Here is a 144,179-nt window from a genome sequence, read left to right as displayed (position 1 = left end):
ATAATTTATACCATGTATCATGTCCTCCATTATAAGAAGCAAAAGTGTTTCTTCTTCAGACAGGCCATCTCTGTCTCATAATTTATATAAAGCTTTTAAGACTCACAAAGCTACAGCTGACATCATTTCAATCTTTATCTGAATCTCACAACCTAGAAATAAACTTCATACTGAATTCAGACCACAATAGATTGCCATTCATGTTAGTCCTGGAGATGGGAGATCATAATGTGATACAAATCTTTTAGAAGTCAAGATTTTACATGGGGAAAAAAGTTACTTTGTTAGACAACTATGGCTTGTTTTATTAGCATCATTTAATTCTAAGTAGACTGAGAAATGGAAAAAGAATTGTTTTTCACTTTTAACATTTCCTTCTCCAGTTAGTACCCATCGTCAATTGTTGTGATCAATAACATTTTGCCACATCATTTTTAATCTCGGGGGGAGGGATTACTTTTTGTCACACTACTTTCTAACCCAATACCAATTATGACAACCACACGTCCAGGTTTTTGGCAAAAGTTATGACCTGACCATTCTAAGCATTGTTTACTTAATACAAAGTTGACATATGGCTATTGTGCTTTTAATCGTAAAATTTTGTTTGTGCTGTGTTGTTGCTATCGCATCTTCTGTATTTTCTTCAGGCAATTACTGTCAAAGGCATTTAATTTCTTCTGTTATGTATTAGCCGGTTGCCAGCATTCCCTTTCTTACAGCATATAGAGACTTATTTATGAGACTGGAGTAATAGTATCACAATATGGTTTATATATATGCATCTATGTGCAAAGCTATCTAAAAATATTCTGGTCACTCACTAAAGAGAGGAAAAGAATCTGTGGAGGTAATAAAGCTGTTCTTCCCCCTCACATGTCATGTAGCCATGGAAAACATGCTGGGTTGCTTTTCAGCTCTAATATGTTGAATATTTGCCTGTGGTTAATTACACTGCATTGTGGTAAGTGCCACAATCAGACACAGGATTAATCCAGTTGAAAGTGATGTGAGGAAACAGGTGAAAATAACTCAGGTAACCACACAAAGTAAGTGCTAAGCCACTTACCAGATGTGGTGTAACATCACATATTTTACCACTTTGATGCTGTGCAGACAGCAAATATCCAGGCAAGGCAACCATATGAGCTAGTGAATATGCATTATTCATTCTTCTATTTATTCACTACAATCTAGTAAACAATAGATTTGCCTTTAGCAAGCAGGAATGTAGAAACTCAATAACTATATTATAATATGTATTTCAGTCCATTGTAATTTAGTCCAGCTATGACAGAACTGCAGGTATGTTATGGTGACATTACCTTTCTATACCTACATTGTGTCCTTATTTCTATTGCACTGTAAACCTCTATTTTACAGTTTCTCCACTTGTAAAATGGAAACATGCCTTCCTTACCTCACAATGCTATGAGAGTTCAGGTAAATTTTCAGGTAGTCAGTCTTCCTTTTAAGGCATAATTTGTGCTCACAAAATGTGCATATGCAAAATAGATTGCAGCCCCAAAGCAGCTGGCTAGATGTATACGTATCCAGATTTGTTCCCACTGTTCATTTTGCAAATGAACAAAAGTCCAGATTTTCAAATTGTACCCACCACAAACAGAGACAGGCTCCCAGCCCCACTGAAAATATATCTTTTGATTTGTTAGATCAGATATTTGAATGAAAAGCAGTAGAGAAATGTAATATGCTGCAATATTTCAAAGCCTGCTGAGTTTTGCGTTGAAATGCAGGAGGTCATTATTAAACCATAGCATGACTCCAGATATTTACAGAAAATAAAATGTTACAACTGATTTCATTCAGAAATGCCTATATTTGTCTTCAAAAATATCCAAAGGAATTTTAAGGTTTGAACATAGTGTGCCTGGGTGGCAGTCAGATGGACACAACAGATCTTGATAATAGCATAAAAGCAGCAGTTATGCTTGAGCTGGGCAGTTATATCAAATGGTATCTATGCCAGCTAATCAGACAGCTGGGTCACAATTTATAAATCAGTTTATTCATATATCAAAATGTATCATTAAAAACAAGCAGCTGTATAGCTAGGATGTGATCATATTGGTTGAAGCGTATCCTACAATAAACCTATTCTCAATGTGTATCAGAATTCAGCTATTCAATAATGGTTCAGTCAGCAACTGTCACTATTTTGCTCAGATATCTATTGGACAAAATGACAGCCTGAACTAACTGGGACCTGTGAAAATTCACAGCTTGTTAGAATCGTGATTATAGAGGTAAATCCATTTCCTCCCTCTCTTCTCTACTTCCCTGTTCTGCTCTCTGATAACTTTATATACATGTATAATAACTACTTTGTGGAGTGGTAGGATTGACAGAGGTAAACTGATGACAAACAACAGTCCAGGGTAGCAAGTGGTATACAAGTTTTATTAGCACCCATTTGTGATGGTCAGTGACCTTGAAGGGTGCAGTTCTGCCAACCATCACAAATGGTTTAAACATTCTGTTTATACCCTGAAATCAAGTTTAAATATAAATTAAAAGCACAACGTTTACCATAAACATTACTCTCTTCTCCTGTGGTCATATTTTTGTCTCCTAACTGACATACTTGCTCTCATTTTTCTTGCTGCAAATGAGCCATTTTAAGTGATACTTGATTATGTGGAAAGATACCACAAATTTGCTGAAAATAAAAGATTTTTTTTCATTGAGGCAAACATTCTCCTTTCAGAGAGCATCTAGAATGGTCATTTTTTTTAAATCACCTAACAGTATCTGGTTAGTTTGAAAATTAATTTTTCCTCAGCCTCCATATCCTAGGTCATGAAAACTCTGTTGCAGACTTTCCACTAAGGTTCCAACAGTGCCAGTCATAACATGGCACTACTAAAAAGCAAGTCTCTAGATTACTATTGTTTTAATATAATCTCAAGGGATAAATAAAAATTATGAAAAAGAGTCCATTCTCACCTCTTGAACAGAATAGACCAGAACTTTATTCATGGCTCTATTTTCAGCCACTAAATACAACTATACAAATTATCATGGATCTGATCCAAAGCCTGCTGACAACAACAAGAGTCTCCAATAGGCTTCAAAGCAGAACTCATTATTCATAGGTTTCAGAGTGGCACAAGCTCTGAAAGTCAACTGAAACTGTGGGCCAGACTGACCAATTCAGTCCTCCCCACTCCTGCCAAAAAAAACCCCCACCACCTTAAAGATCCAAGTTGCAAAGCTTTACTGTCGGGGAAAGGTAAAGAGAGTTTATGAAAATAAATATCCAGGCTTACACGCAACACAGGGCTGTACTGGACTTAACTATTTTGCATGGCCCAGCATAGAAGGGAGGACATTACCAGACTGTAACATAGCCTCCATGTTTAGATACGGGGCTCATAGGCCCTCATCACAAAGAGTGCTGCAAAGAGCTTCACCACTTCATTGCTACTGTTCCCTCCAGCATAGAATATTCTAGAGGCTCTACTTCTCTGGCCCCAATCTTTTTTTAAGGGAAGGAGGAAAAGTTTTCAGACTACAAAGCATCATTTTTAATCTCCCTAGATAGGTTTCGAGAAGAGAAGAGAAGAGACGAGACTTGGGACAAAACCACTCCCTCCTATTCAGGGAGGGAGAGAACCGCTAAGTGGATCCCTCAACACCATTCCAAAGAGTTAATTTATAGAAATCAGGCTGTCAGGCCCTGGAAATGCGGAGACTGCACAACGTCTGAAATATTATTCAGAGGAGTTACGTACCCTTCAGACCTTTTCAGTTGCAGAGTCCACTCACCCTCAGGAACTCATTAGGTGCAGAATCCAAAAAGTACACAGATGAATTTGGGCTGAATTTGGGCTGTCAGGAAGACCCCCGGACATGGATGGAGTCATTCATGAGCCTCTAAAGGAGATGGAAAAGGGTCAGGGCAATGAAAAGAACAGTCACTGGGTTTAGAAGGAACAGCTCAGTCATTATTCTGAAGAATGGAAACAGTCAAATGGCTGTTCTAGGACAAGGGGAAACGTAAGAAAAAGAAAGGTTAAAAAAGAAAGTGAGAAAGTCCATTTATGACTTTTATTATGTCTTGAAAAAATAGGAATGTAAAGACTCAGTTATATCAGTGAATTAGGACTCGTTTCCATCAGCATCTAGAATCCAATTTGAAATCATCATTCCATTTTCCAAGTAATAGATATAAAAGTTTACATAGGAGACAAAGCACCTGAACTTGAATCACATCATCAGTTTTGTGCTGATGAGACATTGGATGGATTTTCTATTACATATCCAAAGAGTGAACATCTGTCTTACCAGAGAGCTTATTCAGCCTCAGCCAAAAGCCTTCATACTCTGGGATACATGTCATAATTTGAGACTACTGAAGTGAAGATACTCTGGAGAGGAGACATGCCAGCAGAGAATATTTTAACACAACTGAGATTAGTTTTACATGAAAAGGACACTTGGAGTCTCGTTCTCTTTTTCATTTCAATTTTTGCCCCGAGTTACTTTTATCTCTTACCACTTTCTAGCTGGCTTCAAAACCTAGCTTGATAAATTTACGGAGGGGATGGTATGATGGGACAGACTAGTCTGGCAATTGACTGATCTTTGACTACTGGTGGTAGATATGCCAATGGCCTGTGAAGGGATGTTAAAATGGGTGGGTTCTGAGTTATTACAGAGAATTCTTTCTTGGGTGTCTGGCTGGTGAGTCTTGTCCACATGCTCAGGGTTTAACTGATCACCATATATGGGGTCGGGAAGGAATTTTCCCCAAGGGCAGATTGGCAAAGACTCTGGGTGTTTTTCGCCTTCCTCTGTAGCATGGGGCACAAGTCACTTGCTGGTGGATTCTCAGTAATTTAAAGTCTTTAAACCATGATTTGAGGACTTCAATAACTCAGTCATAGATTAGAGGTTTATTACAGGAGTGGATGGATGAGATTCTATGGCCTGCATTCTGCAAGAGGTCAGACTAGATGATCATATTGGTCCCTTCTGACCTTAGAGTCTATGAGCAGGTGCTTCGTGCCCATAACAACACTAATAGAGGCAACACCACCCTGCAGAAGATATTTAGAAAACATTAAAAATAAGATCCATAAACTGGCATGTTGCAATTTTGTGATTTGATGAGTAGCATCATGAAAACGACTATAAACCACCATAGAGTACTGCTGCTAAAGCTAGAGCTACTTGACATACAGAAGCAGCGAATGCCCTAAAAAGCCTACCTATTCATGGGCTGTGTTTCTGTGGTGTGGCTGAGATGCAGCATGTCCATAAGACAGTCTTCATAGAATGACATTATAAGCATTTCCAGCAGGGAAATTTCAAATGCAAAGATACATCTTCTGGGGCTAATATATCCAGGAATAAAATAAAGAAATGTGATGCCATCCAAAGTTTGAAAAGTAAGGTAGAATGTGAAAGACTCAATTCCTCTCAGTACAGTGTTAAGATTATCCCCTTCTCCTGGTGTTGCAAAGCCCAGTTCTCCAAAGCTATATGCCTCATTCCTGGCTATCGTACTGGCTTGAAGTGGTAATGAATTCAGCTAGACTTTTTAAAATTGTTTTCTAAACACAATGTTTAAAAAAAAAAAAAAAAAAGAATTATAACCAGCAAGTCAGTGGCACATGCACAATATTAAGTTCCAGGCCTGCAATCCCTTCCTCACATGAGTGATCTCATTGATTTTAATGAGGCTACTTGGATGAGTAAGCATTTTCAGATGTGTCTTTATTTTATACAGTGCCTTTCACAAAAATTGTATCCTAAAACGTTTTATGGAATTAAATAACACAGAGAGTGGACAGTATATGATATTAATTACAGTCATAAAGACTGTGCGATGAATAAATTAAGCCATTCAGTCATAAGGCCAACGACCAAGGGAGAGAGAAATTAAGAGACATAGGCAAAGGAGAAAAGATATGTTTTAAGATGAGATTTGAAAAGAGATAGAGAGTCAATGAGGCAGAGAGATACATTCATGCAATGACATTGCATACCAAGAAAAAACTTTCAGATCTTCAGATAAACCAAGCATGGACAGGTTTCACTAGATGCATGGTACATGGAGGCTATCCTCACACAAATAGCAATTCTCACACATCACAAATTAATTACAGGGAGAAGCCTAGTGCTTGATTGGTCTACTCTAGTTTTTCAGTTCAATGCTCTATAAAAGGCATTTATACTAGCCCTTCGCCAATAGAGACTAGAGGAACATCCACAACTCATAAACCAGAGCCCATCCTCACGTTTCTCCAGAGAAGGAAAAATTGTGTTAGATTCACTATATCCCTATTCAAGATATTTACTCAACTATAAATCACTACATTTTGAAAATCTGAGCTAAAAGGTGCTATAAGTGGACAGTATTATTATACCACACACACACACACACACACCTACCTGCCTATGCTTCTCAAGGGATTTGGGTTCAATTCCCAGCTCTGCAACAGACTTCATGTGTGACCTTGAGCAAGTCACTGAATGTCTCTGTGCCTCAGCTCCCCATCTGCGGATATTTGCTTTATATCCATGGATATCCGCATCCACGGACCATGTTCGCACATCGAATGCGAATGCAAATTTTGTATCCGCACAGGGCTTTACCCATCTGTAAAATGGGGACATTAGTACTTCCTTATCTTATGTGGTAATGTGATGTTGATAAATTCAGAATGATTGTGAGGCACTCAGATGCAATAGTGATAGGGGCTGAATAAAAACCTACCTGGGAATATCTATAGTAACATGCTCTTAATACATTCAAGATGGTAAAAAGTCGACGAAGAGACTAATATCCAAATGCCATCATTTGAGACAGTCACAAGACTAGAGTCAGACGTCTGCAATGATTATGAGCTGAATCATGCACTTTAAGGCTAGAGAAGACTGAAAATTCCTCCTAAATTTAAAGGAATCAGCTCTACAACTACAAAGCAGCTTTATGCTGGTATAACTGCATCCACACGAGAAGACCACATTGAGTTACCTATATCTGTTTCTAAACTGAGAATGTAAAATTGGTACAAAACATGTGTACAAATAAGTCCATAGAAGCGTACACATTTGATGCAGAACTATTTGGTCTACTCCATTTTTGCTGATGCCATAACCTTTTCAGACTGACTCATCTTCACATGGTACTTAAGTGAGGACTGATCAGTTACAGGAAGGAAAAAAGCTTTGAGTCTTGGCACCACTTCACCCCTTCCTAAATTTCTGCTCTCACTGTCTCCTGCACCCATTCCCACTGTCTTCTTTCTTCCCAAACTTCATGTTTTAACACCTTTTTCATTCCCTTCTTCCACCTATGTTTTCACACCTTTTTCCTTGCCACACCCTCTGATTTCAACTGGATGTGATGGCACCCAGATCATCAGAAAACCAGACCTTACGTGTCTCAAGTTGGTCACACAGAAATGGAGGCATACAAAAAAATCGGTGATTACTTTTGAAGATTTGGACCTCCACCTCTCTGTTACCTTAATTTTAAAGATAAGGAGACTGAGTAATTGCTGTCTACCTCAGAGGGGTGTTATGAGGCTGAACTCATTAATGTCTGTAATTATGTTAAGATCCTCAGATGCAGCTGCTACAGTGGTATCGTTATATATCAAATTCTTCCTAGATGAAGAAACATAGGCTAGACGCATGCTACTTCATGTTGAGCCTGACTGTTGAAATGAAATCCTGACGACTGCATGGCATATGGAAATGTTATGCCTTTGCAAAACTGACACATTCTTAAAATGCTCCTTAAGTGAGTCATATGGATGCTCACTAATTCTTCATTAGCATGCCGCTTTCTATGCATTAAAGCATGAAAAGGGCTAAAGAGTTTCCCATGTAGCCTGGGAACCATGAGGCCCTACTGAATGGAGTTATCGACAGAGCTAGCGCTCTAATTTATGTTATGTGTTTTACCTAATAAGGCGGCTCCTGCTTTAATTCGTGTTCGAGGATTAGGAGGTGATTCTTTTAAGTGAAGGAACTGAGCTCACCTGCTGAGAAACAATCCAGAGCATTCCAATAAAACATTCCTGGCTTCATGCCTTCTCTGTCCCATTTAAATCTATGTTAACTGTTTCCAAAAGCCAAGAAGCCAGGCCTCTGCTCTATAGTCCTGTGGTTAGATATCAGAGTATTCTGCTCAGCAGGATAAATTTTCAATCTTTAGTAGATTTAGAGGGGGTGGAAATGACAGATGGAATGTAAGTCTTTTGTTCAAAGGCTTTGTTCTTGAGACTCTTTGGGATAAAAAATTTCCCTGTGATATTTCTCGTTTTTTAAGAAACAGGAAGCACCAAGCATTGTGCTTTGTTCTCCTTAGGAAAGCCACTCATGTTTTCCCAGGCTAATATATTAACAAAAAAATTATGTCGACTTAAAATAAAACAAGGCTCCACTCACTAAACGTTATTCTTAACCTTCAAACTTGCCATTGTGTGAATAAAGCAACTAAAAATATGTGACAAATGACCAAAATATGGATGTGACCCACAGACCTGTCGGTGCCAATGGCAGAGGGGACAGGGAGGGGACAGGGAGTGCACAGGGTTTTAGATCCCCTGGATTGGATAAATACATAACAGTTCACCAGAGGGTGACATGTGAGGGCTCTTCTGAGAACTAAGAGCCCACTGGTCATCATAATCATTGTGAAATGTATGGATGGATAATATTGAAGGAGTTAAATATCTATACTGAAGCATACTGTTAAAGTCTTAGAGTTAAAGCAGGTCACCAGGAGGTGAAATGCCTCTGACAGGTCCCTTTCAGGCAGGAGGTAACAGACATGTATTTCCCTGTCTGGTCATATGTGTATTGCTTGCCTCACAATGGAGGTCTATTTGCAAGCTGAGCCAGGTGCCAGTCCAAAGGTTGCAAAAGGTACCAAAAGAAAATCTACACAAAGAAGCAAAACAGCAGGTGTCCTGTTTATGAATGAAGACAAAGAATGGGACTTGTCTATCTTGGGAAGCAAAGGAACACACTGGATCCTTCCTCAAGGAGGCAAATTAACAGCATGTTTGTCTTATGAAAGGAGGGTCAGGGCCAGACTGGTTGTAAAACGCTGGATTTCCGGTGAGCAGCATTCTACAAAACAGGAGAATATCTGAATTAAGTCTAGGCTCTGGAAAGCAAGTTATGATTTTGTCTTATATTTAAACTATTTGTTTCCAATACTTCTACTTGCTATTATTTGAATCTCTATGCTTTGTTAAGTAAACTTATACCTATTTCCCTAGAAAGATATCTAAGTATCGTGTGTTAAGCAAAGCAGCAATCTAAGGTGAAATTTATAAGCTGGGGTGTGCCGTTTCTTTTGGATACAGCAAATCTGCGAATACTGAGACTGTCCAGTGGACTGGGATTGGTCACTCTAGAGCAGTGGTTCTCAACCAGGGGTATGTGTACCCTTGGGAGTACACAGAGGTCTCCTACGGGGTACATCAACTCATCTAGATATTTACCTAGTTTTACAACAGGCAACATGAAAAGCACTAGCAAAGTCAGTACGAACTAAAATTTCATACAGTCAATGACTTGTTTATACTGCTCTATATACTATATCAGTGTTTCTCAACTGGGGGTCACAATTTATTTTATAACTATACGATAAAAATGAGAAAGTAAGCAATTTTCCAGTACTTTTATGTCTGATTGTAAGCAAGTGGTTTTTAAGTGAGGTGAAACTCAGGGTACATACAGCTTCCTGAAAAAGGTACAGAGGTCTGGAAAGGTTGAGAACCATTGCTCTAGAGAGATGCTTGAATGGCCCAGAGATTGGAGTGTGCCCTTTGCTAATCTGCAGAAAAACATCAGGGCCTCTGTAGGCCTAGAGGGCCGTGCTCGTGTTGCCCATGACAGGCAGAGTTGGGAAGCTGACTCCTGGCAGGCACAGACGAGGCTTCCTCATGCTAAAGGCAGGTGGCAGCAAGGTGCCTCACAACCCTGGGGACTCCTGGAGAACCTCACAATGGAACCCTTGTATTTTGTTGACCTTCACACTGTAACTGACTTATAACAGCTTTGAACTAGTAAACATGTTTTTAAAAGGATGTTTTCTCACTCTGTAGATTAAATAAACCAGTTGTTTAAAAGGAAAACTGGAAAAAGTGAAAATGCCATCATGCCACCACATGAAACCATAGTCAATAGTAAGGATTGTGAAATGCACAGAAATATGAGCAGCAGTCAAGGTGGAAGAGGTAAGTAGGCCATGGGCCCCTAACTGGTTCCCATTACACTGCACCTTCCCCTTCAGATTTCCTGGCCTGGCAGTATTGTGAAAAAGGAAGGTGCAGTTTAAAGAAAAATCTGAAACACCTGGGAAGTATGCTTACTAGTCTAAGTTCTGGCCTTAACTATTCCTATCACTATACCCATGCAATCCTCACTGGGGGTTTTATGGCTATATCTCAAGGTAGAATTTTATCGCAAATGCAAAAGGCTTCCTACTTACTTCAGTGGGAGTTACACTAGTACTTATATTAGGTAGGTGGAAGAGAGAGATAATTATGTAACTTCCTTACTTCTCATTGCTACCATTTGAAAACAGGTGGGGAAATATTGGCACATACTATTTTTGTAGGAAGTGGCACATTATCACTTACTTTTCCTTTTATTGGAGCAATAAATGTATGGTATATTTTCAGGCCAATCTCCAGCTATTTTATTTTTAAATACCACCATTTTTATAAGCTGAACTTTATTATTTTTATTGGGAGGAAATTTTTAATTTTGTTTTTATAAAACAGTATTAATACCTATGGATGTGGTCTGCTATAGACCACCAGACCAGGAGGATGAGGTAGACAAGGCTTTCTTCAGACAACTAATGGAAGTTTCTAGATCACGGGCTCTGGTTCTAATGGGAGATTTCAATCACCCTGACATCTTCTTGGAGAGCAATACAGCAATGAACAGACAATCCAGGAAGTTTTGGAGAGTGTTGGGGACAACTTCCTGGTGCAAGTGCTGGAGGAACCAACTAGGGGTCGTGCTCCTCTTGACCTACTGCTCACAAACAGGGAAGAATTGGTAGGGGAAGTAGAAGTGGATGGCAACCTGGGCAGCAGTGACCAGGAGATGGTCGAGTTCAGGATCCTGACACAAGGAAGACAGAAGAGCAGCACAATACAGATCTTGGATTTCAGAAAAGCAGACTGACTCCCTCAGGGATCTGATAGGCAGGATCCTCTGGGAGGCTAATATGAGGGAGAAAGGAGTCCGGGAGAGCTGGCTGTATTTTAAAGAAACCTTATTGAGGGCACAGAAACAAACCATCCAATGTGCAGAAAGAATAGCAAATATGACAGGTGAGCAGCTTTGCTTAACAGAGACATCTTTAATGAGATTAAACACAAAAAGGAAGCTTACAAGAAGTGGAAGCTTGGACAGATGACTAGGGAGAAGTATAAAAATACTGCTCGAGCATGCAGGGATGGAATTAGGAAAACCAAAGAACAATTGGAGTTGCAGTTAGCAAGGGACGTGAAGGGTAACAAGAAGGATTTCTATAAGTACGTTAGCAAAAATAAGGTTGTCAGGTAAAGTGTGGGCCCCTTACTGAATAGGGGAGGCAACCTAGTGACAGATGATATGGAAAATACTCCATGCTTTTTTTGCCTGTCTTTACTGACAAGGTCAGCTCCCAGACTACTGCACTGGACAGCACAGTATGGGAAGGAGGTGAGCAGCCCTCAGTGGTGAAAGAACAGATTCAGGAGTATTTAGAAAAGTGGGATATGTACAAGTCCATGGGGTCCAATGCATTGCATCCAAAGGTGCTGAGGGAGTTGGCTGATGTGATTGCAGAGCCATTGGTCATTAGTTCTGAAAACTCATGGCGACTGCCAGAGGTTCTGGACTATTGAAAAAAGGTAAACACAGTGTCCATCTTTAAAAAAGGGAATGAGGAGCTTCCAGGGAACTACAGACCGGTCACCCTGACGTCAAACCCAGGAAAAATCATGGAGCAGGTCCTCAAGGAATTCATTTTGAAGCACTTGAAGGAAAAAAAGGTGATCAGGAACAGTCAGCATGGATTCACCAAGGATTCAAGTCATGGTAAACCAACCTGATTGCCTTCTATTATGAGATGACTGGCGCTGTAGATGTGCAGAAAGCGGTGGACGTGATATATATTGACATTAGCAAAGCTTTCGATATGGTCTCCCATAGTATTCTTATCAGCAAGTTAAAGAAGTGTGGGTTGGATGAATTGACTATGAAATGGATAGAAAACTGGCTGATCATCGGGCTCAATGGGTAGTGATCAACAGGTCGATGTCTAGTTGGCAGCTGGTAACAAGCGGAGTCTTCCTGGGGGCGGTCTTGGGGCGGTTTTGTTCAAAATAGAATCATAGAATATTAGAGTTGGAAGGGACCTCAGGAGGTCATCTAGTCCAACCCCCTGCTCAAAGCAGGACTAACCTCAGCTATATCATCCCAACCAGGGCTTTGTCAAGCCTCAGCTTAAAAACCTCTAAGGATGGAGATTCCACCACCTCCCTAGGTAACCCATTCCAGTGCTTCACCACCCTCCTAGTAAAAAACTTTTTCCTAATGTCCAACCTAGACCTCCCGCCCTGCAACTTGAGACCGTTGCTCCTTGTTCTGTCATCTGCCACCACCGAGAACAGCCTAGCCCCATCCTCCCTGGAATCCCCTTTCAGGTAGTTAAAGGCCGCTATCAAATCCCCCCTCACTCTTCTCTTTTGCAGACTAAACAAGCCCAGTTCCCTCAGCCTCTCCTCATAAGTCCTGTGCTCCAGCCCCCTAATCATTTTGGTTGCCCTCCGCTGCACTCTCTCTAACTTGTCCACATCCTTTTTGTAGTGGGGGGCCCAAAACTGGACACAATATTCTAAATGCGGCCTCACCAGTGCCGAATAGAGGGGAATAATCACTTCCCATGACTTGCTGGCAATGCCCCTCCTAATGCAGCCCAATATGCCATTAGCCTTCTTGACAACCAGGGCACACTGCTGACTCATATCCAGCCTTTTATCCACTGTTACCCCCAGGTCCTTTTCTGCAGAGCTGCTGCCTAGCTTGTCGGTCCCCAGTCTATAGCTGTGCATGGGATTCTTCCTTCCTAAGCAGAGGACTCTGCACTTGTCCTTGTTGAACCTCATTAGATTTCTTTTGGCCCAATCCTCCAGTTTGTTTAGGTCACTCTGTATCCTATCCCTACCCTCCAGTGTTTCCACCACTCCCCCCAGCTTAGTGTTGTCCGCAAACTTGCTGAGGGTGCAATCTACCCCATCCTCCAGATCATTAATAAAGATGTTGAACAAAACCGGCCCCAGGACCGACCCCTGGGGAACTCTGCTTGTGACCGGTTGCCAGCTAGACATGGAGCCATTGATCACTACTCGTTGAGCCCTATGCTCTAGCCAGTTCTCTATCCATTTTATAGTCCATTCATCCAACCCATACTTCTTTAACTTGCTGATAAGAATACTGTGTGAGACAATATCAAAAGCTTTGCTAAAGTCAAGGTATATCACATCCACCGCCTTCATTAATGATCTGGAGGATGGGGTGGATTGCACCCTCAGCAAGTTTGCAGATGACACTAAGTGGTGGATACACTGGAGGGTAGAGATAGGATACAGAGTGATCTAGACAGATTGGAGGATTGGGCCAAAAAATCTCTGATGTGGTTCAACAAGAACAAGCACAGAGTCCTGCACTTATGATGAAAGAATGCCATGCGCTGCTACAGACTGGGAACCAACTGGCTAAGCAGCAGTTCTGCAGAAAAGGATCTGGGGGTTACAGTGGACAAGAAGCTGGATATGAGTCAACAATGTGCCCTTATTGCCAAGAAGGCTAACGGCATGTTGGACTGCATTAATAGGAGGATGACCAGCAGATCGAGGGAAGTGATTATTCCCCTCTATTTGGCATTGGTGAGGCCGCATTTAGAGTATTAGGTCCAATTGTGTCCACTACAGGAAGGATGTGAACAGATTGCAGAGAATCCAGAGGAGGACAACAAAAATTATTAGGAGCCTGGGACACAGGACTCATGAGAAGAGACTGAAGGAACTGGGTTTATTTAGTGTGTAGAAAAGAAGAGTGAGGGGAGGATTTGATAGCAACCTTCAACTACCTGAAAGGGGGTTTCAGGGAGGATGGAGCTAGGCAGTTCTCAGTGGTAGCAGATGACAGAACAAGGAGCAATGGTCTTAAGTTGCAGTGGGGGAGGTCAAGGTTGAATATTAGGGAAAAGTTTTTCACTAGGCGGGTGGTGAAGCACTGGAATGAGTTAACTAGGGAGGTGGTGGAATCTCTATCCTTCAAGGTTTTTAAGGCCCAGCTTGACAAAGCCCTGGCTGGGATGATTTAGCTGGGTTCGGTCCTGCTTTGAAGAGGGGGTTGACTAGATGACCTCCTGAGGTCCCTTCAAAACCCTAATCTTCTATGATTCTTCTGAGAGGGGACTGAAATTTTATAGGTGAGGAGTTTTGTAAACAGTTTGCATTTTGTAAGATACTCACAGAAGTGGTATGATGACCACATCTCAACTATCGGCAGACCAATGAATAAAAGTACTGAGCAGTTATTTCAGGGCAAGAGTGCCAAAACTATTTAGGTCACATAATACATATGGGCTTTCATCTGAAGGTGTCAAAGCCTTCACAAGCATTCATAAATTAACCCTCCTCCGTGCTGTGAGGTAGACACATGTTGTTATCCCCATTTTATTGATGAGGACTCTGAAGCACAGGGTAGTTAAGCAACTTACAGAAGGTAACACGGAACTTTCTAGCAAGATAGGTGTAGGACCCCGGACACTTCACTTCCAGTCCTCTACTACACACCCATCCATCCTTTATTGACATGACCCTGATTAGATTATACTTGGCAATTGAAGGGTTTAAAAAATAGATATACAGATATAAGTGCTGTTAAGAGTCAGACAGAGCTTTACAGGATGAACACATCATACAGTGGAAGCTTGTATTGCTGTTGAGTACCCTCTATTGGCCAGTTACACCATAGTATTAAATTCCAGAGTATAGTGAACCCTTTTAAGACGCTGCTGACACAAGTAAGGAAGTTTGAGGATCATAGTAGGCAAAACTGGTAACCTAGAGTGAATCATCAGGAAGACATCCTACCAACCTACACAGAATGTGGTATAATTGCTATAAATGCCACTTTGGAAATGTGAGAGCCTCCCTGGCTGGGTCAACGGACACATGAGATGGAGAGGCAGCACGTGAACACAATAAAAGAAGGGGCAATGGGTTCTTAATTCCACAAGCAAATGAGCAGTCTAGCCACAGCAGACAGTGATTGTTTTCCTCAAGAAGAGTGAGAAACAGGCTGCATACAGTAAATAAACAGGTTATTAGTATAGATCATGCACTTACTATGATTTATTGGTGTCCTATTTTCCCATGTGCATATTGTTACATTTTCAAATTACTTCTTAAAAAAGAAAGTGATTAACAGATTCTATATGCATACCTCATGGATATGTTTGTAAATTCTTAATCCGATCAATATCTTTTACATGCGCAGATATAAATTCAGATCCCTCACATTTGAGGGGCCAGGAATACCAACTAACCACCACTAATCCAAAACTGACAATAGAACTTTGCAGTTTGCCTGCTGTCATGAAATAAAAATATAAATTATGTTTTTTGCAAGCAGGGCCTCAAGAAAGTCTATGGTGTCAGCAGTTTCTTATTCAAGGTCTGACATATCTTATCAATATCACCTTCACAATGATTGAAATTAAAGAAATCTTTTATTAAATCACTGAAGAGTATGTGGCTCTAGTTTCAGTATGTCTGTCTGAAATAATGTCAGTGTGGTATCCTACCCATGTGACCTCCACTTTATTGTGAGGAGCAAAGTGTCCAATTCTCAAATTCTGTGCTCTTAACGTTATCACAGGATTGTAACTCAAACTGTTTTTATAAACTGGCCTATCGTAAGTGAGTCTTAAAGAGAAAAGAATTGTATTCCTGCCACCTCAGTACTCTGGGTTGCATGATCTCAAGCGAACCATTAAATAGCACTTTGAATATTTATAAGCATATATATATCAACACGTTATCAACAGTGGGCTCTACTTTATTGGGCCATCTATTCACACTGTTTTTAAAGCTTTTTCAGATGATTCCCAGTTTGCCGATAGCAGAGAAGTCAAAAAATTTACTAATACAGTACCAAAGAAAACATGAGGAATCGAGAAGACAATTTAATCAGAGAAGGGTAAGGGTGTATGATACAGTTTATGAGCTTTAATTTCAGTAAATGAAAATCTGTGTCTATGGAGAATCAATCAGAAGGCAGAATATGACAGAGGTAATTTACTAAAGGAAATTCAGAAGGAAAAGATCCTAGAGGAACAGAAAACAGGAGCCCAATTTTCAATGGCAAGAGGGGGGGGGGGAAAAAAGACAACAAATATAGTCCTAAGGAATTACTTACAAATCTAAGGAAATTACAACAAGTCCTGTTAACAAGGCCACACATGAAGTAATTTGTTCAGTGCACTTACCCTGAAGACAGACATTCAGGTTTAAAAGCAAGTATAGCAAAGGGCAATGAGGCTCGTTTAGGTGATCAAACAAGTATCTAAGAGAAGCCTATTTGATTCATCGGGAAGAGGTTGCCATGGGCAACATTTTCAAAATTGCTTTCTAATTTTGGGTGTCTAAGTGGGAAATGTGGACACGCTGCATCTTTGAAAATCATTCCCAAGCTGTCTAAAAATGGGCAGCCAAAATTAGAAAACACTTGAAAATTTTGGCATACATGTGGCCATAATTGGAAATTGATGAGAGACAGGTTTAGGGTAAACATCAGGAGGGTTTTATAGCTCAAGCTGACACAAAAACAATGCGCACTAAGTAAACGATAAAGACTCACTAATCACCCTATTATATAGCATATGGACGTATCTCCCAAAAGTCAAAAGAAAAAAAGACACAAAGGGAAAAGGCAAATCTAAGGAAGATGAATATTTTGCAAATGTATCTCTTTTACATGCAAGGCAAAGCGAAGAACAATATTGTTAAATATTTACTTATCACCCACTAGCTTATTAATCATTGTCACACCAAATACAGCTGACAATATAGAGTGTGGGCAGGGATATTCTTTACCAGTAAAATGCCAGAAGTGAGCTGCATAGGTGAAAAATGCTGTAAGAAAAAGTGACTCAGCTGTAGTGTGAGCAGCTGAATACCCAAACATGAGCTGGCATTCCAGAAAATACTTATAGTCTCCTGCCTTTTTGTTTATTTCCTTCATCCGATTCCCAATGTTGCCTTGTACTGAATGATGCTGAAGCATCCCAGAATTCATATTTATTGAGCATCAACACTGTGCTAGCTCTTGCAATGCACTAAATTCGTGTTCCAGCATGAACTAAGTGACAGCAGAATGTCAAGTGATCAGAGCTCAAGCAAGCACTTTGCAGACAGATAGTAGAAAAAAGTAGATTAACTTTTATTCAAACATGGAGTGTGGGTTCCTACAGATCTCCTAAGGGACAGTTTCCCCCATCAGCTGAGCAGTGCATTGCTGCAGCCACATCTTCCTCTTTTGAAGAGCAGGTGCCAATGTCAAGTCCAATGTGCACTGCTGCAGCTCACCGCAGGACCATCAAGCAGCATTGGGAAGTTACTGAATGTCAAAACTTAATTAAAAAAATGCAGAGTTCTGGAAAATATATGGCAAAACAAATGATATGTGTATAAGGAGGAAAATGAGTTTTGTATTTATAGCATAAGACAGCAAGTCAGAAGAACTCAATCTATTACTAATTGACTGCGACACAACCTTCCTGTGTGACACGGAGCAAGTCACTTGGTGGGAAAATTTAGACCTGATTTTGGCTGCCTCTGTTTTTGGGCACCTCAGTTCTTGAGGCATCTAGGGCATGATTGTCCGAAGTGGTGAGTACTCGCAGCTCCCAGTGAGGTCAACTGGCCTTGTGACAAATCTTACTTCACAGTTTTATAGCTGTTATAGTTTTTACAAGTTCAAAGCACTGTTCAAACAACAACTAACTGATGCTCACACACCATTTTGAGATGGGGCGAAAGTATTTTTATTCCCTTTTTATAGAAGGGAAATGAGACAAAAGGTGACAGGACATGCTCAAGGTCACAAATGAGTTGGGGAAGAGCTAGGACCTCCTAGGAGTCTGGGTAACAAACAGGAAGAAAATTTAATCTAGTTGGTATTAATGAAACCTGATGGAATGATTCACATGAATGGAATGTTAAAAATCAATGGTTAGAACCTATTTAGGAAGGATCAAATTGACAAAAGGGGAGGGGGAATGGCACTCTATGTCAAAAATGGAGTTACCTATTTCTTAGTGTGGCCATGGTCACTGGAGGGGCCACACTGAGAATGTTCAATCAGGGCAAACTGCAAAGAATAGGCAAACAAGCCCCATAACTGGTGGTTTATTCTATCATTAGATTCACCAAGCCAGTAACAAAACAGCTTCTGAAATACCTTACTGGTTACCAAGATGCTAAAATACAGTTCCTTTCAAGCAATCCAGCCTTTATCTCCACCTAGACAGCCAAATCTATATAGCAAGGATTACATAAAATCTTATTCACCATATATAAAAGTTCTACCAATCCCAAGAAATCAGATACATTATCCACCAGGTCAATGAATATTTCAGATCTTACCCAAATTCTTGTACCTACATTTAAAGCCAATTCTTATCAGCTCATCTAAGATTTATTAAAAAAAACAAAAAGGAAGAGTTACTGTGGTCAAAGATCATTATACATACAGATACAAGAAAAGTTTTTACATCAATTTCACAGTAGAGATGAACAGGCTGATTTGTAAAAGTCCTTCCAGAATTAGTTCCATAGTTTATAGTCCAATAGGTAGTCCACATGTAGAGTTTGTTCAAATTCTTCCATGAGAATTTGCAGGGATATTCCAGCGTCAAACCAGAGACCTCAGTCCCTAAGGTTTAGAACTTCCCCTGACAAAGTTTAAGCAGATCTGAGATAAAACAGGATAAGGTCCAAAACTTCTTTTATAGTTCTCTAGCAGACTATCATAGTTTCTTGACAGCAGACATCACAGCAGGCATTCCTTGGATGAAGACTAGGTAATAGGTTGCTTTGACGTAAATCCCTGTTTCCTTGGCACACCCGAGTAACTAGTCACATTCATTATCACAAAGTCATTAACCAATCAGGTAGTTCACAGGTAGTTTTACAATGTGGAGTCACAAATTTCAAAGAGAAATAAAGAATGATATTATTACACCACAAGTTTAATCTAAATGTTCATATCCCTTTTTGATGTCTGAATCAATAGACTATAGTCATTAAAATTATAAATAGGAACAGAAATTTAGCATCTACAAGATAATTAGGTCCCACTGTTAGAAGTTTAATAAAATATAGGTAAACACAGACAAATACAATTAGTATCTACTTTTGAGTCTCTATTAGTACAGGCCTACATTTCACGCAGCCCACTTGTTATTTAACACTCTCTGGCTCAGTGTCACACTAAGTTATTGAGAACTCAGAAGAAAGCGATCTTGAATACTTATAGATCAGAGCGTCCAACCTTTTAGCGTGAGGGCCACATTGCAATTTTCTTCTCAATCAGGGGGCCAGTGAATAAGTTTCAGATGGGTGGGGGGGTGCTGCGCTCGGCTGGCTGGCATGGGACTGCAGGGGAAGGGGTGTACAGGTGCCAACTTTTATTTTTGCCAGTGGGTGCCTAGGTGCCGGCAGGGGAGGGGGGTATTTTTGAAGAGGGGTGGGGGAAGTACACATAACTGGTCACGTGACTCACATGTCTCCCTCTTGCCCATGGCCACCATGCTCTCCCCACGCCCTGCCCCACTTATGGGGAGGAGAGGGATGGCTCTCCCACTGCACCCCCCAGCATATTTGGCTGGCCTCCCCAGCAGCTGGGCAAAGGGATGGAGAACCACTTCCAACCCTGGCCCCTCCTGCCTTTGGGGCTTGGCTCAGGGAAGTAGTTTCCCCTCTCTGCCCCAGGCTGGCTGCTGGACTGGTTCCCAAGTGAACCAGTCTGGAAACTCCCAGTGGGGGGGAGGGCAAGGGAGAAGGAGGGAACTGGGAGCTCTGGTTCACGTGGCCCCTGCCCCCAGCAGCCAGCCTGGATGGGGAGGGGAGGCTGCTTCCCACAGCCAGGCTCTTGCAGGCAGCTGCCATGCTGCAGAGAACAGCGTCCCAGCCAGCCAGGGCTCCAGGAATGCAGGCTCAGGGGTGCTGTGTTGGCCTGCATTCCTCAGGTGAAAGGGTGGGGAGGGGATTAGCCTCTCAAGGGAAGGGGAGTTGCACATGCTGCACAGCGTGCAGCAGCGTCCCCTCCCAGCCAAAAGTGGCTGTTCTCCCACACCCACCTCTGCTTCGGAGTCCTGGCTGGTGCAGTGCAAGGACGTAGATGGGAGTGAAGGGGAGGGGCTGCTCCTTGGCTAGGATGTGGGGGCAGGGCTGCTGCTGCTCCTGGTGGGCCAGATAGCAACCTTCGGCGGGCCAGATTCTGGCCTGCAGGCCATGGGTTGGACAACCCAGTTATAGATCAATGTCCTAACAGATAAAGCACAAGATGGAGTATTAGTTACTGTCTGCTACAACCCACCAAATTACTCTAGGGAACAGAATGACTGGCTCCTTACAAACCTATTTTATAATGTTTTGGGGAAAAAGCTCTGTGATCATGGGGGACTTCAATATGAGCAATGTATGCTAGAAGTCTCATGCTGCCAGCACTGAAAGATCTTATGTTATAGATGACAATTTCTTAACTCAAGAAGTGTTGCATCCAAGATGGGAGAATTGTATTTTAGACCTTGTCTTGACAGATGAAGAGGAACTGATCACAGAAGTAAAATTTTATGGTAGCTTAGGTACAAGTGATCATGACTTGATCACATTTATAATGAGCAATCAGAAGGAAGTCCAGACCAGTAATGTATCCACTTTAAAAAAAGGCCAGTTTTACAAAGCTGAAAACAACTATAAACCAAATCATCTAGGATGAATTTAATCAGAACAATATGAATGATAATTAGGAATTGTTTAAGAACACTTTATTAGAGGCCATAATCCCACCATGAAGGAAGAAGGCCATATTGGTTAAACACAACCAACCTGCTTTAGAGGAGAAGTGAAGGCAACTATAAACATATATAGCTAACAACAAATGGAAGAAAGGAGATGGAGGTGGATAGTAATGGATGCAAATCAGAAACTAGGAATTGTAGAACACTAATAAGGGAAGCAAAGGGACATGAGAAATCTTTAGCCAGTAAAGTTAAGGACAATAAGGAGGTTTTTAAGTATATTAACAACAAAAAGAATCCTAACAATGGTATTAGCCCATCACTAGATGGATATGGTAGAATTATCAACAATAATACAGAAAAGGCAGAAGTGTTCAATAAATATTTCTGTTCAGTATTTGGGGAAAAACACACATGATGCAGTCCTATCATATGATAACACTCTTCCCATTCCATTAACATCTCAGGAGGATTTTAAACATTTTTAGATATTTCTAAAATCAGCAGGTCCAGATAACTTACATCCAAGAGCTTTAAAAGAACTGGCTGAGGCGCTCGCTGGATTGTTAATGATGGCTTTTAATAAGTCTTGGTACAGTGGGAAGTTCTAGAAGACTGGAAGAAAGCTAATGTTGTGTCAATATTTAAAAAGGTTAAATGGAATGAGCTGAGTAATTATAGGCCTATCAGTCTGATTTCGATCCCAAGATAATGGAGTGGCTGATACAGGACTCGATTAACAGAGAATTAAAGGAGGATGATATAATTAATGCCAATCAACATGGGTTTATGCAAAATAGATCCTGCCCAACTAATTTGATATCTCATTTCTTAAATTTAGTTGATAAAAGTTAATGGAATTGATATAATGTACTTAGACTTCTGTAATGCTTTTGATTTGGTACTACACCTTTTGATTAAAAATAACTAGAAAGATATAAAATTAGTGTGGCACACATATGGAGTAAAAGCTGGCTAACTGATAGGTCTCAGAATTAGAGAGACTAGGCAGATGAGGCAATATATTTTGTTGGATCAACTTCTGTTGGTAAAAGAGACAGGCTTAAGCAAAAAAGCTTGTCTCTTTCACCAACAGAAGTTGGGCCAACAAAAGATATTACCTCACTCGACTAGTCTCTCTAATATCCTGGGACCAGCCTGGCTACAAACACTGAAAGTTCTCAAAATGTAATTGTAAATGGAGACTTATCAAATGGGTGCGTTTCTAGTAGGGTCCCACAGGGAGCTGTTCTTGGCCCTGAACTACTTAACATTTTTATTAATGACATGGAAGAAAACAAAATCATCACTGATAACATTTTCAGAAGACACAAAAAATCAGGGAAGTGGTAAATAATGAACAGGAAAAGTCACTGACAGAGACATCTGGATTGCTTGGTAAGCTGGGTACAAGCAAATAATGTATTTTAATATGGCTAAATGTAAATGTGTTCATCTATGAACAGAGAATGTAGGCCATACTTACAGGATAGGGGACTCTATCCTGGAAAGCAGTGACTCTCAAAAAGATTTGGGTGTCATGGTAGGTAATAAGATGAACATGAGCTCCCAGTGAGACACCGTGGCCAAAGGTGGCCAAAAGGGCTAATTCGATCCTTGGATGCATAAACAGAGGAATTATGACTAGGAGTAGTGAGTTATTTGACCTCTGTATTTGGCACTGGTGCAACAGCTGCTTGAATACTGTGCGCAGTTCTGGTGCTCACAATTAAAGAAGGATATTGATTAACTGGAGAGAGTTCAGAGAAGAGCCATGAGAATTATTAAAGGATTAGAAGACATGCCTATAGACTCAAAGAACTCAATCTATCTTAAAGAAAAAGTTAAGGGGTGACTCAATTATAGTCTATGAGTATCTATGTGGGGAACAAATATTTGATAATGGGCCTTTCAATCTATCAGAGAAAGTCATAACACAATCCAATTGCTGGAAGCTGCTGCTAGACAAATTTAGAAGGGAAATATGATGTAAATTTTTAAACAGTGAGTGTAATTAACCATGGGAACAATTTACCAAAGGTCGCGGTGGTTTCTCCATCATTGACAATGTTTTTAAATCAAGATTGGATATTTTTCTAAAAGACATGTTCTAAGAATTATTGTGGGGAAGTTCTCTGGCTTGCATTATATAGGGAGGTCAGACTAGAAGGTCCATTATTATCATCTATGAATGAATCTCCTGACTCCCTATACCATGCTCATTCCTCTGTAAACTGGGAAACTGAAGCATGAGTCCACCCAATTTAGGCTTAATCAAATTTTCAACTTTATTTATAAATTCTGTAGTTTCTGATCATATACATATGTCAGACAATAAGAAAGATAATATGGAACAAATAGGGCCAAAGTTATCAAGTTCTGGGGTACTAGAAAGCTCTCCACTTCATGATGTTCATCTCAATCTTGGGACCTATGTTCTCTGATTTCAGCCCTTGTTCACTTTGGGGTTTTTTGTACATTAATTTGTCCTACTACGCCATCTACCATTTCATATACCCAATTATACATTTACGCAAACTTTCATAATTTTTCATTCGCCATTCTATGTCATTATAAATCATTAATATTACATCATCTATCCTTTTACTATTCAACATACATTGTCAAAAAACCATTAACATTAAACTAACAATATATAACCTTATTTAAATACAAAAGTTATTAAAAACACTATAACCTAATGTCAGCATATTCTTATCTTTTCCAAGCATCGGTTTTCAGGAAACTTTTTGCTCAAAGCTTACCTATATTACCATATCATTCTTCAGTTACCCCAAGAAAGCCTGATCAGCAATTTCACCTTCATTTCTAAAGGTACTTATTCAGTTAGCAGCTATTCAGGGCATAGGTGTTTAATTGTTCCCCAGTGCTCCAAACTACACTGCCTTTCAAAATGTGTCCCTAAGTATCGAAAATTGGGTGTTCATAGACAAAGGCACCCCAACTGACTGGACATTTTTGAAAATTGGAATCTCCATTTGTGTTTCCTCTTTACTATACTGGGGTGTTTGAAAGGAGAATATTAGAGATAAAGTTTGACTGTAGCCAGAGGCCTTTTTCATGTCAGGAATGGCTGTAATTCAGGACAGCAAAGGAAAGCAAAGTTACAAATGAGTTATGCATGGTCATCCCTATGGAATGAAAATAAGAAATATATTATCTTGCCTACCATTACATATTACATTAGAAGATACCATGGCCAAGAGGGGATTTCTCTACAGCAAATGAAGATGTAAAGATTTTGCTAATATGGTTGTAGGGATATTATAATTTATTGCATTCTTCCCACCAGTAAGGTTTAAATATATAAGAGAGAAATTAATGTACATGTTTCTGAAGGAGATAGACTCAGGGAAAATGCTTAGAAATAATCTGAAATGGGGCCACAGTATCTTTATTTTGTATCTAAGGCATCTTCCCAGTCTACGAACCTCTGTGAAAGATTAATGTAGTTTGAACTTTTATTGAGGAATATCATTCGTGTACTGTCACATTTAACACAAATGGTGCTTCAGTCACAATTCAGTAACATTCCGGCATATTATTTCCAGGGCATTTGAGAGGTTAGAGAATTATTGAAGGGCACACTGTATTCATTTGGTACTAAGGCTGAGTGCAGTTGCAGTCTCCTTATGATTTCAACAAATGGAATCATTGTTAATTTCATTGTATGTAGCAAAATAGTGGTGATAATAACCCAGGTGAAATATCCCACTGGAGAAAATAGATGGGATATAGTGCTCTATGAGATCTCCACTAAGAGTTTTAGAGGAAATACAGAGAATGAGGAGAATTAGGCTATGCATTCAATGAAAAACTAACCTATTTTGTTTTACAAATACGTATTTCTCAGAATATCTTCATTTCAGTTTTGGGAATATGCTGCAGATGAAAAAAGTCTAGTCTGACAAAAATCACTTGTCAGCAGGTAAATTTAGATTTTGCAATTTGAGGATCATTATATGGATTAAATACATCTCAAGCTGATCCTGAAAATAAATTAAAGACTTTCCAAAGCCAAGATTTGAAACAGATGTTGTCTTTATACCTGTAGTTATACGTTTACTCCGTCCTTTTAAACAGAATAATGACAAACAATGAGAAGTATCAAATACTCTTATTTGTGCACAAATATCCATCTTGCTACTTGTATAGCTCTCATCACCATCTGAAAGCCTTTTTCACAAACAAATACAGGTATTTATAGGACAACAATAGCCATTCCCCAAATTTTCGTGCAAACTAAAGTGAGTTGTTGTGAATTTACAGGCTGCAAATACTGTTGAACCAAAAAGCCATTGAGTCAGATGAATGTTTGCACATACTGTTTTTGCAGTTATGGACCAGACCTTATCTATATATTACATGAATAAACCCTGTTGATATCACTGATTATTAGGGCTAACACTTGGGTGCAACAATTTTTATGGACAGGGTCCTCCTACAGAGAAGACATAGGCCACCCATAAGAGAAGGGGAGAATATGAAAGGTGCAGGATTGGCAGTTTTGGGTAACAGAGTCCTCTATTTATCCACAGAACAGAGCATTACAGCCACGCAAGAATATCCAAATGTCAATAATCATTGGGTTTAATTCAGCCCTGCTATAGCTGACTTCCAGCAGCATATCCCAAGACTACAGGACTACATTTACGGACAGTTTTCTGGGAGGGATTGAAGGAGGCTGCAATGGAGCAAGATACCTCACTTCATCTCCCTGATACTGGAATGGGTATATCCAAGGAATTTAGTTTTGAACATCAAATTCAGAATCTATTAATCCAATGACCACTGTGGGGTGGTAACCAAATCCATTTACACAAACATATAGTCCCCTTCTGTGCCTGCATCACACCTAGGACTTTTTGTCAGACAAATACAAAGTTAAACAGTACAATAATTGCTAGCACCCTCCAATCTCAGATCTCTACCTTGCATAGCAGATGGCAGGCTGCTCACTTTATCTATGGGAATAGATGCATGACTATGGAGAGAATACATCTCATCCAGGCTTTGAAAAGCTAACTTTGCCAACAAGGCCGAATTGGACGGAACTCAACAGAACTCGTACTGGACAGAACTCGACAGAAGTTGTACTGGACAGAACTTTATTATTCCACAGATACTCAATCAAACATCTTCCTACTGAAGATTGCAAACTATAAAAATATGAAAACTGAAACTAAAGGCAGGAGAAAGAATCACTTTTTTTAACGTATAAAACAAATGTTTCTATTTGCCAGACCAAGTCATTTTTGTACTGATGCTATTTTTGGAGGTCTTTCAACCTCATTCCCAAAGACGGCCAGAACAAAGTCAGTGACTGGAGGCAGCGGTAACAGTGCCGGAGTTGTCAGTGCCAGTGCCGATGCCGGAGGCGGAGCGGGCGTTGTTGGTGCCGCCATGTAGGGCGCCGGGATCCGCGCCGGACTGGTTGCCGGGGATCGAGACTGGTTCCGTGGGCTGCGGTGCCGAGCTGGACTCTCCACGGAGGACTGAGAGGTAGTCCTTTGTGAACTCCTCGACCACCCTCAGTGCCGCGGTGTCGAGGAGCTTGACTCGGTGCCGGAGCTGGGAGGGGAGCCCGCACTCTCTACCCTCCTGGACCGTCTGGGGGGGAAACTTGGACTCCTATCTCTGCCACCCACCGGGGCCAGCCAGCGCGGGTTTACCCCGAGACGCAGGTCCCCTAGCCCTCGGCCAAGGGGGGGGATGGAGGAGTGGGCAGGCCCATGAGGGCACGTGCCGCGGCGAACGCCTCTAGCATCGACAGTCCTTGCAAGGGCACTACCCCCCTCCGCAGAGTCGGGGAAGGCTGGGGCATCTCCTGACGTCCCCGGGGTCAGGTCGGTGGTGCGGGGGAGTCTCGGTGCGCGGAGTCCTTGCGGTGCTTCAGTGCCGGGCCCTGGGTCGACGATGCTGGAGGAGCACTCCGCACCGAGGAGACACTCGGTGCCACAGGGGAACACACCGGTTCAGAGTCCAGGTGGAGGGCGGACTCCATAAGAATAGCCTTCAGCCACACTTCTCTCTCCTTCTGGGTGCGGGGCTTGAAGGCTCTGCATATTTTGCATTTGTCCCTGCAGTGCTGCTCCCCAAGGCATCGGAGGCAGCGAGAGTGAGAGTCACTCACAGGGACAGGTTTGGCACACTCAGTGCAAGGTTTGAAACCCGTTGAGCCAGGCATGGCCCAACGCGAAGAAAAAACCCCTGAGGGTTTCCTAAACTACCTAATTACTTAAGTGCTTTGTAAACAACTAACTACTAAGGGGCTGCGACTTGCAAAGCAAGAGGCAATGTTCCAGCAACCATCAACGGGAGGAAAGAAGGAACTGAGGGCCTGTGGGGTCGGCAGCGCCCTATGTACCACGGCATGAGCACGGTACTCCAGGGGGCGCCCGAGCCAACCCTACGGGGCCTGCTGAGGGGAAAAAAGTTCCGGGAATCTGTGCACGGGGCGCGCACACACCTATAATGGAATGGATATGAGCAATCACTCAAAGAGAGAACAAATGTTTCTATTTGCCAGACCAAGTCATATTTGTAGTAATGCTATTTTTGGAGGTCTTTCAACCTCATTCCCAAAGATGGCCAGAACAAAGTCAGTGACTAAAAATGTCTATAAGGTCCAAAGCAGCATGAATTGAATGTCTGCCCAATCATAGTGTCAATAGGCCAAATACCATAGTATTTAGTCAGACAACTGCCATTGAGGTCAATAGGATTTTTGCCTGAATAAAAATTGAATGAAGACATCAGAATTTAGCCCTCTGACACTAGTATAATATTCCAATCAAGAAGTGCAATATTAAACTTCTGAACTAAACAGTTTCCATAATAAGGATCCATTTTGTTATATGGATGTTCACCCATAATTAGGGTTGATATATAGGTTTAGCAGGTATGTAGAAAACTTCCATTTTAATCTTTAAATATGTAGTACTGGCAATGGAAAGCAGTTTTTGCCTTCATAGACGACTCAGATGGAAACTGTGAAAGTTTAATTTTGAGGATATGCCGATTGCCAGCTCTTCAAACAGCAGGCTGGATCCAACTCACTTGACCTTCCGACCAAGGAGCCCAAAGTGCTCTACAAACTATACCATATATATCACTTTGAAGAACATGAAAACAATTTAACAATATACAGTGATTCATGGCAGGACAGGAACACTATATTCATTTGAAACTACAGATGAAGTTTTAAGATATACAAAATGTAATTACACAAGCTAAATTGTTATCCAGGACATTAACTCTTCAATTTCTGCTCTTGCAAAAGGTATGGAAATGTCTATGATTGCAAGTAGTTAGAACTTCAGTTTTATACCACCTAAACATCTTCATCTATACCTACACAGTACACCTTACCTAACTTCATGCTGGGGTATCACCTGCTAAAAAAGCCCCACACCATTTCCTGCACCATTTTAGGTTTTCCTTGAAGTTCTTCCACCTATGTACAGTCCAAATCCAGCACTCCTTAGTTCATGAGACCTGAGGAGATTACACCCTGACAGTTATGACACAACCTATGTGATCTGTAGCATTATTCAGACTCAGAAAGGAGAAAGAACTGACAGGAAGAGACTTCAAGCCCAACCTTGAAAAAGAAACTTTGAGAAATTAACATATATTGGTAAGGGTCAAAGTGAAGCTAAATCTCTTCAAATTTTTTTGGTCCCAACTAATTTCTAGAAGTTTTCTTTGTGTCTTGTTGGGTGAAAAAGGTGATAAGGTCATTGTCCAGGGAGTGGCCAGCACAGATTTTTGTCTACATAGCCCTATTGTACTACACATCAAGTTTAAACTTCTTGTCTTTGACTTCTGTAACATTTTGACATTCTGTTAGGTTTGTTTGCTCGAATAACCTAGAGGCGCTAGCTCTGCAACTAAGAAATTATTTCAGTCAGAGAGAGAGATTGAGGCAAAGAATCAGTGCTACTGTTGATATTATCAGCTTCTAAAAAGAACTGCATCACAAAATCCATTTTTCCAAGATCTAAATGCCTCTACATTCAGGTATGCAAAAATGTGTCATGACAACCTGGCCAATCTCAATATTATTATATTCAAGGTCCTACATCACACACAGCCCCTGTCAACATCTCTGATCTGGTCGTCTTTGGTATTAACTGGCCCTTTCTGTTCCACTAATTATGCCAGTCTTGATGCCCTATTTATCTTCTGTCAAACATCTCTATACCTTCTGCCATTCTCCCCTGATGTTTGGAATGCCCTCCCCAAACCTGTTCAATCAAACCACTTACCCTGAAATCATCAAAATCCCTCCTATAAACTCACTTCTGTCATCTCATCTTGAAGCACGGGGATGAAAAAACAAGTAATGCAGTGATGTGCACATGCCTCACTGAACTGAGTGGCTATGTGATCTTTCTGGTGTCATCCTTCTCCCCACTATTTTTGCCGGCTTATGACTCTCCCCTATTGTGTCCTGTCAATTAAGTCTGTCTGATGCAGGAATTGCATTTTTATTTGGTCCTTTGAGGCATTAAACATATTTTGGGTGCTCAAAGAATAAATGAAATAGCATCAGATACAGAAAGATCCTCAAATTCTAAAAAATGGGAAAGGAGGAGATTAAGCTTGCATCTGATCCAGTTAAAGGGAAGTTTAAGAGAAAGGAAAGGCTACCTAACTCCTAACTATCTAGCTAAACTACTTATAGGCCACTATTACTGTAGTATCTGAATTTCTTTAAATGTATTAATCCTCCCAATAGTCCTGTGATATAGCAGTGTACTATTATCCCCATTTTACTGATGGGCAACTGAGGCACAGATGGACTTCAGCCCAGATCCTGAAAGGTATTTTGGCACCTACCTCCCATTGACTTGCCTGAGGTCACATTGGAAGAGATGATAGAAACAGCATATACTTTGCTTCTGGATGTAGTGAATGACTGTGTTTCTGGAGACAAAGTGGATTGTGCTTGTAGTCAGTTCTCATTGCTTCTTTTTGATCTTGCTATATTTATATAGAAAAGGTATGTTTTACAAAGGCACCCAGGACCTGCAAACCTTATATAGTGTGCTTTGAACTGTCTGTCTAGCGTTGGGAAGGGGACTGTTACAGGTGGTGTGCGTATCACGTCTTTTCTTCCAGTTCTGTACACCTGAACTCTCACACACACAATCTGGTATAAAACATGGGTGGGAGATTTTTCCAAGTCACCCAAAGCATTGACTTTCATTGGAATTTAGTGGCCTAACTGCCACTTGTGCTTTGGAAAATCTCCACCACAAAGTATATAACCAATGTATTTCTGAAAGGACTGTTGGGAAGAAGGAGATTTTCACTTTACTAATATATTCCTTTTCGAGTTAAATAAAGAAAACTAAACACAAGCACAAGGCTGTATAACTTCCCTTAAGTCTTTGGATCACAAACTTCTAACCCTTTTGGTAACCATTGCCATTTTCTATTTAATCACAGTTCTTGCCATTTGGGGCATTTTTCGAAGTTATGGTTTAATTCTTTTTTCACTCTGCCTCTTGGGAGACGATGATGATCTCTTTTCTGTCATGCCTCAACCCAAAACGTGAGACCTGAACTTCCAACATCTATATAATATATAATACTGTTCCCAGCCTTTCTGTATCATGTTCTGCTATACATGCTGCTTTTCTGTTATACATCTGTTGTGGCACAAGCTCTTATCCTGACTTTCCTTCTGACTCAGTGTTTGTACTTCTGTCTCATATGGTGCTGAAAACATCTTTAGCTGCACTACGCTGTAATTGGTATCAAAATATTTGGTAGCATAGTCGATAACACCCACAAATTTCATTTATTGCTTCCGTCAGTATAGAATGATGATGTCTCCATACGCTTTTTTGTGGTTTTGGCTTATTTTCTTCTAGGAAATAGATACCTCTTTTTCTCATCATTTAATGGTGGAAATGCTTTTTCTGAGTAGGGGACTCTACTAGCTCTTAAGTTTCTTTTCTGAAGAAGTGCTTTGGAGAACCATCAAGAGCACTGGATCCCAGTAACAGCAACAACAGCAGCAGCAATTGTACTGCATGTTCATTTGTGGCCTCTAACAGAGTCAGGTCTGACATCAATACAGAGTGGAAAAAGATAGATCATAATACAAAGTCATTGTTGGTTTTAATATAGAATATTATAGCCTTTGCAAGTGTGACAGTCTGATGACATACAAAGAACCCTAAAATATCACATAAGAGTAGACTGTTGGATTTAATATTTGAGACAAAACAGGTAAACAGTACTTTGACAACCAGAGAAAGTCCAGGTGACACCCTGAAGAGCTCTGAAATCTCTCTCACACGTGTGCACATGCACCCTGAGCAAAAGTTCTCTAAACTCTCTGAAGCCCATTGTAAATGGGACCTGTACAAGTCCTAACAGGTAAATGCATACAAATAAAGTAAGCTAATTTCTCTGTGTGCGAGAACTCATCATTTGGAATAGAATTTGTGTATTATATTTGTCACATTGTCTGGAGTGGCTCACGACTGAGTGCCTACCTCAGGGCAAGCTGTCAAAAACAGGGCAGATACCCCAAATCGGTGGTGTGTGTTCCATAATTATATTTCATCCAGGCCCACCGACAGCAATTCTGGGCCCCAGGGAAGAGTAGTCAATGGCCCCCCTAGAAAGGGATGGCTGAGGTCCAAGTGAGCACCCACCAGAGGTTTTTACTTATTTATTATGTGCCATGCAGGTTCTTGGGTGGTTGAGGTGGCGGTATCTGCTACTCAGTTTCCCAGGTCCCTCGGACTGCCCAGGGAGATGACTGATGAACCCAAGAAGCTGAGTAGCAGATACCACCTCCTCAGCCTGCCCAGGAACCTGCATGGTGCATAATAAATAAGCTCGGCCCAGGGTGGAGAGCATAAGCGGCAGAGGCCTTAGGGGAAGTGAGGGATGTGGAGGAGAGGAAGATATGTACCTATCTTCCCATCTGCCCAGGACCTTTTAAATCACCGGGCCCCTAGGCAATTGCCCCGCTTGCCTCCCATTCGGCAGGCCTGATTTCACCAAACTAGTAACAAATGTGAACTCCTGGATCACTATAACAGTCTTACCATGGAATCATAGACAGTCCTCCTAGACTCTCCAGTCTTTCTTGCCACCCAGTCAAACTGGACTTAGTGATAAATGGTCACTTACACCAAAAATCACACCACATTCAGGTTGCTTCCAGTCCCAAGAGGCCAGTCACTTATCCCAGAACAACTTGCAGCCTAGATCTTACACCAATCCTGGTTTAAAGTATCTAAAGGCTTATTAACAAGGAAAAAGGAATAAGAGAGTTATTTAAAGGTTAAAGCAAGCAAACATAGACACACCAGTGAGTTACCATCTAAATCCTAAGAGTGACAGAATTGTAGTGATCTGTAAATTGAAACCATTTTTCAGGGCAGACCCAGCAGGCAACCCCTGGGGATCTCTGGCTTCAGTTTAGAGTCTCTGGCCCTTCAGAGTTCAAACAGCCTAAAAAGGATGTAGTTTCTTCTTGTCAGAGATTTTTATTCCCTTCCCCCAGAGTTCAAGATGATGGGACAAGTTTACATGGCTGTCTCCATTTCACGGGTGGGGGAAGTAATCAGCAAAGTCTTTTGTCCTCTGACATTCCACAATGGTTTCTCTGATGTGTATGGGCCTTTTTTGGTGGGGTAGAAGATAACACTTCCTGTGGTAAACTAGTATTTCACACTTAGTAATGTTTCTTGCCTGATTATGGGGGTTTACAGTTACAGAGCAAACACTTAAATATTACCTTATAACACGGGATATAGATATTACAAGTGAGATTAACACATGCAGCAATACACAAGCATTTCAAAGAGTCTAAACACTCAATACATTCTTATAAGACTAATACCTATTTTGAGCAAAATTAATACACAGGTGATCTCGTCTGGTCTCCAGCTATGAGGTTGTCAGTTCCTAGCTAATGCCTGCAGCCTCGGCAAGAGCTGGCATCTGGCCTGCGAACGTCATAATGTTGACAAGCAGAGATCAGTTCATCTACTCTGGGTCTATCTGATGAACTGCCAAAGCTAATTAAAATATCTTATTGACTACTGCAACATGCACTGTCAAAGAAAATGAAGAATTTGGTTTGCTCTACTTTCATGATTGAAGAACCCATTCAAGAAAAGTGTCAGAGAAGTAATCCTTGAATACCGCATACACAGAAGTGTAATTTCAATCTTAGGGCTTGTCTACACAAAAAAGTTGTATCACTTTAATTTTACAGGTGTAGCTACAGCAGAATGACCCTTCCTAGTGTGGATGCTGTCACAATAGTATAAAAGGTTCTTGTACTGGTATAGCTAGTGTCATATAAAGAGGAAAGTACAGTATACTGATAGAAGCACCATTATACTGGCATAACTACATCCACACTAGGGGCTATACTAGCAGAATTATTTGAGTAAAATAAATCACACCTCTAACTGAAACAGTTATACTAATATAGAGACAGGATACAAACCAGTATGTAGCCAAGACCTCAGTGAAATGGTTTCATCTGAGAAATACGATAAGACATGTATGTGAGCACACCCATCTGCTCTTCCGGGTACCAGAGGCTCAAAACCCCCTCCGCGCAATTACGTATGTGAGTGAGAGTGTGAGTGAGAGAGAGAGAGAGAGAGAGAGAGATTATTCTCATGATATAATGTTTCCAGTACAACCAGAAGCAGGAAATTCCAAAAATCACATGAGAAGGGCTATTGCACAATTACAGCCCAATTCTGCACACCCAAGAGGTATGGATAAAACAACCAGACTTATGGGTACTTATTTATATGAACTGAAACTCAGTTGAAATCTTACTGGGCTTCACCAATCACTGGTTGTGATCTCAACACAAAGCATCAGTCTAGGGCTCACGAGGTATGGTACCTCTGTCTTCATAATATCAAGATAATCCAGAACTTCAGTGTTTATTTACAAAGAGCCTGGGCTAAATTCTGATTTCAGTTCCATCTGTGTGAATCCAGAGACACTCCATAATATCAGCTGAATTATTTACATCAATCTAAATGTAGAGTAAGATCAGATCAGGCCTTCTCCCAGTAAAAGTAGATGGAATATGGAGCATGAAAAAACCCATACATATACAATTCTTGCTATTCATTACATTTACAAGATGATTCAACTCTTAGGTTAAAGAAAGTTATTTTGCTTATAACTACAAAATACTATCTCTGTAATGAAAAACAGAAACTCATGTTGAATGAAGTTTGTCCCTGGCCCATGCAAGTTATCCATGTAGAAAGTAAAAGCAAGACTGAGATCTAACAGTGAAGAACAAAGGAATTGAAGTATTCATTCTCACATCACACTGAAATTTAGTAGCCAAGCAGAGGCATCTATAAAAAGGAGTTAATGATAGAAAGTAATCCTTTACTTTACGTTAAAGATGAGAAAAATGGTCTAACAGTTCATAAAGACAACCCCTCTGCCACCCACAACCACACTTTTTTTGGCATAACAAAATGCCAGGGGAAATTATACCTTTGTAGAGTCAAATTCCATGTCCTCTAGTATTGTGACAGGGCTTGAAATAATATTTCTATGCTGCCATCTAGTGCACTGCTCAGGAAATACAGGCACATTGTGTCAGTGATTAAAACAAATAAGGATCAAAGCTATCTCTCTGTCCCCTTTTCCACATATAAATGACTTATTTTCAGTGCCCCCCAAACAACACAACTTTACAAGTTCCTGCTGTAGAAATGTACACATAATTGCATCTGGCCAGTAGTTATATGGAAACCCATATTTTGATATAAATTCATTAGGATTTCTTCATGAATAGTATGCAAAACAATATTTAAAAGGATACTGAAATTCTTCTCTGGAAGAGTGCATGATTGTTAGCTGTGACTGTATGTAATGATGTTATAAAGGTCTAGTCCAGCAGCCCCCACTGATTAAAATAGAACTATGCAAACAAGGAACAGCTTTAGGACTGAGCCATGTGTAGAGAAATACAAATCTGGAGAAGTGGAAAAACCTGAAACATAGTAGGCACAAGCTGTTCTGTAAAATTAGAGTGTATTTATATACCATAGGAGATCAGCATAACCAGTCAGTCAATAAAAAGTCACCTTGAAATAAAGGCAATAAACATATTAAAAAGTCAGAGCAGAGAGTTCTGAACCATCATCATGGAGTGAAAGTACAACACTACACTCAAAATATGCAATTAGCCGGGTTTAAATGTCACAAAGAACAAGAATAATCAGAAGGAATGGACTATGTTGTAATATAACTTAAGGGGTCTGAAGCTATATCAGCACACCTAGCTCCAGTCCCTCTTCACCCTTTCACACAGGCTGCAGAACCATGGCCTGGGAAGTAGATGAGACACACAGATGAGGCCTCATGTTCACTTAATGCTGCAATATACAAAGGCAAAACGTAAGAGGAAATCACCCTTCTCCAATGTACAATCATGACAACCTCATCCTTTGGTAGAACCCCAGAAATAGCCTATTCTTAAGAACTTTTATATAAAAAAGTGGAAACATTTAAGTAGTGATACAATACCCTCTCAGAATTTAGAGAACTAGGCAAATTCCACAGAACCTTTCAATAACCAAAAGAATCAACAGTACATCAACAGGAATACTAGTCACAGCTCTCCCCATCAATACTAACAGTAACTGATGTCTTTCTGAAAGGACAGGGCAATAATACTTCCTTCCAAACACAGTTGAAAGAAACAAATCTAGTCAGTTGTTCTCTCATATTAGACTCCCCAAGATCTCCGTAGTTTTCTTGCCTCCTAAGATTCCTGGCTTGATCAGGATGTCTAGTAAAGAACTGCACCCTCAACTCCACACAAGGTAACGTAAAATTTTCAGTCTTACAAGCCCCTCTACGAGAGCCACATTCCACTCTTGCTGGGCATGCACAACCCCCACTCCATGATCACAGTCCTTTTACTCATGGTCTCACAGTAATCAAAAGTTTGTGCATCATAGCTGATTTTTGGCCCAGGAGGTCATAGTGCTGGGATAAACAAAAGTAGTTCCTGAAGCTTGAGAAACCTCCACAATTTAGCTATCCAATAATCGCCAAACGAAAAGGTCACCCTATATAACTCTCTATAACTGCCATATTTCAGAAATATCCTTCCAGTTTTGTAAGGCTGAGTAGTGCAGGACTCCCCACTGGACCCCTGCTCATGCAGGTCCTACACAGCTGGCCTGCTCATCCGGCATCTCTGATTTGACTGTGGCCCCCAGATTTTAACATATGCAAATTGGACAGAACAGAGAAGAATTTCTCTAATTGTTACCCAGTTCTGCCTGGAGCATATGTATGCAGGGCCATACAAAGGAAAGAACTCCCTGCTCTGACCCTTATATGTACACCAGAACTAGGCAGGGAGGAGAACCACTGAGGAAGGAAGCAGAAAGGAAAGTTAAGATCAAAGCATGGAGCAGAGAATTAAAAAAGAGGAAAGTAGGAGGTGAGCGATTGCCAGCTCTCATAATTTTATCACTGTTCTTGTGCTGTTCGCTTCTTTTTCTTAAAGCCCCAGCTCCTAAAAAAATGATTCTATGAGACTCAACTTCCATTAGTATTTCTAACCCTTATAGTTGCAGAGAAAAGCTTGAAAAGCACATCTCCAGGGCTCCAAAAAAACAAACGGCAAATAAAAAACCCCCCACATTTATTTATTCATGATCCCATAATTTTAAACCATTCTTTTAATGAGGGGTGGCGCTTGTGGGGTGTGTGCACCTGACACAAGACTGGAATATCTGACCAGTGCAGCCTGGTGGGGCTGCGTCTGCACTGTATGTCCCCCTCATGCCTTCCCACTCCAGAATATACAGGGCAGAATAAGCCTGACGGACTCTCCATTCCCATCAGAATCCAAGCAGAGGTGGACGGTGAAGGAGCAGGGATAGTTGACTGGTCATAGGGTCCACATAGACTAAACATCTCAAAGAACCAGAGTTAGTTCAAGGAAAGAAACCGTTCTCTTCTTCTTTGAGGAGCCCACTTGTGGTGGCTAGCTGTCAATTCCCCTAGGAATAGAAGGGTGGGGGGTCTGAGGAGTCCTCTCTATGGCTAACTAAATAAGGATTGCAGAACTGATCCCCCGAATTTGGCATCCGATCCTGCAACCAGATCCAGGACATATTGCTTTGAAAAGTATGAGCTGAACTCCAAGTAGCTGCTCTGAGAGAGTCGAGAGATCTCTTGCTGGTGCTGGCCTGGTCATTGGCCTATGTGGATTGATCAGGCTTTCCAGGCTGGGATTTATAATAGTCAGAAGAGTCATGATTCTTTTTCCTCCTCTTCAGTTTCTCATGCTTTGGGAAAGAAGTTCAATCTGACAGTCACCCATGATATGGCCCTCTGATCTGCCCTGTCTCACCGCGATGGAGGTGAGACCAAGCTACAGAGCTGAGATCCCAACCAGCGTACAGCTTTATTTGGGGGACCAAAAACACCTTGTTGAAGAGGCAGAGGGTCCCTTCTCAGCATTGACCAAAGGAGACTTAGGGATAGAGTCCCTGCTTACTGGGATGCTGAAGGAATGGGAGTTTTGAGAGGACAGTCCCTTTGGGGAATCAGAAGTGCACCTTTTTGGAGCAATCCCTGAGAGGAGATTCAAAAGAAAACATTGTAGCCAAGTATCTCTGGAGTGATGGGTTCTGTTAGAGGAGGACTGGCACAGTGAACAATGGTCTAGAACGTGTTCCTCGCCCAAACACAAAAGGCAACAGTTATGACCATCCAGTAAAGGAACAAGGCTGTCATGAGATGGGCAGGGGTTGATGCCCAAAGATTTGAGCTCAACCACTTGCTGGGAAGGCACCTCAGTGCTAACATTAACCAGCCTGTTTACATTTCAAATAAAACCAAATAAGGAGCTGCTGAAAGGCAGGAAAAATAATTTCTAATTATCTGAAGCTATAAAGAGAGGTTGCTATGAGGTAGCAAGTAGACACTGCTGAGTTCTCTCTCACTGCCATGGGAAGGAAGACAGAACTGAGCCAGAGCTTTTCTGTCCTACATGTTCTCAGGTGGGGAGATGAGAACATGGAAGACACAAATACAGCCCTACAAACACTGCTGGTCAAGAGATTCTGATCTCACAAGCATACATACCACAAGCAGGATCCTCATGGACAAAGATTCCAGGAACTATAGAGTGAAAGAGGCAAAGTTAGAGGAGACAGAAAGGAGGAGAAGGTGACAGCAGGAAGGAGGAGGGGGAGAAAAGGAGAAGGACAGAGCAAGAGGGAAATGCAGGGGAGAATGAAGGGTAAACAGAAAGCAGGAGAAGGAAATGTAATAAGAAGAGAAACATTCATTTTAACCCTACAATATTATACTGTATGATAGTGTTCCTACAGTAGTTAGAACCTTTAATGTAAGATTCTGTAGTATTATTAGATAAGTGTAGGTATGAGTGAAGGGAAAAGACCACAGGAAAGGAGAAAGTTAGAGAGAAGAGAGAGGCTAATGAGGAGAAAAACTTGTATGTTAAACTAAAAGTACAGAGCTCAGTCTTCAGTAAGTTTGTAGCTACACATTTACATGGGGCTGAAAGCCAATGACAGTTCAACCTGCTACTAAGGTGAAAACAGATCCCGCTATCATTATTTCAATACCACTCATTTTGATATTCATGTTCTATGTGCTAGGCTTTGGGGGATGTGGCATGGCAAAAAAAAGGGGGGGGGGGAACTAGAGAAAAACATAAGAAGAATTAAAAATACTTACTGCCATGGAAGAACATGTTCTAGGAATTATTTTAGGGAAATTTAGGGAAATTGTACAGGAGATCAGACTAGATGATCACAGTAATCCCTGCTGGTCTTGCAATCTCTAGATCTGTGAAAAACAACTCACCAAACAGCCACTAATTACAAAATGGCTACTGAAGGGCTGCAGCTGCTTTCCTCTGCCAGATTTAAAGGCCCAGTCTCAGAAAGGTATGCTGGAAAGAAGTTTCTACTAAAGGACTCTTCTGTGCTAGGGAGGGTTGATTATAGAATGAGGAGTGGTTGCTTTTATATACTATTACTGCATTGGAAGGTATTCTTTTATTAACAATCCATATAAGAATGGATCATAGGAGTTGACTCTAAAAAGTGAAAAGGATCATTTATCAAGATGATCACATGTTTATATTTCCTTATCTGTGTTACTGTTAGATTTTATATCATTAAAATGAAAAGCATTTTTAAAACATAACTTGATTTTCATAATGTATATTGCATTTGTATATGCATTTTACCTATATCAGATGGTGGAACTAGACTAATCTGTTTTGCTTTCTGATTTTTACCGATTTGTAAGATGATATTTTGCAGCGCAAGCAAATTTTGTCTGTTTTCCAATCACTATTTGTATTAATTTATGTAAGTATTCAGATTATATTATATGCCTAATTACTTTCCCATTTATTTGAATAGGAGCCAGATCGGGCCCATACTCTATAAAACAACGCTAACTAAAAACAGAAATGAAAAAAATTTAAAATTACTTTCAAATCTCAGTGCAGACACTGACTCTTGAATATATGCAAGCTACCAAAGAATCACAGCAACTAATGTGCTGTATTTAAAACCTGCTTCATTAATTAGTGTACAGGCTAAATACCACCCCATCATAATTCGCATTACCTATTAACAAAATACATACATCATTTTTACTAGTGAAACATCATTTATTTCTATCGCAGAAAGTGTTTCATTAATGACAATGGTCTTTTGTTTATATTACAGTGGAGGATATTGATAAATTAACATACTTCTACTCTAACAGTTATGCTAAGGGGCAACGCTGCTATTACAACAGCATTATATGTGGACATTTTCATCAGCACTGACAATTTTTACACTGTGCAAGTGTTAGTGTTTAATAAGGACATGCATTCTATCCAGATGGATTCTATACTTTTTTACAGTATTGATTTGATTAAAGGTAAATTGGACTGGGTGGGTAGTTTATATCCAAATGGATGCCAGGTACCACTTCTCAAGTCACAAGGCCTGGATTCAGGTAAAAAGTTAACAAAGTTCACAGATGTTTAAACCCAGGGTATTAGTTTGTAGAAACGGGCTCAGATCATGAAGTTCAAAACCAAATCTTAATTTTCCCAAAGTTCGTATGTTTTGGGTTGAGACACATCTCTCATACACCACCTGACAGCAGATATATCTTTGTCAGCAGTTGACAAGAAAGACTTTGGCTCAGCCTAACTGGCCATGCTATGATACTGTCGTTCCACTAGAAATACAGCTATTGGTGCTTTGATATTGATTGTCCATATGGTGGCTCATAAAAATAAATGCCCATTTTCTGGACTATGGACTTTATGAGCCACCATGTTGACAACTAGAATATTAATGTCCCAATAGTTGTATTTCTAGTGGAAGTAACATCTGCAATGATCTGTCTAGCTCCTACCAATGCATTTTTCTTCATTCAAGGGGAGTCACACATGAGTAGTGTCTACAGCATTAGGCCCATCCCTGCTGTTTATGTTTCCTCCTCTCCAATCACCCTGTGACAACTCTCTATCCCTTTGTTTATATGGATCTGCAGCTTCTGGTAACACACCTGTGTGGAAATCAGGAGTAGAACTAACGTACCGCTTTCCAAATAAGAAATGCAGTTAGGGACACTTTCTATGGCCATGTCCGGCAGGTATCAGGGTTAGATGGGACTTTGGTCAGAGAACTGAGGAAGCCACTTCAGCTTGCAAGAGGGGGTTGTGTGTGAATGGGGTTCCTACAAGAGGAGGATCTGATGTAGTCACATCAGTCATACAGACCTAAGGCAGTTCCTGCTGAAGTGTGTCTTTTTTCCTTGCTAATTTGATTCACTTAAATGATGCAGATAACATTACTTTGCACATAAGATATCTTTTCCTCTCCAATAATAATACTGACTAGTTCTTATATAACTTTTCATCAGTAAATCTCAAATGCTTTACAAAGGTCCCTATCAATAGAATGTACGATTTCCCCAGTGTAAGACTGTCAAAATAGCTCAATAAAACATATTTTAACATATTTATAGTCACTTCTACTATTTTTAAAAAAATCTTAAACTACTCAGTGTTCTCTCTGAGAACCTCAGCTCACTTTTCATAGTTTACAGATGTCAAAGTATTTATATAATAATGGAAGTATGTATGATTTTCACCATTTAATTATATACAGGAACTGTTGCTCAACGCCTTCTTGCTTATGAAACTACAGTGGTGCAGCACTGATATCAGATTCAAAATACTTTATTGGTTGAGAGTGGCATTGCTAACTACTTTTTTTATCAATTGCATGTTGATAAAATGCAAAAATTCAATGAAAGAAGCACTCAGCTCCCAATCCCCTCCCCCCCCCCACACACACACATTATAAGTTGAATATACTAGGGGTCTTGGTTGACTAACCCTGGACACACCAATCTAAGCCACTAAGGAGGTCAATATGTTTCCAGGAATTCTAGACTGGTGAATAGCCCTTGCCAGGTTTAATCTACAATGCATGTACACCAGAAGGGATAAAATGTACAATTCTGTATTTCATAATAAAAATGCAAGAGAGAAGCTCTGTGAATATAACCTACTTGTTACCTTAATGAAGGTTTCTATGTATAAGCACCATTTAATTTATTCTGTTTTTTCTTAGAACAAAATTTTGCCGGATGGCATGAGCCTTCCTTCATTATTGAAATTGTTACTAATAAAAGCGGTTGCAAATACATAGTCTTTATTAACTTTATCTTTGCTTACTAAATTGAAGGGTATGGGTAAACCTTCATTTCAATCAGCAGTAATAGTCCCGCAGCTAATGTAATTTACTGTTTACAAACAGCAATGCATATTATGTAACAATACATCTATGCACATGCAGAAACAAAACTGGTTACATTCACTTTAATAATGAGATTGCTTCTGTAGCATAAATGACAATAAATGCTCAGCTATGTTAAATGACTGCTATTTTTCCCCTCTTATAGTTAGTCATTTGTCTTCATTGTTTCAGTAATGTAGTCAACAATTGAGAGTTAAGTAGTAGTGACTATTAACTTTCAGTAAGCTTTACAGGTACTTTATACACTAAGAAATAGACTTTTAAAAATGCCATTTACTACATCTCACTGAATTACAGTATATAAACAATAATGGTTATTTGCTAAAACATAATAGCATATATATTTATTGTAATAAAAGAGATAACCCCATGAAAAACAAGAATAATGTATAAATTCTTTGTTTTATAAGCATGCTGAGAATTTGTAAAGGGATTACTGTATCACTATTAATCATGGCATTTTCACATTTGCAATACAGTTTTGTAATCACTACGGTTCATGTAGGCTTTTATAAGCAAGCGTTTTGAGGTAATTCATTTTTTATTAGCAAAAGAGAATCTTGTAATAATACAAATTAAACATCAACTTTATACCATTCTTATGCAATGTTAAACCAAACACTGCTCCTGTGGCAGAAAGTCTGCTAAAAGTTGGAAGTTCGTGCATTCAGACAATGGCAATGTGCTGGACCAAGAGTATGTAACTTGTTGCTGCAGAATCCAAAAGCCACCACAAACTTTGGCACTTTCCATTCTAAGACGTCAAGCTGACCTTCATAAATAAATAAAAATCCACACACAGTATCCCCCCTAGGAAGAATGAAGAACAAACTGCATGACATATGCTAGTCATATTGCCTAATGTATCACTGGAGAGTGTTCAGATATCATGGTGATGGGGACAGAATAAAAACCTTAATAGAATACAAGAGGGCAAATGCCCATTGTAATTTCTACCCATATTTACTGCTGGTAAGGTAAATGCTGGTGTCCAAAATATCTGAAATACCCTAATTAGAGTACATGGCTAGGCACCGAGTGATCAGAACCACCACGTAGGGGAAATGATTGATAGGGTGACTATTGCCACAGATTCTTTCCTACATAGAACTTCAATAGCACAACAGTGTCTACTTTGAGAATAAAACTAGCTTTCCAGCAAGTCTGTTTTGAAATGCAGTGTGTGATAATTCAGTAGGAGATGTAGTCAGCCATGCCAGTAAGATAATTTTTCCACCCTTGGCTTGAATCTTTTGGGGAACGTGAAGAAACCTAGGCCTTTTACATCAGAGGCAGTAATTAAAGCACAGAATTGGGAGTCTGAACTGGCTTAATCTTTGATAATCTTCTGTAAGATTCCTGTGCAATCTTGGGCAAATCATTTAGGTATCATTTAGGTCGCCATCAGTAAATTGAGGGTAATACAAAAACATGTTTGTCAAGGACTTGGAGATCCTCAGCTGGTAAGTGCTATATAAAAACAAAATATTATTGCATACTTCCCTATTCCAGATATTTATAGTATGTTTAGGACTATGCTATCTGGAGCACCTGGTTAGATCATCAGTCAAGAATAAGGTGACAGCTGAAGAAGGCAGTGACCCTATAATACTATGGAAAGTTTTTGTGGTATTCATTTCTGCTTTGTTTCATGGCATACGTTTAAAAGATCCTTTAGGGTAGCATGTGCACATATTCACCATTTATTACTCAGATTAAAAATGCTTTCTATATATTAAAATTGGTGCTAGACCCATTTTCACTATCACTCCCTGCAAATCCATAAATATTGTATGTCACACTAGCACAAGCACTAAGAATTGCTAGAGCCATGTGCATTTGCCCAATATTAAAATTAGGATAATGTAAATTATTTAGATGTGGAGACATTTAAAACTCGCTGACAGTTTGCAAACTATTCTGGGCAGGGGCCATGTACTTCCTTGTGTTTGTACACTGTCCTGCTCCAGATTCTAGCCTTTGGGTACTACCCCAATAAAACAACCTGTACCATTGTTTTACAAAGAGAAATGTGGTACAAAGTTGGATATCCATTCACAGCTGTTTTTAAGGTAGGTCTCCAGCCATCTCTATTGACTAATTGCACTGATCTCAGATTTATTTGGCAGAGAGGCTCAGCCTCACTTCTGCTCACTAAGAGCTTGTCTACACACAGAGAATTGCACTGATTAACTTAAATCTGTTTAAAAATGGATTTAGTTTATGAAACACAAACCCTTGTGTGGACATCAATTTAACCCTGGCTTATATAGATAGGTCTAGCTTGCAGATTAAATGAATTTAAATTGATATAAGTGTCAACACACAATGCTAGACCAGTTTAAAATCACTCTCTTAATTAGGCCAGGTCTACACTAGTGAGCTTACAGCAGCACAGCTGTACCAATGCAGCAGCGTCACTGTAAGATCGCTTGTGTAGCTGCTCTACGCCAATGGGAGAAAGCTCTCCTGTCAACATAATAAAACCACCTCAATGGGTGGCAGTAGCTATGTTGGCAGGAGCAGCTGTCCCGCTGCCATAGCGCTGTGCACACTACTGTTTATGCCGGCAAAACTTATGTCCCTCAAGGGAGTGTTTATTTCACATCTCTGAAACACACAAGATTTACTGACATAAGTGGCAGTGGAGACATGGCCTTAGATTGCTGCAAGTTTCTGTGTAAACTAGACCTAACGATATCAAGGTTATTTGCGCTGTGTAAACCGTAAGAAACAAGGGCAGATATATTTCATTCTTGTTTTAACTTCATGGAAGGCTATTGCACTAAGCTTTAGAACAGAGATTTTAACAGCAAGTCTCACCCCCTCAGATACTGCACCTCTCTCAGGCATTCTTCAGAAAACCTTCCATTCAGCCCCTCTAATCATAGAATGTGTACTTAACAATTCCTGGAGAGGCACAGCCACCACCTCCCTGAGAGGGCCTGGGGGTGTATTTTCTTCCCCCTCTTCATTTTCAAGGCTTAGTTTTAATAAAGTGTTTCTTTGCATTTCTGGGCACTATAAGTAATTAGTCACAGATGGAGAAATAGGGGAGAATGCATGAATCAGGCTTCTGCAAGGGGAATACAGCAAAGGCTGCTGCTGCTGCTTTTTATTAGATGTATTTGTAAACTCTACTAGTTGACAGCTGGAGAGTTGTTCAGAGGCAAAAAGGAGAGCCCACATTTTATTTTCCTGTGTATGCAGTTATAGGAATACTTCACACCTGCCAGTTTGTATCTGGCCAGGTATTCAAGGTTATCTTTCGAGTTAGCCCCACACTCTACTCTCCCCATCCCTATCCTACATACCCGAAGGCAAAACTAAGCAACATCAGCTATTTTTGTATGCAAGAAGCCATAGGTGTTTGCGGAGCGGGAAAGCACCAGACTGTATTGTACTTCACTGTGGTGCAAACATTCTACAGTATTTGACAGCTAGTTATATGGAGGCACATTTATGGGTCTTGATTTTGCCTCTACCTACCCTATCAGCATTTATTCTCATTATGAAAGAATATGGTAGTGATTACTGCACTATGCACATGGGGCTACACCTTTAGACAACCCAGGCTCTTAAACTAGTGCAGAAGGCAGCAGCCTGCTTGCTAAGCAGTGCTTTCCAATAGGAATACATGACACCTGCACGCCTTAATACCTCTCTCCTAAGTTGAATTCTTTTCTGAGGCTCCTGATTTTGCAAGTTTTTTATTTGTATTTAACTCCTTAACCCAGCTATGAAGGACTTTCTTATCCCTGACTTAGGGCCCAGACAAGACAGGCAGCAATTCATGACTTCTCAAGCTTGGCAATGTTTTCTCATTTCTTGCATTTTTCCAAAACTAGGGATTCTTGAAGATTATCCTTTTATGAATTAAATGTGTTAATTTCTCAATTCCTGTCTGCTCCTGAACTCTCTCTCATTATCAAAATCCTGGTTTAAAATAAAAAAATGAGTTCCTTGAGATCATGTCCTTGCACTAGCTTGTGCATGATTACTCTTCACAAAAATGAAGGTTACTTACTTGTAACCGGTGTTCTTTGAGATGACTCTACATATTCACTTCTGCGTTTTGGGTCACCTGGTGCAACTCACACTATTCCTGCCCATAGCCTCAGTGTCTCCAATCATTCTGAGGGAAAGGCTATACAATGGGCACTGCATCCTCTACTACCTCAGTTCCTTCTGCTGCCAACCCAGAAAAACCACACTAGGACTCTAAGAAAAAGGGGAAGGGCGGAGAGAAGCGTGAATATGCAGCGTCAGCTCGGACAGCTCTAGGTATAAGCAATTTTCATTTCTTCTTTGAGTGGCTATTCATATTCTCACTTATGGGTAGTTTGGCAAGCAGTGCTGATAACTGAGGAGGGAAAGAGTTCTAATTAAATAATGATTGAAGCCCCAAATCTAGCAACTGTTCTTGAAGCTAAATCCAAAGCATGTTTAGTAAAGGTATGAGCTGAATTCCAAGTAGCAACCTTAAAGATTTCTCCAGTAGGGACATGTTTAAGGCAAGCAAAGGATGCTGCTATTGCTGAGACCTTACAAGACTAAGTACAGGGGACCTGTTACTAACTTGTTATATTCAATGGCATTATTTAATCCATCTGGAAATTATCTGACCAGCTATACTACAGACCAGTAGTTCTCAACCTTTCCAAACTACTGTACCCATTTCAGGTGTCTGATTTGTCTTGCGTACCCCAAGTTTCACCTCACTTAAACTGCTTGCTTACAAAATCAGACACAAAAATACAGAAGTGTCACAGCACCGTTACTGAAAAATTGCTTTCTTTCTCATTTTTATCATATACTTATAAAATAAATCAATTGGAATATAAATATTATACTTACATTTCAGAGTGTAGTATATAGAGCAGTATAAACAAGTCATTGTCTGTATAAAATTTTAGTTTGTACTGACTTTGCTAGTGCTTTTTATGTAGCCTGTTGTAAAAGTGGCAAATATCTAGATGAGTTGAAGTACCCACTGGAAGACCTCTGTGTACACACAAGGGTACACGTACTCCTAGTTGAGAACCACTGCTATACAGACAAAGTGAGTGAAGTAATATCTTTTATTGGACCAACATCTATTGGTGAAAGAAACGTTTGAGCAACACTGGGATGAAGAAAAAGTACTCAGTGTCACAGCTAATTACAAGATGGAACAGATTGTTTTGCATAAGTAGTTAATACATATTTTAAGAGATCATTCAAAGTGAAGTGGCCCTCTGCAGTCATAGGACAAAGAAGAGTTAGTGAGTTAGATTGTTGTAATAAATCATAAATCTAGTGTCTTTATTGAGACCATGGTGTTTAGTGTCTAGCAGTTATGAATTTAACCTTCCAGGCTAGTCTTTTGAAGGTGTTGTGCAGGTTTCCTTTGAGTACAAAGACAGAGATCAGACATGGAGTGATCATTTTGTGAAAAGTGTTTGCTTTATTTTTTGTTTATTATGATTTTTCTTGGAGAGTTCATTCAAGAGCATAATGATTGTCTGGTTTCACCCACACAGTTGTTAGGGAGCAATTAGTGCACTGGATGAGGTACACCGCATGTTGTGATAGGCGTGTGTAGGACCTGCTACAAATGACAAGCCTGGGAGCTTACATTCATAACTTTGCTAGACACTGAAAATCATGGTCTTAACCCCCTGGATTTATGACTTATAACAATCTCTCTCACTAACATTCCTTTTTTGTCCTATGACTGCAGAGGTGTTAACTGCAGAGGGCCACTTCACTTTGAATGGTCTCAGAGCTCTGTGTAGCTCAAAAGCATCTCTTTCACTCATAAAATATATTACCTCACCCACCTTGTCTCTCTAATATCCTGGGACCAACACAGTTACAGCAACAGTGCAACCACATGTACTATGACCCCATATGATTCTTAGCATAAGAAGCAATGTAGATGATTCCCTAAAAATCTAGTTCTATTAAGACAATAAGCTAAAACCTTTCTAGCAGCTAAAGTAACAAAGATTCCCATTTATTAGTATGCAGCTTTGGGAAAAATACCAGTAAATTAATAGTCTGAAATGAAACTCTCACTAGTTGTGATAAAAACCCGGATCAGGTCTAAGAACCCCCTTGTCTGTATGGAATATATTTACAATGGCAGATCAACCATAGAAGAATGCAATTTGCTCACCCTTCTGGCTGATGTTACAGCACTAATAAACATAGTTTTAATAGATAAGTATTCAATAGATTACATTTAGATTAATAAACACAGTTTAATAGATAAAGACCTGTCCAGGGTACAAAAATGGCTCCATAAGCATAGATAAAACTAAATTAAGGTCCCAGGTGGATTTGAATCCCTCAAAGGAGGATACATAGTAGACAACCCCTTCATTAACCTTTTGACTGTATCGCATAAAACAATGATCTATCATCAAAGCACGACAAACTGAAAGAGCTGCCCAATGAACTCTTGAAAAATTAGATAACCTTTCAGATTTTAAAAGTATTCAATATTCTAAAACACAGGGAACAGAAGCTGTAATTGGTGAATCAGATTTTCCCACATTCAAGAAACAAATTTAGTCCATTTCAAATAACATATCCTTACAGACTATTTTCTAGAACTGAGCAATATATTTTGAACCAGCTAGGAACAGAACTGTTCAAGATCAAGCAAAGTCCGATAACTCAAACTGTCAGTTGTGGATCTGGATAAAGGATCCTGACCACGGTTGTGACAAGAGGTCTGGAGACAAAGGGAGACACATTTGCAGACTCTGTCTGATATCTGAAGCAGGCCCATGTACCACTGCTATCTAGGTCAAGTTGGGGCAATCAGGATCATCCTTGCTCTGTCATGATGCATCTTCATCATGTCTTTCTGAACTAACGGAAAGGAGGGAAAAGCATGCAGAAGACCCCTTCCCCAATGCAGCAAGAAAGCATCTGAGATGGATTGACTGTTCCTTTCTGCTCTTAAACAGTACAGATGACACTTTTTATTAAACCTGGTTGCAACCAAGTTTACATTGGGCCGATCCCAACCCGAGAAAATCTCTGTACACTTGATCCTTTAGGAACCATTCATGCATCGGAGAACTGTCCCTGCTGAAATGACTGCTAATACATTGTTCTCCACTGCAAAATGCAGGGCTCCCAGATAGACATTGTGAAGAATGCACCAGTGCCATAAATTGACTGCCTCTGCACATAACAGGGAAGAATGAACATCTTCCTTGTTGATGTAACACTTAGCAGTTGTTTTATTCATCACCACCTGAGCAACCTTCCCCTTTATGTAAGGAAGAAAAGATCTGAGAGCCAAACAAGAGCTTAATTCCAAAAAAGTATAAGTAAGTACTTTTCTTGAGACACCCAGTGACCTCCAATTGTAAAATGATTTGGATGAGTTCTCCATCCCTTGCTGGATACACTGGAAGTTATTGAGAGAGATGGCAAAGGGAGACTGAGAAGACATGACAACAGTTGGTCTGTCCACCACATCAACAAATTTAGATCATCCTGAGACATGGTGATGAACATCTGAAGACTGTTCATATGGGATCTGTAAACGTGTGACATCCAACGCTGCATTAATCTCATTCTGAAGTGTACAAACAGAGTAATGTAAGTGGACACCGCCATAAACCCCATTAGACTAGGATGGATAAAAATCAATGATTTTTTTTTTAAATCATTTAAAGAATTTTTTTTTTAAATAATCAATAAAATAGTAAATTTCTCTCTTGTTTAAAAAACAACAGTTACAATTAAATCTCATCACAAACATGCTAAACCTAGAGTCTCAAAAATGCATTAATGGCTCTAGTCTGTCCAGCTTAACTACCAGCTCTTACTTCTTGAAAGTTCTGCACTTTCAGTTTCTGTTTCTCAGCAGAATAAAGTCACATGTGCAAAGAAAGGCACAAGCTGGATAGGATTGTTGTTGTTCTGTGCTTATGTGGTGGCGGAGCTGGGCCAAGCAAGGCAGAGGAGTTAGTTAAGACACTGTCTTAAAGACAGAGAGACAAAGGACGGAGGCAGAATAGAAAGGAACAGAGTGGAGTGGACTGGAAAGAAAAAAGGGAAGACATCATTCAGTACACACAGCTTCCTATATTCCCCCACACTTTTGCCACAGAAAAGCTGTCATGGCTTCTGGGCATGAAAGAGACCCTATCTGGGAATATTTTGAAGAAATTCCTTTACTTGTTAAAAAAGGAAAATGTGTCCAGTGTAAGCAGTGCAAGGAGAAGCAGGGCTTAGTTGCAAGAATGAAACATCATAATGAAAACTGCTTATTGGGAGGAAATGAGGTGGATGAAGATGTGGATATGTCTGAAGATCAATGTGGATCAACTGGTGAGTAACTTAAATAATTCACTTTGCAATGCATCATTCTTCAAGACTCTCTCTATGTCTTTTAGTATAAGGCTATGTAAACACTGACGGTGGCAGTCAGATCGACTTATCTGGATTGACTGAGCAGTCAGTGAAGACCTGCTCAATCGATCCAGAAGTCGACACTGTTAATCCACCCCCGCAAGTGGCATAGCACTGCATTGACGGGCAGCGCAGTGCAGTGAAGATGGCACACAGAAGAGAAGCACAGCAGTCGAAGGGAGTTACACAAGTTCTCTGCGTACTTTGTGTAACTCCTGTCGACTGCCACTGACTCGCCGGGGTAAAGTGTAGACCAAGCCAAAGTGTGATTTAACAAGTAAATTCCCAAGCTGTTTGTCATGTTGGATGTTGCTAGAAAAAAAAGTTTAGCTTAGCTAATCCTTATGGCTTGTTTAATTAGTTAACTAGAATCCATCACCCAAGTATATACGGTACAGAAAGCGGAAGTAAGAGAAATCTAGAGATGTCAGTTGCCACTGAATGTCATTTTCTTTTTTTATATAACATAATACATGCCCCTTATTTTGGAACATCATGGCCACAGACCATAATGGTGATGCCATAAATCTATTCCCTATTTTACTTCAGCACAACTTAGCTTTCCCAAGGGAACCCCATCCTGTATTTCATTTCTCAAAAAACAGAAGTGCCAGCGAGTTCTATGGAGTTTACTCCAAAATTAAGTGCACTCTAAGTGCAGTCAGTCTTAGCTTTTTTGGTAATTTGGAATCGGATCTGCATCCTTGCTGAAAAAAATGTAAATGATTAACTGAGTAATAGAGAGAGACGAATGACTATTCAAAATCATTTTTGAATTTTGTTTCAGGATCCCATTTATGCATAAGAGACTTTGACTGTGACTGTCTATCTGCAACAACTTCAGAGTCATCCATTGGCACTTTCAGCAGCAGTGCTGCAACTAAATGTATTTCAGACAATAAAGCATCAGTAGCAAGCAAAATATTTCAATCATCCAGTAAAACCACCATGATGGAGGAGTTTGTAGTAAGGACCAGCAAATACCAACAAGACCCCATAGATGAAAAGATTGCTCAGTTCATTTATGCCACAAATTCTCCTTTTTGCATTGTTAACAATAAACACTTGGTTGACACGGCTGAGTCCTTACGACCAGGCTACACTCTACCTGGTGGAGCAGACATTGGTGGAAGGTTGCTAGATACAGTGTATGAGAAGGAACTTGAACCGGGTGCAAGAAATACTGAGGGGAAATTGCCAGTTTAAGCCTTGATGGGTGGAGCAATGTACACAAGGATCCAGTAATATGTGTCTGTGTGACAACAGAAGAGGGGGTTGCATGTCTTTCAGAAACAATAGATACATCGGGAAATGCCCACACAACAGAATATTTAAAAGAAGTGGCAGTGAAAGCTGTAATAAACTGAACGAAAATTCAACTGTCACGTGCGCAGTTTTGTCACAGACAATGCTGCAAATGTGGCAAAGATGGGAAGATACTTAGAAGAAGAAATGGAAGGATGCTCCTTAACAACATATGGCTGCAGTGGCCATTTAATGCATCTTTTAGCCAAAGAATTAAAGTAAGTCTTCTCCAGGAATAAAATAAAATGTTGTTGAAGTTGCAAAATGCTTCCAAAACAACCATTTTGCTTCACCTTCACTGAAGGGAGCAGAAGGATCCAAACTAATTCTCCCTCAAGATGTTCCATGGAATTCTGTGGTTGATTGTTTTGAACAATGTATTAAGAACTGGCCTATTCTCATAAAACTTTGTGAAGAAAACCATGATAAAATAGATGGAAGTATCTCATCCAAAGTATCTATTGGATTAAAGAGGAATGTAGAGGATATGCTCAGTATACTGAAGCCTATATCCACAGCCTTAAACAAACTTCAGAGAAATTGTTGCTGCATTGCTGATGCTGTCGAAATTTGGAAGGCACTTCAAGAGACACTGAAGAAAGAAATACCTCACCAGAAAGTTAAACTGCAGGCAATAAAGAAGCGAATGGATCAAGCACTAACTCCATCTCATTTTATTGCAAACATTCTTGACCCTGGATATAAAGGTAGATGCCTAACTTCTGAAGATGATGATGCTGCCATGGCATGGGCATCTCAAAATCACTCTTCAGCTGAACCATTTAAACAGTACATGTTTACTGATGTTTTGAACAAAGTCACCCCCCTGAATTGGTGGAAATCATTAGCCAGGCACCCTGAAACAGAGTTCCTGCAGTTGCTAATCCAACTTTTCACTGCAGTAGCTTCCTCTTCAGACACAGAAAGAACATTTTCATTGTTTGGTATTATTCACTCAAAGCTAAGAAATTAACTGGGAGTTGAAAAAGCAGGAAAACTCATATTTCTGTTTCAGTCTATGAATAAAAATGACAGTGGGAGTGGGGAAGATGAGACCTAGTTGTAGAAGTTAAGGACAGCGTACATTTAGCATTGTGACAATTTAAAAATAAAAAAAAAAAAGTTTAAGGACTGCTGCCAGCCAGCAACTCAAGAGACTGCTGCAATTGCAAATGTAACATTTAAGATTTAGTTTAATAAATTATAAGTGCTATTGTATTTGCGTGTGTGATTTAGTTCTTACCATTCCTAATGTACTGCTGCTGCATCTGCAACTTGACACAGGTAATGAGTATTATGTACTATTTTCTAAATTAATAAAAATCAAGTTATCTAAAAAATTACACAAAGTATACCCTCCTAGATGTTGTAAAAGGCTGTATTGAGTTGTAAATTAACATGTTTTAGTGTCAGATTTGCACCATTGTTTAAGAAATGTGTGAAGAAGTATCAATGGGAAATCAATTGGATTTAAATAAATGATTTTCTCTTGGTGATTTAAATCATGATTTAGCCACACTAATTCCAAGAGAAGAGGAAGAAAAAAAAATTCTCTCCCCCGAGGGCATGTCTTCTTTCCCTCTCTGTCCACAGGAGTTGAATGGGCCTCACCAAACTAGAGAATTTGGCACGGGGTGAGTGTGAAAATATAAAAAACTCATGAGGTATCTGAAACAACTTTTCAGTTTTCTTAGATACAGACTGACAAGAAGTAGGGGTAGCCCAAATAGTCTCAGCTGGCTGCAAAAGACCATCCAGCACAGGTGGTAACACTAAACACCTGAAAATAGCACCAAAAATGTTGCATACCAGATGTGATATCTTTGCCATAGCAAATGAAGGTAAGTTCAAAGGGGATGCCATAGTGGATGCCATCACGGAACTGCAAAGTGTCCTCAAAAGGAGATGATGCAGAAGCAACACATATGTTCATCAGGTGCCAAATCAGGATCAAAGTCTGTATCCATCTGATAGCTCCTCTTGTTGAACAGTATTTTATCCTCCTCTTCAGGCGGATAATCAGGCACTACTGCTGAGCTGCATATGCAGTCTCATGGGCACTGCTGGGAGAAGGTTCTACCATTTGGCTGCACCAGGTAGCACAAAACCTGTAAGTTAATATGCACAGCCATTTGAAGAATACTCTGTTTAAATAAAAGCACATTCTAAAAATCCTTGCAGCATGCAGGAAATAATACACCAAAGCAATGGTTGAGCATGGTTCATTTATTATTATGACTAGGCATTTGTGTTATTCTCTCTTGAAATCCAAAAATTAAGAGCATGAGCTTTTAGAAATAGAAAACACAAGAACATAACAGAAGCCAAATGTCATTACTATACCCCAAAAACCACAGAAAGCAAAAGGCTGTTTAGTTATATTACCCTTTATTATTTTACAATATATTTTAAAAAAAACCTTACAGATACCTTAACTGTTCTACAAGACCTGCAATACTGTCAAAAAATAGCATACCTAAAGATTGAACACACAAACTGTAATTCCTATTTGTACTGAACCATTAATATCCAAAGGTGTGTAGTCATTTAGTAAGTAGATGTGCAGTAATGCAAAATGCAAACAAATGTTAACACAGAAAAGTAAACTTTGCATTCATGGCTATAGAACAGAGGGCTTTTCAAACACATTTGGTACTGTAACATTCTAGAAGGCAATATGAGTAATATTACATATTTAAAGCAATACATGCTCTGGAAAGCTTGTATTTTCAATCTGTGCGTGTAAACCTGAATCGTAATGAACTAGATACATTAAAAACAGAGACATCTAGTCTGCAAGTAAGCTTTTTTGTCCCAGAATGACACTGAATTTGAATGGTTCAACTCTGACTTTTGTTACTGTTGCTATTTTACACTATTTTTTTCTGTACATTGTTGCATTAATATGACAGCCTAGGGATGATTTTTATTCCCTGCCCATAACACAGTGGAGCAACTTTACTGGACCAGATGTTTGTCTCAGTCTCTAAATTGTAAATGTAGCCAATATTATAGCATGGATGAGACTCCCCAAACATTTTTTATAATTAGTTTTATAATAGAATTACAGTTTTTCAGCTGTATTCCCGTGATGCAAAGCAGTACTGTAATTTTCAGAACACTGAAAATGCTTGCTAATATTTCAAGTATCTAATAATCTGATAGATTTTACTTACAGAAGTTTTACTTTTGTTATCTTTTCTGGTCATAAAATTGAGAGAAGATGTAATGACCAAGACACCTTTAAATTTACACTGTCTGAAAACAACAAGGTAAAGCCAATTGTTCAGGTATGGTTTTGTCTTATCCAGGTAGATTCGCTTTCATGGGAATATCATGAAAGACAGTAGGAGGAAACAATAACTACAGATCAGATTTCTGCCAAGCAATAAAAGTTTAAGGTCAAAATTTATGAGAGTGGCACTGTGGCGTAACAGGCATTCAATTTGCTTTATTTTTCAAGTTTATAAAGTTTCATAAAGGTTCACTAATAGTGGACACTATGTGGTAACTGAGTAAGGCCAACAACCCACCTTCTACCTCTGAAGAAACTGCAATATCACCTGAGCAGATCACAGTTGTTGGACTGTGATCTTCTTAACCAGCCTAAATAGCAGTCAGTAGCATCCGGTACTATATACACAGAGTCACTCACACCCATCACTGACATGATTTTCCTACAGCATTTTATTTACTGTATAACATATGCATACATATTTCTTTCTGCACATTTAATCCTTTATGTGTTAATCTCATAGCTCACCAGTGGTTTAAGGGCTGAAAAATATTTCAATAAACATAACGAGTTATAAAGTTCAAGTGTGTAGCAATTTTATTTTAACACAGAAAATTAATATGAAATGCTTGTTCTGAACATGGTTGGCAAAAACAAAAGGCAAAACAAAGGCAGGGTATATTTTCATCTGGAGTTAATGTCTAGAAAACCAAAAGAAATATCCTTAATCTGAAATAAGGCAAAACAAAAAAGGCATTTTGATTCATGCACAACTAGCACTAATAAGAATTTCCTTGCACAGAAGTCCTGAGACATGAGTTGAATGGGTTCTCCCTATTGTCTGCTTCGTGTGAAGTCAAATGTAAAGCTTCATAAGCATAAGTGTTTGGTTATTAATAGTGGACCCATTTAAAAAAGGAGGCAATAAAATGTACATGAAAACAAACAAAAAGCGACTTGATCTGAAGCCTCTGTCCTTTGACCCGCCTAACAGGCTAAATGGCCAATAAAAGGTAAAATGCAGCATACATTTGTGTAATCTAAAATCTTTTTGTGATAATTTATTGCAAATTGCACTTGGCAGTTCACCACACCAATGGAAAACTGGCCACCCTGTTGGTTCATGCAGTCCTTTAACCCCAAATCCAAGTCACCAGTAGAAAGACCTGGACAGAAAGTTTGCCGCTGTGCTGAGCCAGCTGGCTGCACCTTCTGGGTGTGACCCAACCCGGGAAACTGCTTTGTCTTGTTCCTTTGTAGGGCTTTCATCCTCTGGTAAATAGTCAGGTAGGTCTGTATTTTGCTCGACTTCTACAGCAGTATCTTGGAATGGAACCAGCACCTGATGAATAGAAGAGTTTAAGAATGCGTCAAATGTTGTGAATCAAAATGAATTAAAAAAATATAAAGGCCTTATCTTGAGAGGCAATAAACACCTCTCAGGGTCACTCTTTAAATAATTGCTATGGTAGATATTAGCTATTATCAATCCATTATATGTAGACCATATACAAGAAAAGTACAGGTTTAAAGTAAAAACATACTACCAAAAAGTCAGACCATCTCTCTCTCTACAGCTGTGAAATAAAACCACACTGATGGTTTCTGTCAAGAAGGCAAACGTCAGCTTCCAGACTGATCTCTCCAGATAAGGAGATTCTAGTGTCAGAAAGAGATGGCTGTACTGTATCTTTACAGATCTTGCAAACAATTCAACAGTAATTTCTCGCAATACTATTATATGGATGCACATCTTTGGTCAGGATACATTTTAACTTCTTTATGTTGTGTATGAAGCTTTGACAAGTATAATAATTAAGGATACAATTTGGTCACGGATTCCATGACTTTCTGGGACCTCCATGACTTCTGGGGCGGGACTGCTACTGCCAAACAGCTGATTGGCTGCCCCCCTGCGCCTCAACAGCTGATTGGTGGTAAGCCTCCTGGGGCTTGAGCGGCTGCAAGCCCAGGAGGTTTTCCCTCCTCCCCCAGGGTGTTTTTAGTAAAAGTCAGGGCTAGATTGCGGCTTCCATGAATTTTTGTTTATTGCCCAGGACCTGTCCCTGACGTTTACTAAATATACTGTGACAGAATCTTAACCTTAACCATAATGCACTGTGCCTTGCTTAGGGATAGAAGTGATGGACATGGTAGTACAGGTAACAAAGATCCAAGCCAGATCCACCTCTATTTGGAATGAACTGTATCTCACCTCCTCTCCACTTTCACTTTTCACAACTTGCTGGGCTTTCATAACTTTGGTTGATGCTATTGCTGTTGCCAAAGCCTACAAGAGGGAGAAAATACAAGGAAAATAAAGGCAGACTTTTAGTATTATAGAACAGCAACTGAAGTGTAGGCCTGAAAGCAAGCACAGTTGTAAGTACTTACTTCTGCTTTTAAGTCTGAGCGAATTCGGACCACACATCTTTGAACCGCCATTTGAAATGTAAAGCTAATAACTCCTTTAATTTTCAACAAGGCTTCTTCACAAAGATTCCTTCGAGACTTAAAAAAACAAAAAAAAAACCAAAACATTTTTAATGCAAAGGCTATATAAAATTTTAACCATGACTATTATAACAAACTCCTGCATCTTTTCAGACAGCTGATAAATAAGATAATTTTGGGAGGGAAAATAGTGCAGGTTACAATTATTTTTAATATACATAAACTGACATTTAAAATTGCTATAAATCTTGTCATAACACAATTTAAAACATTTTTGCTTACATTTTAAAAGTCAAACAAGGATGGAATCAACTGTAAATAATCAGGAAAAAGTGCTGAAAAGCAAAGAATGTTTTTCTCCGTACGATCAGCTAAACAGTCCCCCGTGGTTAAGTCCTGACTGAGTGGAGTGCTCATTGATGTGTAGTTAGTGTTTAAGTTGCTATTTATCGGACACCTTGTATCCGTACTGACTGAATGCATCAAAGCAGCTGTTCTATCCTTCAGCTACCTCATCTGTGGCAACTCATGGACATCAAAGCACAGCATAATCTTAAACTTTGATTCCAAGGGAAAAAATGTTTGGTCAAAAAAACGACAATGTGTTTTGTCTACTGTGCAATAACATTACATTGACCTGTACTGGTTGCATCTATTACCTTAACACGTTTTATTACTTTTTTAATATTTAGAAAACAAGATGATTATTACAAAGAGAGTAAAATAACTATTGTTTGAGATTGCTATCACAAATAAAAAAGCTACATTGTAGTGGCTTACCAGATATATATACCTTAACAGTCTTACATAAACTCAAGTGTTATGTTCAAAATAAGATTTCTATGGATCTTAATATTTAATTTTAGTTGAAAAGTGCTGTGAGATCTTTGAATGAAAGGCACTATATAAGCATATTAATATTATTATATGGTAATTACTGGTCAATACTTAGACAAATGTGGTTTCAATACAGGAAGAAACATTAATTTAATTGATCTGCTAACAAACTGTTTCAGCTAGATTATACAGAGGCAAAACTCAGCTTACTTCCATGCACATATGAATGTCAACACATTTTTGACTATACTAAAGAGCATTAATAATTAGAACTCTGGCAATATAATAGGCCTGGACTAAATATCTTTACATGAAACAGTATGTGCGAGAGAGAGATACGGCAGACTGCATTGTATAAGTGAAAGACAAATAAAATCACCTCTGGCCATGAGGAGGGAAGGCACAAGAGTGTGAGAGGCAACGTGGTTTAGTAGACTAAACAAGGGATAATCACATAGATACATATACCAACTGATACAGTCTTCTCTTCTGAGAGCTTGGTCAAATCATGTAGTCTGTATCTCAGTTTCTCTAAATGGGAATAATTACTTAGACAAGTTAGATGTCTTCAAGTCACCAGGGTCTGATAAAATGCATCCTAGAATACTCAAGGAGCTGACTGAGGAGATATCTGAGCCATTAGCAATTATCTTTGAAAAGTCTTGGAAGACAGGAGAGATTCCAGAGGACTGGAAAAGAGCAAATATAGTGTCTATCCACAAAAAGGGAAATAAGGACAACCCAGGGAATTATAGACCAGTCAGCTTAACTTCTGTAAGAAAGATAATGGAGCAAATAATTAAGCAATCAATTTGCAAACGTCTAGAAGATAATAAGGTAATATGTAACAGTCAGCTTTCTGATAGCTTTCTTTGACAGGGTAACAAGCCTTGTGGATGGGGGGGAGGCGGTAGATGTGGTATATCTTGACTTTGGTAAGGTTTTTGATACTGTCCTGCATGACCTTCTTTTAAACAAACTAGGGAAATACAACCTAAATGGAGCTATTATAAGGTGGGTGTAAAACTGTTTGGAAAACCATTCCCAAAGAGTAGTTATCAATGGTTCACAGTCATGTTGGAAGGGCGTAACAAGTGGGGTTCTGCAGGGATCAGTTCTGGGTCCGGTTCTGTTCAAAATTTTCATCAATGATTTAGATAATGGCATAGAGAGTACACTTAAGTTTGCAGATGATACCAAGATGGGAGGGTTTTCAAGTGCTTTGGAGGATAGGATTATAATTCAGAATGATCTGGACAAAATGGAGAATTGGTCTAAGGTAAATAGGATGAAATTCAATAAAGACAAATGCAAAGTACTTCACTTAGGAAGGAACAATCAGTTGCACACACACAAAATGGAAAATGACTGCCTAGGAAGGAGTACTGTGGAAAGGGATCTGGGGCTCATAGTGGACCACAAGCTAAATATCAGTCAACAGTGTAATGCTGTTGAAAAAAAAAAAAAAAAAAAAAAAAAAAAAAAAGCAAATATGATTCTTACAACGCTCCTGCTAATACATCCCAGAAAGACATGAGTAGTAATTCTTCCGCTCTACTCTGTGCTGATTAGGCCTCAATTGGAGTACTGTGTCCAGTCTGGGCACCACATTTCAGGAAAGATGTGGACAAATTGGAGAAAGTCCAGAGAAGATTAACAAAAATGATTAAAGGTCTAGAAAACATGACCTATGAAGGAAGATTGAAAAAGCTGAGTTTGTTTAGTCTGGAGAAGAGAAGATTGAGAGAGGACATGATAACAGCTTTCAAATGCATAAAAGGTTGTTACAAGAAGGAGGGAGAAAATGTGTTCTTAACCTCTGAGGGCAGGACAAGAAGCAATGGGCTTAAACTGCAGCAAGGGAGGTTTAGGATGGACATTACGAAAAGCTTCCTAACTGTCAGGGTAGGTAAGCACTGGAATAAATTGCCTAAGGAGATTGTGGAATCTCCATCACTGGAGAGTTTTAAGAGCCGGTTAGACAAACACACATCAGGGATAGTCTAGGTATTACTTAGTCCTGCCATGAGTTCAGGAGACTGGATTAGATGATCTCTCGAGGTCCCTTCCAGTCCTATGATTCTATATTACCTATTTCATAGATGGTTTACTACTTTAAGTTGTAAAACACTACTCAAATGCTCAGGCTCACCAGATTATACAAATCCCTTCACTAGCTGGAGACTTAACAACCCCACCTATTTGGACAACTGTCCTCTGCAATACTTGTCTAAATATTGGCAACGATGAACAAATCCCAGCTGGGCAATCATTCTACTACAGCATGGAACCTGGGTTGGAGAAGACAAAACCTAAAAGGTAATTCACAGGAATCTATGTTTTACATAATGAGTCTGTTAAGTCTGAGATGCATATCAGAGACTCATCTTGCCAACGATTCCCAAAATCATCAGGCCAACTCAGTGAATTATGGAGTAATTATGGTTAAGGCTAAGATTTTGTCACAGTTATTTTTAGTAAAAGACAGGTTGTGGTCAATAAACAAAAATTTATGGAAGCGTCTGTGACTTTTACTAAAATAATGGAGAGGAAGGAGGGAGTGCATATGGAGAGATGATTGATGCCTGAGCAGGATGGGGATGAGAGGCCCACTCGGGGAGGGAGGGAGGGGAGAGTCAGGCACCCACAGCCCTAGTGGCTGACAGCTTCAGGGCCCCTGACACAGCTCCAGTGGCTGACAACTCAGCTCGCCACGGCCTGCGACGACTGAGAGCTCTGAGGCTACCACTACAGGGCTGAAACAGAAAATGTCACAGAGGTCTCTGAAAGTCACAGAGTCCATGACTTCCATGACATAATCTTATCCTTAATCATGATAGACAAAAGTCATTTACAGTTGGTGGGGGACTGGGAGGGATAACAAAAAGTGGGCTCAAAAGTGCTAAGGCTACCTCTAGCGTAGTGTTCTCAAAAATTAATCAATGATTCTGGTTATTTGGAGCTGACAAAAAATCCTGCCAACTCTGGCTAAAATCATACAGACTACACATTTGTTACTACTAGGAAGTCTTATCTGGAAGATTAGACTGCAGTAGTTCAATCAACAGACTTCTGTTGCATTACTTTTTTTGTTTTTTGACTGAGATCATTATCAAACTCTATAGAATGTAGCTTTATTTTGAAGGAACTGATCAAGAACTACTTCAGGTCTCCAGCAAGTTAAGAAAGATTTACAGGATTTCCAATTGCTCCTACAGAAAATTAACTGTTAAAAAGTGTAAAGTAGGTCAAGTATGACATATGAATTTGTAGGCCCAAAAAATCATAAAGGTCTGTCCAAAACTTTGAATTACTGCAGATCTGTTTGATATTTTGAGATAGTGCTTAAGTTTAAAAAGAAAAACAACAATACAAACCATTCACATGAATACACAGAGGTGATGGGTCATCACTGCAGACAAGAGTCAATTTGTGGAGAGAGAAGTTGTATTGTTTGTTTTAATTTTGGCAAGGATGGAGGTAGTTATTTGATAACAAAATGTTTCACAGACCTGGCAAAAAAATACTGAGGCCAGCCATGCATATGTATACATGCAGTTACACAGATACCTCAGACCAGGTCTTCTTTGTTAAGTGCTATATCAGGGGTGGCCAACCTGCAGCTCGCGAGCCGCATGCAGCTCTTTGGTCATACAAATGTGGCTCACTCTTTGCTCTTTTTGAAATTGACAAGCTTATGGGGTGGGGGGGGTAGGAGATGAGGGGAAACTGACTAGTGAAATTGACAAGCTGCCCCCAAAATTGAGGAATCAGCTTGAATTTTCTGCAGAGGGTAAGAGACCAGGGGAAACTGAAAAGGTAAACGTGGCTCTTTGCGGTTCTTCGTCTCTGACTGGTTGGCCACCCCGGTGCTATCTAAAGCTAAGTTATTATTATTGTTCACATCCTCTGCCATTTGATAATTTCCAATGTATTCTAACATTTAAAACTGCTTTGTAGGTATGTTTTACTGCTACTGTGTTATAGCAGGCACCTACAATATCACTAGGGTTTCTTTGATAGTCTCATGAAACTCATAGCACTATGTACATTAGCTAATCCAGCCAGCACACAGCCAGATTTTTCTTTTCCTTTAATAACGAACTGAGAAAACATGCTGGTGTGCTCCAAGCAACCAGAGAAGCCTGAACTTCTGCTCCTGGATTCAATTGTCTATATACCTTGTTATATACTTTTTACTAAGATAGCAAAGAATATCTGTGCTACAACACTTAAAGAGTGAAACTGCAAAGAACTACATTAGCTCCATTTGTCAGAGAATGCAAATAACTGGTCTTCAGACTGACTAGCCTCAATCCATTTAAAGGATTGCATGTATTTGAATTGGCAGACAAAGGAGTTTATCCGGGTTTTAGAGAAGCTTTAGAGTCTCTGTTGCACAAACAAATGATCTACAATGTCAGTAAACATAATAGGAGCATACTATTGGAATGGATTAAAAACTGGTTTGAAGACACAAAAGCAAATGTTGCTGATAAAGATTTGCCTCTCTATACCATGAACAAGTAAAGGATTCCAAGGTAAGTATTAATTTCTTTACTATGCATACAAATGACTTGGAGTACAATCTAATTTCAAAAGGAGCTAAATGTATTCACAAGACAATATGAGGAAGGGAATGCTATTGATAAACAAGGTTCCCAGACATGCTTACTTGGCGAAACATAAACAAAACAAAGGATCAGGTTTGATCATTTAAAATAGGTACAAAGCTGAAGATACAGAGACCTGAGGGCACTTGTGAAAAACATGCTTAAACAATCTACATGCTGTTTGGCAGCCATAAAAAGGCAAACATAGCCCTGAGGTGTTACATACAGGGTATGGTGGATAAATCTGTAGAAGTTATTCTGACATTACATAAAGACTCAGTGAGACCTCACTATCTCAAGTGCCAGTTTGGTCATTATAGTAGAAAAGATCTCACAGACTACAAAAAGATGTAGCAAAAGGGAACTAACAAAATTCAACATTCCTTACATTCGAGTTATAACAGAAGATTAGTCAATGTCTAGAATCTCTCATGCTGTACAGGCAACTATGTAAAAATAAGGAGTGGTTTTGATCCCAATGCTCTGACCACAGAGATATCATTAAGTGAGACTGATAAAAGGCAGTACCTGATTTATTCCAAAGGCGACTGAAACAGGAAACAAAATTGGCAAAGATGGAAATGAAATTATTTAAAAATACCAACTTATTAAAGCAACTAGCCATAAATATTTCTTATATTAAACATCTTGGGTGAATTTAAATTATATATCAGTACTTCAAAATATGATTCAGAGAAGTTGCTGGCAATACATGAAAGTTATACAAGCATTCTCTGAATGCACTTCTTTTTTGGGGCAAAGTATGTTTGAATATAACATGCATGCACATTATCACAGTATTTCTCTATTGTTCCCAGTTTGATTCCTAGTGATCATGAGCATTTAAGATTTACTTACCGAATCATCAAGGCCATCTATATGTAAAACCACTGTTTTGGCACGTTTATTCGTACTGCCCAGAAAAAACTGAGCTTTCCGCCGGCAAGAATTCATTTCATTCACACCGTCCATGTCTGACATGTTAGAAGACTGAAGGATGTCATAGATTTCAGAGGCTAAAAGTTTAGTCTCTCCTGGTGTAGTAGTTCTAAAAGAAAAATAATGAATTGAGATTTATATGGATCTATTTATGCAGTGTTATTTCAAATAACTGCCACATTTAGGACTCAGTATCTCAAATGATCAGCACACTACAGAAGCATTATGATGTGGATAATATGCAGTTAGAAGAAAAGATTCAAAAAAAAATAAGAGGGGGGCTATTCAACCTATTTCCATTATCCGTATGCCAGTGCTATTACCATGAAGCCAGAACCCTTGTGTCTGTGTTAATTTTATACCTATGAGCTTCTATTCCACCATTATTTTTAAATGATGTATCAAGAACTCTTTAGTTTTTTTCTCTCTCTCTGCTATGTGTCATATCTATTTAGAACCTTACAAACAATAATTAAACTATTTTCTGATTGACAAACTTTGATACCTTCCCCCCACTGTGTTGATTAGGACATACAATCCAACCATGTTGTGTTCTAATTCCCTATTTGCTTAATAGCATAATTGATTAATCTCAGTTCCCAGATCTATGGTGACATAGCTTGTGCTGGTGCTACAACAAGAAAGCAAATGCAGCTGTAGATATGACAAACAGCTGCCACTTTAATCTTCTGCAAATCCTTGTACAAGAAGATATCAAAATGCCTTAGAGATAAGTATCCCATTTCCTACCTACCTTGTGGGGCACCATTCCCGTTTTACCCGGAATAATACATTTTAAATGGAATCACAGAGACTAAGTAACACGTTGAAAGTTGTGCAGAAAGTCAGCAGCAAAGCAGAGAATATGACCCACAAGTTCAGTCTCCAATGTCCCTGCTCTAACCACTATTCCACAGCCTTCTTGACTGTAGAACTTTAAAAACAGCATCATGGGGACATTCCCTATTAAATAAATTAAAGCTAAGTCAAAATTGGTGGTATAAGCTATATGGTTATATTCCTTTAAAGGAAATGGATTTAGATATTAGATTGGACATTTTTCATTATTTTCTTATGCTTAATCACAACTGAATTTAATGAGCCAAATTCATCAATAGAGTAATTTCACTGAGCTTAATAGAGGGCAGGATTTGGCCCCTCATTAATAAACTATTATATTTGGAAAGAACAAAAAACTCTACAACAACATCCTACAACTCATCTAATTGTGGCCAATAATAGTTTTGTTTGTAGGCATAATTATACTTTAGTAAATAGCTCAGTTTTGCCTTTGGAGCTTTCTTCCTTACTATTTCATCCCCACAACTAGCCTGGGTCAAACATTTCCTCCATCCCAATTTCATATCATTGAAGAATAATGCTGGAGCAAAAATCTTAGTTAACTCCCTCCCTCTGGGTCTCATACTGAGTCTTGTCTTCTCTTCCCTGTGACTGTCTTTTAGATTGTAAACTCTTCAGGGAAGAACTGTCTCATTTGAGTTTCTGTATAATACTCAGAATGCCCTTAAATTAAAGGGATACTAGGAGGTCTGTCCTAAAGAGGATAAAAACAAGAGACCAGAGCATGAATCAGTACAGCATTAAAGCAGTCACTTAAAATTAGGCACATCCCTCTATAGAGAAGCACACAGAGAAGTGCTTTGCTGATTGGGGTCATATAAACAATGCATACTTTTCTTTCATAATACTCAGATTCTTTGGACAAAATGTATACAGGTGGTTCAGTTCTTGAAGTTGAAGGATGGCTCCTACATTTAGGTGCTAAAATTTGACAGCAGTGCCATACAAGCTAATGCCTCAAGGAGCGATAAGTTAACTTTCAAGAAATGACACCTTAACAGGGCACTGTAACTCTGAAACAGCCATTAATTCTGTTAATTGTGTCCACCAAAATTAAAACATATAGAAGGAAAGTTTTCTATAATACCTATTTCCTTTAAAATATAATTTGTTTTTTCGTTAAGAAAAATGTATCTATTTAAACTTCACTGACCAATTCAAGTAGGAATAACTTTTTCCCAAAAGCTTTTTCCTCAATACAAGTTTCTTATCTTAGCCTTAGAGTACATTATGGAACACAAAATAATCAGTTCAGAAAAGAGAAAGACCACAATAGCAAAAGTTACTTAAAAAATAAAACCACTAAAGCCATTAGCCATAAAAAGGTACAGAAACTTAAAATTCAAAATTACCCATATGGTATCTAATAATGAAATAGGACTTAATGTTTAATGTAACAGCAAGCCACATGTATGTTTACTGCTCCCTATATCACAGTTGGCAGGAATTCTTGTATAATTCCAGCTAACCTCATATAACTTCATTATTAAAAAACCTGCGAATTTGACAGCGCAAAAAGTAAAATCTGCTATTTTGTACAGACACCATAGAAAAAGTATTCTCTAGGTTGTCCTCAAAATAATCCTTTTTTAAAAGTATAAAACTGCTAAGGAAAAACACTTAATAAATGTCTGGTTTGCAATTTTAGACAATTTATTATCATTAACAACTTCTACTCATCACTCTGCATGGGACCACAAATTATCTTCCCATTCAAGTTAATGAGAGTTGGGATTGGGTACCAGAGTCTCTGTTCACAGAAATATGATAAAACATAAGATTTACTATTTTTCAGAAAAAGTTTAGACACTATTTGAATACTGAACTGTAAATCAATGCATTAAAAAGCTTAATAGTATAAATTTCAGATAACTAATTTTCTAAAAATGTTAAAGGGGTTTGTAACAGGTTGCCTGAAAATATAAATATTATTGGTTGGAACCAGTTGCTCAACAAGATTTCAGCTCACATAAAACATATGTCCTGTAACAATAGAAGCAAAATGAAACTAAGTAAACAAACTGTCAAAGTGAGACCAGCTGAAGTGATACCACCATAATACAAGATCAGGGACACACCAGAAATAGGAATATCAGCCAGAGTAGTTAAGTTATATGCAGTATCCACCTATGAGATGCAATACTGCCAGTACTTACAATAACTAAGTTACAAATAAAAACAGCATTATACCAAACGTGCTACAGTTTCTAACGTGCTGGTAAAATAGAATAAAATCTAAGTCTTGCACCAACCTGTTGCTGTTTTAATTAAAGGAACTAATATTATAGTATCACCACACATTTCATGATTAGGGAAATATACCCTATGTATTGTAAAAACAGTGCCATATTTAAAACTTCTAGGTTCATTTGTGTTTGTATGGAGCCTAGCACACTCTGGGTGCTACTGGAAGAAAATTTAAAAAAAACATAAAAATGTAAACCACTAATACACAGTATAAATATAGTAAAATCAAACTGGCAAGACAGTCTAGCAAAGATTATGTTAAATCAAAGCTCTGCCAATACTGCCAATGCAGAATCAGAGTGTATTTGCAATTAACAGCTGTTTTTGAAAAAAACAAACCAAAAAAAAACCCACCATCCAAGTGAGGCTTAGATTTATTAACATAGGGCATCCCTAGCAAGTTTTAACCAAGAAAGAGTCCAAGTCAAGAAAAATACTGATAGTCTAACATATGAACAAGATATCCAAAGAAAATTAATCTTCATTGTCCACTATGAAATCACAGCCCAGCTCTATGTCTACAGGATTTTGAAATAAATTTTTGTTTCTGCCTCTAGTAAGCTGCAAGGATGGGGAAGACCCATTGTAATGAAGCTGTGGATTTTCCCATCTACAGAAGAAAGGACAATATTGTAGTTTTAAGGATTTTTTTTTTTTTGGTTTGGTATTATGAGGAAGAGATGCAACCATACCCTGATTGCAGATAATAAAAGTATAGCTGGCCCTGCGCACAAATTCTTATTTTAATAGATCACAAACTAAAGAGTGGACAAGTATTTGGGGGTAGATGGTAGACACCTTCCCCCCAGTTCTGAATATCACTAAATGTCCTTCCGAGCTGTATGTAGAGGTAAAGCTGTTAAACTTACTGTACCTTACAATGAAAGCTGAAAGTGAGAAATTAAAAAGTTAAAAATTTCACTAACAGAAACTGTCAAAAAACCTCTCTTATATCATATCTCACTTTATTTGGTTTAACAGAATTTGATGTCAACCTTAGTGAATCATTGCATGTAAAAAATTTGATTTTGCTCTGTCACTTAAAGATGATAAAAGTGCCCTTCTCCTTCCATACAGGAATACTCAGTAATTCAATCATAGTGAGTAAAATGAATAATCTCAAAAAAGAGCACACTGGTACCTAAGAAACATTTAGATCACGTGTCATCTTACTACACAGATCAAAATTTGTGAGAACACACACACCATTGCTCGGGTTTAAAGCTCCCATTTTATAACACAGCTGAATTTGTACAGTTCATTACAATGTTCTTATCTTTCACATGAATATTTAAGAGGTCAAAGAGAGAGAGTACATTTGATATAGAGCAAGTACCTGATCCTACGAACACTTATGTCAACGGGATAACTTATGGTAGTCAACGCTACTTCAAGTGGAAAGTGTCTGGAGAACTGGATCCTAACAATTTAAAGATAACTTTCATTTAATGCAGTGGTTCTCAAACTTATTTGATCAGGTCCCCCTTCTTTGTGTCTATAGTTGTTTATGCCCCTCCTCCCTACAAGTACTGAAACTGCCACCCAGCTCTGATGGCAGAGTGGAGAGAAGCGGCTGCTGGCTGGACAACCCGCTCTGGAGACAGTACCGCACCAGCAGCATGGAAGTAAGGGTGGCAATATGAGAAGTGAGAATTTGTCAATATTACTTTTCACAGCAGAGTTAGCATCCCACTGCCACCCTTACTTCTGAACTGTTGCTGCCACCCTGGGACTGACAGCTGGAGCCCTGCCACTTGAAGGGGGGGGGGAAGAAAGAGAAGCGCCTGCGCCCGGGCTGCCTCCTGATGAGGGATTAGGGGGTGGGAAGGAAAGCCCAAGCAACAGGGCTTTGGCTGTCCCCTTTTATTCCCATCTCCTGTGGCTGACAGCCAGAGCGCTCGCTCTCTCTCTCAAAAAAGCAGCACATAGCTCATGCCTCCCTTGGGAGGTCCACCTCATAGTTTGAGAACAGCTGATTTAATGTAACCCTTCCTTTGCTATCCCATGAGTTTATATATTTATGAAAAACAGCACCTGCTCTCAGTCCTAGGGAAACTGTTTATGTTCATAGTACTGCACAGACTGAATTACTGTCTTAACCCCAAAATTAGAGACAAACAGTGTGGTTTCTGCACAGGTCAATCTGCAATCCGTTACATGTGTTCTGAGGAATGTTACTGAAAAATGACTACAGTGACAAAAAGAAGTTAATATCACGTTTATAGACTTTGCAGCCACTTTAGACTCAGTGCATCGATTAGTACTATGGATACGTCAGTAGGAGGTGCCTGAGAAATGAGCATGCCTTGTGGAGAAACTGTACTGCAGTACATTTAGCTGTGTGAGGGTCAATGTATTACAGACTGATTTTCAGTCAAATCAAGAGTGTGAAAGGGATGCATTCTCTCATCTATGTTATTTAATGTTCTACTAGACTAACTGATGACAAAGCTGACCGAGGTCAAAGTAGGAGGTGTAAATGTAAAGATTCATCTTTAGAGATTCTGAGAATGCGAATCATATTGCCTGATTTGAATAGACCATGAACCAACTACAGCTAATAATGGAAGAGCTGCAAAAATCTATAGAAGCTTAGATTTGGTGATCAAACCAAATCTACGCATGTCTCCTATAAAATGGAAATGAATGACCTCCTAATGCTATATGTAGATGGCAATGACTCTGAATGGGTGATTAATTTTATCTGGGTAGCCAGTTGACAGCAGGAGGTTTTAAATACAAAGAAATCACACATCAGATCGATCTTGTCTCAATGGCAGTTCAGTGTCTTCAAAGGCTTGTTAGGATGGCACTATGTCTGTGCAACAATTAAGTTACAATTGTTCGACATGCCAGTGATGACAGCTTTGTTATACGGACCAGAAACATGGTTGTTAAAAACTGTTGAGAAGATGAAACTAAACAGTTTTCAGTGACAAAAGGTACGGTGTATTCTTGAAGTATGATTAATTGATTCACAAATGAGGAGACATACTTCTTCGGTGATCCCAATAAGTTGCCACCTTGGACCAATTGAAAGCAAGGTGACTGCAATGATGCCATCAGGTCCAATGTGCAGAAGAAGGTATGCTTTTACAAAAGTTGAAAAAAACAGTGTACGAGGCTGACAACAAATGAGTTTGGGAAATATAATTTTGAGGGATTTAAGAAACCTAAATCTTCTGAAACTGAATCTTCCTGAAGGAAGATGACTTGCAAGGGTCTTTCAAGATGGAACTCCATTCACCACTTTTGCACCATAGCTATGTGAATCTGCTGCTGTATCTTATTTAGGATAAGACAACTTAGAAACATGAAGTTATTTAAAGCTTTGTGACCTGTGACATAAATAAAAAACAGTGAGAAAAATTTAGTTATTGTCTCCCACCACCCTTATTACCTAACTCTGAAAGGCTGATATAAAAACCTCACATTTAATTCGCCCTTTTATCATCGAATATTCAACTAAAATCAGTAAAGAAATATGTAATATGAAAGGACTCAATAAAGCATTGTCTCTAAATACATCTATTTGAAGAAACCCATTCTTACAATGAATCCCAAGAATCTTTCCAAACAACATTTGGGAAAGTGTATGTTTTGATAGAATTCACAGCATTTCCAGAGGGCTACAATGCATATTTTTATATTGAAATACTATAATTATAACAGGTATAAATGTGCTTGACAGAGCCACTCTCCAGTTATCAATATACTCAAGAAGGATCAGCTGGTTTTTGCCCTAACTGATAAATTATTTCATTTCTAATCACCATAGTGCACTAATTAAACATGATAGAGACTTTAACCTACATAATACTGAAAGTACATGGAAGGAAGACCAAAGGTCAGTTATCCAGTACAAATTCAACACATTGTGGGCAGGTGTTGTGTTAAGAATTTTTAAAGAATTAAAAACATAAGCCAGCATTTGAAATAAGAGTTATAATTGTTTTATTAAAATTATAATAGGATAACAAATCCTTCTACATACATTTTAAATATATGCTTATATCAACTATACCCAATAGTCCCTCAATCTATTCCTTTTCAAATGACCAATTTCTCGTAAATTTCCCTATTCTTATGTTCAAGATAGTTTCAGTCTGTCATGATAGTTTTGATCAGCACTAAGGTGCACAGTATTGGATATTCCAGGGCATGTTGATGACAATCAGCTAAAAAGGGGAAATTGCCTGGTTTCCAGAGATTGGCCTCTCACTAACATTAGCTTGGTGAAAACTTACAGCACAGATGACAAGCCAAAAGCAGAGCACTGTATTGAAGAAGGCTTGCAAGATAAAACCAGAGGTATTATTTGTGCTTGTGGGTTATGTAAAAAGCAAGCAAGCACTCTGGAGGCTAAAATCTTATTTGGTATAATTGCTAAGTACACTGAGCTGGTGGACTCCATCTGGGGTTCAAATAGAACTCTGGGTAGGATGATCCTTTTGAGATCTCTTTTTGACCAACAAAATAGATAAGGATTCTGAGAGTTTCTCATCATTGCCTCTATAGCTGAACACGTATTGAAGTCTTTAATATCCTGGATTTCTTCTCCAGGAGACATGGATGAAGGATATCAGGGAAAGATGCCAGAAGTAAACTGCTTTTGACAAATGATCCAACTCTTCTGTCTTAAGTAATGACCCTCAACTGGTGTTGAAAGCAAAGAAGCCCATCTTCAGTCTGAAATATTCTCAGGATATTTAGATAGTCAAAAGAACTTCTGATAGAACTGGGGCTGGACATTGCCACCACAAGCAGTACCACAGACCAGATAGGAAGAGGAGCTTCAGGTAAACCTCTTCCTTTGATATATCAGAAAGAAGGAGGTATACCTGAAGTCTGGTTAGGCATGAAAATAAGAAACTGGAAATGAAAGCTTCCAACTTTTCCTGTGTGGTAAACATGTTATTCACCTTTTTATTTTCTTCAGGTCCTAGTCTAGAAGTTCACTGAATAACAGGCCGCCACTATATGGGACGGCCATGACATCAAATTTAGCACAAGTCTCCAATAATCCAGGACTTCAGTCATGATGGTGGGCCATTATGTGCCAAGCCATAAATCAGGTGGATAAACAGATGCAATCCTGCAACCCATTATGGTGCTCTACAAAGGGCAAGGGCCTATTAGGATTGTATAAAGCAGTTTTTCAAGAGGATTGATCTCAGTAATCTGCTCAATTAGACTCTAAGAAGTGTAGATGGTATAAATCAAAAAGGAGTAATTTATGATGAGAAAATTAAAATAAAAAAATCTTACCCAATACTTGTCCAAGGGGTCCTAACATTAAGATTGCTTTCAATGGGTAAAGATTTGTTTAGACCTTGTCATCAGGAAGCTTGTATAGAGAATTAGCAAGTGCAATAGGTATCCTGGGCCACACAGAAGTTATTTATTTCTGGATCACTGGTTGGAGAGGAATTACAGAACTCATAAAAGTTACTAGTGTTTGAGATTCCCAAAAGGAGACACTCCGAACTATTCCCACACAGAATCAGTAAGACCGCCAAAAAAATAAAATTGTGATTTGTCTGGAACTACTGCAGAGAGACAGTTATCACTTGAGAAATCTGATCATTCAAATCCAGTCAGCACCTGGAGACAAGTCTGGAGTAGCTGACAGTTGAGTCTAATGCCCTGGTACCATGCTGAACCCAGTTCCTCAAAAGGTAAGTAACTTCTTAGAAGATATGGATCAGTAGGAATTTTAGAGTATTAATTAACTGGAAATTGACTAGCATGTCAGAGGGAGATTTTTTTCAATAGCTTTTTCTTTTTACCCCAGCTGGCTCTTTGGATTTTCACCACAGTAGGTAAAAGGATCCTCCAACTAGTATTGGGAAGAAGAGAGGTCTGAATTAAAGGATGGAAAGAAAGGACAATATGCCAGTGACCAGACCCCCTTACTATGCTGTTGATGATGTAAAAGCTCCAGCCTCCCCCAAAGCCATGACTACCAGCAGATAATCTAGAGAATTTTGACACATTAGGCAGAGAGATCTGGAGGGCCCCGATTGCACTGCCTCAGCAAGAGAGGAACATCGCTCTCCCTCTTCACCTTTGCCAGTCTGTCAGTCATTGCACAACTGCCATGGTTTGTTCAGCTCTATATGGCTCATTAGGTATCTCAGTTTGTTAAAGTTATTTGCATATAACCATAAACTCCAGCTTTAAAAATATGAGTGCTCATACAGCTCTACTGCTTATCTACTGGGCAGCAGCAGGGCAAGCTCCCCCCACACTGCCCAACCAGCATACCTCAATCTTTATCTAGAGCAGCGGTTCTCAACCGGTGGTACACGTACCACCGGTGGTACTTACGGGAAGGCTGGGTGGTACGCGAGCCGTACCGCGCCGCCGAATCCGCCGCCGGAAGTGCCCTCCCTCCCGCCCTTGCGAAACCTTGCCGCCGAAAATGGGCAAACGGTGGAAGGGTTTCGGCGGCAGGTATTGTGTCTCGTATGTACGCCGCCGCAAGTCTCTCCCCGCTGCTGCGAAACCCCGCCGCCGCCGCCAGTCCCCTCCCTTTTTTTCCCCGAGTGGTACTCGGGTCGGGGACAGTCAGGTCAAGTGGTACTTGACCTGACTGTACCTGGCCTGAGTGGTACTCGGGGAAAAAAAGTTTGAGAACCGCTGATCTAGAGGAATTGTTGGCTGTCCAACATCTGGACAGGAGACACGACTAAGTCAGTCCATCAGTGGTGCTTAGAAATGGCATGGGAAAAGATCCCGATGTGCAAGCAGCAAACCTTCCTACAGTGGCTACAGATCCACTCACCAGATGGAGGTTGGAGCACACTCTGCTTCCTGGATTGCCTGTGGGCCTCAGCCTAGACTCTCTGCCATGACTGCACCAGCCATAACCCAGCTTCTCCAAATGCAGCGGTTGAGGGCAGGATTCTCCCAGTTGTCAGTGGGAATGTTGATTTTCTTGAGACCTTGTTTGACCGTGTCACTGTATCAGGGCTTTGGCCTTCCTCTGCATTGTGAGCAGGTCTTAAGTTGGCCATAAAGCCCTCCTTTGGTAGATGATAGAGGCATGTGCTCCACGTGTCCCAACCAGCGAAGCCTGCGAATGTCCAGCATAGACTGTAAGCCGCTTCTCTCAAGGATTTCATTATTGGTGATCCATTGGTCCCAAGTAACTCCAAGGATTTTTCAAAGACAGCGGAGGGGGAAAACTTCAGTCTCTGCTTCTGCTTGGAGTATGTATCCCAGCTTTCACAACTGTAAAGGAAGGTATTAAGGACACAAGCCTGATAGATGGACACCTTTATGTTCAGGGTTAGCAACTTGTTCCAAATATGTGAGGTAAGTTCGCCAAAAGTGACAGAAGCTTTGCTGATTCTAGCATCAAGTTCTCTATCAAGGTTAAATTAACTGGTAAGAATTGAGCAGAGATAGCACAAGTGATTCATGTTATCCAGAGTGGCATAGGTTTTAGAAGGAATGTTGGCACCTTGTGACATGACAACTGCTTTCTTGATATTGATTACCATGCTAAACTTGGTGCATCAGAGAACTTGTTCATCATGACCTGCAATTCATCAGGTGAATTAGAGACAAATACAATGTTATCTGCGAAAAGCAGATCCCAAATAATAAGCTGGGTGACGTGGCTTCTGCTCTGGAATCGTCTGATGTTAAACAAGCCCACTTATAGAAAAGAAAAAGCAAGCTCGTCTAATTCAGGTAATACTGTTTCCATGGCCCGTGAAGTTTGTGGCTTCTCTGTTGAGTCTGCCAATTAATGCAAAGTGTGGTAGTGAATTTGTGACCCCATGGGAGCTGGAAGTGAGACCCAAACTCATCTCATAAAAAAGGCTACCAAGAACCCACTAGAAAAGAACAACTTTTAATCCCTAACTTAACTGGACTGCTAAGAGAAGAAAGGAAAATATATGTTTTGTAGTTGAACTAAAATAAAGGAGTTTTTAACAGCCATGGAAATGCTTTGAAAACATGGGGGGGGAAGGAGGGGGAAGGGAGAATGTAAAAAGGCCTTGAAAATAATAGTTTTAAAAGGCTAGAAGGAACATGGCATTTAGCAAGACAAGTTTTGGAAAGAATGCTGACATAAAAAGGTAACTGATAAGATAGGAGGAAAAGTCCTTGAAAAAACACTCTAAATTATAGAAGATGGTCATGAACTGATTAAAAGTTGTTCTGTAATGTACTGGTCATGTCCTTTAACATACCGATGTTATCTTGAAGAAAGTGGCCATGTCATAATTCTTGTCTAGACCAGGCCTAAGAAAAAAAGAGTCCAAACCCAAACTGCCCAAAACTGTTTCTTAGCTAAGATCAGCAATTGGCAATGACATCATTTGTGAAAGAGTATAAAAGAGTGAATTCTTTTAAGAAATTTAAGTACCCAGGTCTATCCCTTTCGTGTGTATCTTGATCAAATGCTTATGAATGTTTGTTACTGTATGGATGTAGGAATTTTTATCATGTATAATGTTTAGACATGTTTAGCGCAACTGATAGATATCATTTGGCCTTTGGATTTGATAAAGCAATTTATGGTTGAACTAGTGTTTGGTGATACCTTATATTAATAATATTAATTCCAATGGCTGGATTCATATTGGTGACCTACAAGCAAAAGTCTCTGAAGCTCACTGGCAATGCCCTAAGGCATCCAGTTGCCTAATAAGTGCACCTTCAGGAGTGACATTTTAATATACGAATCTTTCCACAAATCAAATTCTGACCTTTCTGGAGCTTACATGGGCAGGGTCTTTCCACTCTGCACACATAACCAACATCTCCCATACACTGCTCTCAGCCTTCTTCAAACAAACCCTAATACATGTCCCACCCTGTTCTTAAAAGGACTGCACTCATTAACCAAAATACACTAAAAATAGATATTACTCAACATTCAAATATGCTTTGCAATACAAAGTAATTTCAACAACTATTCCAAGATCCTAATACTAACATATATATTTTTCCCCATGAGTCATCATTCAAATTTGCATCTACCACCTTCAGATGCACAGCACAGATCTCTTCACTTCAGCTATAGAAGTAACTAGTGAGGTAGTCATGCTATAATCCTCTATGAGGAGCATCCCAAAGATAACTATTTGTGAACTAACACTAGAATCTTGGCTAAGAGTATTTGAGATTTCTATTCCTGACTCTGAGGGAAGAGTATGGGCCAGTGGTTTAAACACAGCCAAGTATTCCGATACCCCTGAGTTGGCTGCTGAACCTGGAATCTCTAGAACTAAAACATGTACTTCTACAACTCCATCAAAAGGACCATTTTCACTAGCAACAACAGACTCAGATATCTCTATTTTTGAGGGCTAGCCACAAGAGAGAGAAGAAAACCACACCATATTATCTCCTTGAAGATCCCAGCCTAATTTGGTCTATTTCACCTAAAAAGAAGAGTGGCTACATGGATGGACTTGGATCTGTCACAGTAGAAATCTGAGTTTTATTCCCAGCTCTGCCTGACATAACCTTGCCAAATCTTTCAGTTACATTAGCTGTACAAATACATGACTGGTAGTTATACCTCCCCTAAAATAGAGGCACGAGGTCTTGGTTAGTAAGGGTTCCGAAGTGTACAGAAATATTAAAAGCAGTCAGTAGAAGAGCTAGGATCAATACTAGGTGTGACAGACCTGCAAGATGAATTACAAGCAGCAGATCTGTTACCTCCTTACAATACTACCTTTACAAATCCACCTGTGATGTACTAAACTAGAGGAAGTTTCAACAAGAAGAGCAAGCTCTGCATTTAGACTGTCCATTTTGTGCAAGACAGACTGTGTGCTAAGGAAATGCCTTAGGACATTTACATAATCACTCTCAGTTTCTGCAGTTTCATTGATCATCTGTTCCAGTTCAATTATGACATGAATATTAAATTGTGGGAGGAACCTGTTCACTCAAAGAAACCAAATGTAGGTTTTTGTATGTTATAGCTATAGTCTCACAAATGCTCTTAAAAGCAATAAATTATTAAAAAAACCTTCTTGTACAGGATTAATAATGTACAACCATTAATCTCTGCGTAATTTGTTATTGCAATGTAATTATTTTACTATTTACTAAAAATACACAACACTAACCAGGCACTGAGTGTGTTCACTAGTTCAGCCTATTATCCTTTTATCACCAGAAAAGAACACAAACTTTCAAGCACGGTATAACAATTGATTTAAACAGATGCCATATGCTTATCCCAGCTCTTTGTCCAATTTCATTTAACTGTGCGATCAACGTTTAAGCTTCCACAGCTTGGTATCTACCATACGGACACATTCCACCAAAATCAAGCCCTGTTGCTCAATGAAATTTCATGCTATTAGCATTTGCTATATAAATTGTGTCTAACAGACATAGAACTTCATGTATGCAGTGTTGTTGTAGCTGTGTCAGTCCCAAAATATTAGAGATACAAGGTGGTTCTTTTATGGAACCAAATGTTGTTTGTGTGAGAGAGAATCTTTCAAAAGATATTACTACCTTGTCTTTCTAATAGAACTTCATGCTGAGTTCCACAGTATTTAGTTCAAATAGCTTGTCCCAGTAGCGAACAGCAATCATTTAATGTACGGTATTTTTACAGCAAGAATCATTTTCATGGTATTTCTGCACTAACTCTCCCAGGATAACATGAGGAGTACCTCCTCTGTTTATCCCTTCCCACTGTATGACCTTAATGATGTATACAAAGTCATTCCTGCTCTTCCTCAGTGACTATGCTGGAATAGTTAGGATTAACAGGAGTGCTGGTATCAGGACTTAATATTGCAGCATTTTATGTTCAGAGCTTGAGTAAGGATGAACTCCACTTCTAGTAAACATTTTTTAATTTAAAGAATAAGTTCATTTCCAGGAAAACCCTTAAGAGATTACTTAATCTTGGTTTTCAAGGGTAAATTTCAGATGTCTTTACTTTCTGGGCACCTTCTAATAAAAAGCAAAAACATGCCATGGGAAGTTGACAAGAATGGTTTCCCTAAAGTTTAAGAGTAAACCTAACTCTAGTCATAACATGAATAAACAGGAAAAGCCTGATACCACCATGCCATCATAATAGCAAGGAGCTGTGGTATTTCAGAATACTGAAGGATCAAGTTGCGGTACTAGCACCAAGCTCCAATATCATGAGCTATTTCTATTCATTCATGATGAAAGTGTCCAGTTGGCTAGTTGACACTGAGAAGAAAGGGTTTGTTATTTGCAGAAATATATATTTTTTAAAAACACTGAGTTTCAATTACTTTATTTCACACCTGTATGATGTAACTTTTGCGGATGTTGGGATTCATGAGGCTAAATACTGTAGCTAAGATTTATTCAAAAGATTTTCAATATAGAAAACTTTGGAAAGATTTAAATGCAGAAACAGATTCTGTATTAAAGTTTTCATGATCCTGGAACACTGAATTGGAGCTCAGTACTCACAAATTAAAGTCTTGCTCTCACAGAACTTAAAATTACCAGAGGAGGAAACTTGTGGTAAGACAAGAGAGACAAACAGCTTTACAATCTAGAAAACTTTCAAGTTGGTAAGCCTATATATTTGATATTGCTATTGTTAATTAATGCAATATAGAGAATGTAGATGAAAATAAAGACTGTTTAGGTAGTAATATAATTTCCTGCTTCAGTGCTCCTAAAACTACTTCCACGTTGATACCACAATATTTGTATTTTTATCATAAAGCTCACAATACCAGCTTCACAGTTGGCCAAAAAGACAGTAACCCAAAGTGAATGGATCTGGAGAATGAAGCATGTGCCAAAATTTCAAAAACCTTCAGCACCCCTAAATAGACTGGATTATTCTCAGAGGATTGAACAATAATGGAACAATTTACAAAGGTCATGAAGGAATCTCCATCATTGGCAATTTTAAAATCCAGATTGGATGTTTTTCTAGAACATATGCTCTAGGAATTATTTTCAGGAAGTTCTATGCCCTATGCTATGCAGGAGGTAGGATTACATTATCCCAATATTTCCTTTAGGCCTTAATCTATACAAAGACATGGCCATTGCAGTCTGTCTGAAGTTGTTACGTGGGAAAACTGATTGGAATAACTATTGCAGAATACTTCCCTGTGAGTACACACTATTCAGGAATAAAAGTCACTTTATTCTGGAATGATTTGAGAGTCCACATGGGGAGCTATTCCAGAATACCATAATAGCTATTCTGGTCTGTTTCCCCATGTAGACAAACCCTTAAAGAACATTTCTATCATTTGCTGGGTTTTGTACAGTAAATTAGTGATCTCAGTCCACTTTCTAGCAGACCTACAACTGCTTCATAAAAACCAACACCACAACTGGCACTTTTGTTGGTGTTCTCAACAAAAGGGGCCAAGGACTAAAAGGGCATGAAGACTGGCATCACATGTGGAGATGCTCCCCACAAACTACATTTGGAGGCACAATACTGGCAAGGAAGGGTGGGGAAACTTGCACTGTCAGCTTCCTGTGTTGTTCTTTTTTTCATAGATAAGTTTACTTTGGTCTCCAACACTATCAGTGTGGCATCTTTCCTGGGTACTAAATTTACTAAAATAGAACCTGCTGTCCCTTTTTTAAAAAGTATCTTGGGCAATCTTTGCTCATTATTTCAGAGAGCTGTCAGAGTCAGCGTATCACAGAACATTTGCAGTGTTGCCAACTCATGGTTTTGTTATAATTACTGTTTTCCTTAAAACCCCACCTCCTGGAATCAAGTGGATTTCAGCCTTCATGCTTAAAGAAAAAGTAAGTTTCTAGTCCTAGTGGCGGTGAGAAAAGTTTAAAAATATGACCCCAGTGAACCCTAAAGGTTCAAAAAGCAGAAGACAAATAAAAAGAAAACCAAATCTATTATTGTTTACATAATCTCATGATTTTAAAGCCAATCTCATGATTTTTGGCAAGCCTGACTCATGATTTTTGAACATTTGGGTTTGGCAATTCTGCAGGAGAACCTGCCTCAGCATTTTTTCTTGTAAATTGAACAGCTACCAAGGAAGGACACGGTATTTCTAAAATGTTCTAGACACTGGCTAACTGCAAGGTTTAATTAGCATTAAAGACACCCTGTGTCCCTGTTATTATGCCTTCCTCTTTGCCAATCTACATGTCTTCCTTTCTCCTCCACGTTCCAAGGTTGAGTATGTGCTCTCCCCATTTCCCCACAGAGACAGACAGACAGAATGGATGCAGGTTTTAGAGATGCAAGTAAGTCTTTTCCCTGGAACGCCTTTTAAAATGAATCTTGACACATTAATTCAGCACATCAGCAATTAAAATAGTTGATATTTAAATTGTTCTATATCAGCTTTTCCACTGTAGAGATAAATGAACTGTTCATACAAATCAAAACTATTGCTTCAGTCTGTCCCTGAAGACTAGGGAAACATTATTGCATTGATTACATGTAGAAGGAAAACTTCACAGATAGAAGGGGCAGAAACTTGTTGTGATGTAAAATGAAAGATTAAATGCTGAAGAACACACTGCAAATTCCAGATTATATGGAGATCTCCTAAATTCATGCTATTGGTTGAAATTTGTTCACCACATATTTCCAATGGTCATTGTCACCATAGTTTCTAAATCAGCAGATTGAAAACATCTGTATTCAATATGCTTGCCAAACAAGTTTATTTCTACTCTACCAGTTTAGACTTAGTACTTTCTCACAATAAATTTCAAATCTCACTTTTTTATTTTGAGATTATATTTAACCACTTCACAATATTCCTTGGTTGTGACCAAGGGTTATGTTTAAAATGCTAGTTCATTTACTGTCATGTGTCTGCTTGGATTGTAAGTGTCCTAGGGCAGAGGCTGTGACTTTTTGTATGTTCTGCAGGAGTGCTGAACGCACAGTCTAAGCACACAGACAAGAAATATTACACAAACAACACTCCCTATGTCTCCAAGGAGAGATACTGAACAAACCGATGCTGCATATATTACATGGTATTTCACTGGGCTTTCGTCATAGAGAATTTTTCCAGAAGCCGCTGCCATCTGATTTTGCAATTGAAATTTTGCTTTGCAAAATTGTTATTATTTCCCAGCCCAGCCATAAATGCTGACAAAAACAACAGTATGTGATTCACTCTTCAAAACAGTTATTTACTTCAGGTTTTATGAGGTTGTTCTGCTTATGATCAGACTCAGATTAGTAACAGCAACAGCCTGGGAACACTATGCATTTGACCAGACATTAAGTAAATGTATTTTTGGCATACCCCTGGATGACAAGAGCCTTACCAACACTGATTTGGCCAATGATGTAGCACTAGTTGTTGAGTCAATGGACAAGCTGGTTGTGACACTTAAAGCCGTGAAAAGTTCATGGACAAAAGTCAGCCTGAAAATTAATTTGGGCAAAACCACAATTCTTCTGGCCAGCGATTTTGAACATATTGCAGGCTCTAGCATCTTACTGCCATGACCACACAGTTGAGATTGCTGGTAATTTCACCTACCTCAGCTCTGTTGCATGTAGTCTGAGTGGCACTGAGAAAGATTTGAAGCCTGCATTGTAAAAGCGTTGTTAACAGGGCACTTCATCAACTGCGTCTTTTGCAAACTAAACATCTTGATAAGTAGAGGACAAAATTGAGGATAAAACAATGCTTTGGTGGTCAGTATCCTGACCTATGGGCGTGAAACATGGTGCCACACTGTCAAGATGGAAAATAAGTTGGACGCCATTTAAAATCAAGCATCTGAGTGATTTAAAACATCCAGTGGTTCAAATTTAAGTCGCATGAAGAGATCCATCTTCTAACTAATCAGGTTCAGCTCCCTCAAACAGTCGCCCAAGGCTCTTTAAACGTGGTAAGATCATTTGCTCCGAATGCCTAACAACTTCCCTGCAAGAATAATCTTTCACTTCGATCCAATGAAAGCATGATAGAAAAGATATGTCCAGAAGACCTAAAACACGATGGTTGGATGACATCACCATACACTTATCCCCTGCAAACAATCTGCCTCATACTTAGCCATTTTTGGTTCAGGACAGATCATAAAAGAAATGCATAACTTGTTTACTATCCTCTATACTGTCCAGACAGCACGAGAACCAATTAACTTGGAATACTCCTAAATATTAAGTCTTGAAAAACACTCTTTTTAATCTAATACCTGATGTAACTAATCGGCCTAAAGTTTGACTTACTAAAGCTAGTTCCAACTACACACCAAACAAGTATACAGATTTTCTTTCTATCTCCTTGCTGCGACCAACTATTATTAACAGTTATGTTTCAATAGGACCTAAAGACCTACTTGACAGGGCCTCCCACTGTGGAAAATGATCATCTCTGGCCCAAAGAGTTTACTATCTAGAAAACAAAATGTAACAGGTGGATGAGACAAACACAGGTTAGGGTGTGGGCCAAGGAAGGCAGGATAATATAAATAGGGTTTGCACATCTACATTACGCATGTACAAGGTGATATGTTGTAATTACTAAACCTCAACTCCAAGCATTTCAGAGAGCAGGTGCTTCATCAGTTTCTATGCTCACAAGAATACTGAAGATAGAGATTTACAAACACGCAAGCTCCCATACAGAAAATACAACATTTTGTGAGTATATGCACACAACCACTGCAGTTTATCCTCCCCTCACAAAAAGTATCACACAACAAAAGTAGGTTTTACATCACTCCCATTCTCCATTTCTTGACAATTTACATAACACATAGAACAAACTGCAGTAGCTTTTAAGGGACACTATTGACCCTCCTGTAGACATGCAAGTTTAAATGTTTAAACAAACATATTTAAAGTATATAGCAGATCTGACAAGTACACAAAATATTTGTACACTAACTTGTATGACATTAAAAAGGACCATTCTCCAACCCACATTTTTTCCCCTCCCATTACCCCCCTAATATTCAATTTTACTTTATCACCAACTAGCATTTGGACTTTACTCTGTTTTTTTCCCCAACTGTTCTCCCCTCTCTCAAAATCAAAAAGGAAGACATTATACAATGAGCATAAATAAATGATTCCGCATCTCTTACTTTAACATTTTCAGCAAATATTACCTGAATTACTTTGATTTTTTTTTAAGTTAAACATCATAAATCTAAACTTTGCCAGTTCCAGACACTAATTACATTTTCAAAAACTATAGGTAATTAAGACTATCCAAAATTAAAATAGAATAAGAAGTCAGGAATTACAGGAGTGCGTGCATTTCATCATATATGCAAGGGACTCTGTGTAATTAAACACATATTAATTGCCCTAATCATCTTAGGTAAGTAATAAATTAGAAGAGCTGATTAATACGCTGGATTTAGTTCAGCTTGTTAAACCTGACACCCTGGCAAAGGAAGACTATCTTGAAAAGCTCTTTTAGCCAAGTAATTGGAATTTTACTCTCATCAATTTGCCATTCTGTAATAAGAGCTATTTGGTATATTGATTCCCCATCAGTATTTTTTTAATACGTTAGTTATATTGAAAGAGTACCTTTATGATGCTCATAAAGATTATGAAATAATTGTGAACTTTGATCTTTACTGTCCATCAAGAGTCACTATCATTCTGAACACAAAATGAGTATATTTTCCTGTAGGCTATAAATCCTAATTAATTCTAGAAGTTGCTAATAACATTTTATAAAGTCCAAAGCGGACGCATTAAGTTCTCCACACCATGAAGCCAATGACTACATCAGTATGTAACATTAAAGAGCTGCTGATGCCTCTTTGAAAGCTCTGAAATGCTTTGTTTTGAGACAATTCTCCATTCCCCCTCTTTTTAATTATTATTATTATTATTATTTTAAATACATATACTCTCTCTCTCTACTTGGTAGAGATGGTAAAGCTTTCCAGGACAGGGTTCATGTCTTCCTATGCATTTGCAAAATGAACTCCACAAAGGGGCACTGGTCCTGATGAGGACATTACCAAAACAAAGAATAAACAAACTGAATGGAAACAAGATTTTAATTTAAAAGCGTTTGCTCCAGCTGCTCATTCCTCACTTGAAAAGACTTATATTCCCAATTATAACACAACTGGTTGCTGAGGAAAGGACAACATGAGAAAGAATTAGGGCTATAAGGGTTGGACTCATCTCACTATGCTAATTTAAGCCCATTAAATCAAGTAAGTTACTCTTGATTTATACAAACATAAGGTCGAGGAGAATCAAGCCATAGTGAAGAACAGTCTACAGGAACAAAAGGAATAGAAGAACTACTGAGAAGCTAAGATACAGTTTTCGTATAAATCTTCCTACTACAGAATGTAGAAAATATGGGACATGTAGACATAAATGTTTCTAAATAAAATGGTTTTTCAAAGTTTTCTATGAAAACATGCCGCTTTAAACCTGGATTTTCCATATGCTATTGTAACAAGCAGTATTTTATAACAACCTTCTTATGAAATATTCCAGAAAGCTTTATAAAATATATTCCAAATTAAAGTCTGAAAGAACCTAAAACCCCCAAACATATCTTTAAACTCAACTTTACTATTCCACTGACTTGGCATTTCGTGTTTCTGCTGACACAGGACTTTAGAACTGAATGACTCTGGCCCCCAACATTTAGTATTATTTCTATGCTAACAAGAAACTAACAATTGTGTATAGTGCAAAACAAAATAATAGTGAACCTAGAACTCCTTTTCGGTTTCTTAATTGTGATGTAATGTTAATGGTGAATCAGTCCACTAGCCAGTTTAAGCAGTGGAAGAACAATTAACAATTGAGATATAATGAGATATATTTAAAAAAAAAATAAAAAACTTTAAAAATCTGAGCAGAGAATTCTACAGGTCCCATAATTTGTGAAGTGAAGCATAAAACAGACCTATAAGCAGAGAATGATAGTAAGGAAATCTGGATGCCTCACAAGCATACATGGGCGTGCACACACAATTTTCTACCCATTTTCTGTGATCCACTCATATTAATGTAGACTGTATAGTCTCTCCTCTCTGACAGACAGGGGGCAGTCAATCTTAATTTATATTTCTTTTGCTGTCTGAATGCTACTGGGAGTTAGTTTTCTTATTTCTCTTCACATGAGAACTTCCCTAGCACGAAATGAACAAATTATTTAGATGGTCTCTGTCCCAAAAAATTGACAATCTTTTTTGTTCTATGTTTGTACTTAGCACAAGGGGGTTTCTAGACACTACCACAATACAAATAAATAACCAACCACCAACTCAGAAATGTCTAACCATTGAAATTAATGAATTAGAAGTTTGCAGAACCCACTAATTTTCTGAGTTGTGGAGGGATCACAGAACAGAAGGTAGTGAGGAATTGTGTTTCTGTGGTCTGGATGCCTCTGATGCAAAATTTCAGAGTAGCAGTCACTCAGACAACCAAAAAGACAATGTATTAATCTGAAAGAAGAGAGCTGGAAGTCTGACTACATCTTTGTATTGGTCAGGGTAACAGACTGGCCACAGGTTGCAGAACCAACTGTCTTGTCTCATCCGACAAGACCTGAATAGTTTTTAACTGCAGGAAGTGCCTTGCGGCTGCTTTTAAACAAAAAACAAAACAAAACAAAACATAAACCTGTCTCCCTGGCTCTGCCAATGATGCAGAATGCAATCTGGTGGAACGGGAAACTGAAAGGGGAAGTTTGGCACTTATTTAGGGGAAAGGTAAAAATATACTGGGTGAGAAATTACAAAGCCTTAGAAAAAGAATGAGGTTCAGGCTTCCAAGACTGAGGGCCTAATCTCATGTCAGTGGTCAGAAGCCAGAGGGGCATTGCCTATAAATGCCTGAAGCTGGAGGATGCGGGTATCAAACCTTTCCTTCTGTCCCACCTCCAGGAATTCCAGAATAGTTGTGATAGCACCCTTTTTATTCTCATTTGCAGTAACTTGACATGAATTCTGTCAAGATTCTATATAGTGTGCCATGAAAGTCTTATTTTTTAAAAGGAGTATGGAAAGACCCTTTTCTGGGGTCCTCAATTCTGCTTTAGCACATCCCTATTCACAAGTCAATCTAACAGCTTTAGCTAGGGGATAGGAAAGAAGAGGCAGATTTGGATGCAGGAAAGTGCACTGAAACAAGTGGTCTGAGATTAGAGGAAGGAATATGTAGTTCTAGCACCTTTCTGACCCAATACACAAAGGAACCCCTGTGCCACTGAGGTCAAGGTAGTCTCTTTTACTTTTTTAGAATTTTCAGCTGATAGCAGGATGGGAAGACTTCCTTAAATTAGAAAGAACTTCCAGGAAACTGAAAACATATCCAGAGATACAGCCTCAATATCACCAAGAAAAAGCTGCAGAAGCTACAGCCCGGCTATTTCCTCTTTAGGCCTTTACTCCGATGTCTAAACCTACTATTGTTCTGTGAAAAAATAATTTTTCATCTACCATCTTTCTCCACATTTCTCCTGGCAACAGAAGAAACTTTGGTTTCAGCATTTCTAATCAACTTTCTAGTCTCAATTCCTGACAAAAGAGACAAGACAGACAACCTTGTCTGTAGATGTTCTGTATTTTACTTTTCATTATAATACACTTTTCAAATGCTAAGCATCCAAATCAGATATATTTTCCTACCCTTGCCACAGGGCTACTCAAAAAAAAACATCTGCAAGTTTTCCAGAGTTTTTAGTGACTCATTTCCCCTTTTCTACAACTGTCTGCAAGATCTTGAACATGACCCTTTCTGTCTTTGAATTTAAAAGTGGATAATTTTTCCTGGCTTCAAGATTTCATTTCTTTAGACTATTTTTATATACGATTTTGATTATATAATCACATTTCACAATAACTTCATGTGAGTTTTGTTTTTATCCTTAGTTATATTTTAAACTGTAAATTTAGAAAAACATTGATTATTCCTCTCCTTGCACTAAGATCCTGTGAACAACATTCCCCTCCCACTCAGTGGAGTTTTATGGATGACCGTCACCTGCTTGGCTAGATGTGCCAAATACTAGCAGCTAATTCCTTTTTTGAAAGAAAATTTTCTGACATTAGCTAATGGACAGATATATCTTTTATTTTATTTGCATTACAGTAGCAATCAAGGCCCTAACTAAATTTTAAACTGGGTACCGTACAAACATATTTAAGACTATTTCACTTCACTGAATACAAATACTGAATACTGAAGTTAGGAAATTCTACCATTTTGGAAACAACCACAAGCACTTTGCACAATTTCTTTCTGTTCTATAGTTATTTCCATATATCTATTTCTCAGTGGTATTATCCATTTCTTATTTTTTTAAATAATCAGATGTAAGTCACTGTCATCATCTGATCTTCTCTCCCAAATTATTATACCTGCAAATTTATTAATTTTGTATTTTGCTTTAAGCGGCTGAAGCCTTACATCTTTTATTTCCGAGCGGCTTTTAAATAACACTCCTCTCAATACCTGCATGTGTCTGAGTCACATGCTTCTTACATGCTTGAAGCTATTGTTTGTTACGAACTATTTACATTTAGGTTAAACAAGAGGTATTTGATATCCTAACCCAAGTACAAAAGACTATCCACATACATTTAATCCTTTGTTTTGGAAACTGTAGTTTCATGCAAGCTTCATGGGATCCAATTTTACAGGCCTTCTCAGAAATTAAGGGAACTATCATTCCTTTAAAAAAATCTCATTTAATGTGTGTTAAATACTCTACACCTTTACACCATCTCCAATAAAACTGTGTAGGGGAATTGATTATTTTTAAAAAGCCCTCTCACTACCCTTATATTTTGAATTCTATAAAATTAGTTCTCATCTTGATACCTCTCAAACTGACATACTTTTCCAAAATGCTTGAGTTTTGGCAGACTCAGGCCCCAATTCAGAAAGATACTTAAACATGTGCACTGCAAATACTCTTTCGTAGAACAGAACTACAGATGACGACAGTTGTGAGATTAGCACCTTTCATTAGCACTATTTCGGTTTTAAAAAAGCTTTGATGGAGGAAGTGTGAGGGGAAGGATACAAAAAGGAACGAAGCAGGGAAAGAGAATTTTCAGTGTGTCTGGAAAAACGTATGCTGGACGCTAAGACAATAAAAAGTAAGAGAATGCCTACTATGGTTGAACCATACAATGTATTCATAATCTTTTCGTAATGTTAAAAATTAAATTAAGTCTCTTGCAAGAAAGATTAGATTATTTTTCTAAGTGGAAAGTATATGGATGTATAGAGTACATTGTCTGTGTGAATGTACCCATTGAGAAATGCAAACAGAATAAAAAGGGTCATGACTAAAACAATTAAAGTGAGGGGAAAAATCTACATTGAGAGCCAATCACTGATGAATAGTAGAAACTGACTGACAGCTGAGTTGTGGGAAAGGAGGAAAAACAATAATAGTGTCATAAATTGTATGTAAAGGAAAATAGGGTTTTTAGTTGTGAGGCAGTTGTCACACAGCAAAGAAAAGAAAGGCAATATTGCCACACCAAAACAGTTCTTCACCACCTCTCACTCTCATCCTTATAGATATGAACCGCAATTACTCCTTTGTGGTGAATTCTTTTAATTAATTATTAAATAGCAACAAAGAATTAAATCTTAGTAATTTCACTAATACAAGAGGTCACGTTAGACAAAATTCCTAAACCTTATAAATAAATGTCAGCAATTTTGGTGTACTATGTAATGCACAGACCCAGGAAGACATGTTGCAAATCTCTTTTTATAGTTTGTTCTACATTTTGATTAAAATTAATTTGCTCTAATCTGGTAGCACAAAGTCCAATTCATAAAAAATTATATACCCATTTCTTCTCTTATAATAACATAGCTCACCGTAACTGGAATAATCTGATCTTCATGAGGACAGGAGTTCGAAAGCTTAACTAATTAGACAATTTTTCCATCCTTAACAGAAAAGTCCTTCTCCGTGAGCTTCACAAAGTTATTTCATATAATTCTATAGTTGAAGATCATCCCATTTTGGAAACGGTACGAGCTCTGTACAGCATCTAACATGCTGTGATGCTACCAAAATCAATAAGAACAACACAGCAACATAGGAACTGTCATAATGGATCAGATCTGTGGTTCATCTAGTCCAGGATCCTGTGTCCAATGGCGGCCAGCACCAGATGCTTCAGAGGACAGTGCAAGAAAGCCACAGTAGGCAAATATGATATAAACTGCTCAGCATAAAGGTCTCTCTCTTCCTAATCCCTAACAGCTCAAGACTGATTTAAACCCTAAATAATTCCTTTGACTATTTTACCAGTTGAGTATTAATGATCTAACAGTTTATATGAAAGAAACTGTGTGGTCTCAGCCAACCATTATCAAACCTTGTGAGTCACTCATTTTACTGAAATTTAGATTTAGAATATCCTCAAACAAATGCAACTAGTTGGCTCAAATATTCTTCTCCAAGAGTTTCTGGAAATGTTTTACTAGTTCTTTCTGAATTATCACCGTTGAACATTTATATTAATATTTACAGCTCTGAAATGACACAAAATATCACACTGAAGTGTCCTGCTCAACTATGTGGTTCTTAACAACTAAGACAGCACTATATCTTCCCAGGCAAATAACAATGGTATATGTGAATATGATGGAGTACTCGTTTACTACACTGATCACAAATGTATTCCTGAAATAGGTGGATGACAACAAATAAATGTCTCAACAATGAGATTTAGTAACTAGATAGCAATATTCTTGCTAGGAATAAAATAATCCACCCCGCAAAAAATAGATGACACCTGTACAACATAAAGGTTATTCTGATTTCTTTTCTTTTTTTCAAAAAAGGACTTCAGATTTTCCAGCGCAAATTAACTTTCCAGCATATCTAATAGATGGTCTAAAGCAGTAGTTCTCAACCAGGGGTACGCAAAGGTCTTTCAGAGAGTACATCAACTCATCTAGATATTTGCCTAGTTTTAAAACAGGCTAATAAAAAACACTAGCAAAGTCAATACAAATTAAAATTTCATAGAGACAATGACTTGTTTATACTGTTCTATATACAATATATTGAAAAGTACAATATTTATATTCCAAATTATTTATTTTGTAATTATATAGTAAAAATGAGAAAGTAAGCAATTTTTCAGTAATAGTGCACTATGACACTTATTTTTATGTTTGATTTTATAAGCAAGTAGTTTTAAGTGAGGTGAAACTTGGGGGTATGCAAGACAAATCAGACTCCTGAAAGGAGTAGTCTGGAAAGGTTGAGAACCACTGGTCTAAAGGTCCAGAATGAATACTGTAGTCAACAGCTCTGCTCTGAGGCACAATGGAACTTTCTACCATAAGGATAAAGCTAGTCTGTGCAGGACACAGAGCCTTCCCACAGGTTGGTCCGAGACCACGTAACAAACTCCGACAGAAATTAAGAACTATCACAAATCTCACCGTCTTTTGCTTCAAATGCAAAATGCATTTCAACCTTGCTTTCTCTAAGACATACCAACAGGCACACATACAAACCACCCAAACAAAATATTACACTGCACTGCACACACACAATTCTCCCTCTGAGGAGATGATGAGAGAAAGAATGAACCACAAGTGATAGATGTTAGTCAAGTCACTTAATACATTACTAGAAGGCACATGGATACTACAGTGATGAAGGTGATATAAGAATCTATACAGTATAGAACAAACCTCTAGTCAGTTAGAACTTCCCTCAAGAGGCAAGGTCCTTTCAACTGGACATTTGTAGTGTAATAACTTTTAACTGATCTGCTATACTGAATAAAATTCTGACAATTAATAACTTTAAACCATAACATTCAAAGAGGAACAAATGCATACTATACTATCATAAAATTCATTACACAAATTCAGATAGAGTTTTAATTGATATTAACTTATTATTACACAAAAGAGTATGATGACCTGTCTGTTTTCAGATCTAGCAGCCTCTACACTTACTTTTGTATTACAGTTTGTAAGCTCAGCATCATACCCAGTTCACTTTTCATCTTTTCTCTGTTGGCACGGCATTCTGCCAAATACCGGAGAGCCTAAAAGAAAAGGGGGACAATGGCCATTAGAAGCTGCTTCCGTTACTGCATGATTATTTTCTATTTCTGATATTTCAAATAATTAACTACTTGACAATTCATAAATTCCAAAAAAGAAAAAGGTGTGGGATACTTCGACTATGCAATTTCAGTGCTCCAGCTTCACCTCAAATACATTTGCCACATCATGCCAGGTGCAAAAAAGAAGGCGGAAATTACAAGCACAAGATGCCTGTTTAGAATATTCAATCTGTACCTTGAACAGAAGAGTGCCACTGCCACCACCCTCTTTAGTATTAGGGAGAGTCTGAACATTGTTAATGGATACAAAGAAATAGTTGATATTTACCTATTCCACAATTCACAATTGCAACAACCTTTCTGGAGGTGGAGTCACAAGAAAGGAAAATCTTTCTGAGACACTAAGTTTGCATTTAAGAGTTCATATACTAATCATTCCCATGGGTATCCTCTTTCATAGAATACAGAATCAGCTGGCCAAACTCATGAAAGGCTTACACACAACTCAATGGCATCTCTCTGTTTGTACGTATGTATTGTGCTAATTTTTGAATAGCGGATCCAATCAATTACAAAATTTCAGAAAATGTTCTAGGCTCAGTGTCCAGTACCTTGGGAGGGAAGGAGGAGGACTAGAAAATTCAAAGTGGAAACATGAGAAAACTGGTGAACACATGATCATCTGTTTAGCACAGCCACAGCTTTAAAGCACTTCTGTGACTGTCCAGAGATCTATCAACTGGTTGACAGCAGTCATGTACACCTTCACATAACAATATCCCATCTCATTTCTGCCTATTCCCCCAACAGAATTTAACATGTTGACACCCTGAATGATTTTTTTTCAGACAAATAATAATGGTGGGGAGAGAAAGGGGGATGGGACTGCATGCACAGACTGTAGCACAGGAGAGGGGACAAATGGAGAAATGGGGGCACACTGAACCCTTGGTAATGGGAGGGACAATCAGGGGACCCTGATATGTGGGGAGAGTGGCACATAGAGCCCCTAGTGAAGAGGGAAATGGGGGGCACACAGAGTTCCTACCAAGGAGGGAGAAGTAGGAATGGGGGCCACAGAAACCCTGTCATGGGGGGAGAATGGGGGACCCTGATATGGAAAGAGAGAGGAAGCAGTGGAAGGGATGCACATGGAACCCCTTAGTTTGATCCAGGCTCGCCCCATATGCTTTAGAAAAGCACCCCATAGACATCTACAAAACTAACTCATTATTCTCCTTCAAAACCTTCCTTTAAACTCCACTTTGCTGAGAGGCCTACAAAAACCTTAATCACCAGCTAGGCTGCTGGTGTGCTGAGATCACTGCATATATTGCTGACTACTATTGTCTCATTGCTTTGTTGTATTCCCCAGTCTGGCTGTACCCAGATGTTGTCTCTTGTTATATGCTAAGTTTGCAAGCTCTTAGGGGCAGGGACTGTCTTTTTGTTCTGTATTTGTACAGCACTTAGTACTATGGGATCCTAGTCCATGACTGGGACTCCTAGCTGCTATGATAATACCCTTAATAAATACTTGTAATAATGGGAGAGAGGTGAAATGAGTGGTGAAATTTCCTGGTGGCAGGAAATTGGGGGACCTTGGTACACGGAAAGAGGAATGGGGGACCACAGAACCCCTAGCATGAGAGAGATGGGGGGAGTTTCAGGGAACCCCTGAAATAAAGGGGAATGGAAGGGTGGCACACAAGAAACTTATGGGGAGGATGGAGGAATGGAATGAGCCCCTGGTGTGTGCCACAAGCTCCCCACTAAAGAAGTATGTGACCCCCTAGTATAACTATGGGAGAAATATGTCTGTTGGTGCAGGAGACTAGGAGTCATGGCTCCCAGGTTCTATTCTAGTCTCTATGGAAGAAACATTGGTGAAGTCACATCATTTGTCTGTCCTTGTCATCTACAAAATGGATATAACAGTGCTTAAGTATTTCACTATACGGCTTGTTGTAAGACTGCATGGGCAACACCTTAACTCAGGCATTTCCTCCTTGCACAAGCTGACCCACAGAACCGTATGTTGATTAAAATACTGTTAAGAATATGCTATTGTATTTTATGGCATTCCTTAGATGTATTTTCTCTATATTAAAAAAAAAAAGTATGATCTGGAATTGTTTGGCAAGGGGGAGCCCCACCTTTTTAATGGGTTCCTTGAACAGCAAGTTAAGGGTGCCTGTGGATCCTTCTTCAGAGCCTCCATCTTGTGCCATTGCAAATGTTATGTAAAAAGCAAAATTTTCAATGTCATAGAAAAATGTATGCACCACTCAGTTTTCAGCAGTGCAAACCACTACAATGTGAACAAGCCAGGGCACCACAGGATCTCTGCTTCATTCAACATGAAAGTTTCAACTAAATTTGAATTTTTATTACTACACAACCAAAATAAACTACAATATAGGCACAAGGAAACCTATCTTCCACATTGGAGAACTGCTGTAAGAAATATTGCTAGCATGTTAATCTACTGCAAAAGTGCAGTGTACAATTTTTAAAGGTTCAAAACTCAATAAACACAAAAACAATTTTCAGCAAAACACTCAAAGGGGCTTCTTCTCTAAGAACCTTCTGCCAGTCACTTCACCATTATAGCCATAAAAAAGCTATATACATTTTTTCTTTAAATAATGAGAAAAAGTATTTTATTTATCTATGCTTTGCATACTCAACAGCAGCTCTACTGTTTATATTCATACTTAAAAAAAAAAAACAAACCCTAACATTTCAGACTGACTGACTCACTGCCAAACACAGATTTATAAAGGAAGCCCTTGGGTAGCCTTAATCATTGCTATTGTGCTAAGGCTCCACTTATAATAAAGAGAGATTTTGTGCATGCCACAAAGAGGATGCTGTGGATACTGCAGACTCAAACTGAAGAAACAAATCAAAAGAAGAGAGACAGTAGGATGTGTCGGATGTACGGAATAGATATTGTTCTTTTATCAAAAAACTGTTGACTACTGAAGTGGGATGGAAGTCTCAATCTTTTTGTTCTCCATAGTTTCTCCATTTTTTTCAGTCAATAGCTAGAAAGTAAAAGATATATCTTGTTCATGGGATTCCTGGATATCATATGAAATGTTCATTTAAAGGTGTTTGAAATCATTGTTCATGATGCAATAACTTTAACAGCAATTTCTTTTTTTTTTAAACTATCTAGAGGGCAGACTGCTAATCACTCTCCTATGACAAGAAAAAAAGAAAAATCTGAAAAAGGTTTTTAAGAAGGTGACTGCAGCAAAGCTGCAGGGGCACCTTACAGCTAATTATTTGATAGCTTGAATCTGTTTTTTATCCCAGTTAAAGCATCGAGATTCCTGTTCCCCAAGCCTGTGATATGGATTTACTTGCTGTCCAGGATTTTGTTTTCTTGTCTTTACATATGAACCTTTCTGCAAAATTTGATACTGCTAACTAGGAGTTTCCAGCAATTGAATATTTGCACTGCTCTGTTTGGAGCACCACTTTCTTGGTTAAAATATCAAATTCTTCAGTTGATGAGATGTATTGCTGTATTTCCAGTGTTAACTTTTTTTTTTTTTTTTTTTGGAGTGGGGAGGTCTCCCAAAGTCAATTTACTCTTGAGCTTCAAGGGTTTCCTCTAAATACTGCTTATCCACCAGTATTCCAGGACCACACATGATTAATTGATATCTGAGATACACCCAGATATTTGAGAACCTTGCACTAGTATTCAGTGTGTTACATAATTGCTTTTGTGATAAAGTGTGAAAGTTTACTCGTTTCTTAAATGGAACTCTCACTACAGTGTGCCTTATTCTCTTCCCTTTTTTATTTATGGTAGCTATATATCGTTCTTTCCAAAGATGTATTTCTAACATTTATTCTTAAATCCGAGCTTTATTATTGGCATGCTTTATAGTTAGAATGCAAGGCCTTTTTATTGCCTTCTGAGCACTTTAAAATCTAAAAGTCTCATGTTTCTACATTTATGACAGTTTAATTACAACCTTTGGCATCCTGCCAAAATGTGGTGACTCAGATACTTTTATCATAATCTACTAATCATTTTCATTTATAATCTTCAAATTTCCCTGCACTGCCATTCAAACACTTCTAGAAGTCTGCCAAAATGGTCACTGGAATCAAAGATCTGAACACAGTATTCCCATGTTGAGAAAAACAACTATCTATTGGCAAAGATTAACAGTTGTTTTGCTTATATTAACCTCTCCACTGGCTCACTATTTTATATCAATCTAAGATTTTTAGATCAAAGGTCACCCTCTGTAAATACTACATGATTTGATACTAATGGAAGCTCTTGGACAGTCGGTCAGCACTTTTAAAAATTAGTGCATTTAAGGTCTGATCCAAAGCCCACTGAAGTCAGATGAAAGACTCATGCCGAATTTCACAGATCAGCTCTAATTCAGCAAGATTCTTAATGTTAGTCACATCCTTAAGTGTACCATTAGACTCAATGAAGATAGGCACAGGTTTAAGTAACCTTCCTGATTTAGGACTTTAGTCACCTAAATGTAAATTTCATTTTTGAAAATCTTATTTCAAATTTTTAAAAAATGGTTACATTCACTTAGTTCACCATAAAGCTTTGGATTTTTTTAATGTAAAAAACAGCTTAAAATTTCAAGTGTACCAAGTGGATTTCTGCTTCAAAAAGAAAAGGCAAATATGCCACTTTTTGATTTGGTTGGAATGAGGGAGGAAGAGAAGAATGGGAATAAAGGTGTGAAGAAGAAAGTTTCTCCTTGTCCATCTGACCCATTCAACTGGATTTAGAGAGTCAAGTAGGGATTCAAGATATTGCTCATTTTAAGCTCTTCACTCTTGGCTTGCTGGATTTCAATAATATCCACATTTATACAGCTTCTTCCATCTGAGGATATTAAGTCACTTTACAAATATTAACAAGTTAATAGGCAGAATATTCCGATGAAGTAACTATTATCCTCTTTTTGCAATGTCTGCAACATCAGGTGCTAAGATTGTATTTGTATTAAAAACTTCTCTTAGCGGCATAAAATCTGTCACTTCAATCAGAAATTGCTTCAGTGTTAACAATGAAAAGTTCTTTAGACTTTCAATACATACAGTTAGAGTGACTTTTTAAAAATACTTGCAGGCCAAATATTTGAAGAAACAGGAACCTAACCTTAGTCTCCAAAGACAATATTAAGGCACGTGCAGGTGGGATTTTCAAAAGTACTTAATGGGACTTGTGGTCCTAAGTCACCTATCTTCATTGCTAACCTTGATAAAGAAGTATAGTGGGTTGAAGCATTTTAGATTTCCTGACTTGTTGAAATTCACTATATTTGAGGGTGAAGTTTGTTGATAAACATAGCTTGTACTATATTTGCAATGTGTCTATATTTATTAATTTTGTGTTTAAGTTTGTGTTGTTTTTACAATAAGGATGTTAATGAGGCCATGGACTTTTCCTTTTCTGCAAAGATGAGCTTCTTAGTAAAGGAAAAATGATCTATGTAAAATATAACTCTACTAAATAATTAGGAAACTAAAGAAACAAATAAAAAGTCCATTTTAGGAATTTAAAACTATGAAATGGGAAGATTGGTAAAAGCTAGCACTATATACATAATGTAATCTGACTTAATATTTAACACTCTATTTTAATAAAAAATATTATTTTTAAAAAGTATCTTGATTTTTATCCACTCTCTTCCAATCAAGAGAAAAGGCATTATGTCAGTGTAGCACTTAGATTTTAAGTAACGCTGTCCATATTCATCACGTACCACAAGCAGTGTTTTAAAAGAGCATGCATACACAGTTATGTGTGACAAGCTACATTATGGTTTTTCCCCCTCCATACCCTAAGTTAGATGTTACCTTCTAAAAATATACACGTTACTCATTAATTGTTGAAATGGGTGGTGGCAGAAAATTTAGTGCAGTAGTGACAATAATTTGACATACGGTACAAGTAGCATAAAAAAAATAAAAAACCCAGTGATCTAAAAAAAACAGATTACTTACTAATAACGCTGAGTGAACAACTGGAGGATTGGGGTGATCCAAAAACAAAATAAGGCCTGGCAGACATCCCTGATCCTGAACAATGGCTCGTCTATTTAAGGGGTCAGCTGCTAGGTCTCGCAGCTGGTTAACTACTGCTAGCGCATCAGGCTCCTCACTCATAGTGGAGTTCATTTTCCTATACCAATACCTGTTAAAAAACAATGCTGTATTAGTAACACTCCATTATTAATGAATCTCTGATTAAACTGTAATCAATATAGAATGCAAGACTCTGAATTTGTTCTTAGGGGCATACAGACAAATGGAACTCACAAGATGTGGGCCCTATACCTGTAAAACTGGAATTTTAAGAGTCCACACATAGAGAATGACAGTTTTTGTTAGTGGTTTACTGGTTCATTCTTCATGTATAATTTTAAGGCCTGTCAACCTGTACAGAAGGTACATAGTACTTTTACTAATCGTTGCCTATCAAATAGTGTTTAGATCAATTATGATTATAGATGAAGAACCAACAGTTTATTAATGACCACACTGTCTACGGAAACCTAAAACATATCACCCCAATTCTGTTTTCTATTGAAAGTAAACCCGTGAAGAAACATACAATCCAGGTTTCCATAATACATTTTTTTTAAATGACAAATAGTTTCAGCTTTCACATTAATTTCTTCCATACAACAAAAGTGTACCAAGAAAGCAAACCAAAATTTGTATCCATGCCATCAAGCACTTCTAACACTTCACTTTATTCTGGAATTACATATCAAATATGTATAACCCAGCATGAATTCAAGCCCTTCAGTAGGAGCAAGATGAAGCCCATACCTTATATTTACTTTAAAGACAGAATACCAAAAGTATTCAGGTAGAGAAAAAAAATAAGGTAAGAGCTTTTTAAAAAAAAAAAAAAAAGATATAGGCTTCATCCTGCTCCAACTGAAGACAAGGGGAACCAGTTTGATTTCAAGTGAAGCCGATGTTGGATGGACAGCACTAGACTCTAAAGCTGCATAAAGAGAGAATAGTTACATCGTTATAGCAACAGTGCAAATTTCCCTAGATACCCCTCAATAGTGGAGTAACCACATCTTGGGGTGAAAAGTCAGTTAAGAGCAAAGGACAGATCCTGAATTATTCTGATACTGATACATACAATACAGACTATGGACCTAATCCTGCCAGCATTAACTCAAGTACTTAACTTTAAGGCACATGAATATGATTAAAGGGATATTGCCAGCTTTTCTTTTTCAATGGATTTATTTCTTCTAAAATGTTTTTAACAGATCACTCTTTAAAAAGTATGTCCTGGATTTTTAAAGAAATATGTTTAAGAAAAATGGTATAAAGTTTCTTCTGCTCTCACGTTGCAATTTTTAAAGACCTTTTAATCAAAAAAGAAACACACCGTGGAGGAAATAGTGAAACTCATCCTAAAAAGAGTCATCAAAAGCTCAAAATAAACACTAAACAAAAAAGAAAAGAAAAATCTTAGGTGTTACTTGTAACTATAGTAGGTTGGAAATGGACAGACCAATCCGAGTATCATTGTGATGGTTTCCCTTTACATCACTAGTAGTTCCTTCACAAAGAATGTTAAAGTAAAGAACAGGTGCTAGTGACCAGCTTCAAGATTAATTTTTCATGAACACTGTAAGATCTTTACAGATCAAATAAGAAGCTACAATTTCACATAATAATTAGCGCTATAATTTGCAAAGCATTCTGCACACAATTTCCAGGTAACTATTATGATTCCCATTTTACAGATGGGAAAACAATCACAGAAACATTAAATAACTTACCTACCAGACATCAAGTCAATTGCACAGCTAAGATTGTAAGCAGAGTGCTTTATTTCTAGTCCCATGCTCAATGCACCAGATCATTCATATCCTTTTATTATATACCACAAATCATTCTTTTATTGGACCAAAGCTCCTCTTCAGGTCTAGGAAACTAAATCAGACCTGAAGAAGAGCTCTGTGCAAAAGCTCTAAAGCTTGTTTCACCAACAGAAGCTGGTCCAATAAGACATTTCCTGACTCACCTTGCCTCTTTAATATACTGGGACCAGCACAGCTACCACAACAACGCATACAAATAATTGTTATTTTTATGCAGTGTTTTTTATTAAAAAAAGGCAAAGCCAGGTCTCTAAATTTTTTCCTCAGAAATAGCAAGAATTTGGGGATTAAGTTAGACAGATTTACTGAACATCACAACTCCTACATTATTTTCACATCTTTCATATGGATTTGCTATGTAAGATGAGAAAATAAGTTAATTTCGCTCTGCTTTAGTTTCCTCCCCTTCTGTACACTGGGGATATTTACTGACCTCACATGGGTTTTGAGAGACTTTATTAGGGTTTGTAAAGTGCTTTGAAATCCTTGGTTATGGCACCCAGAAATGTAGTCTTATTACTCATGTGCATCCAAAAACATCAGCTTCAGGAAACCATCCCCTGACACTTAAAAAACAAAACAAAACAAAACCCCAGCACCTCATAACTACAGTAATATGGAAACAAGTACCGCTGCTGCATATAAGCACCCAGTTTGCAAAAGCAGCAACAGGCCACTTAGTCCAGAATAACCCAGCTACTTTCTTTTCTCTTCGCTAGTGGGAGGAACCTGTTGCTCGGAGAAGCACAAACCTTATAGGATTTGTACAGATCTTGCCACTGGGCCTGGCTGGCAAACTCAGCAGCCCCCACCCAACCCTGAAGCGACAAATCCTGCGCCCCCGTCCACACCATGCTACACACAGGCCAACCCACCCCCGCCCCTCTGCAGCGATCACCTCCCCGCAGCCACCTATTGCAGCCTGAAAGGTACGCGCTCGGGTCTCAGCCTAGCCCCACTGCTCCCACCCCTCACCTCCAGCTGCATCCCCAACCGATTCCCCCCACCCTTACTCCTATTCCCGCCCTCCAGCTGCCTCACCCTCTTTTCAGGGCCCGACCCAAGCTCCTGCCTTGCGCCCCCCGGGACGAGGCGCCTCCCGCAGGCGCGGCCGGCAGCGGGGGACCGAGCCCGGCCCACCACGTACCGCTGCAGGAAGGTTTCACGGCTCTGGGCGGCTCAGCGCCGTGTCTCCATCACACACAAAGGGCCGGGGGCGGTTTTGCGTCGCTGAGGCCTGGTAACGGGCGTCTGGGGCACAATAGGGGGGATTCGGACCCTCCACACACACAAACAACCACACACCGCCGGGGCCGCCCCCTCCCCCAACTCAGTGTGACCCCCGGCGCCACCTCCCCACCTACCGCACCCCAATTGGCTGAAGCGAACAGCGCCTCTCCGCCATTCACAGCATACGTAGTTACACCGCAATCTGATTGGCCGCTCCCACGGTATTGTGGGTAGAGTAGACTCAGCCAAGGGAAACTACAAGTTCCAGAACGCGCGGCTTCCTCTCCTCAACTGCATGATGGGATATGTAGTCTCGGTGGGTGAGTCTATGGGCTTTAAGAGGAGCACGGCTTGTACGCTCGACTCCGTAGTTTGTTGGCCATTAGGATCCAACGGTGTCTTGCATTTTGTACCTGTCGTCCATTGGCCGCTTGCATGCAGCTGGAACACTGCATGCTGGGTTCCGTAGTCTCTGTGAACCCCTAGAAATATTGCATGCTGCTACCTGTAGTCTCCGCAGTCCGACTCCGCAATCCGCATGCTCCAACTCCTGAGGTTTGACAAAGACAGATAAATGGGCTACATCTAGGCGGGAGTGGGCCTCTGTGGATAACCCTGATATGTACGGGGCATTACTACTTTTATTGAAAATATCATGCAGGGCAATTTGTGCTACAAAAAGCTTAAGTGCAGCCAGTCTCTCCATGTACTGCAGAGTTCTGATGTGCTCCCGTTAAAGTGAATTGCGATCATAGCACAAGTAAAGGAAGGCACAAGCATTCAATGTCCCTTGTCCAGCTGTACAGAAAGTGGAACAAAATCACTGGTGTCTTAGAACCAAACCTGACACAAAGAGTGCACTGTGAAACTAGAACATAACCAGTAATCTAATTTTAAAGTCTGTCACTTTGCAGATTTAAGGCAAAATAATTTGAAATATTTGTTTAAAGACCAATGTCAACTAAACAAACAATAACTGCAGCCAGACATGTTTTACCTGTGTTTCTATTATTAATTTCAATTTTAAAAATAAATATTTTCACAAATCATATTTACTTTATACTATTTATGCTTTTTGTTTACTTCTGCACTTATACAATGAAAAGTTTCAAATTTGAAACTGACAAGAAACAATCAGGCACTTTTCCTGCTACAACCATTGCAGGAAGATGTTAATTTCTTTAAAAACAGTTTGCATTTTTGTTTGATCTCTTTTTTATTTGTGGAAAATTTGTAATTTTTTAAGGTTTTATAAAACTTGTTTTATCAGCATTTAACTTTGCAGCTAAATTTAAATTAACTCTTTAATCCAATGCCCATGTGTTCCAAATTTTGAAAAGATGAGGCCCCCACCCCTCGACCTTAGGGAATATGAAACCAATTATGCCCTTCTTGCAACCTTATGTTGTGCTGATAGAGGCCTACCCATCTTAATGTATACATCTTCTGCACCCTCACAACTAGTTCTTCATAGAAACACTTATGTAGATTTTCATAATATATTTCTTTCCTTTCTTACATGATTTTGTGAGTAGTGAAATAGTTGACAATATTAACATATAAAGTATCACTGACATTTCAGTTAACAGCCATTGAAAAGAATAGAGTAGTCCGCACCTCAGGACTTAAAGAAATATCCACATGATTTTGCGGAGAGCCTTATCAGTTATGCCCACTTCAAATTTTGAATTTTTTTTTTTGCAACCCTGATATCTAGAGACAATTCTTTTTAATGAAAGTTGAGGCGCTGGACAAGTAAGGGACCTAGATGTGCCTCCTGCACTTCCTAGTCCCCACACACACCCACACCCCCTCCACCAGTGATAAGTCTTACACATTGAAAAATATTACTTTACTCATCGGTCAGTGTGTTGGGTATAACAATTCCAGCAATCCTATTAAACTGCATTTTTCTATCTTATGTGTGGTGTTAGAACTGAGTAACACATACATAACCTTTGAAAGTTATGAATAGGGTTCTTTCAAGAGAAAAATAGGGATGCACTTTTTAATTCAGTTAAAATAAAATGGACGAAGAGAGCTGTTGCAGATTCAGGGTGAACTGCACTTTTGATCCCTCCTCCTCGTCTTTCTTGAGGGCACCTACTTAAGGTTTCAGGCTCCAGTCATCATCTCTCTTGGGTAGAGACCCACATCTCTCTCCCTTCAGACTAGGGGTCTAGGCTTGCTATCCCTCTGCATCTCATTGTGATTTCCTCAGCAGTTCTGTCTAAGGCCCAGCAACTGTAGTTAACCTTTCTCCAAGCTGGTGCTACAACAGTGTACATCAGTTACCAACCAGCCTTCACACAGCAAAATACATTTATTCTTACAATAAAATAATTACAGAAAAAACATACAAAAACAAGAAGCAGATTTAAACACACTAAACATACCAGGAGTTACCCATCAGTGTTGTGCAGCCATATTAGGCCAAAGTTTTTCCAGTCTTTCCCCAAGAATTGATCCCCTCCGTTGGAAAGAACATCCTATCTGTGCTGGTCTAGATCACCTTTTTATGCCAAAAAAAACCCTTTGACTGAAAACCCAGTTTGAAACAGCATTTGCAAGACTCCCATGGGTGGTGCAACCTGAGTGACTCACTTTAATCACTCCCATTTTTATTTCTTAAAGGAACCATGGAAATCTTCCCACCCCATACAATAGCCTACAGTGATGCCTACATAAACCATTTGTAACCTTAATACAACATGGTCCCTCAAGATACTACAGGCAGTTAAATATGTCAGAAGAGCTTTTAGAAGGGTCAGAACAGAAAAAAAATGGTTTTTTTTGCTACAAAATACTACTATACATATAGATCCGATCAAACATGCATTCATGCCATTTGTCACCAAATAAAAGCAAGAATTTTATTCTTCAGCAATACTTTAATGGATGTATAAATCATCCCAAGCAGGGATGTATTCACTAGTATTCCGAAAAAAGGATGAGTTGAACCAGGCTTCCTGTGGTACAAACCCAGTGTCACACCATACCAATGAGCCGTATAGATGCCGAGTGGACAACGTGCTTTGCTTTTCTGTGCACCAAAACCATGACTAGTGAAAGGCAGGGAGGCATTCATTTTAGCCCTCAGATTTACCTCTTGTTAAGATCACAATATGAAGAGAGGTATTTCCATGGATTTAAAATAAACCACTCACTGGCTTTTAAAAAAAAAATCATTATTCTTGGGCCGCGCTGGAAATCCAAACACAACAGCACCCAGCGCTGGAGGAGACCCAACCACGGCGCCCCCCAGCGAAGGGGCAGAAACGCAGCTGATCCCATAGGGGTCAGCCTGCAGGCGGCAAAGACCGGACGGATACTGGGCCCGCAGGGAGCCTGGGCACAGCGTTACCCCGGCCTATAGGGGTTTTTTGTCCTTGACTCCTTCATTGGGCCCAGCAGCAGAAGCCGTACGTCAGCTGCGCGCAGGATTCCCGAGCCCGCGCGCACGCTGAGCGGCCAATCAGGACTCGCCGCCTCGGAAAAGTCGTCATGGGATTGGCTCTTGGCAGGGGCCCTTCAATCACGAGCCTGGGCAGGTGGCCGCACCCCTGGATGGAGAGCGAGTCACTCCGGAGGTCGGCTGCTGCCGCCGCCGCCGCCGCCGGTTGGGCCCCTGCGCTCCATTCCCAGAACGAGGGGCAGGTTAGGTCCCGCCTCTCGCAGGCGCGGCGGTGATTGGTCAGTGCCGTGTCTGTGCGGCACGGGATTGGCTGTGCGGAGGGGGCGGAACTCGAAGCGGAACCTCCTGAGCCGCTGCTGCAACCGGCCGGAGTGGGGCTGTCTAGAAGTTGCCGGTGATCGGCGTGGCGTGAGCGCGGAGGCCTGCCCTGGAGCTGCCGGTGATCGGCGTGGTGTGAGCGCGGAGGCTTGGCCTGGTTGCACAGCGAGCGAGCGAAGGTTTGTGCTGGGCGCTGCCGGCCGGTTGCATGGATTCCCCTCCCGGGAGGGTCAGGCGGCGCGCTCGCGGGAAGCAGCCCCGGGACATTAGGGTCCGGAGCCACAAGCGGCAGGGGCGGGTACCGGTGCCAGGGGCGGGCAGGTCGGATCCGAGCTCAGTCTGACGTGCCGACCCCACAGGCTCTCCCTCGTGCTGGGCAGCCGGGCTCTGTATCCTCTGCCCTGCTCCCCCACCACAGGCGCCTCCTTAGCCTGCTCCCAGGCCTTCCGCCCCTAGCCCCTCTCCGAGTCTCCCTGTCCTGGGGGGCGGATCTTTAAGGTCAGGCGAACTGGCGGAGGGGGTGGGTAAACTCCGCACCGGAGGCTCCTCGGAGGATGTGCTTGGGGATCCACTGCTTCCCTGGGCCGAGCCGCCTCTCTCGCTGACGGCGCTTCCACGGGACCCCGCCCTTACGAGTAACTGTTAGCACCGGGAGCGTCAGCAGCTTCTGCCCTCCCATAGTGCGACCCTGTGTGAGCCGTTGCGGAGCCTATCGGTGCTAGTAACGCAACGTGTAGCCTCGATCGACGCTCTGGAGCCTGCTTCATGTTTGCCTTTCTTAGCAGTGGGCAGGACGGCAGAGTAGAAATGGACTTTACATGCCGATCCGGGGAGCACCTGCGTCAAGCATGGCTGTTGCTGTTACAGCTCCAGCCTTAAGATGAATGAGTAGGCTTTAGTACAGGGATGCAGACCAGTTGGCTTACTTAATTCCTCTTGCTTCTTCACATACTGGTATTACAGAGAGTTCTGTGTCACTGTGTAGGCGGAGGGGGATGATGTGGTTGCTGCCATAGAGATCTTACAATTAAATCAGATGCAAGTACAATATTGTAGGTAACTGTTATTATTAAAAAATAATCTTGGGTTAACCTCAACAAGTTTATTAGGAGGGCTTTGAACCAAGGAAGGAAGATAAGAGTCCCCAAGTAGGGGATTGCAAGCTCAGTCATTTTTCCTGTCTGAGAACATCTGGTATCACGTATGCACATGTGTGTTTCTAAGACACCAGTGTGTGATTTTTTGTTTTGATTTGTTTTTTCCAGTTTGCCATAAGTAGGCACTACATGTAAATACATCTAGCACGATTCAGGTCTGGAATCCAGGTGACTTGAGATTCATAACAGCATATGATGAAGGCTTTCACTAGCTTGACTTCAGTCCAGCTTGGTATTGACCTCAGTCATTACTAAAGTCATTGCAAGTGGAAAATGATCCTGGAATGTTTTTTATGATCTTACAACATGGTGTGATGGTAATTTATAAACTATTATTTAATTGTAGAAATTGAATTGTAGTTCTAATGTCTCTGAAAAGACATGATCAAATGCACTCGAATGCAAAGCAAGAGCATGGGATCTCTGTTTATTGACATCTGATAACAAAGTTTAGATCTCTGATAGAATCATAGAATTGTAGGAGTGGAGGGGACCACGAGAGGTCTTCTAGTCCAGTCTCCTGCACTCAAGGCAGGATTAAGCTTTATCTTAAAAAATCCCTGACAAGTGTTCGTGTAACCTGCTCTTGAAAAATCTCCAATGATGGCGATGCCACAACCTCCCTAGGCAATTTATTCCAGTCTTCCAGTTTATTATCTACCCTGATAGGAAGGAAGTTTTTTCTAGTGTCCAATGTAAACTACTCTTGCTGCAAGTTAAGCCCATTGCTTCTTGTCCAATCCTCAGAGGTTAACAAGAACAATTTTTCTCCCTGCTCCTTGTAACAACTTTTTATATACTTGAATACTGTTATCATGTCTCCCTTCAGTCTTCTCTTCTGCAGACTAAACAAACTTAGGTTTTTGGTTTTTTTTCCCCAATTTGCCCTCAGAGGTCAAGTTTTCTAGACCTTTCTCCAATTTGTCCACATCTTTGCTGAAATATGGCACCCAGAACTGGATACACTATGCTAGTTGAGGCCTAATCAACATGGTGTAGAGTGGAAAAATAATTTTTTGTGTCTTGCTTACAACACTCCTGCTAATACATCCCAGAATGATGTTTGCTTTTTTGCAACAGTGTGACATTGTTGATTCATATTTGGCTTGTGATCCACTATGACCCCAGATCCCTTTCTGCAGTACTCCTTCCTAGGCAGTTATTTCCCATTTTGTATGTATGCAACTGACTTAAATTGCTTTTTTTTAGCTAGCAAGATATGACACTATCATTCTTCTTTGAGGTACAGTAACATAACTTCTTTATAAAACAGAAGCATAACTATTTAATATAAATGTCTTACTGTTTTGAATATATTACAGTGCTTGCTTTTACTGGTTGGTGTCTCTGTCTGGAAACTGGAGCATAGACAAACTCTAAGACTGTTACCCTGGTGCTCAACTATAAATAGATCCTAGTAGAGGCTGTGTAATCTCTGATTACCAGTAGGGATGTAAAATGTTGTTTAACTAAACAACCAATAAGAATTATCATTTAAATGATATATTTTACATCCCTAGCTCCAGTATGTGGTGTGATGTGCTTCCCCACTGAGTGGCGCCAGCCCGGGGAGGAGGCAGGATACTAGGATCGCCCCCTACTGAGCGCACTCTGTGGTGGCTGCACCACTGGGGCAAGTGGGGAGAATGTGGGGGTCCCCAGGGTGTATGGCTGTGGCTGCTGCTTCTCTGCCATGGAGCTCTCCCCTGAAGGGAGCCAGCTGTGCTGGGGAGGTCACTGTTCTGCCAGCACAGCAAGACACACACCAGAGGGGGGAGGGGCAAACTCTGCCCAGGCCATGCTCCAGTGGCTGGGGCAGGCTTTGTCTGCCAAGCGCGTGGGGCAGAGGGGACGGGGCTATGGGCGCGCAAGCTGGAGTGGGGAAGTGCCTCCGCCCGGTCTTTCCAGTCATGCTTTGCCTCACTTCGCCCTGGGCGTGGGGCCTGCTGCCCCCCAGCTTGCAGGAGAGGGCAATAAGGCACCTCCGTGCCCTGCCCATCCCCTGAGCCCAACTGCCCCCTTCCCCCATGCTTATGTCCCTGCCCCAAGACTGGGGCCACCATCCATGCCTGCCTGACCCCCCAGATCCTTCACTTGGACGAACCTCAGCCACTGCCTCCCGGCTCACTGCGGCACCAAACCCCTGAGCTGCCAGGGCTCTCCCCGAATATGTGTGCATCTCAGCCCTTCCCCCACATCATCCCTCCCTGCAACACCCTGTCCCCACTCACTCCCCATGTGCATGGCCCCCTTCCCCCAATGCAGTGAACAGTTCAACGGTTTACGCAATTTGTAAATGGTAAGACTACTACTTACCAGTTAACCGTTTGCTGTTTTACATCCTTACTTACCAGTCATGTCACTCTTCATAAATATCTAGTCTGCACTAATTTGGGAAAGGGATAGTTTTCAAGCTGGTCCTACACTTAAAAGATTCTTGATGGCTCTTCAGTATACCACTGCTGTGATAATGGATTATGTTGGTTTTTTATTTTGTGTGAAATCTTGTTCTTTCTGTTGATTCTTTGACACTCAGTCTGGTCTACACTTAAAATGTAGGTCAGCATAGCTCCTGTGCTCAGGAGTGTGGGGGAAAATGCTCACCCCCGAGTGCTGTAACTGTGTAGACCTAACTACACTAGACTAGTATAGTCACAGCTATGTTGATGGAAGTATTCTTCTGTCGACCTAGCTATTGTTTCTTAGAGGCGATATTCCTACAGCAATGGGAAAACCCCATCTGTTGATGTAGGCTGTGTCTACACTACAGGGTTATGGTGGTATAGCTATGGAGCTGTAGCTATGTTGCTATAATTTCAGTGGTAGACATGGCCTCTGTATACTTCCTTTTATAGGTGTCACTTCATCAGATGTTGTTAGGCCATGTGCCAGCATTACTGACTGTGCAGACGTGCATTCCTGCTAAAGTGGGTAAACCTGATTTTTAAGGTGTCTGTTTTAAAGGGAAACTGCTTATTTCAAGGTCACTTGTTTCCTCTTAATCTTGTACCTGCAAGTAACACCTCCATTCTCTATAATGGATTAGAGAGGTTTTCCTCTGTTTTTTCCTTTTTTCTAGTTTGTGCATTTGACACCACTTTAATCCATTTATTATATTTGTACAGTTACTTCTGTTGCCTGTATAGCTTTTGCATAAAAGGATGGGCGCGGGAGTTTTTTAAGGAAGAAAACTGGCACTTTCACTTAAAAAGGTGGAAAATGACAACAATGGACATGGACTTAGACAGATAAAAGACTTGAAGCTACTTTTAAAAAAATGTGTCTACTTTAAGTTGATCATGTCCCTTTTTTAATTTTTTTTCTTCCCTCCACTGAAAGTCTTGGTTGAGTGTTTCATTTTCACTTTTCTCCACAGCACATTGTTTTCTGTTGGAATCTGAAAAGTGCTTTTAGATTTACTCCACTAACTCTTAGGGAAATAATACTGATTATTTACTAATTTGCAGATCAATCTCGGATATAAAAATGTTGGATAATGTATACTAGACAAATGCAAGTGTGAAAAATGGGGGAAGGGAAGTATAGGAAGGCACGTGTGAGAAATACAGCACTCCTTATTTCTGGGGAGTAGAAGTGTGTGCTGAAATTCATGCCAGGATAGGATCAATGAATGTTGTGCAGTTTTCTGGCTATACATGGTTCTGTAAAGGAGGAGCTCTGAGATTTACCTAGTTGAGGCGGGATATTAATCTTCACTGCTACTCTCCCAATTTCTGTTGGGAGTCTTCCTTCCATATGACTGCTTGCTTATGGCTTTCACAATCCAAAGTAATAAGGACAAAGTGTTGCATAGTACAATAGTGATACTACAGTATTTTGAATTATTACTGTAAATATAAAGGAGAAATTGACGTTGTTGTCAGTATCTGCAGTCCCCAAGGTTGTAAATACTCTTTTAATCAAACTGACCAGTCTCTTCTCACTTGCTTGGGGAAATTAACAGCAGCAGTTACTGAATGATTTTGTTTGCTAGCTTAATACTTAAAAGCTAGAAATTTTTAAAATGAACACCAAGTATTCAGAAACAGGTTGCTTGAGTTTCTTCTCTCACCAAGGATAAGTTGAGTGGATTCTTGCAGTGCATTATTTTTATTTTTGAGGCACTTGGCAAATCTACATTTGGAAGGTGACCCTCACTTGGTCAGCCTGATAAGTATGCCTGCATTAAATATTGTCCACATCTGTATTTTCAGTAGAAAAGATAGCACAGGTTTTCTATCTTAAATAACTTTTTTGTTCTTTATGATAACATCTTGAAAATTTTTTGAGCACTTACTCTTCTTTCAGCCAACATCTTACTTAGTCTTAATGTTTTTATAACCTCTATTTGCTCAGGGTTAGTCTAGTGTTGTAAAGGGGTACTCTGTATTAGCATGCAGTAACCTCAAATGGGTTTTCATGCTTTAAGGGCTCTGATTCTATTGATGTAAGTGGTACAACTTCCGTTAACTTCTGTGAGAGCCCGATCAAGACCTCCTTCAACAGGGAATTAAGGGCTGTGGAATTGGTGCCCTCCCCCCTAGAATGCCTTATTAAGTATTTAGACCAGTGATACACAGACTGAGGATCAAGAGTTGCAAGTGGCTCTTTGCAGCACATATTAAAACACTGCGATTTAATTAACCAATCAGGATGGTTTTACTATGTTAACCAGTTGTAGGTGATAAAATAATACCTGGTCAGTCATTTTGCTCTGAGCATAATAAAAAAACCAGTAAAAGAAACAATGAATTCACACTGCTGTGGGTCTTTTGGGTAATACTGATTGCAAATTTGGCTCCTTGAACCACTGAAGTCTGACTGCCACTGATCTAGACATTGCTTAAAATCCATGTGGCTTACACCCAGAATTATGAATAATCAAATTCTCTAAATAGCTCTGCTGTAGAATAGTTTTTTGTTCTTGGCAAGAGATTGTTCTGTCAAACTTAATCTTGTGGTAGTGAGGAATTCAGTCAAACCAGCTTTTTTTTAACCTCGTCTTAAAAACACCCAAAACTTTAGAGCCAGGTTCTTGCTAATAACATAGTCCATATGGAAACTTGGCATCGGAGTTGTAAACTGTTCAAAAACATGTTTGTAATTGAAACACTGGCAGTTCTAACTGTTGTGGTGCTTGCAGGCATTCTCATGTTTCTTCTAATCCCCTGATTTGACCATATTTCCTGCATATCATTTCTTTGCCATTATTTAAACTTTTTTTTTTTTTCTTTTGAAGGGTAGCTAAGGAATCTTATTGGCTTCCGACAAATCAGTATTTATAGTTCAGACTACAATATTCCTGTTGTTCAGAATGATTCAGTGCACTTAGACTCTGCATTTGAGCTGTCTGATGAAGCCAAAAATGATCCTGAATCTACAGTGGTAACTGATGGTCCTTGAATGGCAGCACAAACGCTTTAGCTATAAAAGAAGAGGCTTGGGTTGTACTTCTGTTCATCTTCTCCTCTGGCCTTTGACACAAACTTAAAAGCTTTCTGTCTTCACAGAAAGAGCTTTTAAAATAGTTTCATAATGAATAAATTAGAAGTAGCATGTATGAAGTGATGAAGTGAACTTGAAATCTAGTCAACTTAAAAAATGTTTTCAGATCTCACACCTGCTCTTGACTTCTGCTCTCTTATAGTTTTACAATCATTTTCCCTGGTTTTTTTTTTTGTCTTTTCTCCCCTGTTGTATGAAAAAGCCCCTCTCCCCCTCAGAAATTGAGCTAACAATCACAAAACAACAGAGTGACCCAGTAAACAAGATTGGGAGGAGAAATACTACTTTCCTCTTAATTTTGTTTATAGTAGTCTTAGTTGTTACAATTATGAGGGAAGGGATTTGACAGAAATTATTTTTAAGATGATGGTGTCCAAAATCCCATTTGCTGTTTAAAGATGTTCCATAATGACCCTTGCTCACTTACTAATGATTAGACAGCCATTCTGCCATGGAAACATTACCACATTCTGCAATAGCAGTTTTTAATACATTTTTTTTTTTTTAAATGTAGAACCTGTTTTAGAATAAGTGGGATTTGGATGTCTATAGTGAGAGAACTAGGAACAGTTGTTGCTGAAAATGTGCTGCTTTCAGAGACCGTTTCTACTGATTGTTGTTGGAATGTGTGTAACTGTTGGACTTCAAGAAAGCCTTTTATATTGTTCCTTTTCTGTTTCAGAGGGACTATGGAACCTCAGCAGCCCTGTAGGTTTGGAAGGTTTAAATACCAGTTTGTGAAGACTTTTTGCTACTCCAGATGATCTGCTGGATTAAACGTGTGATTAGGATGGTTTTTGAGCAAGTTGGACTAAACATGGAATCAGTAAGTGTTTCAGCTTCATTGAAATTCTATCAAGTTGAAATATTTCAAATGTAATCCATTTAAATGTGTAGTTCACACTGTCTCCCACACTGAGAGCACACTGGGACTATATTTTAAAATTTATGCAGTGTTAGATTAATAATGCAAGAATGATACCAACTTGATTGACAGAAAGTTATGAAATCTAATGCATAGATATATGATCATCGGTGTTATATAAAAAGTTAAAATAGGCTGTTTTGTTCCTGCTGGCTTTAATGACAAAACATAATTTATAGTGTAATACTGCCATTCAGGATGCATGAAAAAAGGGGTTTGTAGGCTGGCGTTCAGGCTCTGATGCCCTGGAAGGTGAGTGTGTGCAAGCCTTAGCCAGAACATCTACATGATTATTTTTACTGCTGTAGCATGAACTTGAGTCTGTAGAAGTGAGCACTGGGACTTGCTGCTGCAGGTATGTTTTTGCCATGTAGATGTACCCATAGTCTGTTCAATAACACCCCTTTCTCCCATTCTAGGAGGTCCTAGAGCTCTGCTGCCTTCAACTATCCCCAAACCTTTCCTTACCTCAAGGGAGCGGTAATGGGGAAAGAGACCATTCTTGACCATGTGTTGCACATGTTGTCAATAAGCCAGCTGGCCAACCACACCATATTCTTTTTCCCTTTGCCTCTATTCCCCTCCCCGTATATCTTTCCTGTGTTTCATTGTAATCTTTCTTTCCTTTCTCTTCTTCCAGGAACCTGGAATATATTCTTATTCATGCCCATAATTTCCAGGCCACCCACCACAAAACTAATGTGATCCTGGTTGTGTTGTCTCTGCTGCTCTTGTTGAAGGCTGTGCTATGTGCAAGAGTCTGATGGGAAGCAGAAAGGAGTGTATGCACTTCTTGACTCCCTGCCTTGCCCAGCACTGTAGCCCTTCCTTTGCCTGCTCAGCAGAAGCAGCCGATCAAAACTAAAACTGTTGCACGGCAACCATTTTCCTATTAACACTGTTGGGAGCCATTGTCAACAGGAGCAGTAGTTCAGGTGCAGTCCTCCCCTGTGAGACCTACATATTCTTCCACTTAAATCTTAAATGCAGAGGGAGGGTGGGAAAGGCAGATTTGCAATCATGTGCTGTATTTAAATCCATATATAACCAGATTATTGTAGGATTGATGACCCTTTTGTCAGGAGAGCTAGCAAGCTGAAATTATAAAACAAGTTTACATGACATAATTAGTACTTTATGATGATCTAAAATTAAAGATTAGAGAATAGGAACATACATTCATACCGGACACCAGTTCTTTGAACATGAAACTGAGATGTACAGCAAGAGAAATCCTGAGCAACCTCACTGAATACTATACATCTTCTCAACAGTTTGGACTATTAACTGTATTGACATAGTTATTGTCATTTTTCCCTTGGGTCCTGTTCTTTTAAATAACATTCTTAGTATGGGAAGAATAGCTCCGGTTTCTTGGTTCCTCCCTCCCTATAGCAGGCTTGTCGTAACACAATTACATTTCCAAACACCAAGTGTTATGGATATTAATAACATTTCTGATTTGGCGGGGGGGGGGGAAGGAATTGAGGCAATGAAGTCACCTAGCCTGCTTGCTTCCCCTTATCAGCTGCTGATTCTCCCTCTCCCCCAACTATACAGCACGTTCAGATACATTCTAATTTTGAATTACTTCCATTGATTGAATAGACTGTAGTCTAGACTGCACAGTTAGAGAAAAGCAATAAACTTCTTCTCATTATTCTTTGTTATACTGCCTTTGGGTATCCTAAACAATTTCTCGTTTTCTAAGGTCAGCTCTCTTTTTCTCAGAATCCTGAGTTTGTACTGATATGCTACTTGGCAGAGATCCATTCTCAATGTGCCTAGAGACCTTTCTGATTTGAGTTGATACCCTTAGGTATTAATAGTGCAGTATAGATGAAAGTATTAGGAAAACATTTTTCACTAGGAGGGTGGTAAAGCACTGGGAATGAGTTACCTAGGGAGGTGGTGGAATCTCCATTTTTGAGGTTTTTAAGCTGTGGCTTGACAAAGCCCTGACTGGGATAATTTAGCTGAGGTTAGTCCTGCTTTGAGCAGGGGGTTGGACTAGATGACCTCCTGGGGTCCCTTTCAACTCTAATATTCTATGAAAGAATAGCTATACTATGTTACTTTGATATCTGACCTAAATTTAATGAAGACAGGACAGGACTGGACTACATATCATTCCAATGACCGCATTAATGTTTCATCTTAAGCAGGTAGACAATGTAATTATTGAGTCCATAATTGTGTAGTTTTTGCAGGGGTACAGTTCAAATGTTAAAACATGCATAGTATACACTGCATGCAAATTTTCACTATAGTGAAAAAAGTCATGGAGCAGGAAAACTATGCTTCACAATGAAAATACATTAATATGTACATCTTGTGTACAGTTTCTAGTATAAAGACTGCTCTTGTACACCAATGGTTATAGTCCTTTTGTATGGCATAAACTCACTGCCAATATGATGATCTGTATTTAATGTATCAAAATGTCAGACTTCTATATGTTGAGAGACTTGTAACTAAATTTCATACATCTTGCTGGTCCTCAGTCTGTCAGCCCTCCCAAATGAGGACTGTGTCTGCAATAATGGCGACAATCTTAGCTTTCTTTGCTGGGTGATCCTCCAACAGGGTGTTGAGTTTGCTTGCATTTGTATGCTCCCAGGAATCCAAGCATGATTGGTAGGTTTAAATTTACATCCGTCAACGTAGACTACTGTAAAGAACTCAAAGAAGATGCCACACCACAATTCACACAGAAATGTAAAGATATAATCCAATCCTTTCCCCAGACCAATCCAAGAGAAACTCTGCAACCCTATAAATTCACCCCGGGGGATTATGCTTCCCAAGATATGCAAACAAGGGAACCCAGGCAAACTTCTCATATGTAGCCCTGGCACCCTTTCTGAAAGATTATCAGGACTCCTAAAAACCATCCTCAAACTACTCCTCACACAAAGGGCCAGTTTCCTCCAGGACACAACTGACCCTTTTTTGGCCCAATCCTCCAATTTGTCTAGGTCACTCTGTACCCTATCTTGACCATCCAGTGTATCTACCTCTCCCCCCAGCTTAATGTCATCTGCAAACTTGCTGAGGGTGCAATTCACCCCATCCTATAGATCATTAATAAAGATGTTGAACAAAACCAGCCCCAGCACCGACCCCTGGGGCATTTCACTTGTTACCAGCTGCCAACTAGAAATTGAGCTGTTGATCACTACCCGTGATCAATTGAAATTGAGCCTGATGATCTAGTCAGCTGTCCATCCATCTTATAGTCCATTCATCCAACCAACCCATACTTCAACTTGCTGATAAGAATACTGTGGGAGCCTGTATCAAAAGCCTTGCTAAAGTCAAGGTATATCATGTCCACTACACCCCCCCCCCCACCCCCAAATCCACAGAGCTAGTCATCTCATTATAAAAAGCAAACAGGTTGGTCAGACATGACTTGCCCTTGGTGAATCCACGCTGACTGTTCCTGATCACCTTCCTGTCTTCCAAGTGCCTCAAAATGGATTCCTTGAGGACCTGCTTTATGATTTTCTTTTCCAGGGACCGAGGTGAGAAGATTGGCACTATATTTGCCTTTTTCCAATCATCTGGGACTTCCCCCAGTCGCCATGAATTTTCAAAGATAATGGCCATTTCAAAGATAATGTTGTGAGGTTGGGAACACCCACAATCAGACTTTCAGTCATAACAAAGGACGAGCATCAATTGCCACATGAGTAATTAATGGCTCATCAACAACCAGGCCACTATCCCTGGAGACTTCTCAGAGAAGGCATATACGCAATGGGGACTGCTTGACACACACACACACACACACACACACACACACCCCCCCCCACCCCCATGTCACAACAAAGCTCTTTCCAGCAAGCTGGAAAAAAATATAAAAGAGGCCAAGTGACCTCCATCAGTTGGCATCTTCCCTCACACACCTTTCCTCCTCACCCCCATATCAACACCTGGAAGATTGTAAAACAAAGACTTTGGAACTAGGGAGATTTGTCCCAGACTGGAAAGAAAGTCCAGTCTGTATACTGAGGAACTGTATCCTACTTGTACCATCTGTCAGAGTGAGACTGTGCTTGATTCAAATTCTGCTTAGTTTGTAGAACTTCTTATTTCCTTAAGGTAACTAACTCTGACCTTTATGCCTACCACTTATAATCACTTAAAATCTATCTTTCTGTAGTTAATAAACATGTTTTATATTTTACCTAAAACAATGTATTTTGATTGAAGTGCTTGGGAAATCTCAGCTCAATTTACAAAGGCTAATGTGTGTTCACGCCACCCTGAGGGAATGGCAAACTAATGAATGTGAACTGCCCAGTGGAGCCTTGAGCAGTGTAAGATGGTACAGTCCTGTGGTATAGGGCTGGAGCTCTCTATTGATGTTTCATGAGTGACTGGGAAATCATTCATATAACTTGGTTGGGTGTGTTCCTGCCTGTGGTTGTCAGTGTAAGTGCATTGCCTGTCAGAGTGTGTAACTTGACATCAGCATCACCATGTCAGAAGTAGCCCAGATTGGTGTGTTTGGAGGGCTCCAGCAGTTCCACAGTCCAGGTTGCACTCAAGGGACCCCATCAAACTGTCCCAAAGAGCTTTCATTCCAAGGTGAGAGTGAGAATGCGCTTTGAAACACAGAATTAGGGATAATGCAGCAGACTTTTTTCATAAGTATTAAACTCTGCTTTTGTCTGTATCTTGGAAGTCGGTATTTGACCTATTTCAAATTCCTTTTCCACCCCAACTTAATCTCCCTCATCTATAATTTAGCACTTTTTTTTTTTTTTAAAGAAAACTGAGTGTTTCAATGTGTTACTTGAGGTCTGTTACATAGATTATGAACTCCATAGGGCAGAAAACTGTCTTTGAACAGGTACAAATGCTTAAAATCAATTATTTGTGCTGATACAAGCAAGTTAAAGCACGACTTTCAAAATATAGTGTGTGACCAGTACATAGTGTGTCTTCCATGCTACAGAGGAATGTTTACTTTTGGTATGTGTACACTTAAACATTATACAGCACAGATATAGTTGAATTGATCAAATTATCTTTATTGCATCTTAATTGTATATTGGCTAAATGATCTAACAAGTACTATAACAGTTCATCTAATTTTTTTCCTCAGGTGCTTTGGTCAGGCAAGCCTTATGGTTCATCTCGAAGTATTGTAAGGAAAATTGGTACTAACCTCTCTCTTATCCAATGCCCAAGAGTTCAGTTTCAGGTAAGAATTCTTCACAGTTTAAAATGCTTCTTAATTTTTTACATTTTGGTCTAAGGGATTTGTTTTGTGTTAGGGGAATTTAAAGTTGATCTGCAAGTGCATTTAAAACTGAATGTGTAGGTTATGTCTTGGATGCCTCAAATAAGCAGAGTACGCACCTGGTTTATACCAAAGTTAGTTTTTTCTTCCTTCTCTTCACTGACCACCCACGTTTTGCCAAAGTCTAGTCCCTTCAGCTTCTACTCCATCTTGTTACCCCAGTGAATTTACGTTGTTACACCACGAAACTTCCAGCGGACTTCATCATCCAGTCTGTAAGAATGTTAATTTGTAAAATAGCACTGTATGGCTCTTGTGGAGTTTGTCTGTACAATATTCACTGCTTTTAAAACTATGTAATATTTAAAAGAGCCCTACTTAAATTGGCCTGCTCCAGTCTGAAGGTCTGTGGTAGTGGAGCTGTAGTAAACATTGCTATTGCAGTATATGCTAACTCATTACAAAAGTGGGAGTCATCTGGGTTGAATACTAAGGATGTAAAAGGCTCCTGAATGCCTTTATTGTCTGGGGCATTCACCACAGAAGACTACAATTATTGTATGTTGCCCTTTTTTAAAAAAAAAAAAAAAAAAAAAGCCTCTTTAGGACAACTTTACAGCTTGTCATTCTTGCCTGCTTCCTTCAAAAGCAAGAGACTTTTTTTTGGCTACAAGAATAAAAAGCAAACTCCGCTATGACCAAAAAATAAGCAACATCAGAAATGACTTCCAAAACCATATTAAACTGATACTCGGATTTATAAGCCTGGTTTAGTGTAAGGGCAAACTGTGTTTCTTAAGAATGAGTGGAAAGTAAATACATGTTGCCTATACACATGATACAAATTCTTTGGAAGTGAACATGGTAAACAAGATAATGTGAGCTTTGTTTTTTTTTTAATAAAGACTTGAACTGTGTAGGTGACAGAAGAATGTGTCAAATTCTGTGCTGGGCTCTGAATTGTGCGTTCCTAATGTGAACAGATAAGTAGTAGGGGTGTTAGTAAGGACATAAACAAGAGGTGGTTATTTCCTCCTCCTTACGTTATAACATAGGAAGTCTTTCTGGAACAGATAGAAAATACAGAAACTGCTACATATGCTTTCTTAAACTCTGTTCTGAATAGTAAAGAAAAGTTTCCAAATAGGAAAATTTGGAGGGGCTGAAATTCTTGAATTGAAGAAAAATACCATCAGACTTTTTTGGGAGATGTGGGGAGAGGAGAAGGATTCGTGTAGAAAATTTGAAGGTTGGGAAACTTCCATTTTAAGGCTAAGTCATTTTAAACAAATGTAGGCTTTTCACTACTTAAAGTATATTTATTCCCTTCTAACTTTTCTTTAATAGCAGAAGATTGAATTTCATGTGTGGTGATGTTAGGATGATCTCCCTTTGCTCTTAAAGAGAAATTGTTTCCTTTCCATTCTGTTAGCCAGATAACTTCCTTTTTTTGTAGTGTGAGAGGAAACCCTGTGTCTTGTGTACTTGTAAGAAAACAATACGATGCCTGTAGGATCTCTACCTAGATTTTCCTGGTGCTTTTATGAATAAAATATCAATATCTCAATCTAAATTTTGGATTATTATTAATGAAGTATTTGGCGTTTCCCAGGCATTTGGAGGAAAAAGTATTTCAGGAATAAAGTCATGTAAGTTTAAAATTTTGTATTCACTTTCAGAATATAAATTTAATTATGATAATACAGGAGATGAAAGAGGATGATCATCTGAAGAAGTAGAAGCACAACTATTCTAGTGAACTGACTTTGAAATCTTATAAATATCTAAGTTTTAGTCAACAAATTAAAGCTTCTAAATCCCATTAAAACTGTTTGTTTGTTTAAAGCACTGTACACACAAGTATTGTTTCTATGCGTTTGACTCAGAAGTTGGAATTTTAAATGTGCTATTATTCAGCATCTGTCTTGACTGTTTTTCCTTTTAGATTATCACTATTCTGAAACCTTCCTATAGATGTCTCTCTTCCTTTTTTTTCTTTCCTGCTTGCTTTAGCTATAGTATGAAAGGACCTTGCATTGAACCTGCTGTAAGTTAGCTTATTTTTTTTAAATTACTTGCTTCAGACATTAGTGCATGCCTATAATCAGTGTTTCTTAACTCCAGCTGAGAACCATCTATTACTACCATATTCATACCTGCTTTACCACAAGCGCTTCATTCCACCAGTCTAAAACAACAGACTGACATACCTTTGAAGGCTTAATATTTTAAGGGCTAGCTATTGCAATAGCTTTCCTTTCTATTGATCTCTGAGGATCTTGTGGTAGTGATGATTGGGATTATAAAACCATGTAATGGCAGATGCAGTTGACTTTCCATATTTGTACAAGAGGCTCTCACTATTCAGTAACCTATAGCGTAGCAGCTTAATAATGCATGTACTATATAAAGCATGCATGAAACTGTAAATCACTTGCTGTAAAAGAGAGGTATGTATAAGTGGGACAGTGTCTGGCTCACTCATTCTGTACTGTTTCGTGACTGTAGTTGAGGAGTAACACAGGTTGGGGCTAGGCCTAATACAGAGGAGCTATGCAAGCTTCCTCATCCATCTCCACCAATGCCCTTAAATCCACTACCCTTCAGTTGTAACATTCTAGTCCTGTCTTTTTTATGTGCAGTAACAATTCCCAGCTGTGCTGCATTGTCTGCCTTTGTCAGACATGCATCCAACAGGGGAGTAAGTTGAGTTTGCTGAATTTTTTTTGACCTATCAGAGTATTCATCCAAGGCTTCCCAAGTGAAAGGCTAATGTTCAAACCCAACAGACATGGCTGTAGATGTACAGTTAACTTGCTCAAAAAGTTTATTCTCAGTGTTTGTTCAAATATCCCAAGGTGTTTGATTCCAGACAAATAAGTCTTTATTCAGAACTTTCTAAGCTTCAAAACCTTTAGATGGTATTTCTCCAGTCCCTTCAGCCATATCTTGAGTGAAGGCAAAAAGTGATTGGGATTGTGCAGTGTACTTAATTTCTACTGGGGGGATTGTTTTGAGAGGCATCTGTGAGCAGAGGGATGGGGATTCTAGTAATTCCAGCAGATATGTCCAAATACTATGCACTTAGGTTATGTTTACACTTGACACTAGGTGTATGATTCCTAGCTTGCATACACATACTCCTGCTAGCTCTCATTGAGCTAGTGCACTAAAAATAGTAGTGTAACCACAGCAGGGGCAGCAGCAACATGGACTAGCCATCTCTAGTACATACTCACAGGAGAGCCTGTACTTCAGGGCGGCTAGCTTGTGCTGCCGCAGCTACCCTACTAGCTTTCGTTCTCCAGCTTGATGAGAACAAATGCAGTATGTCTACGCAAGCTGGGAATTGCACCCCAAACTCCAAGTGCAGACATAGCCTTCAATGGGTTGAGAGCTGAGGAGAAAAGCCTGAGACCACTGCTCAAAGCTGGATCTTCTTTTCTGGCAGTAGCAGTGTGCTGCCCTCCCTGGCTCAACTCCTGCTAGCTAGTGTCCTGTAGAAGAGATCAGGAGAGGAATTGGCATGGGCCTCTTGCTCTCTCTCCTATCTAGCTCATACATCCTAGCACTTGCCGGGAGATGCCTATCAGCTCCCTGGTTCCTCACTGCTGGCAGGGCTGGATTAACTCTCCTCTGGGCCCCGGGGCTATTAGATTTTGTGGGGCCTCTGTATACAAGTCTTTTTCCTAATTTAAAACAAAATGATCATAATTATGGCATATTAATGCTATACTAAACTTGCCTTTTAATTAACCTAAAGCTGTTCTGTGGTTTACATTTCAGTCTTAAAACATGTAAAACAGGGTTCGGCAACCTGTGGTACATGAGATGATTTTGAGTGGCACACTCACTCATGCTGGGCCTACGTCATGTGGGAGAGGGGCGGTGGAAAGGGGCAGGGCCGGATGTGGGGTCGGCCGCCACGCAGAGCTGCTGGGGGCTGGGAGCAGCTCCTGGCCAGGGCACTGGACCCACGTCACGTGGGAGAGGGGTGGAGGGGAAGGGATGAGGATTTATTTTTGCAGGGCCTCCCTTAGCCCGAGGCCCTGGGCTGCAGCCCCTAAAGCCCCTGCGTTAATCCAGCCCTGACTGCTGGTGATGTCAGAACAGTGACCCAGACTCTGTCTTCAGTCAGAAAGCCACAGAAGAAGCTGGAGAAGTCGGGTATAGCTTGAAAACTTGTTTAATGCTGATGTAATACAGTGTAAAATAAGGATTCTTGGAGGTGGATTATGCATTATTTTACATCTTTCATTTAAAGACTTGCTCATGCCTCATACAAAGCTTTAATTGAAGTTTTCTGAGAGTGAGCTAAATCTGATACTGCAATTTTTTCTTGTCTAGACATCCAAATCATCTCTGATGTTGCAGTTAGCTGTTATGGAGAGGATTGAAATGTTAAGGTGATTGGAGAGAAGAAATTAATATATGGATAACACAAGCAACAAAGATTCTGTTTTTATACAAACTTCCTTAGAGTTTTTAAAAAAAAAAAAGGGGGAGGGGGGCGGGGAGAGAGAAGAGGGATGGGTACAAAAAATCTCCATATACCTGCAAAACTTGTTTCTAAATATGTGGGGGTTGCACTTTCAATCATCTGTGAATTAGTGTGATGTTTAGGGAAATTGGCTTCATAAATGTGCTTGTAGGATATAATCTCTTTGTAAAGCACGTTGCTTGGGTAAGAACAAATAGTCCCTGTTGTTCAAACCCTAACTATTAATCATCTCATGGTGATCATTCCTGTTGTCACAGATTTTTCTCCTGATACTGAATACACCAGGGAGTTAAATGGCTAGAAGTATTTTAATCATGACGTTTTGTTTGTCACCATTTAATGTGAATATGGACATCAAATACAGTCAAACTTCTTTTGGGTTTAACGAAAAGAAACCTGAATGGAGCAGTGAGTTGTAATACAATACTCTATGCTCGTGTTTTCCAGATGATGGATGCTGACCCCTTCGTGGGTTGCGGGGCCCTAGGCAAACATGCTTTTCCCAGCCTAATGCAAAGAAGAAGCCCAAAGGGAGGGGTTGAAGAGCGAGTCCTCCTCACACACACTGCCCAGCAGTGATTCCTCTGTCATGGGGCTGGGCCTGAGTTTCTGCTAAACACATTGCAACCTGTGCCTGGGGTTGTGGTGACGCATACTAAAATTTTGGCCTGGCCACCCCTGTGCTAGATGGTAATGCCCAGAGCAGAGGCCGGGCCCACCCTTACAGGTCAGAAGTTGCTCCAACACTTCCCTGAGAGTCTCCCCTTTGCACTGGGATTAGGATTGTGGTTGAAGGACGAAGGGCGCATCTATGTAATTGTGGGAAGGTGAGTTGCAAAAAAGACCAAATGCCGTTGGTGGATTGCCTGAGTAAAAAGTCCTGGGAACCACTGCTCAATGTGCTCTGAAAGGCAGCTTCTGTTAAGGCATTATGCTTTTCATAGCCTGAGCAGGTTGTGCCTGTTAGTCAGACTGTGCTGATGCTGTCACGCCCTGGGTGAAAAAAACTGGCTGTTTCCAAATGAATTGCTGGTGCCAGTGCACATAGCTTGGGAGCTGGGCTAGAGGCACACAGTGGGTTTTGTAGTGCAAACTGAAGAGAATTAATTTGTTGCCTCCTCAGCTTTCAAAGCTGTTTCTAACAATTGTTAGAAAAGAACAGTAAAAAAAACCAGTATACTTGCAATATGCAGGTTAATAGCCCTGTTTCAGAAATAGTTCTTCAGCAATGGCTATCCCAGACTGGTAGTGGTTTCAATTGCAGAAGAGTCCAAGAGATCAGGACCCCATTGTGGGAGGCACTGTATATAAACATCACTTAGGAAGACATAGTTCCTGCCTTGTCACAATCCAGAAAGTGAGTGTAACAAACGGTAGGAAGGAAGAGGTGTGACGAAGTGGAGATTACCAGAAAATATTATGTGCATGTGCCTCAGTTACCCCTGTGTATGTATTCATGTATTTTGGTAATAGGACTAGGGGTGTGATCATGGCAGAGACCACAAGAGGACACATGGGCCTTCATCTAATTACACGTACACAGACAATGGCCAGGGACCCTCTGGCTTTGGACCAGCCAGCTGCAACAGGTTACAGCAGGTAGAACTAAGGAGAGGTGAATGCTTTGTCTGGGAAAGAGACAAAGGATTGGGAGGGGCAAGGGTGCGTGTCTGGGGGTGGCTGGCTGGAAGGGTCAGTTTCCCATGTGGGATTCTTGGGAGCAGAGCCCAACAATGGGACTCTGTACTTTCCTCGGATGGTTGTTGCTGTAACTTTCTGATTCATCTGCTCTCAAAGTCTATTCTATGCTGTGTTCCTGAGAACTAACAAACACTTCTGATTTCTACACTGCCTGTGAATTGCTTCTGACTGCGAGGCAGGGTGCATGGTGGTTTGTCACAGCCGGAGCCTTTCCTCGTTGTCAGAGCCTTTCACTGTGGTGGGGAAAGCCTTCAGCAGTAGGGAGGCAGGGAGAGATGACATTGTTAAATAGCAGTGTAGACATGGGAGGCACTGCGTGGGCATGTAGACAGCTGTGTAGAGTATATATCTTAGGGGCTTAGGCTATACAGCACTCTACTCGCCTAAGCCATGCGTTATTATCTACACGCTGTTTATACCCAGGCTAGCTGAGTGTGCACCGTCTGTACTGTACATGCTGTTGTAGATGTAGGCGTACCTATGAAGCCATGTGAATATAGTTCTAGGTAGCATTATTAATTTTGTCTTCTGAACTCATTCATCATCACCCCTAGGTGCAGCTTCTCCAGTACTATAACTTATACCATACTATAACTTAAGTGCTAGTCTGTATGTAGTGTTGTAGCCATGTCGGTCCCAAGATATTGGGGAGAGATAATACCTTTTACTGGATCAACTTCTGTTGGTGAGAGACAAGATTTCCAGTTTACACAGAGCTGCTCTTTAGGTGTGGGAAACCGGAGTGTCACAGCTTAAAAACAAGGTGGGACAGATTGTTGAGCATAAGTAAAGCCATTTAAAGGGATCATTCAAGGTGAAGTAACCCACTAACATGGTTTGTTGTAATACCAGTATGTCTGTTCAGTCCGTGAGCTCTAGTTTCTAGCAAAGTTATGAATTTAGGCTCGGAAGCTTGTCTCTTGAAAAGGTTGTGCAGGTTTCCTTTGAGGATGAGTACTGAGGTCAGATACAGAGTGATCGCTTTGAGAAAAGTGTTCACCCACAGGTAATGAGGTGCGCTAGTTTGTTGGGTAGTAAAAGCACCCCATCTGTGCTGCATCTTCTCTTGGTGTTCGCAATGGTAGAGCTGCATTGGAGTGAGTTACAGGAATGAAGTTTGGCAGTATAGACACAGCCAATCTGCTTTCTGAAATATTAACAGGTTTTGCCTGGTCTACAAAACACTGAAATCATTTCCATTGTTGGTTCAGGAGGAACTGTAGCTGAAAACCATTTTCATCCTCAGTTCATTTTCCTAGTGTAGTGAGGGTAATAGTGATCACCCGTCCAGGGTGGGTATAGAGGTTTATACTACATAGTTTTGCCTCACTGGGGGAAACTTCCAACCTTTCATACTGGTCTTAAAGCCAGTCTGAACTGCTGCTGTAGACCATACTTTGGTGGTCAAACTATTCTCATCTATTAGTTAAACTTCCTGAAAGCAGGTTTAAATCAGTTGTATGAACAGTTCTAGTCTCTGGAGCTTTGTCTGCCCTGTGGCTGCAAAGTTCTTAAACAAATACAACAGAACCCTTCTAAAAGCAGTTTGAAATTTGTTTGGTACACTTTCCCAGCGTAGATAGTACCCATAGGTTTTAACAAATTGTGTCTCTTAGTGTCCTGTCCTGTTGCTGTCTCCTCCCTCCCTCCTGCACCCTAAAAGACTTGTAATTGTTGGACTGGGAAGTATCAGTAACTTGCTCACTTGTGCCAGTTGCTTCCAGTTTTCTAATTTATATAATGGGCATTTAAATGCTACTACTTTCAAGCCCTGACAAATTTGCAGAGAGAACCTCAGTTTTGAAGTGGGGAGGGGGAGAGTACCATAATTAACTTGAAATATTTCACTTTCAAAATAACTTGTATTAAATAAATCTGATCAAAATAGGAAGTGCTGGTGATCCTATTAAACTGACTATATAGACTATTAAAATGTTTTGTTTAATGTAATTGAGTGATGAATGTAGATTTAGAATACTTTTCCTGCCTGTGCCAGTGAAGTCTTCTATATAACCAATAACTTGCACTGACTTTATAGTGCTAAATTAGCTAGTTATATACCCGGGATCTTTTTAAATAGCAAAAATAATCTCTATAGAAACAAGGGCATGATCCAAAGTTTGAGGAAGTCATTGATTTCAGTGGGTGTTGAATAAAATGCTAGATAGTGCCAAGTATGCTAAGATTCCTGATGTCTTGTGAGTATGCTTGATAACGACATGCAGTATCAAGCTATTGTGCTCTTTCAAATAAAACTGTAAAATGGGTTGAAAAGTACTTTCAGAAGCAACAATCTCTTATTAACTTTAAAAAATGCAATTTTGTTTTCAATATTCTAGGTTACCTCTTACTCTACAGAAGGAAACCATTCTAAGCAGCTCAAAGAAGATGCAGTAGCCTCTTTTGCAGATGTGGGATGGGTCGCTCAAGAAGAAGGTGAAGTCTCTACGAGGCTCAGGTATGTTCATCAGATCTCCTTGATGATTTCACTATAGGTTCCCCTCAAATCATAACATCTTGTTATCTAGCATATTTAATACTGTAAGTATACAAGCATTTCAGTATTGTGGGGAGCAAGGAAGGAAGAACCTGATATGAGGTTAACAGGACTATAATGGAAGTACTAGAGTCTTGACAGCAGACACGGGGCTTGGATCCAGGGAAGGAGGACTCCACAGTTGATCTGCACTAGATAATTCAAGCATTGCAGGCACCTGTCCCACTGTTGTCCCCACACAAATGCTCGCTGTCATGTGAGACCATTGCCAGCATTCTTGTCTTTGCACTTCCTCTGAGCAGGGTTTATCACTGCAGGGTCTTGAACCATGTCACTATGAGATCGCAGAGTTAAAGCAGCAATGGAGTTTCGGCTGCACTTGGGCTTTCTGACAGTCCCACCGTAGCTGACCTGCTTCTACTGACCTCTCTGGTTAAGGCTCTGCAGTGCAGAGCAGAGACACTTTGACTTGTAAAAACACACACACTTGCATTTTGTACTTAATTTTTTATAAACATGAAGCTTGGCAGGCAGTGAATGGGGAGCCGCATCCATAACTATAGGATCGCTACTACTGCAGTGGGCAGAGTGTGTTTGTATGGCTGTAGTGCCCTGTATACACACCTGGAACAGGATGGCTAGTGTGGACACAGTATTACAGTTTGCACTGGTTCAGTTAAGCTGATGTAGGCTTTGGTGGCATAGCTTTCTGGAGTAGACAAGATTTTTGTTTACTTTAAATAAGGAGCATCTGAGGACCCAGATTACTGGCTTTGGAATTCACAGGTGTAATAGCTTCCTCCAGAGGTCACCTGCTTTTAAAAGCATGCAATCAGTAATGACCTTAAATGCCCTTCAACGCAACTTGCTATAGTGAAATACTGCATAATAGGAATATGGCTGCAAGCCACTTTTAATTTCAATAACTCAAAAGGGAGTAGCAGGAAATCCATCAACCTATTGGTAGGTACATTTCAGCACAAGGAATTGGTTGTTCAGCTCCTGGGCTCTTGTGTAAGAGCTGAGTTGTACAGTCATCAATCGGAAGAGTAGCTCTTTGCTTCAGGGAACCCACTACAAGTTGTGGGAGTTGGACATTGTAAGTTAAGATTTGCTATTTGGGGAGAACTCACTAAGGAACGTGACGTTAACCTGTCTTATCCTTGAACTTAAGACTTGATAGTGTGAAGGCAAACAGTGAATTTACAGGTAGCTCTACAAATTACTTCGTTAGGCAGGGTCTTAAACTTGGTTTGCCATTTGTACATGTGAAACGTTTAACACTTATAGTAATGTCACTAGGTGCTTTCAGACACTCCAGAAGGGCAATCCCTGGTCCAAGAAGCCCACATACTGCAAATAAATATCTTTATAGTTGTCTGTTACCTGACCAACTGGGACCTGATATAAGTATTTTCTGGAATTGACATGACGCTTGTTCCATAATGACAGAAAGGCTTTAATAACTGCACTTATAAAATGAGCCCCCAAACCAAAAATCCAGTATATATGAGCAGCAAAAGCCATTTTCCTCACCAATGCAGGCAAGAAAGAGGTGGTGGTTTCAATTCTTGACAGCTTTTCTGACAGCTTAGATCCATAGTCTCAGAAGAAAGCTGGGCGAGATGAGAGTTCTGTGTCTGAAATGATTTCTCAGTCTTGAAGTGGGCTTTAATTGCTTTCCTCTTTATCCTCATAAATTGAGTGTTTTCAAAGCATTTTTGGTAATTACATGAGAGAACAAAGGAAGACCAAACAAAAACACGGGAAAGAACTACATGTTTTTACTCTGTTCAGAAGGTGTTAGCCACCTGGCTTTTGTTTGTGACAAACAAGTGCTGGATTGTTGACTAAAGTTCCACCCTTTCCTAACAAAAGGGGGTTGGGGTTTGCTGAGATGAGAAAAGAATACCTGAGGTGGCACCCATCAGCAGATAGGATCATAAGGTATCCTTGAAGGATAGGAAGCCAATGAGGTGTAGATGAGTTAATTACAGAAGATAATTTCGTTAGGGAAACTGGTCAGTCAAGAGGGGCCATTAATCAGAAGAAAAGCAGTTATCCTGATGGAATACCAGACATGCTTATAAGAGAAAAACAGCACTTGTGTGATGCAATAAGAAGCAATCGCTTCTTTTCAAAAATGAATTCCAGCCATCACCATACTTTTGCAATATGCATCTTATTAGTAATATTTGGTAGCATAATTTTATAAGTAGGCCCAACCTAGCTTGAATGTCAGTCTACAATATCTACGTAGCAAGTAGTCCACTATGCAGCCTTATTTGCCTATCCTATACACACTTGGAGAGGATGAGATCTATTTTTGACAGTGTAGATTAAAAAAGTTGATCTATTTACATCCTTGCAGAACTAAACTGCAAATCATTTCCCCCCTGTACGCTGAATGCTATAGTCACATTTCACATATGGTATTTTTCAAGTGGTAAATTTCAAATGTTCTATTGAAACAAATATATTTCAAAAAACTTACTGTGCATTCCAGTATCTATAATCTAAAGCCCCTTTACAGCAGTATATAAATAAGCTTCTAAAAAAGCAAATCAATTCAAAGTATTATTGGATGTCTTTCATTTAATCTGAGAATAAATTTGCTGTTAATTCAGAGAGTCAGTGGCATAATTCAAGTCAGCACTGAAGGAAGTAAAAATAACTTGGCAATAATAGCCCCAGGCCAGACAATGAAATTAATCACCTACACACACTGAAATGTTGACTCTTAAGCAGATATTTTATCGGTATAGATTAATTATATGGAATAAATACTTCACATGCCAGTTGTACATAGCCAGTGTTCAAATATTCTTTTGCAATACAAAATGGAACTTTAAAAGATGTGCGGGAAACCAAGGGGACAAGCTCCTCTGGAGTAAATCCAAGATGCTACCCAGGATTTATGGTTCCAGGAACCCTGTAAAAATCCTGAATTCTCTCCTGGGAGGACACAGCATTTTTCTTTTTTAAGTTGATGGAAAAAATAACAGTCCTAAAACTATTATTAATAAGTGTGGCGATCTGTAAAGTAATGGTCCCCAGTTCAAAAGTCAAAGTAATATTACAGGGGTGGCTAAATTTTCTGACCACCTTCCTCCCCTGAAACCTCCCTCCCTACTGGACAGACCAGATGAATCACAGGTCTGACAATTCCCATGTTCCTGAGATGGTGTTCCTGTTTTTAGTAGCATCACAGCATATTAGATGCTGTACAAAGCTCCTATCATTTCCTAAATAGGATACCATTTAATTGACTCATTTGTTTTAAAAGTGTCCCTTTTAACAGTAGTATTTACTATTTTGTTAAGCCAATTCACATACTAATTACTTTGATTATAAGCCCCTCTGATATCTAGCCTGAACTTTGCTTCCACTTAAATTTGTGTTCTCTTACTCACACTATTTGACCAAAGGTGAAATGTGTTCATATCAAGGTTTGTCCCTTATGTAACTTGTATACCATAATTACCAATAAATTTCTGTAGTACTACGAGGCTCTCAGCATTTCTGAGGTGGCATTTCCTCTTCCCTTCCCACCCAAAAAAACTTAAAACCAATGCCACTTAAAAGCTAGATTTTAGGGATTTAGGAGTCACAATCTGCCAAAGGTTACTTGCAAGTAGCCCATTGTAGGGTGAGGGAGATAAAAATACCAGACTTCTGAAGCAGGTATTTTCTTCCTTCCTAAAAGGCCAAAGATAAATAGTTTGCTTTTAAGGTCCGTCCTTAACGTTTGGCTCAAGGCCTTACACTTAACTGTCTTGCTCTATCCTCTCGCTTTTTGGTAGAAGCACTTACTACAAACCAGCCTCATGTGACAATAGTGTTGCTTTGTTACAGATCAGAAGTTTGGTCAAAATCAACTCCACCTCTTCCACATGAACCATATTGCTCTGGAAGACCCCCAAGCAGACAAGCATCCTTACCAAACTTGTTACAAGAAGAGCCATCCCCCAAAGGCAATGTGACCAAGAATGATGAAGCGCTGCAGAAGATCAATGCTCTAGAAAATGAACTTGCCAGTTTAAGGGCCCAAATTGCCAAAATTGTAATCTTGCAGGAACAACAGAATCAGACAGCAGGTATGAAACTCACTTTTTCTCGAACTTTCAAAACATATTAGTAAAAGGAATCTGCTCCTTTAAAACTGATTCACCGACACATGTAAGCATACTGAAGTCATTTTTGTGAGACATTATGGGATTGAAAGTGAAGTTTGTGGGGTTGTAAAAATTAGGTAGCACCTAATTTCATTGGTTGTACCGAATCTCAGTGAGGCTTGATTCCAGGTTATCTGTGCTGTCTCACTGTGAAACAACAGTACAAAATAAACTCACAGGTGATGGGCAAAAGGCTCTTTTTAAAATTCCGTCTGGAATTGTGGGATGGAAATTGAAACCTGTGAGAGGAAAAGTGTGTGCACTTTAAACCCATTCACGTACAGATGGGCTGGTAATCATCTGCAATAGTGAACTGCCGCAGAAACCTGAGACTTGGAATAACCTTGAACTGTAGTCTTATCTGATTTCCTTCCTAACCAGCAAATGGTGTTTGTCACCACCAGAGTAGCAGCTGATAGTCCAGTCTAGTGACGGGAGTTGGCCACCACTCAGGCAGGTTTTTGTGTGTAGCGATGTAATGGCAAGTTTAGATATTAAATAGATAAGACTTAAGTTCTTTACTGTACTATCGTAACCTTCTGAAGATCAAGTTTAGTATTAACTCATTCTTCTGCCTTGACTTCACGTTATTTGCACTTAACACATGTGTGGGCACGATACACTAACAGGGACCACATGAAGGTTTCTCTAAGGGTAGGGAGGGGACCAAGACCTCCAGATTCTTTTATTTCCTACTTTTTTAGAATTTCTTCAAATGTTTATGCAAAGTGTTTTGAGTTCTGAATTCTGCAGATAATTAGCATTTAATAGGTTTTCCAGAACAAAGCTTGGCACAAATATGAATGAAACCAAAAGGAAAGGGCATAATACAGCTATACGTATTATAAGTATCCTTATAAGACCTACTGTTCCTCTGTGGGAATCAATGATATGTCATGAGATCTAGTGTCACTGAGATACTAATTATGCTTTTGGAATATAATACATATTTCAAACAGCTTGTGCAACAGAGACAAGAAAAATCATCTTGGTATAGCTAGAAATGTTTGGAGTCACCAGAAATCTCTAACAAAGCTCAATGCCTATTACATGACTAGGAATAAATAAGCACGATACCTAGGATATTTTCTCACAGCTTATAATAGACCTGGCACTCTTCATAGAACTGTAACTTGTTACAATGGCTGCTTATTTCTTAGTATTAGCTCCTAATGCCATTGACTCACTGGTCTCTGGGGCAGAAGTTCACAAGTTAAATCCTCTATATTATAATGGGCTCTCATCAGTCAGTGTAATAACACACAAGATCTTTGGGGCAAGAGAGAGAGACTTGCATTGTTACAGGAGTCATCCTTGGGATGAGATGTTAGTCTGAGGACTCTTGAGTGCCAATTTCTGTTCAGATGGAAGCTGAAAATTGTAGAACCTCTGATAGTGAATGTCCTAATCTTATTACCATAGTCAGCATCCCTCCCATCCCCCAAAATACTATGCATTTTTATAGCATCTTCCATTGATATACTTAAAGTACTTCACAGATTTGAATTCTTTCAGCTGACAAGGGTAGCATTACAATCTGTACCCATTACAGATAGGAATGAAGGCTGAGAAACTGGCAGAGGTTAAATGGCTTGGTCTGTGGGAAAGCTGGCAATAGGTATATTGAGTCTTTCCTGAATTTTAACCATTCGATCATAAATGCTGATTTGCCTGAAGAGATTGTAATTCAGTATCCAAATCTGTGATATGATAGGGGAATAAGTGACCACTATGTGAGCCACTAACTCAATGCACTGAAATAGTTTGAAAGGTAATTCAATTCCATTCCTCCTTTTGAAGGCCACTGTGGTGTGAAATTAACACACTTCTAAACATGTCAAAATGCCACTAATGTCCTAAATAGCAAATGTCCCTGGTTAATATTTTTCTAGATTTGATTTCTTTCTTTCTGTTCATTAGAAGGCTTTCAGTCTAGGCTTCGGTTTAAATAGCTTTTTCTTTTACCTCCCTCTTCTGGCAGAATATGGCAACTACTTTAAATACGTTAACATTATACGTCCTTTCTGTCCCAGACGGTTGGTTTGGCTCACTTTTAAGATTAATTGGGGGTGGGAGGGTGAAGGTTTTGTTAAAATAAAAATTTGCATGAGCAGAATCAGTGACTTAAATTCCATAGTCTTGTTTCTAAAACTATTTGGGACATTCTCTCACTTATGTACCTGCCAAGATTTATGTAATATTTTTGGTTACTCCTGTAACATTGACTTAATGTTCACCTAAAGTGATGCAAGGATCTTTAATTTTTGTGACAACCCAATCAGTTCAGTCAATCGCCAGCTTCTGCTCTTGAGTGTTAGCAAGACTTTCAAAAAACAAAGGTAAACAAGGTGAAGACTTAACTGGGATTCACACAACTTTTTGAACTCTGCCATTCAAGTTTAAGAATCTCACATGAGAAGTCCATTTCTGAAAATAATCAGCAAGAATCACTACTGCTTATAGGGGGGTGGTAATTATAGTCATTAAGTAATTTCATTTAGAATCTTGCCTTGACCAGTGACAAGTATAAGGGGAATTTTTACTTGGGATACATTTGTTACTGTTGTCTGTCCAAAATGTTACTTATGTGTAAAATTTAGGGATGTCAATCACAGTAACTCAAGTGATTGATTTGTTTTGAGTTAACCAGATTAAAAAAATTAATCACAATCCATTTTAATTGCACTGTTAAACAATAAAATACCAATTTAAATGTATTTACAGTGCCGCCTGGTAGTGAAGACAGGCGTTCGCATGGCACTGCTATAGCCAGCCTTGCAAGGAATTTATGTGCCAGATATGTTAAACATTTGTATGTCCCTTTATGCTTTGGCCACCATTTGGGAGGACATGCTTCCATGCTGATGAGGCTTGTTTAAAAAAAAAATGTGTTAATTAAATTTGTGACTGAACTCCTTGGATGAGAATTTTATGTCTGCTGCTCTGTGGTTTTGCCTGCATTCTACCTTATATTTCATGGTATGGCAGTCTCGGATGCTGACCCAGCACATGTTCTCTTAAACTGAACAACTTTCACTGCACATTTGACAAAACACAAAGAAAGTACCACTGTGAGATTTCTAAAGATAGCTACAACACTTGACCCAAGGGTTTAAGAATCTGAATTGCCTTTCAAAATTTGAGGGACAAGGTGTGGAACATGCTGTCAGAAGTCTTAAAAGAGCAACACTCCAATGTAGAAACTACAGAACCCAAACCACCAAAAATGAGTTCCGTTGGTGGCATCTGACTCTGATGATGAAAATGAATGTGCATCAGTCCATACTGCTTTGGATTGTTGTCGAGCAGAACCCATCATCAGCATGGAAATATGTCCTATGGAATGGTGTTTGACGCAGGAAGGGGCATACAAATGTTTAGCATATCTGGCACGTGAATACCTTGCCAGCTACAACAGTGCCATGTGAACACTTGTTCTCACTTTCAGGTGACATTGTAAACAAGAAGCAAGCAGCATTATCTCCCATAAATATAAACAAACTTGGTTGTAAGCTCTAAAGATCTATATTGTTTTTGAGTGAAGTTATGTAACAGAAATCTACATTTGTGAGTTGCACTTTCACAATAAAGAGATTGCACTACAGTACTTGTATGAGGAATCAAAAAATACTTTTTTACAGTGCAAATTTGTGATCCAAAATAAATATACAGTGAGCACTGCATACTTTGTTTTGTATTGTAATTATCAATTTTTGAAAATGTAGAAAACATCCAAACATATTTAAATGGTATTCTAGTGTTTAACATGGTGATTAACTTTTTTTAATTGCTTGCCAGCCCTAGTAAAATTATTTCTAAACGTTGATTTCTTCCAGCCACAGTGGCTGCCTTAAGTACGTAACTTGGTGAGTTGCCTTTCAAACTATCCCTAAGCACCATTAATTATTGTCCCCAAAAGAGGCACAGTTGGTGAAAACAGGTCCTGGTGTTGAACAAGTTTTGTAGGCTTAGTAGATGTGCATCTACTGTTAGAATCTGAACTGGGAACTGAATAGCTTTTAGTCCTTTTGGAACAGTAATTAGCTGAGGGGGTTTTAGTGCTGTCATTTTTAGGTGGTTTAGGACTGAAACCTGGCCTGTAAGCTTCTGCCAAAACATCCCCAGGAAAAAAATAAATTGATAGTGCAGTAAGTCTGCTCTTTTCAAAACACTTGAGATTATCAAGCTTTCTTTAAAAGGGCACATAGTTATTATTAGAAATGAATGTTTTGGTGTGTTGTAGCTGGATTAAGTCCTACTGCATCTGCTCCTGCACCAGCGCCGCCGCCTCCACCACCCCCACCACCTCTTCCACCTTCTGTGCTACATCGGAGTATGTCTGCTATTGATCTCATTAAAGAGCGGAGAGGCCAGAAAATAAATGCTGGACAGACTTTGATTGATAATGGTCCAAAGAAGCCTGAAATGCCAAACATGCTGGAGATCCTCAAAGACATGAACAGTGTAAAACTGCGCTCAGTGAAAAGGTGAGTACACAATAACTTGTGTAATTTTATTATTGCTCAGTCTAAAGTCTTCCTCAGTTGTTTTGGACTGTTGCTGATCTAGCATTTGAAAGGCAATGATGCTCTAACTTCATTCTAAAGTCTTGCTGTGTCACTGTTTCCCTTTAAAGACCAGCAGAAGGCACAAAATGCAAATCGTGTGACCCGACTGATCCTGCAGCACTAATAGCCGAAGCTCTCAAAAAGAAATTTGCATATCGATACAGAAGTGATAGCCAAAGTGAAATTGAAAAACAGATTCCACAGTCTGAAACACAAACAAAGTCTGAAATGATGCTGGTGAGTACTGAAATTCTTGACATATCCTAGGGCTCAGTCTTACATACTTTGAAGCCAATGTAAATCTCTTCAGAAACCTTAGACGATTGTCAGACTGTCTCCATCTCCACAAAACCCCCATAAGCAATTGAGGTGTGCCTGCCACAAGCTGCAACACAGACATGGGCAATGTAGCCAATTCTGATACTTCTGTATTCTAAATCTCATGGTATTTGTGGTTCCAGGAGCTGGAGCTTTAAGAAGTCAGATGATTATATGAGAGACTGTGTTTCATTTAAAAAAAAAAAAAAGTTTCAAGCCCTCATGGTTAGAGAATCAACAAAACATGAACCATAATGACTCAAATCAAAGGCAGCTTGAAATGTTTTTGTATGTGTTAAATGATTTTGGGGCCTGATTTTTGAACGCATAGTGTTGGCAATACTGCATGTGCCTATTGGGAATAGGTAGGCAATTGAGTGAGAGCCCAGAGAGCTTGGCCTATGCATCAGCAGTGCTGGGGAGTGGAGAGACTGCTGTTATTCAAAACACGTAAGGGGGTACCTTTAGCTAGGACTTTTGCTGACCATGTAAATCATGAGCAGGCTAAAGAGGTTTTATTGCATCACTAGGACCTTAAAATGGAACCCAGTTGTCTTTTAAAAATAAACAAACAAACATGGTGCTTTAAGGCATGAGAAAAGATTGAAATTGAAGTAAAGGTTTTTCTCACAGGGTAAGTGTTCAGAAATTCTTTCATTTAGTGTTTGCAAGTTCTTGCATTTGCATTTCTAGTTACAAAACATAGAAGAGGAGTCCTTTCATGTTTTCCCCTTTTTATTCTTGTGACATTTTAAGTTTTGCTGGGCAATAAAATTTGCCTGCAGCTCTGGCAAGCAGTCACTGCAGCACTGTGCTAGTGTAAGAGGACAGGAAAGGGAGAACAAATAAGTGACCAGATTAAGCTCTTGCTTTTCACTCATCTTGAAAAATGAAAGTGAAAGTAAACAGCAAAAGAGGTAGAAAGCATAATAGAGTTTACTCATATAGCTAATTGTGTTCTGGGTCTGATTGGGGAAGAACTAGATTACCAACCCTAAGCATTTAAAAAATCAGGAGCCTTACAATAATCAAGGTTGGTTGTTTTTTCTGGATTGAGACTTTGAGGTTCATTTAGGTCACATTTGTAGGCTGTTCTCTACAACCATGAGGGCTATAATTTTTTGTAATGAAGGCTGAGATTTTCTTGATCAGGTGCTTCCAGGAGCTAGGAATTTAAAAAAAACAAACTCACAAGACTTGGGATAAAAGCCTAAGTTAATGTCTTACTTGGCAGGGACTGTTCATTACTTCCTCCACTTTCAGATTGTGGCCTATCTAAGGCAAGGGACTGGATTGGATGGTAATGTCAGAGACTAATGGAATCAGAGTTTCCAGAGGCCTTTGACAGAGAATTATTGTGGTGCTGACAAAAACTAGCTGTGGTCTAATAAGATTAACTTTATCAGTTATTGTGAGTGGCCCTTAGGCAGCCTTTTTCCCCCCTAGTCTGGTCCTCACATTTCATTATACATGGTTCACGAAGGACCTTGCAACAGATGAGATTGTTAGCACTGCTGATGAGTTCCTTTATGGGTGCTATGGAGGAAAAGTGTTGGTCAGCAAACTTATTCTGGGAGTGGAGTCATCTGGTTCATCTGAGTAACTTCACTTGGTTCCGGATATGAGTTTCCCCTTGGAGATGATTCCTAGTTACTTTGTGGGTAAAACTTATCTAAATCTAATCCCATTATTTGCATTTATGGAAGCAGGGTAAAGCAGACAAATGGTGGGTGGTTTCTGCTTGAGATCCAATGTCACTTAGGAATTTGGACAATAAAATGATGCTACAGTTTCCAGTATCTGTAGATATTATCATGTACGTGTTTTCCCTTTTCAGTTTGGACCACATATACTGAAGCCTACAGGAAAAATGAAGACTTTAATTGAAAAATCTTAACTTCTTATACATCACTACAAGAGACTATTCAGCTGCTTTTATTAGAAATCCATGTTATGTAGTATGTGGCTCTGGGTATTTAGTGCCCTCCTACAAAACAAAACAAAAAAACCACTGACATGAAATTATAAAGGAACTTAGTGCCTTCATTTTACATGTTAACTCTACCTTTTGTTAACAGCCACAGAGGGACAGGTACCTCCAGAATTTGAGACAGTACTCAAGTTCTTAAATCTATAAAGTCAACTTTAAAGTCTAGCTTTCAATACCTAAAATACTAAGACTTTCATGAGGTGGCTTTATTTTAACACTAATTTATCTGTACAAATGTTTTTATATGCATGATTGAAGACTGTCTTAAGACAGTTTGTGTAAACAATCAGGGGAATGAAGTACTGTAAGTTCCTGTCAGTCCTTTTATCTCTAATGTAATAGCTGATGTAACAAGTTTCTTGCAAGGAGCATTTAGTTTGAGACTAGAAACTTCTGTTCCAAATGAGTTCTCATGTTGGAATTTGTTTAACACAGCTCTTGATGTTTTTAGCCTAAAAAGCATGAACTGTTCATAAAAGGGTGCCAGACTAGGTAACCTCTGATAAACTGCATTGATTTCACTTAGCTTTGTACTAAGTGGTATGGAGCAGAGCATTTTTAAAAAAAAATTCTTAAATGAGACTGCTCTTTTCTCAATGCAGAATGTTCCATCATCATCTCTTCCCCCCCCCCCCCAATATAAATAGTGCATTAAAGGTGAATTTGATCATGTTGGGCAACTGGCTACAGCTAGCTTCAGGTTCAGTCCTATGTCGAAAGGTCGACCAGTGTGTGTGAAATAAGGTAGAATAGCAATGTAGATTAAAATACTTGAGACAATGTCAGGGCATGTGTCAGAGTGTGAGCAAGCATGGAAGTCTGGAAAGTTAAAAGTAATATAGATGAGAAGAAATGAGTGCTTACAAAATGAACTATTGGGTGTTAGTAAAACCTTTCTGCTCTTGGAGGCTTTGATCTCAGTTGTAGCTGGAGAACGCTTGACACACGGGAGAAGTGTCTTTACAACCTCCACACAGTTAATGGGGATGTCTTGTGCTGGGCTTGTCCCCTCATGTAAAGCAGAAGAGACTGAAGGCTCCCTTTATTTGCATTAATTGCCCATGACCCCAAGGTAATATTTCAGAAGCCAGGGATATCCTGAGGCCAATCCCTGAACTAGCTCTAGAGAAGGAGTGGTGTAGTAGATCTTTGACAGGCTCTGTCAGCTGAGGATCCCTACACAGGGGAAATCCTTCAGGGACCTGCTATATGGTAGCTTTGTCCTGTCTGACCAGCACAGAGGTGGATTATCAGGGGGAGACTATCTGACCCTTTGTACGCGACAAATGCATTCCAGTTTTCTCAAGTAATAAAACATTGGGTAGAAAACATTCAGGCATTCACAGAACTAAAAAGCAGGAACGCAAGAGAACTTACTTGGCTACATGCATATCAAGTAAACTGACAGCAAGTTTCTTTTGAATGTAGATAAATATAGCTAGAGAAGGTGGATCAGCAATCTTACTCAGCACACTGTTTTAAAGGAACAGGTGGGTAGTGGAGCAGTGATGTGCATGTTTGTTCTTGAAACTTCATTTTTTCAGCTGCTGGAAAAATACAGCATTTTCCATCAACCTGGAGCCACTTTCATATAAGTTATTGAAGATGCACAAAGCATGCTAGTCAGTATTAAATTGAGATTTGAACAGTGATCAACAAGGCCTTTATTTCTGATGTAATACTTGAAAAGGTGTTAATGTATTTACACAAGCTGTTAAAACATTTAACTTTTTACTTTAGTTAATTCCTCTTCTAAATGCTTTGACTGTTTTCCAAAGTCCCATTTGGTCGCCAAAGAGTTTCAGTAATTAGTGCTATACTGATATGTACAAAATATAAAAACCAAAATGCTGACTTTGGCAGTGTCTTTCTCGATCACATACACATTAGGTGGGTGGTGGGAAATTTGAAACAAATTCAGAAGTGGTGGAGAATCTGAAGGGATTCTAGTTGCATCACCTAAGCTATTTAAAAGTATCCAGATCCAGTATGCTACTTTGCTCCTACAGTAGAACCTCGGAGTTACGAACACTGTGGGAATGGAAGTTGTTCGTAACATTGAAATGTTTAACTCTGAACAAAACATTAGGGTTGGTCTTTCAAAAGTTTAAAACTGAGCATTGACTTAACACAACTTTGAAACTTTACTATGCAGAAGAAAAATGGTGCTTTTAACCATCTTAATTTAAATGAAACAAGCACAAATAGTTTCCTTACCTTGTCACTACTTTATTTTTTTAAAGTAGTTTATATTTGACAGTACAGCATTTGTTTTTTGTTTTTTCTCTGCTACCTGATTGTGTACTTTTGGTTCCAAATGAGGTGTGTGGTTGACTGGTCAGTTTGTAACTCTGAGGTTCTATTATCAGTCCCACTATTAGACTGGATGCTATGAAAGGCTGCTACTCTTGCATAGCAGTGTGGTGGAAATAGTCTGGGAAAAGCTGTATATTTTCATTTAAATTGCAGCTTCTTGTTCTGTTTGAGCAGTGGAGTTGTGGGAGCTGAGTGATCAAGGTACACTTCATTTTTACTTTGGGTGCCTGGGAAGTATGGTGTCTTCCAGACTTCCTTCCTTTTAGTTATGTATAGGAGTACTGAGCGCCATTCCTCCATAACATTGAGTAGCAGTTTTTTCCTATCCCCCACTTGGCTTTTCTTACATGCCCCTTATACTCCTCAATAACTATGCTTTGAAGTAGGAGAGCCTGTTTTCTTGGCCTGCTACAAGTAGAGGCTTACAAGGCAGCACAGTTTCCACCCAATTTGACACAATCCAAGGTACCTTTTAATGGATCATTCTATCCATTTCCATGACAGTGTTTTCTTTAAAGCCATGGGTCTTGCTGTGACTCTAGGGCCAGATTCACAAAGGGAGGTAGATGCCTAAAGTATCTAACACTTAAGTGCCACTGGCATTCATGAAACCCCCATGTTGCTGCCTCTTAACCCTCTAGGCACCTAAACTCATTCAGTGCCTAGGTTTTTGCTGAAAAAGTTCTTAGGTGCTTAAGTTTCTGCCTGTGGGTATGTGCACTGCTGCTTCATTCTAGGCAGCTAGACACTTACATACAGGAAGATAAGCATTCATCTGCAGGGCCTAATCCAGTAGGCATGCTCAGAGGCCACTTACTAGTTCCCAACTCATTCAGGCCAAAGATCACTCCCCCACGATTGTGCAGCTCTAGATTCAATTTCCCCCTCTTCCTGATTGGAGCGGGATGAGGGGAAGGAGGATTTGAACAGGTATCTCCAACCTCTCCAGAAAGTGTGCAAACCATTGGGCGAGTCGCATGTAGGTTGTCTTCATTCTCTCCTGGTGAACTGTCGTGTGTATAAAGTCATTGGGCCACCGAGGAAAAAGAGAATAAGTAATGCTGGTGGTGGGAGAAGGAGGAGCCATTTCCACTGCTGGGGAAGTGCTCTGCCCACTAGGTTAAGTTAAATTAAGCCCCTCCAAGAAGTGCCTGACTCAGAGTAGGGCATGGCTTAGGAAACAGCCCTCTAGTTAGCATCTCCCATGGGCTAGTTTAGGCAGGGAGCTGCTTATCCGGGGCTTGCAGGTGCTTAACCTAGACTTTTAGAATCTGTGTTTTTCAAGGTACCTACAAATTGGCACTGTAAGGCCTAAATCCCATTATGAAGCTAGTCCCTCTTGTTAACCTTGCACTTTGCTTCCCCTCCCCAAATCAACTTAGATAGTGTTTCTAGAGGTAGTGTAATATGAAGATGTCTTAATGTTTGTAACATAGTCCCTACCTCAGTAGTTTCATAGCCCATGAGTGAATCACCTGGCATTTCAGTTGTAATCCCAATTCATTAAACCTGTAGCACATTTAGTAACATCCTGAGCAGTTTACTAGGAGGGCACTTCAATGTTTTCTCATTTGTAATGCACAGACACAGCTTAGGGGTCAAAACTGAACTTGCCCCTCCACAAAAGTCAATTGACTTGTTCAGACTGATTAACTGAGGACTGTAAGTGAAAATCCCAGCCTAAAATTTGAGACTACACAAATTTAATTACTTAAAAGCTTCCACACTCTTAGATGGAAGGCTGGATCAGCAGCTACAGGTGTCCAGCACTTCTTCAACTTAACTCTTGGTTACTCTACAATCACCTGTAAGGTGCTATTTTTCCACACTCCCATCTACAACTGGGGAAGGTGCAACACAGAGGAAGTCACTTGCCAATGGTCAAATATATAAGTCCAAGCTCTGTTAGTTGTATCCCCTGCTTCACATCCTTCTACCTCATGCAGTGATATATACAACCAGGTGCTAGCCAGAGCCAAGGGTTTTTAAGCATGAGTGTTCAGACTAAGGAAAATCACCATAGACTTCACTATAGAGATAGGTCTTAGCTATAAGACTTGGATTTGGCTCCACAGACAAGTTTCCCACAGTTTAGGGGCAACTAGATCAGGTGTTTTGGGAGAAAATAGCATGTAGACCCCAATCAGATTTATAGTTTAGAATCAATGTTTTGATTGGGCTTGTTTCCAGTTGTAAATAGAGAGTAATTGTCTTAAAACAGAAACTGAACATGTGCTTCACAACAGCTAATTGAGGTCATAAGTGTTGTAGCACTTACCTGTTAGGCACCTAGTGCCTTTCACATCCCTCAGTTAGACACCCAGACTGCACAATGCATGGGGAGAGCTAGGCTGCTCAGAATGGGATTCACAAAAGCCAGTATCCTGAGGAAGGAGCTGCCTAAGCAAAATACTAAGAAATGGATTTAGGAGCATAAGTCTGGGCCCTAGGAAGCCCTCTCTCTCCAGTAGGTATTCACTGCCATGAGCCCTCTATGGGCATTATGTACTATATTATCCCCCTCTTTCACTCACCCACCCTGTGGGAGACCCAGGGTTCAAGTTCCCCTCCCTTGCATGCTATAGAGCAGGGATTAGAAGTTGTTTCCCACTTCCCAGCCGAGTACTCTAATCACTGAACGAGGACATATTCTGGGAGAGGGCTCGTGTGAAGTAGTTCCACTGTGTATAATAAATAACTTCATTGAAGTAGGGAGTCTGGAAACTTGGGGGGGGGTCTCAGCTGAGTGTCCTAACCACCCATCAGTCCCACTGGTCTCTGACCCAATGAATATTCTAAGTATGTATATACAGTGGAACAGCTCCTTTAGGAGAGAGAGAGACCAGCCCCAGAATATCCCATATCCCAGTGTTTAGCACTCCTCTGGAAGTGGTAGACCCAACGCCCTATGCCACATCAGATATAGTGGGGGTTTGAACCTAGGTCTCCAACCTCGTCTCTGAGTGTGCTAAGCTAACCCCTGTGATAAAAATTAAGGCAGAGTGCACCACCTCCTCCAGCATCTTTTGTGAAGGTTTGTGTGCGCTTTAAGCACACCTTCCAGATCAGGACATGAATGCAAGATAGGTGGGGGGAACGTCTAGTTTGTGGAACCCCCTGAGGCACAGATGCAAGTTTGGCACCAAGCCCCTTGGATTATCTGCAGGCCTAGCTGCCAAAAATGTAAGTGCCTTAGGGACTTTATTGGTGGAAACATAGCTGTCAGCTAGTTGAGCAGGGGTTTTGTGAAGATAACTGGCATTTAAGTCTCCCTCATGACTCCCTGGACTGCAGCATACAAGTGTATCACTCAGCCATCTCTGGTTCTTGGCTCCAGTCACCTGCCATGGGTCAGGGTTACACAGTGTGTGTGTGTGTGTGTGTGTGTGTGTGCGTGCCACCAGCTGTTTCAGGCTTCTACACAAAACTTGTACAGGTCACATGCTATGGCGTAAGCAGCCAGCAATACCCATTATACTACATCCCTCCTAGTGAGCATAGAACCAAGTTGGAACCATGTGTTAGCTTTCCATGAAGGCACAAACCTGATTTTACGCACCATAAAGTCAAAAAGGTCTGGAAGATGTATTTTGTTTGCCCAAAAAAAGAAGGCAAACATGGGCAAGTTTTTTCCATTAAAAATTCAGGTCTCATCTATACTTTGATCTTTGGCACCTGATCAATTCATGAAATATTGAAGTCTACTCTTCAACTAGATGTGGTGTGCGGTCTCCACTAAAGAATGCAAAGCAGTGTCCATGAGCCTATGCAGAGCAGCACCTCGTGCCTCCAAACAAGGGCATTATAAGGAGAAGCAGACCTATGGTCACACAGTTTCTTCTCAACGGCTCAAGACCAATTGATTGTCTCCAGTCTCCACTATTCTCCGCTTTCCACCTTCCTTAACTTAGCAATTTATTCTTAGTTTTTCCTTTATTGTATTTCTCTTTTGACACAGGTGTGTTTAGAAAGAGAGTTATGTCCCTTGTCTCTTGGTCCTCTGCTTCTGATCCATTAGCACTCCAGGTTATGCCAAATACCCCAAGGTTTAAGCCATGCCACACCTGCCCCAGGTCTTTTCCCTGTAGAGATAGGTATTTGAGCTGCCTTCGCTGCTTTGGAGATACTCAGGACCTGACAGTGTAAGGTCTGTATAGGTTCAAAGTTCACAGGTTTAGAAAAAAGACAGACTAGACTGAAGCTCCTTTTAATTGGATGCTCACTAGCCCCAGAAGGATCCACGCTTCCTCCCCCTGTAGATTGGCTTCAGTATTTCAGGCTGCTGTGGTGGGCTGTTGCACTCCAGCAACTGCTTCAGAGCCTAGGACTTTAAGAAGCAGCAACCTCTTTCCCCTACCAGGGAAATAAGGAAGAGGGGTAGGCCACCATTAATCCACTGTAACAAGACCTAAGATCCCTCAAGGGGTATAGTAGAGGCTCCATCTGATTCCAGTACCAAGCCGCCGGCATTGCACAAGGAGCAGCGTGCAAAGTCTTTTAATAGATAGCATCTCAAGCTGCCTACCTTGGAACCGACTGACATCTCAGCATGGAAATACGCACAGGCCTTCTGCTCACACTCCCATATCGTTGCCTCCTCTGCATCAGAGCTCTGAAAAGTTCCTCTACAAGCTTCTCTCATACTGTGCTCACCATCTTAGCACTGACCCGTTTCAGGCTCCAGTACCAACTCAGACTTCCAGATACCATAGCCCTCCTCATTTTTCTTCTTATAGGCAGGGTGCAAGCATAATTTTTTCAGGCCCAGTACAAAATTGTAACACGGGCCCCCTCCCACAATCCCTCATCCCATACATACAATCTCAGGAGCCATGAAAAATGTTTTCCTCATGATAATGGGAGTTGCACCTTGCGCCAGGCCCCCCAGGGCCGCCAGGCCCCAGTAAAGCGTACTCTTCCCCGCCTCCCATGTGGGGGCCCTGCTTAGAAGAACAGTTCATATCAGAGGAACTGGAATCTTCTGTTACAGACCTCTACAAAAGCCTCTCCCTCTGGTACCGCTCAGACACCTGTAACTGTAATCTTCCCAGATTAACCCTGGTTGGACCTCCAGCCCTGATGCTCCCCTTTTCAACCCAGGGGATGATACTTCTTGGGACTCTGGGATCTCAGCACCGGGCTCTTTTCTAGCACCATACCATCACACCCTGCTGAGCAAATATTCTGAGGAGGATCTTCCAGACCCCACCAGATGCCCTACATTCAGGGGGCATGAGTATCTGTGGGGATCATTCCCCCTACCCCACACCCTCAGTGGGCTTACTGGAAACTCGGGGGGGGGGTCAGCTTGGTAACAATTTTATAAGGTACTGGTCAGAAGGAGATCCCAATACCTGCTGATACTGCATCATTCCCATGCACCAACTGACCAACCTTCAGTACCACATGATCATCTTCCAGCACCTTGTGCCCCATTGGCACCAGAAGGCACTGAAAAACAACAGGACCCAGAGATGGAGAGAAACTCTC

General features: G+C 39.7%; 2 protein-coding genes across 7 annotated transcripts; one reads left to right on the top strand and one right to left on the bottom strand.

Moving 5' to 3' along the window:
* Window positions 1-54,062: 54,062 nt before the first annotated feature.
* ARMC1 (armadillo repeat containing 1) lies at window positions 54,063-100,421 on the bottom strand. 4 transcript variants are annotated; one of them, XM_067553689.1, is made up of 7 exons: window positions 100,189-100,421; window positions 96,907-97,096; window positions 90,785-90,876; window positions 63,691-63,880; window positions 57,323-57,439; window positions 57,144-57,218; window positions 54,063-56,270 (listed from the first exon to the last, which is right to left on the bottom strand). In XM_067553689.1, exons 2-7 carry the CDS (start codon window positions 97,078-97,080, stop codon window positions 56,079-56,081), a joined length of 840 nt encoding a protein of 279 aa, XP_067409790.1. In that variant the 5' UTR covers window positions 97,081-97,096; window positions 100,189-100,421; the 3' UTR covers window positions 54,063-56,078. The 4 variants fall into 4 exon arrangements, with proteins under 4 accessions (XP_067409790.1, XP_067409788.1, XP_067409789.1 ...); XM_067553687.1 differs by lacking the exon at window positions 100,189-100,421 and adding an exon at window positions 99,967-100,173; XM_067553688.1 differs by lacking the exon at window positions 100,189-100,421 and adding an exon at window positions 99,861-99,933.
* A 3,268-nt stretch (window positions 100,422-103,689) lies between these two features.
* Window positions 103,690-138,227, top strand: MTFR1 (mitochondrial fission regulator 1). 3 transcript variants are annotated; one of them, XM_067553685.1, is made up of 9 exons: window positions 103,690-103,961; window positions 105,048-105,256; window positions 111,127-111,270; window positions 116,486-116,584; window positions 125,165-125,283; window positions 129,178-129,419; window positions 133,741-133,984; window positions 134,134-134,302; window positions 136,221-138,227. In XM_067553685.1, the coding sequence occupies exons 3-9, from the start codon at window positions 111,205-111,207 to the stop codon at window positions 136,278-136,280; spliced, it is 999 nt and encodes a 332-aa protein (XP_067409786.1). In that variant the 5' UTR covers window positions 103,690-103,961; window positions 105,048-105,256; window positions 111,127-111,204; the 3' UTR covers window positions 136,281-138,227. The 3 variants fall into 3 exon arrangements, with proteins under 3 accessions (XP_067409786.1, XP_067409785.1, XP_067409787.1); XM_067553684.1 differs by lacking the exon at window positions 105,048-105,256; XM_067553686.1 differs by lacking the exons at window positions 103,690-103,961; window positions 105,048-105,256; window positions 111,127-111,270 and adding an exon at window positions 118,637-118,670 and having other exon boundaries at window positions 116,507-116,584.
* The last annotated feature ends 5,952 nt before the right edge of the window (window positions 138,228-144,179 follow it).

Source organism: Emydura macquarii, unplaced genomic scaffold (genome assembly GCF_026122565.2).
Source record: "Emydura macquarii macquarii isolate MOO-44397 ecotype Brisbane River unplaced genomic scaffold, CSIRO-AGI_Emac_v2 contig_1477, whole genome shotgun sequence".
NCBI lineage: Eukaryota > Metazoa > Chordata > Testudines > Chelidae > Emydura > Emydura macquarii.
Note: the sequence above shows the minus strand (reverse complement) of the source record. Positions and strands in the feature narration are given on the sequence as shown.

Bases quoted from the DNA above. Each gene is read 5' to 3' on its own strand.
- ARMC1 (XM_067553689.1), bottom strand. From the start codon at position 97,080: ATGAACTCCACTATGAGTGAGGAGCCTGATGCGCTAGCAGTAGTTAAC. The intron at 90,877-96,906 runs GTAAGTAATCTG...CTTTTCTTTTAG, and splicing joins TTGTTCACTCAGCGTTATTA to GCTCTCCGGTATTTGGCAGA. The intron at 57,440-63,690 runs GTAAGTAAATCT...TGTTTTTTTAAG, and splicing joins TAGATGGCCTTGATGATTCG to TCTCGAAGGAATCTTTGTGA.
- MTFR1 (XM_067553684.1), top strand. From the start codon at position 111,205: ATGATCTGCTGGATTAAACGTGTGATTAGGATGGTTTTTGAGCAAGTT. The intron at 111,271-116,485 runs GTAAGTGTTTCA...TTTTTTCCTCAG, and splicing joins TTGGACTAAACATGGAATCA to GTGCTTTGGTCAGGCAAGCC. The intron at 134,303-136,220 runs GTGAGTACTGAA...TTCCCTTTTCAG, and splicing joins CAAAGTCTGAAATGATGCTG to TTTGGACCACATATACTGAA.